Genomic DNA, 144,179 nt, shown 5'->3' with positions numbered 1-144,179 from the left:
AGAAACATTCAGACAGGGCTTAACTTCTACTGGTATGGCCAGGGACATCCCAACACCAGTCTGCACGTGCCCGAGGCCCTGCACACTGGTTTGGAAGCCAGCAGGACACGTCTGTAGTGTGTAAGATGAGGTGTGCGTGGTGGATCCAATCTGCGGGCAGCTCGGCTGTTCAGCTACAGGATGGCGATACTGTAGCGGGGTGTGGTGCATCTGGTGGAGATAGTGGGGCTGCTGGAAGTGAACTGGCCGAGAGGGCTGGGAGGCTGACTGCAGCACGCTCAGCTGCGCTGGCTGGGACCCTGCCTGGCCTCTCTGTTTGTTCGCCTCTTTCACATCATTATCATGGGCGCTGCAGGGAGAGAGAGAAAATGGTTAATAACGGCTGACTCGGCAGACGGCCCCACTGCCTGTAGCAGTCCCTGGAACCATAATTCCGACAATGGAGAGATCTCACTCTTATCCTTCTGAAAAGCTCCTTCCTTTGGCACAAACCTTGGGAACTCACTGATAGTAACTTGGAGGCCTATTTCCTGCTTAAGAAATATATCCACAATAAACACTTTGGCGACACCCTGGTGGCCCAACAATGCAGAGATGTGGAAAGGACCAAGGCGAGACTTGCCTGGAGTGATCTGGGTTATGGGCTCACTCACGTAAGCGCATACACCGTGTACCCAGATTCATGACAGCACTGACAGCCTCTCCCTGGAAAACAGCCAAGGTACAGCTTTCCACCAAACACTGCACATAAAGTGGCTTGCCCGCGGCAGCAACGGTCAGAGCCAGGGTCCTAAAAGCTACGTGTATGTGAGAAGTTGTTTTTAGGGCCCCTCATCCATGAAGAAAAATACTGAGAAATCACAAACACGAGATTAAGGAGGCTTACATCAAGAGCCGTTCAATGCACTGCACTAAAAAATCCCAGGAGTAAGCAGTAAGACGATGCAGTCTTGTAGGCCACGTTGGAGAAAGACGAAGTATAATCCTTGAAGAAGCCACACATGCAGCAGCTACTAAAGAAGGTGCATAATTTAGAAAGGCATAATCTGTGGAGACATCAAAAATGAACTTAAGCAACAGAATACACAAGTCACAAGCTCACATGTCACCTACTGGCATCCACGATGACTCACCTTGCAAAGATACTTCCAGGAAATAATCTGCATACTTGGCCATGTAGAGTTTTGTTTTTTCCAAGCAAATCATCGGCCAGCCATCATGAAGATCTGTTTCGTGTACTGCTTCGGAGAGATAATACTCAATGAAATGGGCAGCTGTTGGAAGGCAGAGGTTCCACTGAAAGGTTTCTAATAATAACAGTTCCATGTGTAGCAAATTTTGTTTTGTTAATACTAGATTCATATTAGTCATACAACCCAGGCTGTTGAGCTGTTCCAGCTTAGGCACACTATCTTCTTTTTCTTCAAATTTACCTTAGAAGGAAAGGGGACGAGAGAGAGAGAGAGAGAGAAAATGTTACACAAGTGATCATTAAAGGTCTAGTTGCTTAAATGGGATTTGCTGTCTCACTGCAAAAATTTAGATGCAAAGACTTTCCTTCTCCTACCTTGGGCATATGTAATTGTGCTAGGACTCCGGCTCTCATATCCTGCATGTTTTCTCGCCTCCTGCCTCCATCCCCTGCCTGTCCCCCTCCTCTAAAAAAATGGAACATGTAAACATGTTGGTCTCTGTCACACTACATAATGAAAAGAGTCCTACGTGCCAATGAAAAAAGAACTCTCTCAAATCTCACCAGCCAAATATTTCCACGAAATTTCTATTGGGAGGGCAGGCAGTGGTCGGTGGAAGAAAATTAGTTTATTTTAGAATAGAAGGAAGGGTAAAGAATTTAATTTCTGAAGTTATCTGAAAAGGATAACTTCATTATCTGAAGTTATCTGAGAATACTGAGTTATCTGAAATCAAAAGTAGCTAAGCTTCAAGTGTTTCATCTTGGTATATTTTTCCGCACAATCTCAATTCTAGAGAGAATTGTGGGAGAAAGTGGAGAAAAAAACTGGGTGAATATCTAATAAGCCTTCTCATTCCATCCAGAAAACTTCTCTTGGTATTTCAAAACAGAAACCTAGCTAAGTCTGTTACCAAAAAAGGGAAGGGAAGATACTTTTTATTTACTTTCATATCCCCTTCCTGAAAGCAGAATAGAAGTAGACAGTCAGATTGCTGAACTTCATTATTCTAAGGCATTAACTTCTTTTCAGGAAATACTCATCCATATTTATAGCTGAGGAACAGAATTTCCTCTTCAGCCCCAGAATATTGTTTCTATAGGTTTTGTACCATCTTACACTTTAGTTTTCCTATACATAAATCATTCATTTTAGGTACCTCTAGAACTTAGGACTGGAGAAAATTCAAACTATCAAGTACCAGTATGGTTTTCCAGATGCAGCAACAGAACCAAGGAACTGTCTTCAAGTCTCTTTGGGTTCATTCCATAGTGGTCCACAGAAGAAGGGAAATTAACTAAAACCTTCTACCTTCTAGTATTATGTTCTATTTTACGTTAAAGTTTAAAACAGTCATTATATTGTGATTGTTTCTAATTGTATGCAATACAAATAGATTTCTCACAATAGCTTTTATACTTGCTCAAAATTACAGTTGTTAGACTATGTTACATATTACTGTGTAAAATTTTTTTGTTTTACTATTTTGATAACTCTTTCAACATATTTATAGTTTCCTTGGAAATCTTATGATTTTATTTTATCCATTAAAAACATATTTTGGAGAAAAGCCAGAAAGACTGTCCAAAGCAGTAGAAACCAGGCAAGGCAAGCTTCCCTGTGAAATTTCTCTTCTAGAAGGGCTGGGTTTATATCACACATTGGAGGTACTACAACAAATGGTAGTGGCCCTTGGGCCAGATGTTCAATGTATTGGAGCCACTGGGGCTGTTCAAATCAGCCTGCCTCAGGGCTGGGGAAAAAGCACTGCTGACTACATGGGTCTTTGCCCGGAGGGTGGGAGAACTGGAGTAGAAGGCTGTGTCTCCTATGCCAGGAAGAGTCAAAGCTCATGACTTGAAGAGCTGGGGCCCAAAGAGAATTTTTCTCCCGCCTCAGAAATTCTGACCTTCTTTAGATCTAAATTACTCTGAACACTAAATATTGCTGTGGGTAGGAGTTGATTTAAAAAAAAAAAAAAAATACACAATTCAGATTTTAAAGAATCTAGTTAGCCCTTCCCACTTCAAATCATATAGAGAAGAATTTCCCAAGTTTTTCCAATATGATATACTTAGTATAGCCAAAAGCCCTGACATGGTCTTTAAGACATAGTCATCCAGCATCATCACTGCATAAAGATATAGGGAAGGAACCACTGTTCTCGATGTCAGAGTGGAGGACGTCCTAGGAATTTAGTACAATCCCTCTGGATGAATCATTAAGGTTCTTAAAGTAAGTGCCCCGCCATTTGTGCAACAGCAGTAACACTAGCAATATACTTACTTCAAAGGAATATCGTAAAAACTAATGTGTTTATTTATATCATCCTTGAAGTTCCTTTAAAGAAATTAATACACCATAATTCACTGTTTAATTCAAGGATCAAGAATGTTCCACATTATCTCCCTGAAACTTTCAACATTGAAAACCAAATTGTATATGACCAATTTCAAAGTTCAAAAAACCCAGATAGTGAGATTGGTCAATTCATGTAAGGTCAAATAAGGTGAACCAAATAAAAAATGGAAGCCAAAAAGGTAGACTTATGTTTGAATTCCCAAATCTGTACTTCTAGATCAAAGTATTGCACGGGGTTATATGGGAACAAAAACTATCAAAATAGGTAAGACGTCCATATTATTAAACATCTATGGGGTTTCTGTATTTATAAAGTGCTTGGGTATCACAAGTGTGAAAGCCTTTGCAACTTAACATGCAGAGTTAAAAATAACCTTGAATTACATAAATAACCATACTTGGGATTTTATTCAGGCTTAGGTTTTTTTGGAACTTTTTCATTACATATAGTGATATAAATACTCAGAATCACGGAAATTGAAGGATTTCAAAATGTGCGACAGTGTCAGTGAGTACCTGCTTTCATATCCATAGTTTCGTTGTGCTGAAAGCTATGTGCATGGGTATTTTAAATCAACTTATCTGCAATACCACATACAGATCACAAAGATCAGTTTCTTCCATTGAAAGGAAATACCAGAAGCCATGTGATTATATTGATAAAGGCCTCAAACAGGAACTATGGGCACAGGAAATTCACATCTGCTTCCCAGAAAATAAAGAATTAGACGCCACAGAAACAAAACATCAGACTTTCTTTCCTTTATAGGAAATGATCAGATCAGCCGTGGAAACCAGCACATTTTCAAAGCCAGCAGTGAATGGCAGGTATGTGGCAGAAGGGCAAGGATCAAATGTCACACTGTACACTCAGCTAATCCACATTTGATTCTGTTAGTACTGAGTAGGAAAAAAGTCACCCTTAATATAGCTAAGAATGTTCACAAATTGGTAAGACTACCCATCCAATAGAAAAACAGCTAAGGAACAGGAGGACAATTCGTGGCAGGGGAGAGTGGGGAAGGTTCTAGTCTCATTAAAAACCGAGACGTAAATCAAATCAACTAAGAGATAAAATTTTCACCTTTAGTTAATAAAATAAAAAGCTCTGTCAACCCATTATTGGTAAGCAAGGAGAAACAGTCACTTATCACAGATTTTTACTACTAACAGTCTATAATCTTACTTTTGGCTTCATCTTGATTCTGAGATCATTTCTTAGTTACACAAGACCTTGGGCAAATTATCAAAAGTCTTATCTCTAAGACTGCTTCCACGTTCTCCACAAATTCAGTGCTGATCACAGAAGCCAAGGGACGCCAGGGTATACATGACAAAGAGTTGGAATTTCAGAATTTCCCAGGATAATCCAAGACTTTTTCTGGAAAGAGCCAGAATCTTTAGGGCTAGGGAGCCATAGTAAAGATTACAGAACAGTTTATGGAAGAATTAATCATTATGATGCTGACTCTTATGTTTCAATTTCCTATGTGGTTTTAAACATCTTACCCACTCGATCTGCGCAATAATTTTGTCAGTTAAATGTCTTTGTTTTCATTTTATGGACAGGTAACGTCAGACTTAAGGGTTATTGAAATTCATATTGCTGACAAGAGATACAAACCTAGGAAATTCATCACTGTAATCCTTACTCTAAAGCACTGCGTACTCCTCTCCAATCAGGGGCAGTCTGTAGGCCCTTTCTCCCTATTTCCAACAGTGCAGACACAGGCAGCTGGGTACGCGTACGACCTGGAACTCACAGGCTGTGCTTCATCTTTGGCCAAACAACTGACAGCCTTCCATCCTACTTAACAAGTGGAGTCCAGCTGTCACCTAGTCCTATCGGCTGTAAGCTGTTCTTCACTTTTACACGACAGGCTGCCCATCCTAAAGCAGGAAGCAGCTGGACAAGGACATACCAAGTTCAATCATTCTGGGAGGAGAGAAACATTATACTTAAATAAAGTTTATGAAACCTAACTGGAGAGCTGCCAAAGGTTAAGAAGAGTATAAAAATATAAAAAGCACTAGAATGTACTCCACAAATTAAAAACAGATATCAGATACTGAAAACAGGCTACCAGTTTAGAAGCATGTTAAGTGTTTTTGTTGTAGTAAAACAGAGCAGAGGCAGGAGAAATTGTAGCCAACTACTAAGCATCAGCTGCTTTGATTACCTAACCCAAGCACAGAGCTGATAGCTTTAACTTTTTTTTTCTTAATAAAGATTTCATTTTTAAGTAATCTCTACACCCAACGTGGGCCTAGAACTTACAACTCTGACAGCCTGAACTCTTGCTTACTGCCTACCTGCAGGGGCTGAGACCCTGGCTCACACCTACTTCATACTCTTCCATTCTCCAGTGAAAAAGGAACAATGGAAAAACAATTCTCTCTCAGGAAAAGAGAGGTTAAGGGGTTTCAGCAGTACAAAGGGAGGAGGTATTGGACTCTTTCAGTAATAACTGATCAACAAGTCATATCTGAACCGCAACAAATACAAATCGTAAAGCCTAGTCTCTGGAAAATGTGCAAAATCATCTTCAATAAAATAAAATAATCATCTTTATTCAATAAAATAAACTGATCATAATCTTTAACAATAATAATTTAAAAAAAAAACAAGAACAGGTGAAAAGTTCGTTCCAATCAACCTAAGATGGTGTGCAAGGTAAAGTATCCTTCCCCCAAATTGTACAAACTGCAGAAACTTGGCACCAATACCAAGCACAGTGTGGTGGCCAGAATCTTATTAGATTATCTGACTAGAGTCCCCACTGAACTTTGGCAATAACATGTAGTTTATGAGTATCTAGTTTAGCATCCCCTAATTCATCTGATAAGTTACCAGTAAGTAAACTTCAGTCACAAATATAAGTTGGTCCATGAACTGACTACCGCATTCATAATTTCACAGTCCACCAGCAAGAATCTCCCACTTGGTCTGCATACTTTTAAGAATCTTAGGCATAGAGCAGATGGGGCTTGGTAGTGGAAAAAAGCACAATATGGCCACAACAGGCAAAAATAATTTTTCACTAATGATCTGAAGTTTTTAAAATAACCTAACTTGTGTATTTATTTCCAGTGTCTCTCTACTCTAAACTGATCCTATTATAAACTAACATTCTGTAGGATAACAAGAAACCATTCCATTTGTGGATTCTCACACATCCAATACGTCAAGTATGGGTTTTTCTAGTCCTGTGCAAACTGTGAAACCACAAAGAGCTTCACAGCCAGTGATGAAACGCATACAGAATTGTACATGAGATTGCTTATGGGAATGACACTCTAATTAAAGGCTAAAAGTTCATTATAAATACAAGTATTACCTCTCCAGCTGTCTGGGTAGAGGTGAGAAGAACAGGTGATGTGTCTGAATCCTAGAGGACAACAGATTAAAGGAGAAGTATAGATTTTCGGGAAATAGATGGTATTCTGGTGAGACTTTGGCTCAAGGTGCATGGGAAAGGGTGGGAAGGTAAGGCTAGAAAGGTAGCTGGATCCAGATGAAAGGTTCTAAATGGTACACGAAGGAGTTTCTACCTTAATTCACAGAGAGTGGGAGTCATTTATATGTTTGTTTATATTCAGCCAGGTCCACAAAGGATTTGAAGTAACTTAAAAAAGACCTCCAAGGAGACAAAATCAGTAGTCAAGGTCATCAGCTCAAAGGAATAATAAGGGAAGAAAAAGAAAATCTGAAAAAGAAATCAGTACTAGAAATGATTACACAGGCCTGCATTTGGTTTTAGGTTTACTTGCAGTCAGAGAACAAAGTTGTTCTAGAACTCTGGTGGCAGGGTATAGGTGGAATGTTCCTTAGACAGCAGCCACAAAAGATCCCAAACCCTCAAGTGGGGGTTAGAGATGAAGGCACTAAGAATTTCTACATCTTACCTTAAAGTGGAGTTTACATTCCTATTATAATGTCATAAGTAATACAAAAAGTAATGAATTCCAACTTCAATATCAAATACAATCTTTCTCACATTACTAGGAAAAACCCAATTTCAATTCCTTTACTCACCCTCCTTCTCTTTGGTCAAGGTTCTAAAAATGAAATGATTTACAGGAAGAAGCTAAAAGAAAGAGGCACCAAAAGACCTACCAGTACATTCTCCATCAGGTAACAAATACGGTTTGATATCAGATTCTACCTGCAACCGACCATGGCACTGTGCCTACTGCAGAAGCAAAATCCTTCCCATTTATAGCAGTTGTTGTGAACCTTTAGTTAATTAAGCCAAGTCATTATGCAGTCAGTAGAAGGTATTCTAACAAAACAAGAGTATAATACCCTTTAAACAGAGTTTCTCAACCTAGTTCCATGGACATTTGTGGCCAGTCATTCTTTACTGGGGGCTGTCCTGTACACCGCAGACATTTAGTAGCATCCCAGCCCTCTACCCACTAGATCCCAGCAGCATCCTCCCAGGTTGTCATGACAACCAAAACGGTCTTCCACCAAAGCCAACTATTTCTTGTGGGGCACAATTTATCCCGGTTGAGAACTTTAAGACAATGGTTCTCAGTTGGATAAGAACATCAGAATCACCTTTGGAATTCAAGCCCCAATGATACAGATTCTGAGTCAGTAGATCTGGAGTGGGCTAGACGTTTGTAGCAGAATCTTCAGGATGTAGGGCTTAAGAACATGTTTTCAAAAGACTTCAGAGCCACTTTTTAGTGTCTGGTTTAAAAATTATTATGCCAAGAAGCACTTTCAACATAAACTTTCTGATACTAGTAAACTGGAATGAATGGAATTTGGTGATATTTCACTGAGCTCCACATAAATTTTCTTTACTATAAACAATGGAAATTTCTAGTCATATAGATGAGATTCATACTTACTTGCTAAAAGTAGACAGGAAAGTGCAACTAAATGCAGCTGCTGGATGGAGATGTCATATCGATCCATAAATAAGTCCAGCAAATAGACAGCAAGATGTCGGGCAGAAGGGCAGAGGGTGAAGCGATTGCTCACAATGGCAATCAGGTCAGCAAAATACCTTCTGAGACTTAGTTGAGGGGACTGGCCTTTGTAGGAAGGCAACTTCAGCTCCTATATCAAGAGGAACAACATTTAATCTAACATAGCCTATAGGAATAGTACCCGCACAATGCAAAGACAACTCCCCCCCACACCCAATTTATTAGTGTTAACAAGAGCCTAAAACACTTCTCTTGAAAGAAACACAAATATGAAAAAGTTGATTGGAAGGATAATGAATAGTACTAATTAACAGCACTGAGTTTAAAATTTAAAACCAAATTTTTCCCTTCATTTTTAACCATCTTTGATGTGACAAATTGTGTTTCTTACATTAGGGAATGGATATATTCCAGCAAGATTTTTGTATCCTGTTTTCCCAACCAGGTGTTTTCCAAAAAACATCCTCACCAAAATCCCAACCACACAACACATACACACCCCCTCCAGAAAGCTCAAAGCTTTGGGTCAGAAGGTAACAAGAAGTGAATATGCTCCTGGTATGTCACTATATTGCACTTGCAGAGGTGTGGAAGGTACAGACTAGTATTCATCCACTAGTACCTTCTAAGCATGTTTTCCTTTCAGCAGTTTTATGATGCTCTCCTTTGCTATTACTTTTTCATATACCTAAAAATTATCCCCATTGCTGTTCAACCTCGAATTATACGAACGCTTTTTTTTTTTTAAAGTAGAAATTTTCTACACTACTAAATAAAATATTTCCACCGCATAGAGAATGACAGGTTCTAAATTATTTCATGATATCAGCATAATACTAAAACTAAACACAACAGGGTATCACAACAGCAGGAAGTTACACAGATATGACCCCAAAAGCACAGGCAAAAAAAGATAAATGAGACTTCATCAAAATTAAAACCTCTTGTGTATCAAAGTTCATTCTTTTCAACAGAGGGAGAAGGCAATTCACAGGATGGGAAAAATATTTGCAGATCAGATTCAGGCAAGAGGTTAATATCCAGATTATATAAAGAATTCTTTTATACATGCAATCTAACAACAAAAACAACTTGTTTAAAAATGGGCAAAAGACCCGAATAAACATTCCTCCAAAGAAGATATATAAACGGCCAATAAGCACATATAAAGATGTTCAACATGACTAATCATTAGAGAAATGTAAATCAAAACCATTATGAGATAATATATCATACCCACTGGGATTGCTATTTTTTTTTTTAAGATTTTATTTATTTGACAGATCACAAGTAGGCAGAGAGGCAGGCAGAGATAGAGAGGGGGAAGCAGGCTGATGCAGGGTTCAATCCCAGGACCCTGGGATCATGACCTGAGCCAAAGGCAGAGGCTTTAACCCTCTGAGCCACCCAGGCACCCCTGGGATTGCTATTATCAAAAAAACACAGGGGTGGTGGTGGTTCAGTTGGTTAAGCATCCGACTCTTGATTTTGGCTCAGGTCATGATCTGGGAGTTGTGAGATGGAGCATTACAGAATAGATATATTCCAGCAAGAGCACTGGTCTCCACGCTGGGTGTGAAGCCTGCTTGAGATTCTCTCTTTCCCTCTCTAGTCCTCTCTTTCTCTCAACAAAATAAAAACCACAAAAACAGAAAACAAAATTAACAAGTGTTGACAAGAATCTGAAAAACTGGAAGCCTTGTGTAATGGTGGGACTATAACATTGTACAGCCACTGAAAAATGGTACTGTAATTCCTCAGAAAAATTAAACACAGAATAACTATATGATCCAGTAATTCCACTTTTAGGTACATACCAAGAAGAACTGAAGGCAGGGACTCAGATATTTGTACATATATTGACAGCAGCATTATTCACAAAAGCCAAAAGATGGAAACAAACAATCCATCAATATATGAACAGATAAACAAAATGTATTTTAGTTTAAGAAGTTGAAAAAGTTCTGAAGATGGAGAGTGGTTAAAGGAGCAGAACGTAAATGCACCTAAAGTCACTGAACTGTACACTTAAAAATGTTTAAAGTTTTATGTTGTGGACATTTTATAATAAACGAACAAAAATAGAAGTTTTATATCTAACTTAATAAGGTATAAAATGTTAACCAATGTAATTTAATAGTATATCCAAAGAATACATCAATTGTAGTTCATCCCAGGAATGCAAAGATGGTTTGATATCAGGAAATCTATTACTATAAATCATAATTTTAAAAATCACACATGAATATTCACAACCATCTTGATAGATGCCAAGATAGCATCTGGACAAAGGTGACCCTGGGAGAAATAACAGCAGATGAAGGAAGAAATGTTAAAAAATGTTAAAAAAAAAAATCTCAAATTTAAGAGCCAGCTTCTCACTTGGAGATAAAGCAATAGAAGGATGAGCATTCTAGTGCCTGCTATTACAATATTACTTCACATTATCCTGTGAACACTAATCCAAATAGAAAAAAGAAAGAAAAGGTATAATGAATGAAAAAAAAGAGAATAAAAAATCACTTATAGGAATAAAATTATTTTTTAGATGATAGAATTCATATCCAAGAAAACCAACAGAGAAAGTAAACAGTTAGTATTCAGTAAGATGGTTGTTTACAAAATTAATATTTAAAAAAATCAATAGCCTGGGAGTGCCTTCGTCTCAGGTCATGATCCCAGCATCAGGCTCCCTGCTCAGCGGAGAGTCTGCTTCTCCCTCTCCTTCTGCCTGCCACTCTCCCTGCTTGTGCTTTCTCTGTCCAATAAATCAAATCTTAAAATCAAAAACAAAACAAAACCAATGGCCAGTTTGTATATTAACTGGCTAGAAATAGAAGATTCCATATAAAGTAACTACAAAAATTAAAACACCTAGAAAAAGTATTTGTATTTTAGCACTCTATGAAGATAACATTAAAATTCTGAAGGAGTACGAAGACTTGTATACATGCAAAGACACTCCTTTTTCTTGGATAAAGAATTTGATTTGGTAACAATGCCATTTCAAATCAGGAGAATAGATGAATTTAATAAATGTTTCTGACACATAGGACAGAGTTAATTTCTCCATTATTTAGAAAAATCTTACACATCTATAAGGAAAAGGGAACATCTATGAACAGTTTACAGGAAAATTAAATACGGCCGAAAACATATAAAGAGATGGCTTCTTCTCTCTTTCAAAAGTAAAGAATTACATAGTTTTTCACTTCCCAGATTATATGTTATTAACTCCTGCTTATGCTATCAAGAGTGGAAATAGAAACTACCATGTATCCAATAGGTCAGGTTGACAACTGACATAACCTTTTGGAGAGCAATTAGGTGATATAAATTTTTTAAAATGAAGATTGCAAATACCTTTCAACCTAGCAATTAACCCTACATATAAGGAGGTCCTTTGCAACATTGTTTTTAATAGCAGAATAGGGGGGAAAGCTTGATGTCCAACAATCTCCAGGGATTTATTGCTGAGTGTAGAGAGCCAATCCCGTCACATATTCTAACATATAACATTCTTAAAAGGACAAAATTATGGACTTTAAGGACAAATTAGTCGTTGGCAGAGGTTAAGGCGGAGAATAAGGTGGGAGAGAAAAGGTCGTGGCTATAAATCATAACATAAAAGAGATTCTTGTGGTGATAAAAAAATATTCTGTATCTTGACTATATCAATGTTAATATCCTGTTTGTGATAATTATACTAAAGTTTTGTAATATGTACCACTGAGGGAAACTGGGTTAAGGTTTTAGAGGATCTCTCTGTATCATTTCTTACAACTGTATGTAAATCTACAATTATCTCAAAAAAAAAAAAGTGCAATAAAAAAAAGCCTGGCATTCATCATCAGAGAACTGATAAACCATAGGACATCAATTCAATGTGGACATTAAAATAAAGGGCAGTTGATCAAAATGTGTTGATATGGAGAAAAACATAAAGAGAATGAGTTGAATGATGTTGGGATGGAAGGATGGTAAAGAACAGGGAATATATATTCTGACCTCTTGTATCAACAATAAAAAATATTGCATATATACTACTTTACTAGATAGCTTTTCAGGAAAAAAACAACAATGGTGATAACCTTTGGGGATCAGAGAACAGTGAGGGTTGGGGAAAGCTCATTTTAAACTTTATACTATTTGAATTTTTTTTTAACCATATGCATTTATCACTTAAAATTTCTAAATAATATTAAAGAGTCAATTGGGAGATAAACTAATAGACCATTTTATTTTTTTTATTTTATTTTTTTAAAGATTTTATTTATTTATTTGACAGAGATCACAATTAGGCAGAGAGGCAGGCAGACAGAGAGAGAGAGAGAGAGCGAGAGAGGAGGAAGCAGGCTCCCTGCCGAGCAGAGAGCCCGACATGGGGCTTGATCCCAGGACCCTGGGATCCATGACCTGAGCTGAAGGCAGAGGCTTTAACCCACTGAGCCACCCAGGCGCCCCACTAATAGTCCATTTTAAATCTTTGTACATGTGTACAAATTTTCCTAAATAGCATAAGTAAATGCTATTTAGGAAAAACAAACAAAAAAAAAAACTCACTGGCTTAGGCTTGCTTGATTCTTTGAAGAGAAAAAGTATTAATTTCCCCAAATAAAAAGGAACATGCTGATTTCTCATGCAGCTCCAAGGATCTTCTCTTTCCCATCTCTGCAGATCTTTAGAATGGTGTAAATGAGTTACAATTTTAAACTTCACCTTTCTTTGCTGTCATCACATGACATTTATTGAGTACCTTTTATGTAGCAGATACTGTGTTAATTTAACCCCAGGGATAAAAGCTGGAAAACACTCTTGAGCAGGTAAACCAAAATACAGAGATGATTAGGATATATAGTAATCACAGGGTATTACAGGAACACGGAGACAGAAGATCTAACCCAGCTCAGGGGACCAAGTGCTGGGGAAAAAACAAAGCCACAGTAGGCTTTCTTTAAAAGAGGCCTGAACAAGGTCTTAAAGCTCACTGGGTAGCACAGCTGGAAAACACTGTATTTGGTGGACTTTTTCACTATATTAACTTTAATAAATATGGACAAAACAAAGGCAAGAACACCAAAGACCAACAGGAGATTTTTAACTAATGCCTTCTCTTTATGTCATTTTAAATGGTAAAGTACAAGTGCTTACCAGCTGGCTGTCAGATTTAGTTCTCCTTGTCCAGTCACTGCCTGCAAGCATGAGAAAATGACCTGTGCTTCTCTCAGCTTACAAGGTTTTTCTAAAATCTATTCCTGATCCTCCAGAATTTTACACTCTTTTCCCTCTCTGCTTCTCGGAATCCCATAGGCCCGAAGCACCAAGACCTGAACTCATCATCTGCCTCTCCAGTCTCAAGTACTAGTCAGTTCCCCACCCCAAATGCCATCCCTTCCCCAGAACAGATTACTGTTCAGCCACGATAGAAAAAAAGGCATAGAAGGAATATTCACAAATGTAAATACAACTCTGTGGGATATTTTCTGAATGTTTCTCACAAGCTAACATTGTTCCCATCTGTCATAAAGGCTCTTGAAAATACTTCCCAAGCATCCTAAAGCACTAATATATACAGAAGAACAAGAAGACAGAGGAGAAGACAAGGGGGTGTAAGAAGACATCTGCTTTGAAGGTTTTTGAGGGGGGAGTGTAATTATATTTTACAAAAACAATATAGCTGGCTTTTGGGGGTTGAAGAAAATTTCCATTTGTCATCATTTTTACCCTTCTCTAATAGATATAATGCTGGTCAAAGCAATTATTCCTCCATACACCTTGGATCTACACACAGAATACCATCCATAGTGTCTGAGTGACATCTGCCCAAAGGAAGATCTAAATTGAGATGCTCGGAGTTATAGATTAGACTCTACAAAGCAGATTATGTCTGTCTCATTCACTATACCATCTTAACACCTTGCATAGCACTTGTATACAGCAGGTACTCGAAAGTGTTGAATAAAAAATAAATAAGCAATCACCTAATTTAACAGCCTGGAATTAACATGTATTGTTTTTCATGAGAAAAGTTCAGTTTAACTTTCCCTGACTTCAGTGTACTATAGTTAGGGTTCTTTCCAGTTCCACGATGTTCAAGTTTTACTGATTAACATAATTTATTCAAAGAGTGTGTCCATTGTGTCAAATGTGGCTTACACAGTGCTTAAAGATAAAATAAAGACAACCCAGGGTAGCATGCCACAGGTGGCTATAGGTGGCCCAAGGTAATTATCAGTAGCATTCCCTCAGACTCTGTGCTATCTCATCCTCTGATAGTTCATAAGCAGCTTTAACAGGGTTGTGTCCTATTTCTTCAATTCTCCCCAGAGCCTTACACACAAGAAGTATTCAACAAAACTGTGGGGAGGGAATCCACTTCCAACCTCAACTGACAAAATTAATTCAGGAAATCATTCAGGATTTAAAATTACACATAAGATAATCAAAAACCATGGAAATCCATTAAGAAAAATCTTTTGAGGGGCACCTGTGTGGCTCAGTCAGTTAAGCGTCTGCCTTCAGCTCAGGTCATTATCTGGGGGTTCTGAGATTGAACCCCACATTGGGCTCCCTGCTCAGCAGGAACGCAGCTTCTCCCTTTTCCTCTGTCCCTCCTGCTTGCTCCTTCTCTTTCTCACTCACTTTCTCTCTCTCAAATAAATAAATACAATCTTTAAAAAAAAATCTTTTGAGTTTTATGTCACTAAATAAAAGTATCATTAACATCAAATAATTAATTTCACCACATACCAGAGGACTAAAAAGAGCTGACACTTAGAAAAGGAGAACATTTAAAACTAAAAAACATCTTAAAAAAGAAAATAAATAAAAATAAAAAGTATATGGACAATTTTCAAAATGGAAAACCGGAAACTCTCTTCCTAACATTCCAGAGAACCATTCCACAGTTGAGACCTTTTTGTGGTAGGAAAAATCTCTTAGGGGGCTGAGGTGTATTTAGTCCACCTAAGAAGCTGAATGTCAGAATTAATAAGTAGCATTTAGAAATCTCAAACCTTAGAAAAGGGTACAATTGTAACAAAGTCAGAATTAGGTTTTCTAAGCTAGTTAACCTGGTTAAAAAAAAATCAAGATACAAGTTCATTATCATCCCAGGATCTCTCAACTCCAATAGTCAGCATCCCTTTTATTAGTCAGTTGTTTTGCTTCTCTCTCATTTTCTATACATAACAAAAGGCTCTCTCCATCCTTGGTGAAAATGAGTCAACTTAGGGATAGTTTTGGATCTGGTCTCTCTTCTGGTTATCAAAGAGGCAGAGATAACCCCTTAAACTGAGATGTGACGGAGTAAAATTGTTACTTAAGAGCAACAACACCCAGACTTTGCATTGTGCCAGAAAATTGTATTCTTCCCCCCAACATCTATTAAATATAGTAAGTCTACTTTCTGCTTTACATTAGCTGGAGGGAGCAGTTAACTCCTACCCTAAGGCATTTTGAACAGCCCCTAAATCTGAGGGTCTAAGGGAAAATAACAGTTAGGGCTCAGTGCTTCTATATATCAAGCACTGTTCTAAAGCACATGTACAGAATCAGTTCATTTAATCTCGCAATCCCCGCCCCCACAAGGCACGTTTCATTATTATTATTCATTCTACAGATGAGGAAATTGGGAAACACGAAAATTAAGTAACTTGTCCAAAGTCTTACTTAAAGTAAGTTAGTGGACAGGCTGGGGACTTGATGTACAGATGTGACTTAACAGCCTAAAGCAACAGCAACTACAGAACAAGGACGGCTACTCTGCCCAATAAAAAGGGAGCACACATTATCTGTTTAAACACAGTATCAAAGTCCTGTTCCACCTTCCCTCTCACAAAGATCGCGCCCCACCCCCTTCCTCATTTAAGTTGCAGGTTCTTCTGATACATCCAAGGGAAGAAACTAAGAAGTTAATTAACCTCGAGCAAACAAGCAAACGCACCCTTTCTGGTCTGGAAACTAGTGACCGCACTTCCCAGGGAGCCGCGATTTATACTAACTGGCACAAAACACTACAAGGAAAAGTCGCGGATCGGGGTTACCTTGTATCGAAGCGCTTGATGAATGTCTGCGGCCAGCTGTCCCCGCCACCACTGTCCCTCCAGCTCCATGGGACCGGGCGGCGCGCCTGGCCAGACGCGGCAACTTCAGTCTGTAAGACACACCCCAGACGCGGTCACCGCCGGCACCCTCCACATAACCCTCCGCGCCCCCTCCCCGAGGGGTGTGACTTCAGGTCACCTCGGGTGGCTGTGCCTCTTCACCTGACTCCACCTAAAGCGAGCACCGATCCAAACCAATTCCCCGACGAGGCGCATAAGGCCCGACCTACCCCGTCAGGAGGAGTGGGCTCACACTGAGAAGAGCCGGCCTGGGTGCCGGGCAAAGAGGACCAACTCGGGCCCGAGTTGCCAAAGCGCGGCCCTGGGTGCGCGCAAGGAAAGCTGGAGGCGGAGGCTCGGCTGACGGCTCCCCGCGTCCCAGGTTCGAATCCTCCCGTCAGCCCCCGAGGGCCGAGACGCTGACACCAGTCGCAGACCCCCTGAGAAAACCTCCCGCGGACAGACAGACGGACGAATGCCCGCCTGGCTCCGGGGCCCGGCTGCGGGCGCCCGGGCGCTCGTTCCTCCCGGGGGTGGGGGGCTCCCCGAGGTCCCGCCGGGGCTGGCGCGCACCCAGGCCGCTTCCTCCTCTCCCGGAGCAGCGCGCAGGATCGCGCGGCCCCAGAGAGGCGAACAAAAGGCCGGGCCGGGCGGGTCCGGTGTCCCGCGCCCAGCACAGGCCTGCCGGTCCCCACGGCGACCTCCCTTACCCGGAACCGCGGCCCTCACAGCCCCAGCCCCAGCCCCGCCGGCGTGCATGGGACGCCGGCCCCGCTCATGATGCGGACAGTCGGCCGCGAAGCGCCGGCCTCAGCTCGGGCCCAGCGCCGGGGCGCTCGCGCCGCCCATTGTTAAAGGACCGGCAGGCGGCTCCGCGTACAAAGCCAGCGCGGGGGCACATGCGGCCCCGCCGCTGCCAATCTCGTCTCGCGATACAGCCGGGTCACCCCGAGCCGTCCAATCGGCGGCCAGGCCGGGCCCAGGTGCAGCACCCGGCGGCGGCTCGGCGGCCCCGGCCGGGACCCGGTAGCATCTAGCGGCGCCACTTCGGCGCGACGCGGTCGGTGCTGGCGTTGCCCGACAGCTCCGCCACCATCTACCGGGAAGCAGGCCCGAGCGGCGGGCAGAGGGCGGAGGAGGGCGCCAGAGAAATTACAACGCTGATCATCATTGCGGGGGCCAATCTGGTCATGCCACTCACCTGCTGAGAACCTTCGATGGCTCCCCATGCTCGCGGAGGAAAGTTCTGAAGCCTCAGCTTGGTGTTTAAAACCCTTTCTGGAGCGCCTGGGTGGCTCAGTGGGTTAAAGCCTCTGCCTTCGGCTCAGGTCATGATCCCAGAGTCTTGGGATCGAGCCCCGCATCGGGCTCTCTGCTCGGCGGGGAGCCTGCTTCCTCCTCTCTCTCTGCCTGCCTCTCTGCCTACTTGTGACCTCTGTCTGTCAAATAAATAAATAAAATCTTTTTAAAAAAAAATAAATAAAACCCTTTCTAATGTGGCTTGAGTCTGCTTTATCTCACCCACATCACAACAACGCAGTTTGCATCCTGGGGACTGCCCAGGGGGTTATCAATCCCTCCACAAATGCTCTAGCCGTTTCCGAAGCTCCTAAACGGCCGTTCTCTGTGAAATTCTGCCGTCTCTAAGTTCCAACCTCAAAGACTATACTGCTTCTAGAAACGTTAATTTATCATTCCCCCTCCTTATTTCCTTTGCTTTAGAGATCCCCAAGAGCTTTGAATAGAGTTGAGATTACCTTTAGTAACCTAGTTTTGTCAAATCCAAAGTGGATGTAATTAGCCATCTGAGGTCTTAAATCAGGAAACTACGAAACTGTGGAAACACTCCAACATCAAGTAAGGTGATGTGGGACCTGGAATATGATTCGCGGAATTCTAATCAATTGTATTTTAACCTTTTTTATGGAGTATCACAACAGATGTGCAGGGTCAACCCTGGACAGTGATGCTCACTTTTTCTGAGAAAGTAGATCAGCCTCTTTTAATATTAAAAAATGAATCATGAAAACTTCCCCCTTTTACTTAGGAGTCTTTGTCCCCAAGAGGCATGATAAAGAGCTACCATAAAGTGATGAGTGTATGTTACAAAAATTAGTTTTATCACAATGGCCTCTTGAACAGCTGCAGATATGTATGTGAGCCATGTGAGACAATGCTTATGCCCAGGAGAGAAAGGCTACAGGAACTAATGGCAAGACAAGGAAAACTCGGAGAGATTGCCAGAACCCAGCCTAGCCCAGCATTGTCCAGGGAGAGGCTGTCCAGGCCTATCTCAGTTACAGAGTTTACCTAGAGAGGAGATGAACACATCAGGCTAAAAAGCTCCATGCCCTTTATAATGGTGTTTAAATAGTACCTACCTACCTTAGGTTCTAGTTCATGTGCACTAAACAACTTTATGACAATAATTTTGGCATCTCAATAACTTAAATGTGCAGGGTCTAGTTAAGAAGCCTTTCAGAAAAATAGGTCACAGACTGTAATCAGTATAATAAGTAGGTTGTCTCTCATGGTTTACTTTGAAGATGTTATTCACTGGGAGATACTTGTTCACAAAGAATTCTCAGATTTTCTAGATTTGGCTCCTATGATGAAAGGACCTTAATGTTCATTCGTTTTAAAATTTGTGTGTGTGTATATATATACACACACACACAAATTTGCCCTAGTGTGTCTTAGATTATAAATCCCTGAAGTGTAAAACTCAGGCTTATTATGATTTCCTCATTAATCCCTTTGGGGCAAGCTGGACACAATTAGGTATTTACTAATTCCTAAATGAGATCTGGTTTCATAGAGTTTATATTATAATGGGGAGAGAATAATACAGTAAGTGAGCAACCACAAAAAGTCACATGGTAACAAGTGCTGTGAAGAAAAATGAACAGAAATAGAGAATAGAAAGTGACAGTGAGCAGACATTGTTTTAGAATAAGGTGAGGAGGGCACCTGGGTGGCTCAGTGGGTTAAAGCCTCTGCCTTCGGCTCAGGTCATGATCCCAGCGTCCTGGAATCGAGCCCCGCATCGGGCTCTCTGCTCTGCAGGGAGCCTGCTTCCTCTTCTCTCTCTCTCTGCCTGCCTCTCTGCCTACTTGTGATCTCTGTCAAATAAATAAATAAAATCTTTAAAAAAAAAAAAAAGAATAAGGTGAGGAGTGTAAAGGCCTGAAGGAAGTGAGGGAGCATGCAGATATCTGGTGACTGAGTGTTCCAGGCAGAGGGAAGAGCAAATTCAAAGGCCCTAAAGAGAAGGCATGTTTGGAATGAACATGGAGGTCAGTGTCTACCTGGAGTGAAGAGACAGGAAACACTTGGAAGTCTTGGAAGCAGCAGCCGGCAAAGGTATGAAAGGATGGAAGTACAAAACAGGCAGAACTTCTACATGATGAACAGAATAGGGAACTTGCAAAGGGTCCGCTGTGCCTGCTGCATAAGGCACAAATTGGATTAGGCAAAAGATGAGGGCAGGACCAGATTCTTTGGAAAGCTTTTAAAACTCATGAACTTTAGGCAACGAAAAGCAACTGATGTTAAATTGCTTAATTTTTTTTAATGAATGCATGCAAAAGGTAATACATTCAAACGGAAAACTGTATACAGTGACTAGCAAATCTCCCTCTTTCCTCTAATCTTAGTTCTTCCTACAGGCAATTAATAACATTTCTTTTGTATCCTCTTCCAGGGATATCCAGGTACTTAAAACCATGCATATACATAATGCATGCCCCATTTTGTACACAAATAATAGCACTTCACACTCTCTATTGTGTACCTAGTTTTGTCATATATTCTGGTGAACATTGAATAATAGAACATCCAGGATTCCTTTCAATGGCTACATTGTATTCCATTGGATACAAAGGACTAGAAACCAGAAGCCCTGAGCTCTGGTTCTCAGTTCCTGATTTATTGCTTCTAATTAGAGTGCTGGTATTTTATCTCCTCTGAGACTCAGGTTCCTATACATAAAGTGAACTAGATGACAGCTGAGATTGCTCCGGACTTTAACATTTTTGGTTCTTTGGTCTTGCCACACACATGACAAAGTCTTCTATAGGAAAGAGACCCAACACTGGCCATAAAGCTCTGATCATTATCAAGTTTTTTTTTTTTAATTTTTGATTTCTTTATTTAACAGAGAGAGAGAGAGATCACAAGTAGGCAGAGAGGCAGGTAAGAGGGGATGAGGGGGAGCAGACTCCCCGCGGAGCAGAGAGTCCAATGTGGGGCTCGATCCCAGGACCCTGAGATCATGACCTGACCCAAAGGCAGAGGTTTAACCCCCTGAGCCACCTAGGTGGCCCTCATTATCAAGTTTTAAAGGTTTTAAATTTAAAGTGTATCCTGGCAATTCATGTCTGTACACCCATTAAGAAGTCAAATATTTCTAAAAGGCATATGATGGAAAGCAGCCATTCCTTATTCCACACCCTCCTCACTCCCAATTCTCATTCCAAAAGGTAACCACTTTGATCTCTTTTAGCTATTTCTCATGGTGTTTGTTATCATCTTTCAAAGTGCCATGTTTATGATTTTAATTTGTCATTTTTAGATATAGTTATATATTGTCCTGGAAAACAAAGATTTCATGCCACACTTTACCTTTCACACACACATTTCCCTCTGCCTCCATCTCCCCAATATATAATTTTAAGATATTTTTGGTTACATCCACTTTCAGTTGCTTTCATCGTTATGACTATACAAACATGTTCCCTTTTGAGACACGTGGTGTCCTATAATTATACTTTCTTTTTCATTTTTCTGTAGCTTTCTTCAAGCCTGTATGTTAAGTTTTCTACATCCTCCAGTAGCTCTGTAGAATGTCTCCATTCAGCTTTCAAAATAGTCAAAACTTCAGATAATTTATTTGTTTTATCTTTCTGTTCTTGATTTATCCTCTTGGATCCATCAACCCTGATACTCCAGCTCCAATATTGATGGCTTCTCTCTAGCACTCTCTCTAGCTGCCTATCCTGGGATAGATTTCTGTTCCCAGGATCCCATGTCATTCTCTTCCTTGGTTTACACAGCCCAGTAGCTTTCTGAGAAAGGGTACCTGGGAAGCAAACCTTTGAGACTCAGTATACTGAAAATATCCTTAATCTCCTCCCATTTCATTTGCCTAGATATGAAATTCTAACCTGGAAATCACTTACCCTCATAATTTTGAATTCATGCTCTAATTAATGCCTTCTAGCCCTCTCATTTTCTGCCAAGGGAGATGGTATAAGACTGGCTGATAATCTTTTGGAGGCTACATGGAAAAGAAGCCTAGAAGACTGTCCTCACTATAAACAGACTTTCACATGATTTCTCTGTTCTCAGTAGAACTCCTTTTTCCTCCTACAGTTCAGCCTCTTTAGAATATAAGCTTTCAGACTTCTAGTGTTGGTAAGTAGAGTTGCCTGGCTACAAAGGGTGAGGAGGGAGATCTCACAGTTTAGGCATTCCTTTTAAAGACTTTTAACCAATCATCCTATTTTTAATTCACCTCGTATCTCTACCCCTGCCTCGACCTTAAAGTATCACAGGTCTTGGAGTGTCTGGGTGGCTAAGTTGGTTAAATGTCTGACTTTGGCTTTGGTTATGATCTCAAGGTCCATGGATGGTCATGATCTCAGGGTTCATGGATCAAGCCCCACGTTGTGGGGGGGGGTCCCCGCTCAGTGGGGAGTCTGCTTCTCTCTCTACTCCTCCCCCTGCTTGGGATCTCTCTCTCAAATAAATAAAATCTTTAAAAGAAAGACGTCACAGGTCCTGAGTTTTCTGAGGTTCTTCTTGACTTTGAAAAGTTCTAACATCCCTGAATCTATAGGCACTTTACTTGCAGCTTTCTCTGGTCTGGTAAATTGGTTATCATGGGTCTATGTACTTTCTAATTTCTAAGTTTTTATTCACTCTTGTGGTCCACTTGAGAGGGAACAGAATAAATTCTATGTTCAATCTGCTATATTTAATTTGAAGTTGAATTATTTCCCATAAAAGCCTTATGTTTCAGTCTTGACTTTTTTTTTTAAATATTTCAGATGTTTTGTAACTACAGCTCTGTTGGTTCTACCTCCAAAATATATCTTGAATTGGTCTACTACTGTATTAGATTTCCCAAGGCTGCCATAACAAACTACCAGAAATTGAGAGGCTCAAAACAACAGAGATTCATTCTCTCACTGTTCTGGAAGCTAGAAGTCTGAAATAGGTTGTCAGCAGGCTCCTTGAGAAGCTCTAGGGAAGGATGTTTCCTGGCCTCTTCCTAGCTTGTGGTAGTGCCTGGCAATCCTTGGTGCTCCCTGGCTTGTAACCACATCATTCCAATCTCTGCCTTCCTCTTCACAGGACCTTCTTCTCTGTGTCTGTGTCTTCTCTTCTTGAAAGGCTAGTAATCATTGGATTTAGCCCCCACCCCGCCGATCCAGGATGACCTCATCTTAATTATATCTTTCTATATACATATAAGGGAGGAAGGGTAAAGAAATCTATATGGTGGTGAAAGTTCTACAATCTACTTAAAGTGGTGGACTTTAAGTAAACTGTGAAAAGCTAAGTATGTATAGTACAACCCTTAGAGAACCCTTTAAAATATAAAAAAAGATACAGCAAAAAAATACATTAAAATGAAATACTAAGAAATGATCAAATAACCTAATAAAGTAGCAAAGAAAAAGTAGTGGAACAAAAACAGAGAGGAAAAATGAAAATACAAACAATAAAATGGTAGACTGATGTCCAAACATAAATAATGACATTCAGTGTAAATGGTCTAAATATGCCAATTAAAAAAGAGATTGTCAGAAGGTTTAAAAAAATAATCCAACTATATGCTATTTATTAAAAACTTACTTCAAATAAAATTAATAGGTGCACTGAAAATAAAAAGATGAAATATATATATATATATATATATATATATATATATACACTAAGTAAACATGAATCCAAAGAGAGCTGAGTAGCTATATAAACATCAGTCAAAACAGACTTCAGAGCAAAGAAAATTAGTAAGGATAAAGAGGGACATTGCACGATGATGAAAGGGTTAAATAACCAAGAAGACATAAGTCCTAAATGTGTGTGCATTTAACAGAGCTTAAAAATACATGAACCTAAACCTGACAGAACTCAAAGAAGCAATAGACACACCCGTAATTACAGCTGGCAACTTCCAAATACATCTGTCTCAGTAACTGACAGAACTAGTAGACAGAAAAACAGCGAGGGTATAGAAAATTAAACAACACTTTGACCAACTAGATCAAAAGATATTCCTATTAATAAGAGAATGTTGAATGAACCCTACTATGTTCACAACTAAGGCCACCACATACTACACAACTCCCGGGGTTCTGGCACATAAATTCTGAGTTGTGTGGTGTATAAACTGCTGAAATGTATGTGGTGGTTCTGCCCCCCACTTCAGAACACTAAGGATTCTTTAAGAAATAGTAATTAGTTCACTTGGAGATATTTCTACTGTTTTTGAAGGAGAAAAGCAACATAGAGAAAAGCATACATAATATGGTCCTATTTTTATAAAACAGACAGGAACACACACACACACACACACACACACACGTCTGTACATATGTATATCTGAGAATGATGGTAAGTGGAAGGATGCATCCCTGGTTGGTTAGCAGGTGAATGAGGTGAATAATGTGGATGGAGGAGGGGAGAGAACAGTGATGTAAAGAAGAGGGAAAAGAAAGAAAAAATAAGCTGCACTTAAAAAATATGATCACATTTATGCACTTACATAAAATAATGAGTATCTGTAGAAGTAATTTTTAAAGTAGTCTTAAACACGAAAAAGAAAAATACTTTACTCGGTTACTAAACACCTTTCGATGATTTGTTATTGTACTTGAAATAAAATCTGAATTCCTTACCATGACTGATGTGATCTGATCTTTGTCTAGCTCTCCAACTTTGTGTGTCTTTACTGTCTCCTCCTTGTGTAAATCTCTTTCTGAACTCAAGGCCTTTGCAATTGCAGTTTGCTCTGCCTGATATGCTTTTGCTAGAGGTTTGCACTACTGACTTCCTCTCATCTGTGGAAGCCACAGATGCCTACCCAATAAGCCACCCTCACCTTCTTCCTTAACAATAGAACACAGATATTACTGGGACAGCAAGATCTCCCACATTGCCCTGTAGCTAGGAGTGATACAATTCTGGTTGATGGGAGGTAAGTGGAAGTTACTAGGCATGGCCTCCTGGGAAGCTTTTTAAAAGAGATACACCAGCTGCATCCTTGACCTCCCCCTTCTATTTCTGCATTTTCTTGCCATGGAAACGGTTGTGAGGCTAAAGCAAAGATTCTCAAGGTGTGGTCTGCATATCAGCAGTCCCAGCATCACCTGGGAGCTTGTTACAAATGCAACTCACTGGGCCCCACCCCAAAAACCCCTGAATCAGAAACTCTGAGGGGAGACCCCAGCAATCCATGTCAACTGCTGTTCAGGTGAGTCTTGAGCATGATGAAGTTTGAGAGCCACTGAGCTAGTGGACAGACACCTCCCTAGAGATGCCTCCCTAGAGGATGGATGAAGACTAGTCCACCTATGATATCACAGATCCATTGATCAGACTTGGACTGCCTCCTCTGGACTTGGCAGTTCTGTGGAAAAGTAATCCCTGTTTGCTTAAGCTACTGTGATTAGGTTTCTGTTCGATGCAACTGAATGCAATTCTAGTTGATAAATCATCTTCTAAATCTTGGTTCTAACATTGTCTCTTTAGAGAGGACTTCCTTAACTACTCTGCTTATACCCTCCGTCCTCACCAAAGTCCTTCTCTATCATGCCATCCTGTTGATATTTTCTTTGTAGCACTCAGTATACACTGACATTATTTCACTTACTTATTGTTTATTTGCTTATGGTCCATTTCTGCTGAAGAATGTAAGCCTCACAGGGGCAGAACCTTTGTCTTTTCACTGTACTCAAGCACATACTGAAGTGTCTGGTACATAAGGGATGTCCCATTATTATTTGTGGAATGATTTAAAGAACTCTTTAAAATTAGATGTTACATTTAAAATCATGTATTTTTAAGTTAAAAATAGAACTACCTTTCAATTCGGCAATCACTAAACTACTAAATCACTAAACTACTAAACTACTGGGTTCTTACCCAAAGAATACAAAAATACTAATTCAAAGGGATACATGCACCCCTATATGTATAGCAGCATTATTTACAATAGCCAAGATACGGAAGTAGCTTGATGAATGGATAAGGAAGGTGTGGAAGATATGTATACAATGGAATATTTACTATACAGTCATAAAAAAAGAATGAAATCGTGTTATTTGCAACAACATGGATGCCAAGTGAAATAACTCAGAGAAAGAAAAATACCATATGATTTCATTCGTATGTAGGATTTAAGGAAAAAAAACAAATTAACAAAGGGATGGGAGAGAGAGAGAGAAAGAGAGAGAGAAGCCAAGAAACAGATTCTTAACTACAGAGAACAACCTGATGGTTAGTCAAGGGCAGGTGAGTGAGGGGATGGGTTAAATAGGTGACAGGGGTGAAGGACGGCACTTGTAATGACGAGCACAGGGTGAGGGACGGAATTGCTGAATCCCTGTATTGTACACCTGAAACTAATAATACAATACTGAATGTTAACTAAGCGGAATTAAAAACTTAAAAGTAAAATCATGTATTTTTAAATTGTCGAATGAAAAAAATGGGTCATTACAGTTTCAAAATTTTAAGGAAAAAATTTTAGTTAAATTCATATACTTGTAAAAAAGAAATGCATATGATACAGAAGGATCCTCTATGTTTGCCTATGAACACTTTCTCTTACTCAAACGTGGCCTATGAATTAAAAAACCATAAACAACTAGCAAAATAGTTATATAAATATTGAAAGTGCCATAGAAATGAACTCCTGCATGAGTTCAGTGTTTTTTTGGTAACCTTGTCTTTCCATTGATAGCATTTTGTGCTATCCCAGTCAATGTGGGATATGTGTTAATAACAAAACAATGTGTTAATAACAAAACTTCCTATAGTGTTTAAACACAAACATTCAAATAAGAACAAAAATCCTAATTTTCACATGCATGCCAGAGAACACACACAATCAGGTCCTAACCTTGGAGAGGAAGCATTTTCTTCACCCACATCCCTACTATTTTACTCTTCTAGTAATCTCAAATTTGGTGCAAGACTAACATCACTGCAAATAAATGAGATCTTCTCTGGCCTCAGCCATGCAGGTGCACTGCAGGAGAGAATTCAGATTGAGGGTTCCTCAGTGATGAACTTGGGGTCTCTGCTTGTGAGATTGACCCAAGAAGCTGCTGCTCTTCTGCACTGGGAGGGGTCAATTTCCTTTCTGCTGTTTTTACCTCCTATAAAACTGTTCTCATCAAGCTTTGGAAATCTGTCTCCTTTGGTTTTTCTAAAATAAGTTGTTCTTATTCAATGAACATAAAATAAGTTGATCTAAAATAAGTTGTTCTGTAACATTTAAGGAAATATATATATATATATTATATGTGAAATATATTTTATATATATATATATATATATATATATATATATATATATATATTAATGAAGCACAGAACAACTAAAGAGAAAAAAAGTGCAATGCTTCTGACTCAGATCCCCGTTTACTCTCTCTCGAGGCTCCTAGGATCTAGATGGGCCTCCCTGGAGCCACCGGGGAAAGGAAAGCGGCAGAAGAATGTCAGGGGCAGAATGGCAGGCTGTTCACTAAGGGCAAAAGGGGCCTTGAGATTTGGTAAGACCATTACTCCCTTTCTCCCAGAATCAGGAAGGCATACCAGACAAAGCTTCTTGAGTGGCCCTTCAAAATATTTGGAGCTAGAAAAACTTCAGGTCAGTAGCATCCCAAGCAAAAACTTTAAGGAAGCCCACAGAAGCTGGCCTTAGTCCTCAGCCCAATGTGGCAGATTTTCCTTTTACTTCACTAGTGCAGTATCTAGTAATGATCTAGTAATGATAGTAACAATGATCTCATGGTTGTACTTGGATACCTTCCACCTTGAACGGCATCATAACCAGCATCAGATGTGTCAAGCTCACTTTGGTAATAACATTCTGTAAACCAGGGTTCTCACTCTTAACAGGTCATCAGAATGATCTGGGGGTCTTTTTTACAATAATGTGGGTTCCGGATATCCACGCCTAGAGGTTCAGATTCAGTAGGTGGGATGCAGGAGTCTGCATTTTCAACAAGGCCGCCCAGTGATTTGATGGAGGTGGTATGAGGCCTACAACTTGCATAATATTGGCTTCAAAGGGAGGGGCCAGAATCACTTCTTTCCCATAATAAGATCTATTGTAGACAGTGACCAAGGCCACCAGACTGCCCTAAGTATTCTCCTTGTAGAGGTCTCCCGTGGGGAGGTCATTTACACTCATTCTCAAAGGTTCAGGGAGTGAGTCTCCATGGTACCCAACTCTATAAAAGAACCAAAATTTGGGTTCATACTTGGGTGGACTTGAAGATAGGTAGCAAAGTCCTAAAGTACCAGAAAAGTCTTGATTGTTCTCGGTGAAGGGCCCATAACACATTTTTTTTTTTTTCCTTTTCCAGTCTTCCTTTTCACTGATGTCGAGCTAAGGAAACCAAATAGACCCACACGGATAATACGTTGTTTGGGTAGGGGTGAATGTATACAGCTAGAGCAAATTCTGTCTGGGGGAATTCAGAAGAATGAATTCCAGTCTGATACACAGCATCAGTAACTGACTGGACATCAGTGTATGGCATCCGGATAGGAAATCCTGTGACCTAGACAAAAGACAGAGTGACGTGTAAACCCATGTTATAAGTATGTAGGTAATTGGGAGTCACTGCATGCAAAAATATTACAAAAGCCTCAAAAAATGGTAGTCATAAAATAATAAGTTATTTTATAGGTGCTTATGTTGTCCTAGGAACAATACTAAGGGCTTCACATACATATTTCATCCTCAAACAAACTTATGAAGTAGGTTCTACAATAATCCCCACTTTCCAGAGAGAGGGGAGCAGAGCCAGAGCTGATACCAGAGCCTGCACACTCAACACTCCAGACACTTGCACACTTTCTAGAAGAGCAGACGGCCAGTGAAAAAATTAACTTGGTCCTACAAATGAAGTATTTAAGTGAGCATTATGGGAGAATTTATTTAATATTGATTCAGTTCATATTTCTTTGTCTTTTTTTAAGATTATTTATTTATTTATTTGACAGAGAGCACAAGTAGGCAGAGAGGCAGGCAGAGAGAGAGGAAGGGAAGCAGGCTCCCTGCTGAGCAGAGAGCCCGATGCAGGGCTCGATCCCAGGACCCTGGGATCATGACCGGAGCCAAAGGCAAAGGCTTTAACCCACTGAGCCACCCAGGTGCCCCTCAGTTCATATTTCTTAAGTGACAACCATGTGACAGGATTAAAGGATTATGGTACATGGTCCTCCATAACATTATCTATTTAATAATACACAGACAATAATCATAAACCTCTTTCCTCCTCCTGCAACTTCAGGAGGCTTTTCTTGATCCTTAAATCTGTTCATGTGTCCTTCCCCTGTGGTTGCAGTAAGATGCTATCCTTTCCTAACTTAATAATTAAAATATATTGCAATTATATGTTTTCTGCTCTGATCATTAGCTTATAGTCTCTGTGAATGCACAAGATTGTATCTGCCTTGCTTATGATCATAAGCCCAGGGCCTAATACAATGCCTGGCACATAGAATGCAAATAATGTTTAACATTTGCTAACACTTGCTGAGTGCTGAGTGCTGTGGTTAATCCTCACCATAACCACAGACCAGATAACTATTTTTATCCCCGTTTATCTTGCCCATTGGGGTGGAAAGTATAGAGAAGTTAGGTAACTTGGTCAAAGCCAGTGAGTGGTTGAACCAGAGTCTGAATCCCAGCCACAGGATTCAGCTCAGGATTATGACTGTGTGTTATCATATAGGTAATTTTACAAAGAAATTCTAAGTTTTAAACCTTGGCTTATATTGCTTTGGTTATCTGTTTATCCCTCATTCTATTTTTTAATGCAAAATAAAACAACCTCCTCCCTATTCATGAATAAATAGCACCTGCAGATCCCCTCTGACAGCCTAAGTCCTGAACTCCCTACAGGTTCCTCCTTTTCTTCTCTCAAAGGGTTTCCCCAGGAGATATCTCCTAGTCTATGGGATAGTAGGGGGAAAGAAGCAGGGTTCTCAAAAACCCACCGGACCAGTTCCATAGGGAAGAGTCAGTGAGAGGATGCCCAGAGCTGGAGGTAGATAGGGGCAAAGAAGGAGGCTCTAGCAATATACCAAATGCCCACCATGTTTGATTATGAACTTGTTGAGTTTAAGATGCCTTTTAACTATCCAGGATGACATCAAATGTGTTGGTAACATTTGATGTTAGGTCAGGAAAGAAGTCCAGGCTGGTTACATACATTTGGAGTATTTTGGTTATAAAAGATATTAAATCTTTCCTGGATCCTCTTGCTCAAAACCAAGGACAGGGAATCTATTCTATTACTATTACCAAGGGATCATTTTTCAATTTCTCAGTTGCTAGTGATTTCCTTTTGGTCATCTCTTTCCAGAGGTTGTGGTTTATTTAACATAACAACGTATGACTGAGTCCAAGAAAATGTCATGCACTGTGGTCGTGGTAATAGTTGTTCAGTATATTTGAAATTTCTTAGTCTATAAATAAATGTATTTTAATGTTATATCATCTATCATCTAGGATCAAGAAAAAAAGCATTTCAGGGATATTTAAGGTTACTCTTACCTAGTAATGCATTACACAGATAAAACAAATATTATTAATGTACTAAATCACATACACACCAAATAAAATTGTAGTAGTCTTTCAAATTCACTCTCTTCTTCAGATGAAACAAAGCTTCCAGTGCCAAGTTCTAGCTTAGGAAGGATTTTTCGCAAAATATAAGTACATTGTCGATTCCAACGTGTTGGCTGTTTAGGTCGCCATTCCATCATTTTACATTTCAGAGTCCTTTCAATCCTAATGTAAGGATGCAAAGATTAGTTTATGACCTGTTACAATTTGTTTAATAAATGGGATAAGAGTTTTGGCACTTTACTCAAGTATGAGAATGATATTTTTGACTTAGGATGAACTAGTCCTCTCTGGCTAAGTATATCTGCCATCATTCACATCACTTAAGTTGGGGAGAAGCAGGCTCCTGCTTGGCTTGGAAAAGCAAGAAGCTTCATAGGGTAACCAACAATGAGATCTCAAGGGCACAGCTCTTTTCTAGTTACCTGTGTGTAGGCACCTGCCTACTGGGTGTGATGGGACAACCGTCTACTATCTGGTCACTGGACTGACAGCCTCATTCTCCAGGACCCTCCCCTGCCATAAAACATTGCATTTCCAAGAAGCTGCATTTACAAAAGTTCCGATATCTGGTCTGATTGATGTTAGCAGGGATGGATTTATTAGATCAGTTAATTCAGCAAGCCAAGTTGGAAAGAAATAGGCATGGACAGATAAGTATGATGATTAGGTTTGTCTACTAAAAGGTGCATGCTGTGTGGGCAGGGATGTGTGCCTGTATATTCAGTCCCTAGAACAGTGCCTGATGGTAGACTGTTCCAAAGACAGTGCAAGTTGGTTGATGGAGCCCACTTGGGAAGCCTCACTCCTGCAGAGAATCAGTGTGTGCTTTAAAAACAAAAACAAAGGGGCACCTGGGTGGCTCAGTGGGTAAAGGCCTCTGTCTTAGGCTCGGGTCATGATCCCAGGGTCCTGCTCTCTGCCCAGCATGTCCATCCGGCTCTCTGCTCCACAGGGAGCCTGCTTCCACCTCTCTCTCTGCCTGCCTCTCTGCCTACTTGTGATCTCTGTCTGTCAAATAAATAAATAAAATCTTAAAACAAAAACAAAAACAAAAACCACCAGGAGTCACCTCTGGGCTGAGTCTGTGGTATAACCGATCAGTTTGGAATTTGTAATCTCAGTAATGGCTAAGCATCAGAATCACCAATCGACATATTTTACCTCCAGATATCGATTAAACAGGTCTGGTCTGGGACCCTCGCATCTGTATTTTTAAATAGTTCTAGAAGTGATTCGGATAATAATTTAAAAAAAAACAAACAGAAGCTCTACCTACTTCTTCCTCTTTTTGTTAAGAATTGGGGGGAAAGGAAGGGAATAAAAGGTGGGAGTTGTGTGCTAGAAGAGACAAGAGTAGCAAAATTGTTTTTGTCATGCTTTGTTTTGATCAGTTGGTAGCAGCTTCTGTGGCAGCCTACTATGTCAGCATGAGTCATTAGAGGCAGTAAGATCTAGAAGCTTCTGACACATCTGGAGTAGGAGTAAGGACTGCTGCAAAGTCTGTGACTTTGACAAACTTGTTCAGCTTGACTGAATAACTCCTTTGGACAATTACGTGTGTGTGTGCGCACGCGCGCGCGCGCGTGTGTGTGTGTGTGTGTGTAAGGGAATGGGGAGAGTGCAGGGGTTGGGGGTGGGAAAGTATTGATGTTACCACCCAACTTGGATGTTTTTTCCATACTCCAACTGCTGGGCCATTTACCTTCATGACTTTCAAGAAGTATGAGCTACCACATTATTATTACTGTAACGTCAACAGGTGTCTGTGTCAAGAACTTCCCAACAGCAGCCCCACAATGTTTCCAGAGGCAACCATTTCTTGACTTAGTCTTTTTAAGGAGTGTTCTGGAATGGTAGAGGGGCTGCTTTTCAATGCACAGATCAAAAGACAGCTGGCTCAGAAGAAACTATTGTAAACTCCATTTCCTGCTTCTATGGCTGAATTAAATAGGTATTTTAAAAGACTGGGTTAGAGACTGAAAGGTGGGTGGAGGACTGAAAGATTTGGGAGAAATCATAGTAATAAGATATAAACAAAGGTTATACCTGTTCTTTAGATCTTCTATCATGCTTTTATTAGTCTCACAGTAAATTATTTCTTCAGGCTGAAATATATAGACAGTTGAAAGTTAGCAAAGATTCTAAGGAGACCATCTTCATTTACATCGCAGTCACCCCTGGAGTGCAAATTATAATGGAGGGACCCAAACTACTTTCAGGTGGCAAAATCACTCCACTACAGAGGCACAAAGGTAAAACACAGATCACAGGACTTCTTTCGGTTTTAACATTTTTCCTGGGTAAGACAGATCTGCTGCCCACATTCATTTATTCAAACAAGCGTTTGACATGTTTATTGATGATACCAGATAATCTTTGGCAGCTGCTTTAGTTTCTTCCACTTATTGACTGGGGTCTTGGTGAACTTATTTAACCTGAGTCTCAGTTACCACATCTTTAAAAGAGGGACAATAATGGTACTTACTTCCCTAGGGTCTTGTGAAGATTTTGAAATAAAGTAATAAACACGCAAAGCCTGGCACATATTGTTCAATAAATCAGGTATTACTGTAACTGCTGCTCTTTTAAGATGGTTTTCTTCTTCCTTCTTTGAGTATCCTTTTCATTCAGCTCGCAGGAGCCAGGTCATTTTGTTTTGCGTGCGTGCATGCGTGTGTGTGTGTGTGTGTATGTGTTCCATTTCAATCTTTCCTGTCTTCAAGCTGTTGCCTCAGACACTATAAAAACAGCAGAGAGCAAAGCTCTACCACACTCCCCCCATATTCCCTTCCCTGTCCGACAGGATTTGCTGCAGGAGTCTTTAAGAGAGGACTCCTATGTCTATCACCCAAACCAGCCCTCCCTGCGTGATTTCCCAGGGCGCACTTGAACAAGAAGGAGGGGTTGGGTTCAGACATTTTTATTTTGGGCATTCCTGAACTGAGAAATAGAAACAGCTGTAAAGACAGGGACACAAATGGACGGAGGATTGTGCAAAAAGAGGGCAACAGTTCATAAACCTCTAGGTGCTAGAATATTTCAGGAGTGATTGAGAAGATTCAATCTGTCACGTGGTGATCTAAGCCCGTGGTTCTTGAAGTGTGCCCCCTCGCCCCACCAGCAACCTCATTCCTGGGAACCTGTTGGAGATACAACTTCTCAGTCCCCACAGGGCATCAACTGAATCAGAAACTCCGAGGGTCCACTGAATCAGAAAGGCCAAGCACTCTGTGTTTCAGCAAGCCCTCCAGGGTTCTGGTGCCTGTGGTGGATAGATATGAGAACAGTCCCAGGCACAGGGCGCTTCCCCACAACAGATCCCAGCAAGAGCTGGGAGGCACTGGAGAAAGGGAGCTACAAACTCCAGCATCATGGTGCAGGGTCACCAGCTCTCCCAGACAGGACAGGTAAACCGAATGCTGTCACCAACCACTGTCCAACCCTCCAGTACCTCCACTCCCCTCCCCTGCCCCCCTCTCCAACAGGTAACTCTTGTGGATCAGTGAGGCCACCTTCAGTCGTGAAAAAGAGGCCTGGGTTATGTTAACTTGGTAACTTTATGAGGTATTAGTCCACTTTCCTTTTTTTTGGCAAAGGCCCCTTTCTTTCAATGAATGCATATCTTTTAAAATTTCAAGAGGTTTTCCCTGTTAACCTCATCTCTGAGTACCCACATGCTCATTTTACACGCTCAAATTTATGTCTGCAGTTGCGATAAAAAACAGTGTTCATTGTAGATAGCAGTTTATTTTGGCATGTGTGTGGCAAGACACAAGATTGAGGGCCATTAACCCACAGGAAAAAAATCAGTAGAGATACAAGTCAAATGCAGTTCTGAGTTTTATATCTATAGATTCAACTTGGCAAAAGGTTTCATATCCACACTCAGGCTTTTGTTTTTGTTTTTTTAATTTTTAAAAGATTTTATTTATTTATTTGACAGAGAGAGAGAGACTGGGAGAGAGAGAGAGGACACAAGCAGGGGAGGTGTGAGAGGGAGAAGCAGGCTTCCCACTGTGCAGGGAGATGGATACGGGGTTTTGATCCCAGGGATCATGACCCGAGGTAAAGGCAGATGCTTAATGACTGAGCCACCAAAGTGGCTTTTAAAAACTACAGCTGTGATCATGGCAGCCTTGCCTTAGTGCTGTTGGCTTCTGACTGCCCTGAAACACAGGGCCACATCCTTAGTAGAACTCTGCTCACCCCTGAGCTTGTCTTGCTCGCTCCCTGGCACGGGCCAAGCTGGCCTTTCAGCTGCTCCACCCACCCCTCCATGCCCCGCAGGTCTTCGTTCCTGCTGTGTCCTCTCTCTGCTGCACTGGTCCCCACCCTGATTTTCCTCTTGGCCAGCTCCTGCTCACCTTCCTCACTTTGCCTGTCATCCCTTTTTCCCAGGAAGCCCCAGCAACTGTCCTTCCGCTCAGGTCCTCCTGCTGCATGCTCCCAAAGCACACTCATTTCTTCCTTAATCATATTCACAGCTCTGTCCTGCAAGGGCTGGCGTCCTTCTCTTTGCTCCTTGAGAACCTAAGTCCCAGGACTATGAGACATGTCTTTTCCTTGTGGTACCGATGCCTGACATAGCATTGGCTCAGAGCAGGCACACAAGAAACATTCACTAAATGCCTAATAGAATGATGAATAGTAAACAAAACCCCTCATCTCTAAATGTACCGTTCTCCTCCCCAGGAGGCAGCAAGGCAGCAGTCACAGCTTTGGGAGGGGAAGAGCAAGGCATGGTTGGTGGATGCTGAAGTGTGGTGCTGAAGAGAGATAAGCACATTTCCCCTTCTTTAAAATGACTTTACAAACAGGAAACATAAAAAATATATATGTGCCTGCAACACGTGGAGAATGTTTAGAAGGATGCACAAGTTACTAGTAAGAGTAGTTATTTCTTAGAGAGTGGGGAAAAAGATGGTGGGGGGGCATTCTTTATACAGTTTGGTACTGATTTGATCCCTTCCCTGCAACCACCATGCATTCTTTTTGTATTGTCAAATGCCTCAAAGACACAGACAAGCGTTGAGAACAATGTAACGAACATCCACTCAACATACCTACCACTTAACTCTAATATTTGCATTTTTCCATATTTGTTTTAATTTTTTGAAAAAGAAGTAAAACATTTCAGATAGACTTGAAATACTTTGTATGTTGCTCCCTGATCTCATTCTGTTTTTTGTCTCCAAAGGTAACCTTTAACCTAAATTTGGCATTTATCATTCCTATGAATGCTTTTACATTATCACTATGTATCTATACATACGTAAACAGCACATAGTTTTCAAACTTTATATAAGCGATTTTGTACTCTGTGTATCACTTCACATACTCTTTATTTTGCTTTACATTACTTTTTAAATATCCATTCATGTTGATGTGCATGGCTCTAGATCAGTGGTTCTCAATCTTGGTGGCACACTGGCACCCCACAGGGAGTTTTAAATAATAACACAGGTATGCGAGTTCCATTCTCAGAGATTCTGATACAGTGGATACACAGTTCAAGTTGGGAACTAGTGTAAATTGTTTTTTGTTTTGTTTTGTTTTGTTTTTTTACTACTATATAGAAGATTTCATAGTATGAGTACTTCGTAACTCATGTACTCTTTTTTCTGATGGATGAGTCAATCCATCTATCCATCCATCCATCCTTCCTTCCTTCCATCTTTTTTTGCTATTTCGAGCAATTCTACAGTGAACGTCATTGTACTTGTCTCCCTGTGTTTGCTCCTTTATGGTATATAATTAGAAGTTGAACTGGTGGATCCAAGGTCGAGCGTCTTCAACTTTACCAGATATCATCACATTGCTTTCCAAAGTATTTCTAGTGATTTACTGACCCACCATTTCTCTGCTTCTTTGCCAACACTTGGTATGATCCTACTTAAAATCTCTTTGGTCCATCTTATACCTGTGAAGTAGTGTTTTGTTGTTTTAAATTGTACTTCCCTGACTATAAGTGAGACTGAACATTCAAGGTTCTGCTTCTGTGAATTGTTTTCTATCTATTTTTCTACTATTTTTTTCCTCTCATTTTCTCTGGGCTCACAGCTCTTAGTTTATTGATTTTGCAATTGACCCTCAATCCAGAAACAGCCACTGAGGTGACATCTGGGGTGCCTTCACAGAGTGACACTGAAGACATCACAGATCCACTGGCTGAGCCATCAGGTCGTTAGTCTGTTCTTGACCTCAGGTCTGTGCTTCTACCTCCTGCCTCTTATAACCCAGGCAGTGAATCTGCAGCTTTTCTTCCCCATCTCCTTTCAAGAGTAGTGAAGTAGGGAGCCCCATCACAGCCCCTGGCTCCAAAAAGTGAGACTGGCTCTGGTTTCCGGATTTCATGAACCATTTTCAGACCTTGCTGCTGTCTCTTGTTCAGCCCTACTCACTGTTAGTATTTCTGTCCTGTTTCTAGTCCATGAGACAATCGTCATGGTTTGGAGTCCAGATAAGCCTTTTATTCTTCAATTTTTATATTTTACCATTGCCATGGATGTGGAGCAGATGGGTTAGGTCAAAGTAAACTTACTACACCATCTTAACATTATATTTTCAGTTTTAGAATAAATATTTAAAATTTTTTACTTTAAAATCTAGATTTACATTTGAGATGATACTTTCTTCTCAACTCTTCTTTTCTCCAAGTAGAGGAGTATGATCAGAATAGCCCAAACTCAGGCTGGATGGCAATCTAGTTTTATTAAAATCTAGTTTTATTAACATTGCCAGGTAAGTCAACATGCAACCAGCTATATAAACATAATAAGAGCTGGCATGACTGGTAAAGTTTAGAACCAACAGTAACTTTCATATAGATATACCTGAAAGAATATAATTTACCTGTATGGTATGTGCTTTTGTCCCTTGGAAATTTTTTGGAAGCAACTGTTTCCAGAAACTTTCCTTTGAATAGTCAAAATGTACAGCCATTGGTGTATTATTTTGTTGAATATTAAACCAGACCTATTAAAACATTAACTTAAATCAGTATAGGCATATGGGAGCACAAAACCCCTATCGGTTAGGATGCAGCAAAAGTTTACAATCCTACTACCAAATGAAGTGGTAGAAGCCAAAGGCAGTTCTGAGGTAGGAGGTAAAGAGATTCGAGGGGTATGTGAACATTAGATTACTGGTTCCCAGTCTTGGAGGTGCTACAGAATCACCTGAAGAACTTTATGGATAAAGGATTTCCCTGGCCCCATATCCCAGGGATTCTAACTGAACATCCGGAGTTTCCTCAGAGTTTCCCACACGATTCTAATGTAGAGCCAGGGCAGGGGACCACTGTTTGACTCTTGAGGAGATAACACAAAATAAGATTTTTCTCCCATATACTTACATTTCCATCATCAAACAAACAATCTACACTTTGTAAGGGACAAAATGGGTCGAACTGCTTGTGACATTGCCCAGTTAATGGATTCCAAAGCAAAAATTCATCAGTTTCTTGAGTTAATACATAAGCCACTTGCCCCTATAAGAGGAAAAAGAATTGAGTCATTTTTGGTGGGTGTTTGACTTAAGTCATTTTTGTATGTGAAAATTATGATTAAGTATGTGATATCTATGATTTCTAAAAGTCTTTTTTAGGGTCTTCAAAGTCTTTTTGAAAAGCAAAACAAACCAAAAAACCAAACCAAAACAAAACAAAACCCCAAAGCTCCAGAAATCCTCAGGCCCAGGCTAGCATGAAGATTCAAATAAGAGAACTTTAGAGCTGGTGCTGCCATGTACATCCCTGTAGAGTGTACCCTCACAGCAATAAAACATTGTTCTTGAAACACCCACATACTCTGAAAATTTCCCAACAGCTAGTCCTGAAGTGTTTTGAGGTAGGGATACTTTGGCCTAATTTACACAAAGGCACTATATGGAGTAGCCCTGCTTTGAGGGGAATATACTTGGGGACTGCAGGGGAATCCCACGCAGAGTTAGGAAATGGACATTTGCCTGAGGCTCTGAAAAAGCCAAGAGAAGTTAAAAAGCCATTAAGTTAATTTTGAGAATAAGATCTGAAGTTAGAGGCTAGAGAGAAAGTATATAGGAAGCCATCTGAGGAATAAAAGTGGTCATTATTATTCTGTTCTAAACACACCTTTTTAAGTGCAAAGTTTTCTTAGAAAAGAATAACAATTTCAGGTAGTAATAATAAAGACTATTGATCATTTAATGGGAATTTATGTACGCCAAGTACCGTGCTCTGCATTCATATGAAAATTTTCACTTGCATTCACTCCAAATTCTTTGAGATGGGGTGATCATTAAGCCCATGTTTCAGACAGAGTCAGAGGTTGAGGGGCTTGTCTAGAGTAACCCTAAATGACATTAGCCCTGTTCAGGGAGAGCATAACTGAAGCTCAGAGAAGTAAATAAGCTAAGATCACACACAGTTAGTAAAGGGCATTGCTGGGTTTTAACCCCTCTTTGACTGACTCCCAAACACAAATTCTTTCTTTCTCTCTCTCTCTCTCTCTCTCTATTTACTATACTCTGCCGTATAGCCTGGTGTCTCCAAAGCTCTTGTTCTTTATGACTGTACTCATCTTTACGGTAAAGAGGAGGCTTCACTTTAGCCACAGAGCCGAGGTGAAACACACAGCCCAGGTGCCCCCCACCGTTGTGGACTCACAGGCACAAATGCAAATGTTTGTTGAAATATTGTCGACTATTCACTGCCATCTAGTGGCACATAAAACTACACGGGGGGTTGGGGCGTATGGGTGGCTCAGTGGGTTAGGCCTCTGTCTTCGTCTTGGGTTGTGATCTCGGGGTCCTGGGATCAAGCATCCGGCTCTCTGCTCAGCGGGGAGCCTGCTTCAACCTCTTTCTCTGCCTGCTTCTCTGCCTACTTGTGATCTCTCTCTCTCTGTTAAATAAATAAATAAAATCTTAAAAAAAAAAAAAACTACATGGGGGATCGCGAGGGGGGAATTAACCACAGCCTTTTAGCTTGCAAATGTGGCAGAAATAATAAGCCATGCCAAGGAAATATAGCGAAATAAGTGATCATAACACAAAGACTAAAACCAGACTGAAAATCTTGACCCTTATCAAGACACTCATGGCGGAAAGAGAAACAGTCTGAAAGACTATAGCTTTCTGGAGGTATGAATGCAAGAGCATATAATTAAGTTGTAAAAATTTCAGGTAGGTAAACACAAATTTCAGACCCACATCTTGTATGACTAAAAACTGAGGGAGGAAGAATAGGGAGAAGTATTTCTTAAGGATCTTTAAATCTATTATTAGAAAGGTAGAAAGATGATGCTGGTGATAGTTATCCACCCCTACAACTCCTGCTATAACTCTTATTACATCACCACAACCACCACCACGATAATCACCATTTACTGAGTATTTGCTCTGATGCCATTCTCAATGTCACATACTCACTATGTAATTTACTATCTTAGTAACCCCATGAAGTAGCACTGTTATTAGTACAGCTTTACAAAAAAAAGTGAAGGAAAGCCTTTCTTTACATTGTGGTCATTTTGATGAGCCAACATTATCCTCTTAACTAAACAACTGGTTGTGCATGAAATTCCCCAATTAGCTTGTGAAAAGACAGAAAACTGGGGTTGGTGTTTTTTAAATTTGCAGATGATGGCTGATTAGTTTTGTTTACACTATTTAAATATTAACTCCAGCACTTACTTCCAACATTGAGGTCCCCAGGAGGACAAAGGCTTTCTTTCCGAAATACAGAAAGAAATTACAGAGTAGTATGGCATGCTCTTCCTTATTTCCAACAGCCAAACTGATGCAGCGCTAAGGCAAAGCAAAAGCAACAAGGCCAAAAGAAAACAGGAGAGAAAGATGAGTAATATAAGCATACAACGTATTCCCAGAGCCCCCCTGCTCTCTCTGGGTTCAAACACACATATATCTTTTTAAAGATTTTATTTATTTATTTGACAGACAGAGATCACAAGTAGGCAGAGAGGCAGGTGAGGGGGGGCGGGAAGCAGGCTCCCTGCTGAGCAGAGAGCCCGATGCGGGACTCGATCCCAGGACCCTGAGATCATGACCTGAGCCGAAGGCAGTGGCCCAACCCACTAAGCCATCCAGGCACCCCTAAACACACATATTTTTGCCATGTGGCTAGGATGACTGACTGCAAGGCTGAAAGCTCTGATACCTTGTGCCTGAGAAAACACTGGGGAGCACACTAATTTGGAATAAAGGGGTCACCTTTACGATGGGACAATTAATGTGGATACTGTGTAAGTGACCAAATAAAATAGTTCATCATCCAAAATAGGATATTCCTGTTTAGGGCAAATATTAAACTGCCCTTGGAAAACAGGGACATATGGACTGCTATTTTAAGAAAGCTGATCTGATAGGAAATCAAATAGAGTTTTTAGAGGAAAGGATCCTCTGGTCAATGGAGCTTTACTCTGTCAAATACCAATATAGCGCTCTCAACTCCAAGAGAGGAAGAGGATGGAGTTGAAGCCCAATCAGAAAGATTATTGAAACTTCTTCAACTGAAAGAGTCTGTAGTCAAATATAGGGTGTCTAGGAAAGCAGCTGTAGTAAGAGAGAAAAAGCATAGTAGAGGTGGGTGATCTATGACCTAGTTCTAGTCTGTAGCTGGTTTTTTGCTTGGCCCTGGAATGTTTTTTTTTAAATCAGGAGCTCTCATATAAAACTCTGCATTTCTGGCTTCTCTTGAAAAATCAAAAGATCTAACAACATATATGGGCCCAAATGTTCATATGGCAAAAGTCTGTTCTTACTGAGCAGCAGCTGCAACATTTAAGCAGGATGTGTGCCTTCTGGTTCAGTACAGTCCCAGAGGAAGGGCTGTGGTGGCCAAGGAGGTTGGGAGTGGGGGACCTCAGGAGCTCCTGGCAGTGACTATTTGCCAGTCAGTATGAAAGTATTTCAATGTTTTAAAAAACTGATATGGCCGTAACCGTACACACTGGCTGAATGTGATGGTGAGGGATGAAAGTTAGGGAGGATGGTGACATGGGTCCTCTGAAAGAGAAGTGTGAACAGAAGAATCAAAGGCAGAATATGAGTAGTCTTCAGTGTCAGGCCAAGGAGGTTCCCCTGGCTGGATTTCATAAGAGGAGAAGGGAACAGGTGAGAACAGGTAACTACCACACTGAGTTCCAGATACCTTGCGTATATGTTATCCTTTCAAAAATCCCTGTATGACACAGATGAGGAAATTGAGGTCCAAGGAGGCTACATAACTTATCTTAGGTGATACAGCTCTTAAGTGGTTGAAGTAGGATTTAACCAAGGTTTATTTTTCTCCAAAGACTGTTAGGTAGGAGAAAATAACACTTGTCCTGTGGCAGTCTAATTAGTCATATGTCATGAGCACTCCATGGCCAAAGAGTTCATGTCAGTGGGAAGACATTGGCCAAGAGGAAGCTCACACTTGTAGTAACTAACATCTTGTTTATGAGTATTGTTTGGATTGGGGGTGTGGAGGGTGGGGGAGACTTGCGAGTACTAGTATTTACCTGAATGGTTATTTTTATGGGGTTTTTAAAAGATATTTTAGAGGCTCTTTCAATGTTCTGTAGGATCATAATAATCATGAGCATATTCTGATTAGGTCAAAGAGTCTCAGAAGAGTCTAAAGTTAATGACACCTCTTTGACTTCTACTACATTTGAATCACTGAATCATTAGAACCCCATGCTTGTGTCTCCCTTGTTCTCACTTAGCAGAAGACTGGGTAGCTAACCAGTTAAGCTAGCCCTGTGTCCCCTAAATCCATTTCAGCTCAACTCTAGCCTCTAAAACATTTTAGATTAATTGCCAGGACCATTGGTTCCAAATGGAAAGTTTCCTTCTCGTAGGTTCCTGTCTTACTAGTAATTTTCAATTAAAAGTATTTATTGAATGTTTGCTAAATTTATATGAAAATATAAAAATAAATAATCAAGTTTATCTCTTCATTCAGAGGTTAAACTTGGGATGTGTATGTACAGAGTGTGGATGTAGGGTCAATAATATAAGCAACTAAATATAATTTAGGGTGGAATGAAAAAACTGCTCTAATGAGGATTGCCAGGTTTTGGGAAAAAGTAGATGAGCTATTAAATCTACATTTCAGATAAACAAATTTTTAGTACAAATATGTCTCAAATATTGCATGGGGCTTGTATTCTATTTGGCAACCAGTCTAAAGAGAATTTTAATCCAAGTGCTAAGGAAGAGAGCATTGTTGTGCAAGCTCCCCATTCAGATGTGGGGAGACTGGAGAAATCTTCTGAGAAGTGGTGCTATTTGCCCTAGACTCAGCATCTGTCCAGCTCCATAGTGACAAGCCATATTTCTTTCTGGGAGATGTCATAATACTGCACTCCCGGAATTCCCATTGAATTAAGATATTCATGAACTACCACTTATAATGTTGAATGAGGTTGTTCTTCCTTAAGAATTATTTCTATGGATTGTTACAGAGCTGAAAACAATGTATTAAATTATCAAATGCTTTAAATTTCATAAGACAAAGTATTTCATAAGTGCATAAATGTTTGTTTAGGAGAAAGGTGAGAAATACTAAATATTTTAATTATAAAACATAATGGGGTGCCTGGGTGGCTCAATTGGTTAAGGTCTGACTCTTGGTTTTCACTCAGGTCTTGATCTCATGGGTTGTCATATCAAGGCCCATGTAGGGCTCTGTGCTCAGTGGGGAGTCTGCTTGAAATTTCACCTTCTGTCCCTCCCCCCACTCATACACACACACACACACACACACACACACACACTCAAGTAAATAATCTTACAGATTAATAAATAAAACATTAAGTTATTACTTCTGATGTCATCCATATGTCAAAACCATCATTTTCATCCAGAATATCAGGCACAATAGGAATCAAAGATACAAAGCGAGCAATGAGGTCCTAGAATAATATTAATTAACATTTATTAAGTGCATACTATATTCCCATCACCAAGCACAGTGTTTTAAGTGCAATATCATCACATTTAGTGTATCCCACAAGCCCTTCAAGTACATACTATTATTACTTTTGTCCTACATAAGAGGAACAAAAATAGATAGAGTGCTAAGATAACTTTCCCAGGGTCACAGAACTAACACAATGTATGAAGTCTCTGGGAATAAGCCCAAGTTAGCCTGACTCCAGAGAATGCCTGTTAACCATTACAATTCACTGTAATAAATTATTAAAATGTTAACATGATAGATATTACATATATACCTTAAATTAAAACTGTTAAAAAAATTTTTAGAGAGATATTGAAGAACAGCAAAAGTTTGATTTGCTTTTAGGTTCCAGATCTATCAGAATTATTTTTTATTAATATAAGTTTGTTGCAAGCTGTTGAAGCAGGAAAATGTTGGTGCCCTATTCTCCCTATAGGGCTGGAGAGAAAGGCTCAGACTAAAGTAGGAAAGGAGAAAGGGATACAAATAATGAGCCAACACAGAAAGTTTACCAATATTTTCACTGATTTATAATAGCCATCACTTATGCACTAATGACCTCCTACATTGGTCATGTTTCTGACTTCATGCAATTGAACATGGCTCATAGTCCTTCATAAGCAAGGTTCCTAAGAGTTATATTCTTTTTAAAAAAGAAAAGATTATCTTTGAAATAAATCTAGAGTATATTATTATCTCCTTGGACTTTGGGCAATAAGAAACAGACAGGAAGAAACTTGTGATGGAAAGGCAGAGTGAAGCAAAAGGCAACCTAAATTAAGACTTTTGATGAGTCCAGCTGAGGGAGATTTATAGTGGACAAATAAAATATTCTGAAGTGAACCAACTAACTCAATCAAACCTGAATAAACAAAAGATATAGGCAATTATTCATGAATGCCCTTTAAGCAAAGCTAATTTTTTTTCTCAAAGAGGAGACTTATATTTTTTATTTCATATTTTCCTTTCTCAAAGTAGAAGGAGGTTTTGAGCACCTAGTGAATAAATCTTCATTTTATATGAAATTCAGTTTTGAGTATATGTCTCTCTTGTCAGCTGGTAAATAGATATGCATGAAGAAAATGTCACATAGGGATGGAGTGGGAAGTGTTATGTTGGCAGTTTACAGAGAAAAATAGAACATAGTTTCTTCATTCTCACATATAGTGAGAAGCTATCCTGTGAGAAGCAATCCTTAGAAGGACACATTTCCTTAGAAATGTAATTTGGAATTTTTCTGTGTCATCTTTCAAAGTTTGGTAGAAATGTTACAAAGCTAGTGTGGACACATGAACTGGTGTAGCAACAGTGACTCTAGTCTGAGGGGGCAGAAATGAAGGGAATCTAGAAGAAATATTCTCCCTCATCTAGGGCTCAGGAGGACACACTGCAGTATAGACAGTTTCTCTCTCAGGAAAACTGTCTTTGAAAGCAAAATGATTTTAGTAAGAAGATTATGCTCAAAGTTAATACAAAAAAGTAAACAAAATAAATGTAAATTAAGATTGACAAAAATGTTCTAAAACTTACTATGGTGACGGTTGCACAACTCTGTGAATATACTAAAAACCAATGAATTGTACACCTTAGATGCATGAATTCTATGTAATAATGGAGTATGTATCAATAAAGCTACTAAAATACATATCTTACAAGTGTTGCATTAGAATCATGAAGAAACATATCCAGGAGTTGCTGAGGTGGATTTAATGCCTTGATATATCTTGTTACTAAGATCTGTATTCCTTCACTGTTAAAGACAGTAGTTGTGATTCTTCGGTTGGGAAACATTGCCTTACAAGTTTTTTTAAAAATCTGTGCTCTCTCCAAAACATCAGTTTGATCTGAAAACTGGAATAAAGTTCAAAATATTTTGACATTGTACCATGTTGTTTCCATAGGAAAATATAAAAAACCAATGTTCATTTTCACCAGCTCTGAAATTATTACTAGTTTTTAAGAACAGTTTCTACTTCTTTAGTAGTATACATAAAAAAAATTCAATGCAAAACCTACCTTGTCTAGTTCTGGATTACAGGTGACATGTGATATCTGAGGTTCAATGGTAGCAAAAATATTTAAGAAGGTACATTCTTTTAAATTCTGCCCATTAAAATCTTCTTTAGGAGACACGTAAGTTTTACTCCAAGTATACCCAAGCAAAACTGGTGGAATATTTACTTGAAATGTTCCACTAATCTGAAAGAATATATCGATAAAATAGATTCTACATGAAGAAAACATACATCTGCGGGTACAGTACAGCCCATTCCAGTCTTCTTCAGAGGAGGAAACAGGCTTGCATGGGTACATACGTGCTTGTTCTATGCACCTGTGCAATGATGATCAGGTTCTCCATGGTGGTCTATATTCACAGGCACCTTGACACCCTGGGTCCCCAACTAATATGCACTATGTGGAGAGGGCAAAATTTAGAAAGGGATGACATGAGGGTGCAGGTTACCCTAACCGAATGATAGAAGTTCTTAGAAGATCCAATTCAGGCTCAGAGAAGACACTAAAAGACCATGCTACATTTTACATTAGGTCTAGAAAGAGAAGAAAAAATGTAACAGCAGGAAGGACAACCCACAGGTCCACATGGAGGAGGGCTCTCCTGAATGTGTGTGTATGTTTGTGTGTGGAGGTAGGAGCTGATTTACAGTAATAATAACTAATAGTAATAGCTAGTAGGTAATTGAGGACTTACTCTGTGCAAGGCACTGTGCCTAACACTTGATACAGATCATATCATTCAATGAAGTAGATATGGCTCTTATCTACATTTTCCAGATAAGGAAACTGAGGCTCACAGAATTTAAGTAATTTGTGCCAACTCAGATAGCTAATGAGGTCTGTCCATGCTGAAGTTCACATTGTCAATTACCTCTCTATCCTAGAGTCTGGCCTGAGACTGGGAGATATCCAGAAATTTACAGATGTAGGAAGCCCTGTGTCTCTAACAACTTAAATCTCTATTGCTGGGATGTTTGGGTGGCTCAGTCGGTTAAGCGTCTGCCTTCGGCTCAGGTCATGATCCCAGGGTCCCGGGCTGGAGCCCCACATCAATCTCCTTGCTCAGTGGGGAGTCTGCTTCTCTCTCCGCCCTTCACCCCGCTTGTGCTCTCTCACCACAACCCTCCCCCCTCGTGTTCTCTGACTTGCCCTCTCAAATAAATAAATAAAATATTTAAAAAATAATAATAAATCTCTATTGCTCTTTGTTTGCAGTCCTGTACTTGCAAGATGCTCCCGTGTGACATTCCTCTTGGGGACCCATTACGTAATCATTTCTCCTCTCCTCCCTTAATATCCATTCTGTCCTTCTTTCTCACCAATGGTTTTAGGCAGCAAGACAGGCACATATGGCTAAGTCACATAACTATAAGAAGTCTGCCAGGATTTTCTGAGAAAGTGTCTGCTTTCCTGATACAGGCACTGCCCCTTCTTGCTTCATCCTACTCTTGTCTTCAACATGAATATGAAGCTGGAGGTGCATTGAAGACTTTGCAATTATGAGGGTGAAAGGTACATGATATTTATGTGATACGATGATACGCTTGAGCTGCTGCACTGTCATCCAGACTTCTTTTTAGGTGAGACAAATAGACCCCTTGCATCACTGTTGGGTTTTCTGTGGTAAATGGCTGAATGCAATACTAATACACACATAACTCCTTCTGAGTCAAATACATTCCTCTGTTTGACAAACCATTTTTAAGGACTTGATTCAGAAGTTATCCCTTCTGTAAATACTTTCCTTTCATTCTCCTCGTCATACCCCTCTTACTCACCCCTGACTCCTATGAATACCCCGCACTCCTCCTCCAAGCCAGGAAGAGCAAGGTGCTCCCTACTGTATGTTCTCATAGCACCAATCTCGTGCCCCTATCAAAGCACTACAGCATTATTAGGTTGTGCTAAAGCGTTAGTTTTCTTCTATAGACAGTGAGCTCCTTGAGGTAGAAAATTAATTTCTGAAACTTCTGTGTCTGGCATAGCTCTGTAAGAAAGTAACAAAGCCTAAAATGGAGTCTAGGCTGGGGTTTTTATATTTTGCTGGACTTGAAGCATACTTGTGCTACATAACAGGAGAGCCCTTTGGAGATATCACAGAGTCAGGTGCTAATCATCAGTCTCACCATCATCAAGAAACAGTCCCGAGAAGCTGAAGCTCCTGGAACCCATGGTCACAAAGCAACATCATTAATCATTTATCATTTATCAAAGAACATTTGTGAATCTGGTCCTAAAAAACTATTATTTGCAAATGTGTTGCTTTAAGACCTGAGGCTAGCTTTGTTGTTCTTTATCAGCGAACACTCTAAAGATAGAATAAATAAATTTATGGCTGTCTCCTGTTCTGGAGACAGCTAAAACATTTAAATACTGCAACATCCTAATGGCACTCAAACACAAGATCACTTTAACTGACCTACCAGTCTGCCAATCACAGAATCTGATTCAAAGACAACAAACAGCAAGTTTTTATTAACCAGAGGTAAAAACTCAGAATAATTAGCAAATAATCATTTTCTATTACCTCAGATTGTTGCAGAAGAGCCGAGAAAGGGAAGACAATGGATCCGAGCCAATTCTTTCTTACATGTGAATGACTACTGCAGCTCTTGAAATAGGGATCCTTTTAATATGAATAATTTTTCTATTACATACTTTATACCATGTGATGAATAACTTCACAAACTTGCAAGTAAGTGTAAAAAAATCACCTTTTCTTTTCAAAAGAATATTTTTCTCTCTTTAAAAGATAATTGACTATTTAAAGCAAAATAATGACCTGTTGTGGAGCTGATGGCTGATGTACGGCTATTGACATTATTGTAATAGATACACTCTGTGCAGCAAACTTTGAAAATACACTAAAGAATACAAGGAATAAAACTTACCTTAACCCCGAAGACGTCACCACCATTAACAATGTTTTAAGATATTAAATGGTAGTGAAATATGTCTCAATGATGAGGACAAACTCAAAGAGCAGAACAGCATCATGGATGCTGGATCAGTGATAAAAGTAGACTTAGAGTGGAAGTCTGATGGTTGATATAACATGGTCAATAAGAAGCAGGTTTGCTGACATGGCTAAGTAATTTAAGTGCATAACATGTCTATTGGAAACAGGTGACCCCCAAGCCTACCTCATTAAGCCCTTAAGACCATGCAATTCAGTTTTCTCTTATTTACCACGCAGTCTTCTGAGCCCAGTTCAGTTTTTAAGAAAGTTTTCTCTATCAAGGAGTGATTGCACTGATAGACCAATTCTGGCTGCTTGGTATGTTATGTTTCTTATGCTAGTTGACAGATTGTTTATTTCCCCCAAGATCCTGATAGGCTTTATCATAGGAATTTCAGATTTGCAAGATTGGTTTGATTTCCTTTCTTTCCTAGCCCCACTTTAGCCTTGGATAGAGCTTGCCTGACACTTCCAGGACCTTGTCATTAAAGAAGTAAACAACAGGCCATCCCATTAAAGTAAACCATCCATCTGTGTACTAAGAGAAATTAATCATTTTGGCCTGTTTAGAATATTATGATTGATTCTAGGCATGCTTAAGCCCCATCATGGTACAAATTGGGAAAAGGAAATTGTGATAGTTAATTTTACTTGTCAACTTGACTGAGCTAAGGGATGCCCAGATATGGTAAAACATTTTCTCTGGGTATGTCTGTGGGAATGTTACTGAAAAGAACAGCACTTGAATCAATAGACTGAGTAAAAATTAGCCCTCATCAATGTGGACAGAAATCATCTTATCCTTCTGAGGGCCTGAAGAGAACAAAAAAGTAAAGGAAGGGCAAATTCTCTTTCTTCTTGAGTTGGAACATCCATCTTCTGCTCTCAGACATCAGAGTTCCTGGTTCTCAAGTGCTTTTGGACCTAGACCAGCAGTCTCCCTGTCCTCAGGCCTTTGGACTAAAATTGAACTATAGCTCTTGCTTTTCTGGTTCTCCAGCTTGCAATAGCATATTGTGGCATATCTCAGCTTCCATAATCCCATGAGCCAATTCCCATAATAAATCTCCGTATATATATGGAGATATATATAAATATAAATATATAAATATTTATATAGATAAATATATATATAAATCATAAAATATATAAAATATCATAAATATAAAATATCATAAAAATAAGTGATTCTGTTTCCCTGGAGAATACTAATACAAAGATAATTAAAGGGGGGAGAGGGAACATATGCCATGTATATGGGATTGGAAACATCAATATTATAAAGATGTCAATTGTAATCTAATGCATCTATGTATTCAATCCATCCTAATAAAAATCCTAGCAGCTTTTGTCTTGTTTTTGGCAGTCATAAAGCTGACTCTATTATTTATATGGAAATATAAAGAGCTAAGAAATAGCCAAAGCAATCTTGAGAAAGGAAAAAAAGCTTGAAAACTTAGGTTTCTAGATATCAAGATTTATAGCAAAGTTTTAGTAACTAAGACAGTGTGGAATTTATGTAAGGAGAGATAACAGATCAATAGGACATAACAAAGAATCCAGAAATTAACCCACATTTATACAGTCACCGGATATACAACAAAGGGTGATTCCGTAGTGCAGTGGGGGAGGGGATGATTCTTTCCATAAGTGATGCTGGGTCAGCTGAATAGTCTTACAGGGAAAAAAGTACTCTTGAACCTCTACCTCACAGACACATAAAAACCAATTCTGGTTGGATATTAGATATAAATGTGAAAGATAAAATGATTCAACTTTTAGGAGTAACCACAGGATAATATCTTCATGACCTTAAGTCGGCAATATTTCTTAAAGAGGACCCAAAAAAGCACCACCACTGCATTGTACTATATTAAATCAAGACTTTTTGTTCATGAAAAGACACATTAAAAAATTTTAAAAGACAAGTCGGCATGGGAAAAGTACTTAGGAAGTGTATATCGGGCAGAGCGCTTATATCCAGAGTATACACAGAACTGCTAAAAATCAATGAAAAAAAAAAACCCGGGCAAAATACTTGACAACATCTTTCACAAAAGAGGGTATCAAAATGGTCAATAAACACTGAACACATCTTTCACAAAAGAGGGTATCAAAATGGTCAATAAACATAGAAAACGGTGCTCAATTTCATGAGTAGTCATTAAAATGCAACTTAAAACCATAAGGTGATACTATTAATTTCATTAGTATGTTTGAAAAGAAGAAATCAGACGATGCTAGGTGACAACAAGGACGTGGATCAGTTAGAACTCTCATAACCTGGTGGTGGAAATATGAATCACCACGAACATTTTGGAAAGTACTTGGCATTAAACTACTAAAGCTGAGCATATGTGCAATCTAAGAGCTAGCAATTTTACTCTTACATACACTTCTAACAGAAATGCATAATTTCCCCCACAAAACATCCAATTGTATTTACATCAGTGTTAAATGTATGAGCTGACAATTAGAAAGAAGCAAATTATCCATCAGTCATAGAATGTGTAAAAAAGTTGTATACTCCTGCAATCATATACCATACATCTGTGGGAATCAATGAGTAATATTACAGATGACTCCACAAACAATGTAGAGAGAAATAAGCCACTCACAGATGGATGCATACTGTACGAGATTTCAACCATACAAAATTAAAAAATAAGTAATACCTAATCTATGTTGTTAGAAGCGAGGATAGTGTCCATCGACAGATGAATGGATAAAGAAGATGTGATATACACACAGACACGTACACACACATGCACGCGCAATGGAGTTTTACATAGCCATCAAAAAAGAAATCTTGCCATTTGCAACAACATGGATAGAACTAGAGGGTATTATGCTAAGTGAAATAAGTCAATCAGAGAAAGACAATTATCATATGATCTCACTGATATGTGGAATTTAAGAAACAAGCCATAGGGTCATAGGGGAAGAGAGGAAAAATGAAATAAGATGAAACCAGAGAGGGAGACAAACCATAAGAGACTCAGTCTTAGGAAACAAACTGAGGGTGGCTGGAGGGGAGGGAGGTAACTGGGTGATGGACATTAGGGAGGATATGTGTTGTGGTGAGCGGTGTGTGTTGTGTAAGGCTGATTAATGAATCACAGACCTGTACCTCTGAAACAAATAACACATTATATGTTAATTAATTGAATTTAAATTTTTTAAAAAGCTAGGATAGTTACTCATGGGAAGGAAGCAACTTGGAGAGAGCACAAAAGAGGCTTTGGGGGCTATACTAGTAATATTTGGTTTCATGTTCTGAAGCAATGACAGTTTTTTTCCTTTTTAGGCTTTTGTCTCTACTATTTATTTTCTCTTGGATAGAAAGCAAGATGTTTGCCAGAATAAATTTGTCAATACAAATATAATTAAGAAACCTGGAGTTGAGTCTCTAGCATCTGAATAATCTAAACTTATCTGAAGTGGTCTGCAAACTTTAGAAAAGCATATAATTAAAATTAAACTAGAAAAAATATTTTAAAGAGTTATGTTTTTCAAAAATCATAGTACCAATTATTAAAAATCACAAAAGCACTTTGGTTACAATGCAATAAAACTAGAATTTATTTTTCTAAGATTTTATTTATTTATTTGAGAGAAAGAGTGAGAGCACAAGCAGGGGTGTGGCAGAGGGAGAGGAAGAAGCAGGCTCCCCACTGAGCAGGAAGCCCCTGAACCAGGGCTCAATTCCATGACCCTGGGATCATGACCTGAGCCAAAGGCAGACACTTAACCCACCGGGACCCCTAAAAACTAGAATTTAAAATCAAAACTTTACATTAGAGTCACTCAAACATTTGGAAATATAAGAACATAGTATTAAATAACTAGTAGGTCAAGAAAGATAAATGTAATAAAAATACATAGAAAATAACACAAAATAAAAATAACCTAACATAGAAGATCTAGTCTAAGCTATTTAAGAGATAAATTCATGGCCTCAAAATATTGTCACTACTATGAAAGAGAGATTGATTCCAAATTCATTTCGGTCCACTCTTTCATTCCCAGTGCTAAAAATAGGCCTCTTGTCTGTGAGACTTCCAAGTTCTCTGCTTCCTGCTAACAAGTTAAATAATGAAGGGAAAACCCACAGGAAGTAAGAAATAGCTGATAACAGGAAGAAAAAATACACAGGGAAAAGAGGAAAATCAAGGCATGGAAAGAAACTATTTTCTAAAGAATAGTGATGGATGATAAACTAAAACCTTCTTTCAACTGGGTGGTCAACTTGGGACTCAGTCTTGGTCTGGTCTTCTTTGAGAAAATGGAATGTTTGGCCTATCATTCGTTACCTTGTAAGCCAGTGCATGAGAGGAATTAAGAATATAGGCTAGGCCCTTTCCTTTCCTAAAGAGCATGCCAATGTTGTCATATATGTCTGATACCTGACGCATATGGATTCCATTCACTAACAACACAAAGCACTTAAAAGAATTGAACCATTAGTCAACTACAATTGTGGTCAAACGATCATTGAGATAATTCACTTCTGAGAGAGAAAGTCTGTTAGGCATTCTTTTGGGTTTCCCAAGTTCTACCCATCATCAGTTTAGATATTCAGAAACTACTCAGCTTAACTCCTTGGAGAACAGCCATCACCAGGGCACCTGGGTGGCTCAGTCTGTTAAGCGTCTGCCTTCAGCTCTGGTCATGATCACAGGGTCCTGGAATCGAGCCCAGCATTGGGCTTCCTGCTCACCAGAGAGCCTGCTTCTCCCTCTTTCTCGGCTTCTCCCTCTCCCTCTGCTTCTCTCCAGGCTTGTGCACTTTCGTTCTCTGTCAAATAAATAAATGAAATCTTAAAAAAAAAAAAAAAGAATAGCCATCACCAAATTACACCTCAATATTTTTACCTTCAGCCTTTATGAAGAATTGATAGAAAATGTTTTAATAAGAATGTGTGTCTGCATCTCCTGGAAAATTAAACTGGAAGACCTTGACATTATGTCTCTTAGTAGTTCTTAGAGAAGTCTCATTCCTGAACCATACCTGAAGGTCTCATTCAACTTCTCTCCCTCTGATCCCCAATCCCTCCAGAAAGAATTAGTTGCTCCTTCAAGTAATTGCCATAGGATTTGATGGGCATTTATATTAGAGCATGTAATCAGAGTCCCCAAAGAGGGACTCGATAATACCTCTATAATGGATCTGCATCTTTCTACTTCTGCTGCCAAGCTTAGTAGGAGGGAAGCTAACATTTATTTGAGAGCTTGCACTAAGCATTGTTATGAGCTTTCGCGTATCTACGAGGAAGACGTTCAGTAATTTTAAAAAATTTGATTGAAAAGGGGCGTCTGGGTGGCTCAGTTGGTTAAGCGGCTGTTTTCAGCTTATGTCAGGATCCTGAGGTCCTGGGATGGAGCCCCACATCAGGCTCCCTGCTCAGTGGGGATGTGTTTATCCCTCCCCTTCTTCTCCCCCATCACCCTCATGTTTTCTGCTTGGGATCCCCTCTCTCTACTTCCCCCTGTTCATGTGCATGCACACATATGTGCTCTCTCTCTCTCAAATAGACAAATAAAATCATTTAAAAAATAAATAAAATCTGATTGACTAGAACTGGGTTTTAATCCTATGAGTAATTTGGTATCTTCAGCAGAAGTGGTGTATTTTCTTTGATCAGACAGTGAGAAATATATAACCCATTTTCATTTTGTTTCATTTATCTTGGCTACCAGGAAGCTCACACTCGAATGTTATGTTTTAAATGCAGAAACCAGCTTCTCCCAAATTCCTGGTATATTTACCCCTTCTCCTCCTATATGTGGTTTATGATCTCTGTTATTTTTTAACTGACTTGCCATATGTCTGATTTTATTTCATGTTACCCCAAATCCTTTTTAGAAAATGCTGGAAATAGACATTGCCTCTAAAAGCAAATTTACAAATATGTTACTAGATTTCATTCAGTTTGACTGCAGAATCAGTTCAACAGTATTATAATTATTCTAATTTACCTCGTGTTTTTCAATAATCATTTCATCAAAGATGTTGATATATATATTATCTTTTATTTTAGATAAGCTTGAGAAGCTATAATCATGTCCAGGTGAGCTGTAAATAAGAAAAACATATGTAAATGCTTAATTCATTTTATGAGAGCATTATACATAAAGAACCACAAAATTACTTGTTCTTTACTTTTATAAAGTATAAGCTAAGAAAAAGCTATGTGTTTTGCAGATGACTGTCATCTTTCATTAAAGACAGTATGCGCTTTGTAATTTATCTTGTCTCTCTCTTAAGGTAATTTGCATGAAAAATAAGAATACTTAAATTTCAAGCAGAAAGACTTTCACTATAGCCATTCATGGCAAACAAATTATCCAAAGTATGGTGTATTAAGACTTTCCAAAAACCTTAAACTCTGCTACTTTCTGCTAGCTCCCATATATAGTTAAACTGCTCTTTTGCTCTCAGCTAAGAGATACAACTGTTTAACTACAGCACTTATTCTCTTTCCCATATTTATTTTCTTCAACTAGAAATTGGGATAGTGAAATGCATTGTGCAAGCTGTCTGTTGATGGCTTATTTGATTGGACACATTTTTGGAGGTAGCTTCCTTCACTCTTAGCTCCAGCTTGTGCATGGAAACTCGAACCTTGATCAAACTTCTAACAGCTAAGAGAAGTTAAATAACTTGCTTAAGGTAATGCCACCAGCAAATGACAAAGCTTGTATGTGAACTCAGTTCTGACTGACTCGAAAGGCCAGGCTCTTTTCACTCTACAGTCTGCCATTGATATTACTTATTGAAGCTTGTTGCTAAGGAAGCAACTATTTCAAGGGATCTCCAAAAGTTTGCATAACCTTCGGTTACAATGAAAAATATTAGCTGATATTAGAGAACAATTTTAAGTTGAATTTTCCTTATATTTTCAAGTGATAAACTGACTTCCCTACCCTGCTCTTCAAGAGTTCCCTTTCATGTTGCAAAGCCTTAAGATAGGACAGAAGAGGCAATGAACATTTACAACACTATGCTGGCAGGAGGAATGATAACTGTCATCCTCCAGACATTTTTGAGTGTGTCAACTCAGTATGTCCCTTAAATCACTCAAGTCCTGCATTGTCTTGCACTTTATATTCTACTAAAACCTTATTCAAATTTCACCACAATTTCTCCTCCAAAGTAGAGCTCGCAAGGCTAATTACTATATACTGTTTACTATTATTCTCTATCCCATTTGCACGTGGTTTTTATTCACTAAAACATCACGTGGAGAAGGGAATAGAGCTCTTGTATCTCAGAAAACCAAAAGTGTAACTGAATGGTGTGTCTTAGCTGAACCCTCTGATCTACTTGATTATACTCTAAATGTGTTCTTGGTGTATCTTGCTGCTATAACTGCAAGAATGCAAATACTCTATAGCCTCCTTCTCTTTAGTTCACTTTTTTTAAAAATTTCTTTTCAGTGTAACAGTATTCATTGGTTTTGCACCACACCCAGTGCTCCATGCAATCCGTGCCTTCTCTAATACCCATCACCTGGTTCCCCCAATCTCCCACCCCACGCCCCTTCAAAACCCTCAGATTGTTTTTCAGAGTCCATAGTCTCTCTCTTTAGTTCACTTATAAGTTTATTTATCTTATTGACTACTGTGTGTTCTCCTAAATCCATTTATTTAATACAGAGACACCATCAAAGAATAATGCAAATAGGAACCTCATGATCTGCAGAACTTGAGAGAGCTGAACAAGGTTGACAAGAGAAGGGGGATAGAGCACCAGGACAAGAGAAAGGACTTTGATAATGGATGTAGTTGACAGTTCTTTATATTCTTTTACTCCAGTGAGAGCTAAATATACTTAGAAAATGGCTAATTGAGTTTGGAGAACAATATTAAGTTTTAGGTTTCAAATTTGTCTCGATCAACATACTTTTATTTCCAATAACAAAAGCCTACTTATATAGCTTTTGTATCAAATATAAATCTTGAGAAAGAAGAACAAAGCTGGAGGCATCCAACTTCCTGATTTCAAAGTATATTACACAGCTACAATAATCGAAATAGGATGATACTGGCATAAAGATAAGACTTGTAGACCAATGATATAGAAAAGAGAGTCCAGATATAAATCCCTGCATCTACATAAGGACAACTGGTCTTTGACAAGGATGTCAAGCATACACAACGTTGAAGGAATAGTCTCTTCAACAAATGGTGTCAGTAGAACTACCAACATGGAAAAATAATCAAATTGACCCTTATTTTAGACCATACACAAAAATCAATTCAAAATATATTAAAGACTTAAAATGTAAGTAAGATCCGAAACTATAAAGCTCCTAGAAGAAAACACAAGGAAAAAGCTTCATGGGATAGGTTGTGGCAAAGATTTCATTCCGCAGATATGACACCAAAGCATGGGCAACAAAAGTAAAATAAACAAGTAGAACTTATCAAACTCTAAATCTTCTGCACAGCAAACAATCAATAGAGTGAAAAGGCAGCCTATAGATGAGAGAAAATTTTTGGAAATCATATATATTATAAAGGGCTAATCTCCCAAATACACGAGGAACTCATACAACTCAATAGTAAAAATGTTAACAACCCAGTTTTTAAAATATGCTGAACCTTGAATAGACATTTCCCAAAGAAGATCTACAATGACTGACATGTATTTGAAAAAATGCTTGGGGGCACCTGGCTGGCTCAGTCAGTAGAGCACACAACTCTTAATCTCAGGGCTTGTAAGTTTGAGCCCTACGTTGGGTGCAGAGATTACTTAATAAAATCTTTTTTAAAAATGCTCAATAATTGCTAACTAATAATAAAATGTTTGCTAATAATCAGGGAAAGGCAGCTCAAAACAACAGTGAGGTATCACCTCACACCCGTCAGAATGACTATTACCAAAAAAAAAAAAAAAAAAAGATGAAAAGTATTAGTAAAGATTTGGAAACTGGAACTGTACACTGTTGGCAGGAATGCAAAATAGTGCAGCTGCTATGGAAAACAGTATGGAGGTTCCTCAAAAAATTAAAAACAGATTTACCATCTGATCTGGCAATCTCATTTCTGGAAATCTATCCAAAGAATTCAATCAGGATCTGAAAGAGATGCTAGCATTCCTATGTTCATTTGTAACACTATTCACAATAGTCAAGATGGAAGAATGAAACTCGAGCATTCTCTTACACCATACACAAAGATAAACTAGAAATGGATAAAAGACCTCAATGTGAGTCAGGAATCCATCAGAACCCTAGAGGAGACCATAGGCAGTAACCTCTTCAACATCGGCCACAGCAACTTCTTTCAAGATATGCCTCCAAAGGCAAAGGAAATAAAAGTGAAAATGAACTTTTGGGACTTCATCAAGATCAAAATCTTCTGCACAGCAAAGGAAATAGTCAACAAAACAAAGAGGCAACCATGGAATGGGAGAAGATATTTGCAAATGCCAATACAGACAAAGGACTGATACCCAAGATCTATAAAGAACTCCTCAAACTCAACTCACACAAAACAGATAATTGCATCAAAAAATGGGCAGAAAGGTGCCTGGGTAGCTCAGTGGGTTAAAGCCTCTGCCTTCGGCTCAGGTCATGATCCCAGGGTCCTGGGATCGAACCCCGTGTCGGGGTCTCTGCTCAGCGTGGAGCCTGCTTCCTCCTCTCTCTCTCTCTCTCTGCCTCTACTTGTGATCTTTGTCTGTCAAGTAAATAAATAAAATCTTAAAAAAAATGGGCAGAAGACATGAACAGACACTTCTCCAAAGAAGACATACAATGGTTAACAGACACATGAAAAATGTTCATCATCACTAGTCATCAGGGAGATTGAAATCAAAATCACATTGAGATACCACCTTACACCAGTTAGAATGGCCAAAATTAACAAGACAATAAACAACATGTGTTGAAGAGGATGTGGAGAAAGGGGAACCCTCTTACACTGTTGGTGGCAATGCAAGTTGGTGCAGCCACTTTGGAAAACAGTGTGGAGATTCCTTAAGAAATTAAAAATGGAGCAACTGCAGGGCCATATAGTCACCAAACTGTGGAAAGAACCAAGATGCCCTTCAACAGATGAATGGATAAAGAAGATATGGTCCATATATACAATGGAGTGTTATGCCTCCATCAGAAAGGATGAATACCCAACTTTTGTATCAACATGGATGGGACTGTTAGAGATTATGCTGAGTGAAATAAGTCAAGCAGAGAGAGTCAATTATCATATGGTTTCACTTATTTGTGGGGCATAAGGAATAACACGGAGGACATGGGGAGATGGAGAGGAAAAGTGAGTTGTGGGAAATTGGAGGGGGAGATGAACCATGAGAGACTGTGGACTCTGAGAAACAAACTGAGAGTTTTGGAGGGGAGGTGACTGGGTGGTTGGGTGAGCCTGGTGGCGGGTATTATGGAGGGAATGTATTGCATGGAGCACTGGCTGTGGTGCATAAACAATGAATTCTGGAACACTGAAAAGAAATTTAAAAATTTTTAAAAAGGTAAAAAAAATAGTCAAGATGGAAACATCCTAAATGTCTGTTGACAGATGAATGGATAAAGATACAATGAAATAAATACTATTTACCCTTAGAAAATAAGAAAATTCTACAGTACTTGATAATACAGATGAACCTTGAGGACATTATGCTAAGTGAAATTAACCAATAAACCAGTCACAGAAAGACAAATACTGCATAATTCCACTTTCATGAGACATCTAAATTAGTTAAATTCATAAAATCAAAGAGTGGAATATTGGTTGCCAGGGGCTGGGAAAAGGGAAATGGGGAGTTTCTCACCAATAGGCATAAAGTTTCAGTTAAGAAAGATGAATAAGCTCTAGGGGTCAGCTGTACAACATTGTACCTATAGTTAACTATAATATACTGCATACTTTAAAATCTGTTCATAGGGGAGATACCATGTTAAGTGTTCTTTCCAAGTTAACAAAAAATGAATAGTGTTCAGTAAAGCAAATTACCCTCTGTAGTACTGGCTCACTTGATTGTGAGGTAGCCAAGTCCAAAATCTGCAGGGTATACCAGCAGGCTGGAAGCCCAGGGAAGAGTTGCTATTTAAGTTTTCCCAGGAGGGAGGTTAATTAAGTCTTTTTTCCATTAAGCCTTCAACTGATTAGATGAGGCCTACCCATATTATAAAGGATAAGAGAGAGAAAGATAAAGACACAAAGACACAAAGATACAAGTGCGTGTGCTTGTGCACACACACACACACACACACACATCCTATTGATTCTGTTTCTCTGGAGAACCATGATTAATGTGATGATATTCTGGAAAAGGGAAAATCATGGAGACAGTAAAAACATCAGTGGTTGCCAGGTCCCAAGGGAAGGATGAAGGGATAAAAGATGAAGCAGAGAATATTTTTAGGTAGTAAAACTATGCTATATGGTATTAGTGGTGGGTATATGTCATTATATATTTGTCAAAACCCATAAAATGTATGACATGAGAGGGAACTCTGAAGTAACGGTTGATAATGATGCATCAACATTGGTTCGTGGATTGTAACAAACATAACACACTGATGCTGAGGGAGGCTATGTGTGTATTGTGAGAAAGGTATATGTAAGAACTCTCTGTACTTTCTACTCAATTTACTGTGAGCCCAAAACTGTTCTAAAAAATAAAGTCTGTTAAATTTTTTAAGTGGGAAAAAACTCAATCTCATTAGAAATCAGGGAAAGTAAATTAAACCACAATGAGAATATCCTTTTAGATCTATAATATTAGAAAAAATAATTAAAAAATACAAAATATTATTTAAGATATGGCATAATATATATTGTGTTGGGAGTGTACATTGGTACAATAATTAGAAAACAGTTTGGTATTACCTAGTAAAGTTCAAGCTGAATTCAATTATAACCAAGCAATTCTACTCCTGGACACACATCCTAGAGCGGAGGTTCTCAAAATATCCCCAACTAAGTAGCATCAGTAACACCTGGGAACTTGTGAGAAAAGGGATTATTAAGACCTACCCAGACCTACTGAATTAGAAACTATGAAGGTGGGCCCAGCGATGTTTTCAGAAGGCATATAAGTGATTCTAATGCACAAAAAAAGTTTGAGACCTACTGTCTTAAAAACAACAGAAGACAAGTACAAGAATGTTCAGAGCAACATTATTTGCAATAATAAAAGATTAAAATAAGCCAAACAGATATCAACAGGAAGAAGTATAAAAATTTATGGCATTTTAGTCCAGCAGAATACTATAAGGGAGTGAAAATAAAAGAAGAAGAGAAAGAAGGGAGAAAAGTAGGAAAGTAGGAAAGAAATGAGAAGGGAGGAAGGATGGGAGGGAGGAAGGTTACAGATGAATCTCTCAAAATAATTAAGAGTAAACAAACAAGATTGCAAAAGATGATTCAATTTATATAAAGGTGAAACATCCACAAGTGAATAATAAATGGATAGGGATAATACTTATGATATAAAATCATAAAGAGAGGGAAAGTTAAACACAAATTAGTGGTTGCTACCTCTAGGGGCAAAGTAAGGGAATACAGTTAGGTACTGGCTTTGTAACAACTAGGTACTGGCCTTCAAAGGTAATGGTAATATTATATTTTTTTAAGCTGGATGGTAGATACACAGGTATTCATTTATTACTTTTCCACAGAACTTACATTTGCCTATATATTATATATGCATATATATATATATATATATATATATATATATATCAATACCTATGTAAGAAGAATTTCATAATTTAAAACTTAAAAAATAAAGCTTATCTCAATTGTTATTTTTCAAGCAATGGCTCAAGAAAACAATTTTGTTATTGCTCTTTTTTAGAAGCCAAGGAAAAATAGATTCCAACCTACATAAAATCTACTTTAATTTCTTCATTCCAGCATGGGTGAGATCCACTTGCAGTACTGGTTTGGTATACAGTGTGTTGAAAAGAAACTTCCACAAAAGGTTGTACAGTATCCTGAAACACACAATAAATACTGACTGGATTTTTGTGCTATTTTTATGTAGTTGATGAAAGGTAGAAGGCCAGGAAATTACTTGTTTACTCGCTGACAACTGGATGGCTTACTTTTTCTAACAGCTATTATTCGTTCACTCATTCAATAAACATTTATTGGTCCTATTCAATACCAGATGCTATTCTAGGATTGAAGGATAAATGGAACTTTCCTTAAGGACTTTATAGTCTATCAGGGGAAAATAAACAGGTAAACAAATAATTGCAAATGTGAAAAATAAAAGAAATATATTCAAGGTATAATAGTTACACAGGAGAGCCAATAATTAATTTCTGGAGTAAGGACAAGAAGAATTTCACAGAGAAAACATTCATTGACCTTGAGCTTTGAAACATTAAGTAGTAAGTTTCATGTGGCCAATAATATGGAGCTGCGTGGAGGCCATTCCAGGCAAAGGAAAGCGAAAGAGACCTTCTAGAAGTAGTGGTATGATATGGTACTGTCTTGGGGAGGAATGAGATGTGGCTGATTGGTAGGTAAGGGCCAGATCATCATAGATTTTTGTAGGCATTCTAAAAGAGTTTGTACCTAATTCTATAGGCCCTGAGAACAGGGGAGCAGGGAATGAATTGATTAGGATTACATCTTATGAAGAGTGCCTTCATTGTATAATAGAAAATCAGGTGGAAGCTTAAGACAATGGAGATGGAGACACCAATTAGGAGCCAGTTGCAATTCAGGGCAAACATAATCAAATTTGCACTTCATACAAGTGTTAAATACTTACCTCATTTAAGATCTCATCTGAAGCTACTGATTTGATTGTTTCTTTATGTCTGAGGCGAGATATTGATGATTTCAAATAGGTAGGCAGATCCAAGGCTCTTCAGGAACAACAACATAGAGTTATACACTTCAAATGATTTTAACAGAGAGGAAGAATTAAGATGGCAGAAGAAGAGTAGGGGCACCCTAAGTTTGTTTCATCCCTTGAATACAACTAGATAGCTATCGAATCATTCTGAGCAGCTGAGAAATCAACTGGACTGCAAGTCTACAAGTAGAAAAGTGACCCCCTTTTGGAAGGTAGGCAGTGCGGAGGCTTGACTCTGGTGTGATAGAGCTGACAGGATATGGTGGGGAAGGGGCGTGCTTGAGGAGGCTACTGCGAAGTAGTATAAGCAGCAGAGTGCAAAATCGGAAGTTTTAGAACTCTCCTATAGTGGAGGCTGTTCCTGGCTTAAAGGTGCTCGGGTGGTGAAGTGGGGCAGAATCCCAGGTGTGACACCATGTGCTGAGGATCCCCTGGGACACAAGAAAATGGGTGGCAGCTCAGTGATGCACTGTTCCCAGGCATAGGAGCATGGAAGCTGGCTGAGAACACCAAGTGTAGATGCCAGCTTTCTGCTCTGTCTTGCCATAAACTGAGAACTGCTGCATGGTCCTGGGACCACTTTCCTGGGGGGTGGTCCAACAAAAGGCAGAAGTGTGGTGAGACACTCCCTGGGAGGAACAGCTTGGGTGTGCCCCACAGGACTCCCTAAAATTTGGTTTTGAAACTCAGTCACATGCCTGAATTTAAAAAACCTTGGACACAGGCAAGGTGAACACAGAGTTCTGACAGAAACCAGGGAAACTGGGGCACCTGGGTGGCTCAGTGGGTTAAAGCCTCTGCCTTCCGCTCGGGTCAGGGGATCGAGCCCCACATCCAGCTCTGTGCTCAGTAGGGAGCTTGCTTCCTCCTCTCTCTGCCTGCTTCTCTGCCTACTTGTGATCTGTCAAATAAATAAATAAAATGTTAAAAAAAAAAAAAAAAGAAGAAACCAGGGAAATAAGTGTGACTGACTTCTTTATTGTGAGGGCTCACTGAAGAGACAGGGACATGAATTTTCAGCTCCAGGGCTAGAGATAGAGGAGCCACTATATTCATTCCACCCATCAGTGCTCAAAGCCCTCAGGGAGCAAAACAGCGCCACCTAGTGGAGTTGAGTCCAGAGGCACTTACACCAAGCCCTGCCTCCCTGCCCCCTAGGGTACATTTCCATTGAGGCAAGTCCACCTGAGAATCAGGCTGCAGGCCCTTCCCCCAGAAGACCAGAAGAAACAACTCACTCGAACCAAGTTCACTGATCATAGACAGCTGCAAAGCTTCAGCTCTAGGAGAAAATAGTATCTAGCACCTTTTGTACTTTTATTCTTTAATTTTTTATTTTATTTATCCAGTTATCTTATTTTTTTGAATTCTTTTTTGAATTCTTTTTAATTTTTATTTTTATATATACTTCATATTTCTTATTTTTTGTTTCCTTTCATTGCACTTTATTTTACTCTTTCTTATTTTGGGATTTAGTTTCTTTTAATAAGCAGACCAAAACACACCCAGGATCTAGGTTTTGTTGTTCATATCTTTCAATAATTACTCTGAATGTAAGTGGGCTAAATGCTCCAATCAGAAGACACAGAGTATCAGAATGGATTAAAAAACAAGATCCATCAATATCCTGCTTACAAGACACTCAGTTTAGATCCAACACCTCCAGATTGAAAGTGATGGGGATAGAGAACCATTTATCATGCTAAAGGACATGTGAAGAAAGCTGAACATCCTTATATAAGACAAACTAGAATTTAAAGCAAAGACTGTAATAAGAGATGAGGAAGGACACTATATCATAATAAAAGGGTCTATCCAACAAGAAGAGCTAATAAATGTAAATATTTATGCCCCTAACTTGGGAGCAGCCAAATACATAAACAAATTAATAACAAACTTAAGGAAATGCATTGATAATAATACAATAATAGTAGGGGACTTTAACACCACACTCACAGCAATGGACAGATCATCTAAGTGGAAGATCAACGGCAAACAAGGGCTTTGAATGACACGCTAGACCAGATGGACTTACCATGTATATTCAGAGCATTTCATCCTAAAGCAGCAGATTACACATGCTTTTTGAATACACATAGGATATTCTCCAGAATAGGTCACAATAGGTCACAAATGAGGATTCAGCTAGAACAAAAAGATTGAGATCACACTATGCATATTTTTAGACCAAATGCTATGAAACTTGAAGTGAGCCACAAGAAAACATTTGGAAGGACCACAAATACATGGAGGTTAAAGAACATTCTACTAAAGAATGAGTGGGTCAACCAGGAAATTAAAGAAGAATTTTAAAAATATATGGAAGCAAATGTAAATGAAAACACAATAGTTCAAAATCTTTGGGATGTAGCAAAGATGGTTAAAAGGGAGGTATATAGCAATGCAGGCCTTTCTCAAGAAGCAAGAAATGTCTCAAATACATAGCCTAACCTTACACCTAAAGGAGCTAGAAAAAGAACAGCAAATAAAGCATAAATTCAGCAGGATAAGAGAAATAATAAAGATTAAAACAGAAATTAATGATAGAGAAATTAAAAAAAAAACAGTGGAACAGATCAATGAAACTAGGAGCTGGTTCTTTGAAAGAATTAACAAGATTGATAAACCCCTAGCCAGACTTACCAAAAAGAAAAGAAAAAACACCCAAATAAATGAAATCGTGAATGAAAGAGGAAACATCACAACTAACGCCAAAGAAACATAAACAATTATAAGAGAATATTATAAGCAATTACATGCCAACAAATTAGGCAATCTGGAAGAAATGGATAAATTCCTAGAAACACATCAATGACCAAAACTGAAACAGGAAAAAATAGAAAACCTGAACAGACCCATAACTAGCAAAGACATTGAATCAGCAATCAAAAATCTCCCAATAAGAGTCCAGGGCCCAGGGATGCCTGGGTAGCTCAGTCATTAAGCGTCTGCCTTCAGCTCAGGTCATGATCTCAGGGTCCTGGGATCGAGTCCTGTGTCAGGCTCCTGCTCAGTAGGGAGCCTGCCTCTCCCTCTGTCCTCCCCCCTGCTTGTATGCATTCTCTCTCTCTCTCTCTCAAATAAATAAATAAAATCTTAAAAAAAAAAAAAAAAAAAAAGAGTCCAGGGCCCAATGGCTTCCCAGGGCAATTCTATCAAACATTTAAAAAAGAATTAATACTTCTTCTTCTGAAAAGATAGAAATGGAAGGAAAACTTCCAAACTCACTCTATGAAGCCAGCCTTACCTTGATCCCAACACCAGACAAAGACCTTACTAAAAAGGAGAATTACAAAACAATATCCCTGATGAACGTGGATGCAAAAATTCTCAACAAGATACCAGTTAATTGGATCCAATAGTACATTAAAAGGATTATTCACCACAGCTAAGTGGGATTTATTCCTGGGCTGCAAGGTTGGTTCAACATCCACAAATCAATCAATGTCATACACCACATGAATAAAAGGATAAGAACCATACGATCCTCTTTTTTTTTTTTAAAGATTTAATTTATTTATTTGACAGAGAGAGAGAGATCACAAGTAGGCAGAGAGGCAGGCAGAGAGAAGGGTAAGCAGGCTCCCTGCTGAGCAGAGAGCCCGATGCAGGGCTCAATCCCAGGACACTGAGATCATGACCTGAGCTGAAGGCAGAGGCTTAACCCACTGAGCCACCCAGGCACCCCCAACATGATCCTCTTAATAGATGCAGGAAAAGTATTTGACAAAATATAACATCCTTTCTTTTTTTTTTATAAGATTTTATCAATTTATTAGACACAGAGAGAGAGATCACAAGTAGACAGAGAGGCAGGCGAGGTGGTGGGGGGGGAAGCAGGCCTCCTGCTGAGCAGAGAGCCTGATGCGGGACTCGATCCCAGGACCCCGAGACCATGACCTGAGCCAAAGGCAGAGGCCCAACCCACCTAGCCACCCAGGCGCCTCTATAACATCCTTTCTTGATAAAAATCCTCCACCATGAAGGGATAGAGGGAACGCACCTCAACATCATAAAAGCCATATACAAAAGACCCATAGCAAATACCATCCTCAATAGGGAAAAACTGAGAACTTTTGTCAGGAACACAAGAGGGATGTCCTGTTGTTCAACATAGTACTGGAAATCCTGGCCTCAGCAATCAGAAAACAAAAAGAAATAAAGGCATCCAAACTGTCAAAGAAGAAGTCAAACTTTCACTCTTCACAGATGACATGATACTTCATGTAGAGAACCCAAAGACTCCACCAAAAAATTGCTAGAACTGATAACAGGAATCCAGCAGAGTCACCGGATATAAAATCAACACACAGAAGTCTGTTGCATTTCTATACACTAATAATGAAGCAGTAGAATGAGAAATCAAGGAACTGATCCCATTTACAAGTGCACCAAAAACCATATGATACCTAGGAATAAACCTAACCAAAGATGTAAAGGATCTGTTCTCTCAAAACTATAAAACATTTATGAAAGAAATTGAGGAATACATAGATAAATGGAAAAATATCCCATGTTCATGAATTGGAAGAACAAATATTATTAAAATGTCTCTGCTACCCAAAGCAATCTACACATTTAAAGCAATCCCTACCAAAATACCATCAGCATTTTCCACAGAGCTGGAATAAAAGATCCTAAAATTTGTATGGGACAAGAAACGATCCTGACTAGCCAAAGTAAAGTTGAAAAAGAAAACCAAAGCTGGAGATTTCACAATTCTGGACATCAAGCTCTATTACAAAGCTGTAATCACTAATATAGTACAGTACTGGCACAAAAACAGACACATGGAACAGAACAGAGAACCCAGAATTGGACCCATAACTCTATGGTCAACTAATATTTGACAAAGCAGGAAAGAATATTCAATGGAAAAAAGACAGTCTCTTCAACAAATGGTGTTGGGAAAATTGGACAGCCACATGCAGAGGAATGAAACTGGACCACTTTCTTACACCATATACAAAAATAAATTAAAATGGATTAAAAGACCTAAATGTGAGACAGGAATCTATCAAAATCCTAGAGAAGAACATAGGCAGCAACCTCTTTAACCTCAGCCACAGGAACTCCTGACTAGACACATCTCCAGAGGCAAGGGAAACAAAAGCAGAAATGAGCTATTGGGACTTTATCAGGATAAAAAGCTTTTGCACAGTAAAGGAAACAATCAACAAAACTAAAATGCAACTGACAGAATAGGAGAAGGTATTTGCAAATGACATATCAGTTAAGGGCTAGTATCCAAAATCTATAAAGAACTAATCAAACTTGGGGTGCCTGGGTGGCTTTGTTGTTAAGCATCAGCCTTCAGCTCAGGTCATGATCCCAGGGTCCTGGGATCGAGCCCCACAGGCTCAGTGGGAAGCCTGCTTCTTCCTCTCCCACTCCCCCTGCTTGTGTTCCCTCTCGCGCTGTTTCTGTTAAATAAATAAACAAAATCTTAAAAAAAAAAAAAGAACTTACCAAACTCAACTCCCAAAAAACAAATAATCCAGTCAGGAAATAGGCAGAAGACATGAATAGAGATTTCTCCAAAAAAGACATACAAATGGCCAACAGATACATGAAAAAAATGCTCAACATCACTCATTATCAGGAAAATACAAATCAAAACAACAATGAGATACCACCTCACACCAGTCACAATGGCTAAAATTGACAAGTCAGGAAACAACAGATGTTGGCAGCAATGCGGAGAAAGGGGAACCTTCTTACACTGTTGGTAGGGATGCAAACTGGTGCAGTCATTCTGGAAAACAGTATGGAGGCTCCTCAAAAACTTAAAAATAGAGCTACCCTACAATCCAGCAATTGCACTACTAGGTATTTATCCAAAGGATACAAAAATAATGCTCTGAAGGGCACCTGCACCCCAATGTCTATAGCAGCAATGTCCACAGCAGTCAAAATATGGAAAGAGCCCTCAGGTCAGGTCTATCAACAGAAGAATGAATAAAGAAGTAGTGTGTGTATAATATGGAATATTATATATTTTATATATATGCATGTGCATTCCATATACATATATGGAATATTACTCAGCCATCAAAAAGAATGAAATCCTCCCATTTGCAATGATGGGGATGGCACTAGAGGGTTTTATGCTAAGGGAAATAAGTCAGTCAGAGAAAGACAAATATATGATTTCACTCATATGTGGAATTTAAGAAAGAAAATAGATGAACATAGGGGAATGGAAGGAAAAATAAAATACAATAAAAACAGAGAGGGAGGCAAACCATAAAAGACTCTTAATTATAGGGGACAAACTGAGGATTGCTGGGGGGGTTGGCGGGGTGGGGGGGTTGGCGGGGGGGGGGAACTGGGTGATAGGCATTAAGGACGGCACCTGATGTAATGAGCACTGGGTGTTATATGCAACTGATGAATCACTAAATTCTACCCCTGAAACTAATAATATATGTTAACTAAATGGAATTTAAATAAAACAATTTTTAAATAAATAATTTTAACATTAGTTTTGGTGGTAATGGGCAGGGTTTTACCTATGTTCATGGTGATAAATAATTCAGTTACCCTGAATTTTATAGAGTTTCTTTGGATCTTCTTATCATAGGTGGTTAGAGCTACACATTTGGTAATCACCAGTGGTTTCACTGGTCCTCAGCAAAGGAGAAAAATAAGGCAAGTGATATTTTGAGATTATATCCTTTCTATTTTTGATGTTATAATATTCTTTCTTTTACAAATTGATGATTATAGAAAATGGTAGTGATTTTATTATGTCTTTACTTTATAAAAGTTAGCCTTTGGAATGTGCATTTGTTTTGAGAACATAGATTCTATTAGATAAATAAGGTTGTTGTTTATAAAATATAGGAAAAACTTTTAAGAGGTTTTAACTATAGATTAGTATCTAGTAAGCAAAATATTTTTCATGGGATGTGGTAAACATAAGACAAGCAAGTAGAGCACATTATGTGCTAAACATAGAGGGGGGCTACTTAATATTCTTGAGATACCTGGGTTCTAAGTACCAATAATATAGGATTCATAAATGAGACTAAATACAGAAGACACTCAATATTCAGGACACATGAGCATTTAATACTCATGATGCTTTAATTTGGCCACTAAATAGTGATCTCCATTCTGGCCCCACATACCCTCTACTTAAGAAATATAAATAAAATCCATGGAGTACCTGCAGAAGAGCTGGGTAAGATCTGATTTTCGCAGATGTCAACTAAAATAACAAGTCCAAAGCAGCCTACTCTCTCCTGTGTTCTACCTGCAGTACTGAGAGGGGCCAGAGGCAGACGGCAGTTGCAGGTGGTGACAGCAGGGTCACAAGTGCTCACAATAGGGAACAAGGATAAAAGGCATTTATATGATATGACACCCCAAAATATACATGGTATAGTTTTTGTGGTCATCTCAAACTTCTGAAAACTCTTTTTTTTTTCTTAAAGATTTTTTATTTATTTACTTGAGAGAGAGAGAGCGCACAAGCAGGCAGAGCAGCAGGCAGAGGGAGAGGGAGAAGCAGACACCCCACTGAGCAGGGAGCCCAATGCAGGGGCTCAATCACAGGACCCTGGGATCATGACCTGAGTTGAAGACAGATGCTTAACTGACTGAGCCACCCAGGTGCCCCCCAAAACTCTTAATACATGGTAATGACAGTATGACTATCCAAGTGAAGATTGCAACTTTCATTCCATTTCTCTATACAGAACATTAATAAAGTGCAAAGTTTCACACATAGGACAGCATGGAAATTTACATTTAAGATAGGGCTTTTGCAAAAAGAAATTAAAATTTACGAAAAGAACTTTTGCAACTATTTAAAATTGGTGCACACTATCTTACTTAGTAACTGTTGTGTTCCTGGTAGGAATATTATAAGCCCGCAGTATTCTGACAAGAATCTTAATATCCCCGTCACAGATAGTCTGTGCTGCTACTTTCTTCCTTTCTTTTCTCTGAGGCTTTAACTGTCTTCGTCGTTCAACAATTTTACAAACTGCATGCGTCAACTGGCTAAAAAGTAAAAAAATGATCAGCTGCGTATGCACAAGATAATTTTGTTTTAAAAGACATCAATTTTTAAAGTGAATTATTGTAAATAAGGCCGTTATTCTGAACCATATTTTCTCCTTTGTTGAGGGAAGACAGAGTTGTCTTAAACCCAAGGAAAGGACCTTCCTGAGCCCAGAAGAGATGCTGTGCTCACTCTCATGTTGTGAGAAAATGTGATTGTGATTGCCTCGTGCCCTTTGGGTACACAGTCCAAGAATAGACAAGGGCATGGAGACAGAATTCCACAAAAACATGATGTTCTTTCAGAACATTATTCATTTTTCAGAAATCACTCTCCTAAAAGTGATTTGATGCTCAACTGTTCTACAGGCTCTGAAACAGGAGTTAGTTATACAAGCTGCCAACACAAATCCATGGAATTACGTACAGCTTTACGGCCACACTCATTTCCCCCCAAAAACTGAAAATAAAATACAATAGATTTCAGCATCCAAACCAATTAAAACGTATTGGTGACACTAGGAATCTGCAGGTGGCCCCAGGGAAGGTTCCCAGAAACATGGCATCCCTACTTCTGGTCCTACCCCTATGGTTCAGAGATAAACAGTGTGGGAATTGAGTTGAGCCAAAGGCTCCCTCACCTGCTGCCTGTGGGTTATAAAGGGGGAGATTATAGGCTTAGTATGTGGTGCTGCAGGCAACAGCTTTTCCAGGAATGGTTCCAAAACAGGAAAATCTTAGGGCAAAACTAATTTGGGACAAAGGTATTTCTTGTCTTTTTCTTTCCTGCCCTAAAAACTATTAATAAGGGGAGGATTGAAAAATAGTACTAAGCAACGAAAAATACATATCATATAGATGTATCCAAAATGCAATTTTAAAAGAACCAAATATATTTTAAATCACTATATTTCACTTTATGCCTCGTAAATGCATCCTCTGACATGTAACTTAATATTAAAACAGAGAACTTAAGAGAACTTTGAAGGCATTAACTTAAAGCTTTGTATTTCATATTTTAAAAATAGTAATTTTTACGATGTACCTTGCAGATACAATTTCTTCATAATCAGCCACAACATCTGATAAGTTAAATTTGCTAACTTTGACAATTCTTTTCATTATCAACCTTCTCATCTACAAAAAAATAAGTTTAATTTAAAGAAATAATAGTTTATATTTGAAGATTAAGTATTTACAATGCTATTGGTACAATTTTTAAATTTAAATTTATTTTTTAATTAACAAATAATGTATTATTTGCCCCAGGGGTACAGGTCTGTGAATCGTCAGGCTTACACACTTTACAGCACTCACCATAGCACATACCCTCCCCAATGTATTGGTGCAATTTTTTAGTCCTAATTTTTGCAAGCAATGAATGTAAAGGGAGATTAGGATTTCACAAAAATAAATGCAAACATACCGATAATACTATTCTGTTGTTACCTTTTTCAGAAAATTGGCAGAATTAATTCTTTGTGCAGTAATGGAATTGACATCTGAAATGGAGATATCCTTCTCTATCTGACTTTCATATTCCTAAACAGAGAATTAAGTTAATTTTACCTCTTCAGTGTAACAGAGTTCAGGGTCTGATACACTGCAATAAGATGTAAAATATTAAATATTTGGTTTATGTGTAGAAGACACAGACAACACTCTGGCATGAGAGGGAAAAAAAAACATATTTCTTTCAGATTCTTCCACTGAGCATTAGCTAAGAACAGCTTTTGACCATATTTCTTTGCTTCTAGGATGAGGTCCATTCATCTTTAAAAATAGCATAATGTTGGTGCACTTGGGTGGTTCAGTCAGTGAAGCATCTGCCTTTGGCTCGGGTCATGATCCCAGGGTCCTGGTATCGAGCCCCACATCGAGCTCCCTACTCAGTGGGGAGTCTGCTTCTCCCTCCCCCTGCACCCTTCCCTGTGGCTTGTGCTCCCTCTCACACACACACTCTCTCTCTCAAATAAACAAAATATTTTTTAAAATGTAAAAAAATTAAAATAACATAATGTTAAGAAAAAAAATTATGATTGACAAAAAATTATGAAAAAATGTGAAAATGACTGCAAAGTATTCTTTATGTGTATATTTATTTACCTGGAAACCACTGAAAACAAAACATATGGGAAGCAGTATAGTATCAATAGCTTTAATGTTTAACTTCTAACTTTATTTTTTTTTAAGATTTTTTTTTAAGTAATCTCCACACCCAATGTGGGACTTGAACTCACAACCCCAAGATCAACAGTTGAACTCTCCACCAACTGAACCAGCCAGGTGCCCCTTAACTTCTAACTTTAAAAAGTTAATCAATAACTTTAATTTTACATCCAGTAGTTGGTATAAGATTATTTGTCAGACTGCTTCATCTATATAATTCAGAATAAATCTGCACCCGTTATATCTGCATTTGTGGGATACATCCCTAATGCACATGGAGATTGTCTTACATTATGGATAATATTAAAAAATACACAAAAGTAATGAAGTAGATACTTTAGAACTTTCAGCCACGTTACAACAAGCATTCTTTTATCTGAAAGTAATTTATTTGTTCTTCCAATTATCTGCAAGAAATCTTGAATTTAATTCTGTTGACAAGTAACAACTTTTACTTAAAGATAAATTAATATTTCCTACCACTTTACTCTTTAAAGTATTAATTTATAGGAGCTACTTAAATATTATAATATCTAGATATTAACTTTTTGTTATACGTGTTGCAAATATATTGGCTTAATCTGTAGGGTTTTAACTTTAATAACAAATTAATCTTTTTAAAAAATTTATACTTTTTGAGTTTTAAGAAATACTTTCTTACCCCAAGATTAAGATATCTATTTAAAGTTTTGCTTTTCACATGTAATCCTTTTCTTATTAAGTTTTTTATTTTAAATCTAGCATAATTAATATAATTTACATGTAGTCTTCATTACACATGGTATTTATTGCTTTTATAAGGTCTGAATTTAATTTTATTTCTTTCTAAACAGATGACCAGAACCACTTAACAGATAGTCTATTCTTTTTTTTTAAGATTTTTTTTAAATTTAAGGATTGTATTTATTTATGTGTCAGAGAGAGATAGGGAGAGCGAGCACAAGCAGGGGGAGCAGCAGGCAGAGGGAGCAGTAGGCTCCCGGCTAAGCAGGGAGCCCCCTGCAAGACTTGATCCCAGGACTCTAGAATCATGACTGGAGCTAAAGGCAGACACTTAACAAAGTGAGCCACCCAGGAATTCCTTTTCAAAGATTTTTTTTATTTATTCATTTGAGAAAGAGTGATTGAGAGCATGAGCAGTGGGGAGGTGCAGAGGGACAGGGAGAAGCAGACTCCCTGCTGAGCAGAGAACCTGACTTCAGGGCTCGGTCCCAGGACCCCGAGATCATGACCTGAATCAAAGGCAGCTGCTTAACCCACTGAGCTACCCAGGTGCCCCGAAAATCCATTCTTTTCCAACTTATATGTAATGATACTTATCAAATATAAAGTTTCTACATATGCATAAGTCTGTTTTGAGGCCCTCTGTTCTATTTCACTGGTTTGGAATTGCATGACTACATTTACAAAATAATTTGGGAAGGACTGACATCCTACAAAGCTGGCTCCTTACAACTTCCTATCAGTGAATATTTACTCAAATTTCTTTTTTACATCATTCAAAATGTTTTATAATTTCCAACACTAAGTCCTTGCTAAGCTAGTTGTCCCACATTCCAAATTTGATTGCTTCCTTGTGGTGCCATTTAACTTCTCTATTCCTCATACTTCTTGTAAACAAATTAACCTGAAGTCTTAATTTGATTCAGATTACATATCCGTGGCAAGGAGATTTCATACATAATGTATATTTCATGCTGTATGATGTAAGGGGTAATAATGTCTGGATGTCTATTATAAGTGTATTAGTTTTCTCTTCCAGCTATAACAAATTATCACAAATTAAGTTGCTTTGAACAACACAAATTGAGTATCTCACAGTTCTGTAGGTGAGAAGTTCCGGGTTGTGTCAGCTGCTTTCTCTGTGCCGGGTTTTGCAAGGCTGATGTCAAATTGTAGGCCTGCTAGGTTCTTATCAGGAAGGTCCGGGAAGGATCTTTTTCCAAGCTCATTGACGTTGTGAGCAGAATCCAGTGCCCTGCCGCTGTGTGACTGAGGTCTCCTTCCCTTGCCACCATCAGGTAGAGCCTGCTCTTAGCTCCAGGCACCTCTCACCAGACTTTGCAGGGGGTCCTCTAAGTCTCAGAGTCAGCCACTACATGTTGAATCCTTCTCATGACAAATCTGATTTCTCTTGCTGCAGCTTTTGCTCCCAGTTGGAAAAATTTCTCTACTTTTAAAGACTCACTGTAATTAGATTAGGTCCCACCCAGATAATCCAGGACAATGTCCCTATTTTAAACAATGTAACAGAACTATTCACTGGTTCCATGGATTAGGGAGTGGACGTCTTTAGGGGAGCCATTATTCTGCCTAACACTATTAATAAGATTAAGCTGGATCACTGAGTCAGGATGGTGACAGCCAGGTATCTCCATTGTAGAGGTACAGGGTTCCTTTTGCAATAAAAAAGTTGTCATTTTAAATATGGATGTTATATTCAACAAATTTACTAGTTGTGACAGTTTGCTGTAGTTTCTCTTATGTTTTCCATGTAGACAAATATATTTTCTGCAAACAAGGGCAGTTTGTCTTTTCTAATTTTCTTCTTTCTCTCTTAAAGCATTGGGTCTTACTGGTAGAGATGATAGTGGGCATCCTTATGTTGTTCAGACTAATGGGAAAACTGATGTCTATCCACTAAGTATATGTTTGTATAGAAGTCTATGAGGAAACAGATTTCTGATCATGAGCCATACAGTTAATAGGGTACTGATTCACAGTCAGGGGCAGGGTGGGGGGCAGGGGGGGTGGTATAAGGAATAGGTGTTCCAGAATGCTAAAAAACTAGAGACAGACAATTTGTTCAGGGACACCTGGGTACTGGCTCTATTTCTTTCTTTTTCTTTTTTTTTTTTTTTAAGATTTTATTTATTTATTTGACAGAGAGAGATCACAAGTAGGCAGAGAGGCAGGCAGAGAGAGAGGAAGGGGAGCAGGCTCCCCACTGAGCAGAGAGCCCAATGAGGGCTCGATCCCAGGACCTCTATTTATAAGGTCTGAATTTAATTTTATTTCTTTCTAAATAGATGACCAGAACCACTTAACAGATAAGTCTATTCTTTTTTTTTTTTTTCCATGACCTGAGTCAATGGCAGAGGCTTTAACCCACTGAGCCACCCAGGTGCCCCTCTATTTCTTTTCTTGAAGGATAATATAGCCTTAGTGACCAAGAGCCCCAGGAGTACAATGTTTGTAAACATTCCCTTGGCAAGTGTTAATCCTCCTGGAGTAGTTAGGTAAACCTTGACTATTGTGTACAAGGGTTTTTTGTTTATTTGATTTTTGTTGTTGTTGTTGTTTCAATTTGTTTTGTTAACTCTGGCAAAACCCCACTTTGTGTGGACATGTCACAAGAAGCTTACTCCCCATTAGGGTAGCAAAGTTCAGGAAAAACCAGCAACAAAATTTGTTGCAGCTATCTCGTCCTGTGTTCTGCTCTGCTTTCTGTGTGTTTCTGCATTACTGGCTAATTACATCTGAGACTCAATGTAATCATTGTAAATCCACAATTTAGAAGAAGCACTTCTTTCAATGCAGTTCACATCATCAGAAAAAAACAAAAATGTTTTAACATTCTTAATCAGTTTAAAGAAGTTCTCTTCTAAGGAAACAATCAACAAAACTAAAAGGCAACCTAAGAAATGGGAGAAAATATTTGTAAATATTTGTAAATGACATATCCAGTAAAGGGTTAGTATCCAAAATATATAAAGAACTTACCAAACTCAACACCTCCCCCTGCAAAATCCAATTAAAAAATGGGCAGAAGACATGAACAGACATTTCTCCAAAGAAGACATACAGATGGCCAACAGACACATGAAAAGATGCTCATCATCACTTGCCATCAGGGAGATGCAAATCACAACTACAATGAGATAGCAACTCGCACCTGTCAGAATGGCTAACACCAACAACACAAGAAACAACAGGTGTTGGCAAGAATGTGGAGAGAGGGAACTCTCTTGCACTGTCGGTGGGAATGCAAACTGGTGCAGCCACTGTGGAAAACAGTATGGAGGTCCCTCGAAGAGTTAAAAATAGGAATACCCTATGATCCAGCAATTGCACTACTGGGTATTTACCCAAAGAATTAAAAAACACTAATTCAAAAGGATACATGCACCCCTATGCATTATTTACAATAGCCAAGATACGGAAGCAGCCCAAGTACCCATCAATCAAAGAATGGGTAAATATGGGGTATATGTACACAATGAAATATTATTCAGCCATAAAAAGAATGAAATCTTTCCATTTGCAACAAGATGGATGGAGCTAGAGAGTATTATGCTCAATGAAATAAGTCAGTCAGAGAAAGACAAATAGCACATGATTTCACTCATATGTGGAATTTAAGAAACAAAACAAGCAAAAGGAAAAAAGAGAGAGAGAGAGAGAAAAACCAAGAAACAGACTCTTAACTCTAGAGAACAACTTGATGGTTGCCAGAGAAGGGGGTGGGGGAGGGTGGGTGAAATAGGTGATAGAGATGAACAGTGCACTTGTCATGAGCACTGGGTATTGCATGGAACTGCTCAATCACTATATTGTACATCTGAAACTAATATAACATTGCACGTTAGCAAACTGGAATTAAAATAAAAACTAAAAAATGAAAAAATTCCCTTTTAATTCTAATATACTAAGAGCTTTCATCATGAATGAGCACTGATTTTATTAAATGCCTTCTGGGCATTTATTAAGAGAAGCATATTTTTCCTTCCTTAATCCTATTAACATGGTACAGTATATTAATAGATTCCCAAATTAAATTAGCTTTGTTATGTGAAAACAAACCCTCTTGGATTATAAATAATTATATATTTATATACAATACATTGTTTATCAATTTGCTGAAATTTTATTAGTAATTTTACAACTATGCTCAAAAGTAAAATGATCCAAAATGATTATTTCCTGTCCTCCTTGCTCAATTTTGGTATGAGAGTTATATCAGACTCAGAAAATGAGTAGGATTACTTTCCCTGCTTTTCTGTTCTCTGAATAGTTCAAATAAGATAAGGAAAGCTCCAGGGCACCTGGGTGGCTCAGTGGGTTAAGCCTCTGCCTTCGGCTTGGGTCGTGGTCTCGGGGTCCCGGGATTGAGCCCAGCAACAGGCTCTCTGCTCGGCAGGGGAGCCTGTTTCCCCACCCCTCGCCTGCCTCTCTGCCTACTTGTGATCTTTCTCTCTCTGTCAAATAAATAAATAAAATCTTAAAAAAAAAAAAAAAGATAAGGAAAGCTCCTAGTTTCAAGAGCAGAAACAGTTCCTCTTTTATGAGGTTATATTCCGGATTATCCTGAGCCTTGTGCTCTACCTGTCACAGTTTATGGAACTGTAGAAGTAAACCCAATCACTGAGAGAAGCAGCAGGAGGAAACGGAGTAACTTTCTAGCTATTCTAAGCTATTCTAAGGCCTTCCCGCTATAGTTTGCTAACTGAAGTTCCTAAGGTCTCAGAACAGATTGACCATAATTAAACCTGAAGCCAAATACGAATTGGTTAGTTTGTGATTACATATATTTCTACTCACTCTTGTTTGTGAAAGTCATGAATTATCTGCAAATCCTATCGTTATATGATGATAATAGTCAAATGTACTGACTGGTGGTGCTAAGATATTGTCATTGAAAAATCATTAATTTGCCTTTCCCCTTTTACCTCTGAGCCACACCAAAGAGAGTCTCCAGACAGTCCATTTGGTTCAGAATATGAATGTCCTTGAGTTTTAAATGTAATGAGTCCTGTATAGTTTTGTTTGTGTATCCTCTAAGTTAAGGTATACAAACTAAAGGATGGCTATGTGGCAACAACAAAAACAAACACACACTATTTTTTAAAACGACTTTTATTTAATATTAAGTGGCTTATTGCAATTTACTTTCAGTCCAGAATAAAATGAAGACAAATATCGAAGAGTTTATCCATGTTTTTCTTATAGATAATAACAAAATTTAAATAAGTCTATTATAACCTATTTTTAAAATAGGTTTTTAATACAAACTTATTTGTTTAAAAAAAGGAAAAATTAAGATAGATTTAAAGCAGCAAAAATTATTAATTTATCATACAATAAACAATATTCAAATAGAAATCACATACCTGAAGGACTAAATCTGGAATATCCTTGTCGTAAAGGGGTATTTGCTGCAGAAGGAAAATGTCTAACTGACCGGCATTTCTAAGTTGCAATAGCTGGAAACGTTTACTCTTTTTCATTTCTTCTTCAGAAACAAAGTTAAATTCATCTCGCAACTGTTCCAGACGAAAATATTTTGGAAGTTCCTGTCCTTTATGTTTCATGTACTATAAAACATAAATAATAGAGTTTTTACTTAAAATATTAATTTTTTAAAATTTGAGAATCATTTCAAAACACTTTTTTCCCTTCAACTGCTAGATGTTAGAGTTGCCATATAGGAAGGAAATGGAGCAATGACTCTATACAGAGATAGAATCTGGAAAAAAAAAAAGAAAAGAAAAAATAGAATCCAGCCTCCATGGCTTGCCAATCTTTTCCTGGTCATGACAGATACGAAAAATGAGAATATTTATATTGCATACTGGGTTAAAAGATGAGACCTATTCATATCTCTTTGCCATAAATGCTGAGAAAGGATCAATATTTCTGTATACCTGTAATCAACAGAGCACCTTAGCTGGGAAGCTCTGATTTAGGGAAGCTTAACTGCAATAATCTATGCATTGTTTTACTCAATAAATGCAAATGTGCAGACATGGTCCATGCAAGGAAAAGTGCTAGCTATCAAAGATTTATTCGCTGTAGTTCTACAAGGAAAGATAAAACACAGAATGAAAAACTACAGTAAAAGGCAGAATGATATCAGAGTCATAGAAGTTATAAAGAGAAAGAAAAAGTTAACAGGAGGGAATGGAAAGAAGGGCCCACATCTAACTGAGGTTATCAGTGGAATCTTCATCAGACTTGCATGGTAGGTAAAATAGCCACCTAGGGTGCCCTTCTAGGCAGAGGGAATGACATGAATAAATGCATGAAGAAAGCATGTTTGAGGCATGCAGAGCAGTTCAGGTGGTTGTAAGAAAGGACAGAAGCAGTGAACAGAGTCTTTGAGGGTAGGAGTGTGTCTATAGATCATCTCTATAGCCCTGGCATCTAGAATACTATGGGTACTCAGTAGTTGTACAAGAGATGCTTGCCTGAAGGTTAGCCTATAGGATGTACTGCAGGCTGCAAAGCAATGGCAGAGTACCAACCATCAGGCCTAAGTAGCAATTATTTCAGTTGTTGAATTTCTAATTGTCTTTACAATACTGTAAAACTGGTTGAAAATCGTATCTGTCCTCAGAGTTATCTTTATATGCCTCCTGGTGCCTAGAAAAATATACAGCAAACTATGAACTATAAGGGGGTAGAGCTTAGGAAATAGAATATACAGTATTGATACTTGCCATAACTTACCATAATAAATTCCATTAGATCAGAATATTCTGGATTATTTGGATCAATTTTTACTTCCTTTGCCCACTCAAAAAGCTTCTGTGCATTAATGAGCCACGGAATTCCAGGAACCCCTCTTGCATTTACATTCCTTAACACACTAACATAGAGAAAAATATCTTGTGAATATAAGCAAAATTACAAATAGGTGAAGTATGAGTATTCTTTTTTTAATTCCTACTTCTGTCCTTATATTTGAACTGTTTTGATATCTTTGTCAGAAGAGATCTCTAGGGCCTGAGATCTGATTTCTTATACCATCATGTAAGAAATATTCCTTTTCATAGGAAGAGTGCTAGCCTAGGTCACAAAGGCTGAGGCAAAGCTTACATGTTAATTAATAGATTAGGGAGAGAAACTTATCCAGTTACAGCCTTAAAATTAAAAAGTTGTGATTGGATTTCAATGTACTCCCATGATTTCTTCCTCAGGGAGAGTAATAAAGACCTCAGCACATCTCCTGCCTTTGCTACAATAATTCCTCCAGCCGTCCATATAGGTGTTCAGCTGTGGGCTATGCCAAAATCCCTTTGTCCCCTGTACTCCCTTCTCCACAACCAAATGCCAAGCAAGTAACACAATGCAGTAGCATTAAGTATACTCACAGTGTTGTACAACCACCATCTCTACCTATTTCCAGAATTTTTATCATTCCAAAAAGAAACTGTTAAACAACAACTCCCCATTCCTCTCTACTCCCAACTACTGGCTTTCTGTCTCTATGAATTAAGAAAAAAAAAAAAGGTAAGGTTATTAGGGAGGAAAGACAGACTGTCTACAAAACACCAACATGGTGACTTTTAAATAAGAATGATAAATCCCAGAAGATTATGCAATCATAGCTTCAAAGTGTCAAGGGGAAAATAAGTATCAACCTCAGATTTTATACCCAAACTATTATTCAAGAATGAGGACAAAATAAAGATATTTTCAGATACACAAAAACTAAACAAATTTGCTAGCCACAGAAACTGACTGAAAGAATTAGTAAAGGTGCAGATTTTCATCAAGAAAAGTACATGTAGAATGAAGGTGTAGAAGATATAGAGGTGCAAACACAAAAAGTCAATTAACCATGTCAGAAAATTTCATTAACTAGGTTTCATTAAGAAACACTTCTATATTTTAAAAATGTGTTAAGTGAAAACTCTGGACTATAATCATTGAGATTTGAGAAGTGTGCTCAATGTGATATTAAAGTATTCCAAGATCTTTTGGTTTATTGCTTCATTTCCAGCTCATTGATGAATGAATAAGTGAATGAGTAAATCAGAAAGTACATGAATACTTTCATTCAGAGCTCCCTGCTCCAAAGGAGAACTCCATGCTCTGACACCCACAAGTCAGCCTTGCCTTTTGGAGCACCCATCCCAGGTTCCTGGAACCTCTGCTCAGCACCAGCCTTTGAGTGCCCACAACTGTAGAGCAGAGTTCTGGAACCAACCACTTTGATCACAGATGTCCCAATTGTAAAGTTTTACTTCAAGTTAACTTCTTCTTCTACTTCTTTTTAAGATTTTATTTATTTATTTGACAGAGAGGGAAAGAGCACAAGCAGGGGGAGCAGCAGACAGAGGGAGAGGGAGAAGCAGGCCCCCTGCTGAGCAGAGAGACTGATGCAAGACTCCATCCCAGTGATGAGGGACCAGAAGGCTGGCTGAGGACAAAGCAAAGGCTGGGTGGGACATAGGTGACATTCTTTAGGAATCTCCCAACTATCTTAATGTTAATACCTTGCTAAGAAGGGAAAAATGACACTGCCAATGGCAAGGCCTCTGGTATCAGGTATCTTGTAGGTCCACTTTAGCATATGAAAGTTCTTTTGAAACCTCCCTTTTTCCTTTTCTCCCCCAACCCCATCGTAAAGAACCTGCCACCCCTCACAATCCTAGGGCAGCAGCTCTTTCTGCCCATAGGTCCTGTCCCGTGCTTTAATAAATCACCATTTTGCACCAAAGATGTCTCAAGAATTCTTTCTTGGTCATGGGCTCTGGACTTCATCCCTAAACCTCACCTACATCACCAGGACCCTGGGATTATGACCCCAGCCGAAGGCAGACGCTCAACCCACTGAGCTAACCAGGCATCCCCAAGGTAACTTCTTTAGAGAGTGCTCTGGGGGCGCCTGGGTGGCTCAGTGGGTTAAAGCCTCTGCTTTCAGCTCAGGTCATGATCCCAGGGTCCTGGGATGGAGCCCCGCATCGGGCTCTGCCCAGTGGGGAGCCTGCTTCCTCCTTTCTTTCTGCCTGCCTCTCTGCCTACTTGTGATCTGTCAGATAAATAAATAAAATCTTAAAAAAAAAAAAAAGAGAGTGCTCTGGACTTTGAAACCTCTTGCAATTCACTGCCTCTTGAAATCTGTCATCTGTTCCAATCTTTAACAGAACTGCTTTTCATCTTTTGTAAACCTGAGAACTGCTAACTGCAGCATCATAGAAGCCATGAGAGAAAAGACTTCAAGAAGCAAAATGATGAGGACAGGCCAGTGACGATGGCCAGAAGGTCACTGGTAGTGTTCAGGAATAAATGGGTTGAGTTAGGGAAGGAATGTGTGAATGAAAAATGGAGGCCTTGTACACAGATCAGTAGACTACACAAGTGAGGACTTGGACAGAAAAAACAGCCAAGACAGGTTTTCAGGGTTTAATCAAATGCTTGGGTTTTTCTTTGTTTTTAAAACAAAGAAGGCTTCTTGAATATAAAAGACTAACGTCTTAGGGAAATGGAAGAGTTAAAAGATAATGTAAGAAAAGGATATAAATAAGTCCTCAGGATCCTAAATAAGACAAAGGAAAGTTCCAAATTACCTATATACAAGTTAGCTTAAGAGTAAGAAGAATAAATATTTGACTCCAAAAAGTAAAAAAAAAAAAAAAAAAAAAGAATAGTATAAGGAGGCAAAGATTGGGAATAGCCCCAGTGGGGATGATGCTAGGGAAAAACGAAGAAATACAAGCATATAATGGTTCAGAGTATTAAAATCTTATTCACTAACTCCAAAATGGATTACCTTTATTAACTGTCCACTTTTCTCTAAAATGCTATTATTCAGGTCTCTAAGAAGATGACCTTGTTTCCTTAGCAAAATAAGGACATCATCAAAATTATGTTCCTGTCTACACAGCAATTTCCGTTTCCTTCTCTGATTTGAAGAGATTTCCTCTTCTCTAGAGCCAAGCTATCACTTATATTCTGGTTCAATATCTTCTTGACTCTGAAGGATCACATACTCTTTCTAATACATTCTGGCTCTTTTTCTATGGATTTCATCATTTATTCTAAGAAGATAAAAATTATCCCAATTTTCAAGAAACTTATACTTTGATTCTATTGTCTGTCTTATTTTAAAGCCTCTTTTCAAAACTTAATTCAGTTTTAAAAATAAAAAAGGAGTAGGGAGAGGGTGGTGGGGTTATGGACATTGGAGGAGGGGTATGTGCTATGGTGAGTCCTGTTGTTGGATCCATGGTCAAAGGAACAAGACTGATACAAAGCGAAGGTCAAGCAAAGCTTTATTTCATGCCAAGCATTGAGAATCAAACCGTCTGGTCAGGGTTGCCTCTTACAGAGAGGGCGACACCCCCCTGCCTTGCCGACTAACTTTTATAGAGCAAAGGCCATGTGGTTGAGCCTGGCCACACACAGGTGGCCAATGAGATTGTTAACACGCAGAGAAAGCGGCACAATCATGCTAGGTCACACACAGGTGGCCAGTTGAATTACAATTCACCCCATAGTAGCTATTTGAACTAGCCTATCACCTTGGTCAGGATTGGCGCCCAAAAGGCGGGGCCCACACTCCTTGGTAGCTAGGGAGACAGTATGCTCACTTTACTGATTGGATGTCTCCACCTGGCCCGACTCATCCCTGCATTCGGGCTCTTTACCTCCACCTGACCTGACCTGCCCTTGTATTTGGGCTCTGTTATCAGGGACTGGTCGGCCATATTCTACTGGTTTCTGGGACTTGCGTTTAAGTAAGTTCCCCTGGGCCAGGGTGGGGGGGGGGGTGTCAGTTTAAGTTTTACTGCATAAACAACAAAATCACTGTTTAACCAGATGGAATCACTCTGGCTAAATAGGCCCTTACACTGTGAAGTGTGTAAACCTGGCAATTCACAGACCTGTACCCCTGGGGCTAATAATACATTATATGTTTATTAAAAAATTAAAAAATTATAAAAAAAATAAAAATAAAATAAAAAAGGAAAATAATCCACATCCACGACCTCAGCCTTCTCAACATCAGTTGCTGAGTGCTACTGACACTGTTTGTTTTTCTCTAAAACTATTCCCAAGAAAATCATTTATGAACTCTTACTATGACTCTGGACATATGCCACTGACTTTATACATAGTGTTCTCACTCTTATTTATAAAACAGTCTCTAATTTCAGTTGTGATTTCCTGTTTAATCCAAGTTATTTATAGCAATGTTTTAAATTTAAAAAAATTAGGGCACCTGGGTGGCTCAGTGGGTTAAAGCCTCTGCCTTTGGCTCAGGTCATGATCTCGGGGTCCTGGGATTGAGCCCCACATTGGGCTCTCTGCTAAGCAAGGAGCCTGCTTCCCCCATCTCTCTCTGCCTGCCTCTCTGCCTACTTGTGATCTTTGTCTGTCAAATAAATAAATAAAATCTTTAAAAAAAATAAAATAAAAATTAAAAAAAATTATTCTAAAAATACTTTTTTTTAGAGCAGTTTCAGATTCAGAGCAAGACTGATCAGAAAGTGCACAGTTTCCTTATGTCCCCTCCCCCCCAAAACATGCAATCTCCACTACTCTCAATATCTTGTACCAGAATTATAATTTATTACATTTATTGCAATAAAAGAGTTGCATTTGTTACAATCAATGACTGACACATCATTTTATCACTCAAGGTCCATAGTTTACATTAGGCTTTACTCTTGGTGATGTGTACTCTATGCGTTTTGACAAAATGTAATGACATTTATCTACAATTATAGTATCATACAAACAGGAGTTTCACTGCTCTAAAAATCGTGTGTGCCCTGCCTATCCATCCTTGTTTCTTCCTAATGTCTGGCAACTACTGATGTTCTACTGTTCCCATAGTTCTGACTTTTCCATAATGTCATATAGTTGGGTACAACAATGTTAGAAAAAAATATACATGTGTTTAGATCGGGAGGAGGAAACATCTTTCTGTTACCATCATTTTGAAATGAGGGAATCTACTTGGCTTTTTATATTTACTGTTTTATTCAAACACAGCTCAAAAGCAATATTACCTTTTTATAGATTTTTTATTGTAGTTAATTCTAGTAATCCTACTTGTGGTATGATCTAGATATTAATCCCAATTTCTCTAAGAAGTCCTAGGGCATAGAATAAGATTTCTAGGATTTTTCTTCTAGCAAATTGATAATGCATAAATGGTTCTTTCATAATCCAGAAAGGCTGGGATATACCAAGGATCCAGAGATAAAATCCTTGGGGGTCTTGGCCTCTGCCTGCAAGACCTATGGAACGGCCTCTCCCATCATCCATATAACTATAAGCCTAAGCGTTAGAGATACATTCACTTACATATGAATCCAAATAAAAATAAGTAGTCCAAATAAACTAGACTACTCTTGCCACTGCTAGAGTTTTCTCTTTTACAGACACAGGTTTCTGTGTGATGCTTTGTTGAGGAATGGCATTATTTGTCAAGCATAAAAGTTTATTACCTGCAGTAAGCAGATCTTAATGACTGTGACATGGGTGTCAGAGGAATACCATTTTCGTCTAAAGCCCACGATAGAGAGTAGCTCAGTTTTCCTGATGTCAAAAGACAAATTTCTTCAGTTTCATTTCCCTCAAGAAGAAAAGGCACATCTGTTTATAAAAAGTATTAAAACATGAATTTTTATTAAAGCGTAGAGTGTGACACATTGTAGAAGCCCCCCCTCCCCCGATTTACTTGTGGAACCCCAGGCTGTTCTGTGGTGACATCAGGCTCTAATCTTAGAACCCTCCCTCATTTTCCATCAAAGGTACCTCAAGGCAGACTACTTCAAACAGACTACAAAACAGAGAGGAAAATACTGATCTGAAGACCTAGGGATGAGCCCCTCTATTATCCTCTTCTTACTACTAGAAGCATCATTAACCATTCTTTCTGGAAGTGGCTTCCAGCAGGAAAGGACAGAACTACTACTCTGTCCCCTTTCCCTACAGTCCTGAGTCTTCCCCCCTCTACCCATTTTCTTTCTCATTCTCCAGAGAGCCTAACAATACTCCTTGAAACTTCTTCTGAGTTCCTGGTTGCTCCCTAAATTTTTTGCCCTAAGTCTTTTCTCCTGGGTTCCCACAACCCTATTTTCTCACTTCAGCTGGACTCTAAGCAAACTACATTCCTTTCTTATTCCTGTCCTTCCCAGGCTTTTTTGCCTACTTATTTCCTCCTCTCTCCTCATTGCTCACAGGAGCTCCTGTTCCAGAGAGTGTACTGCTCTTGTCTCAGGTGATTTAGGAAAAGCACAGGTGCCAATTCTAAATTCCAGATTTTTCAAAGATCTGATTCAAGTCAGTTTTTAAAATTTTAGTTTAACATCTGAAAGGAGAATTTAATACACTTTAAAGCTAATACTGTAAACAGAGCACTCTTGACTCACATAAATGACCCAGAGTTAGGTAGGATATAGAACTCATGAAGAGAATGAAGGTGGGAGGGGGACATGTTAAATAAACTTACTGCTTCCTACTTCTCCACACGCAGGTATGACCAGCTCATCAGAGCTAAATTCTACATATTCCAAAACAGTTTTACTTTTCACCTCTGTGTTGTTAGGTAAAGGTAAATATAGTTTTGCCAGTAAACTTGTTCTTTTACTTATCTCATAAACCTAAATATAAAAGAAACAACTGATGGCTCATTGAAAGTATAAAATGGGGGGTGGGGAGCTAAAATGAGAACCCTCAACACATTTTTATTCTTTTTAAAAAAATACTAGCATATAAAATAGGTATTTCTCTAGAGCATTTCATCCATATGATTATGAGAAAGGAGATAATCATAAGCCCTTAAAAATAATGCCTTTTACTTGTTTCAGAGAAAATGAGTTGAATTAAAGGATTACAAAGAGAGTTCTGAGCATAGAGGTACATATAACATAATACTCAAAAACCTTACTTTTGCATAGCACTTTTAAAGTTCTTTATCTCATTTAAGCCTGATACAAATGATTAGGAAATAGGCATTATTTTCCAATTTTATAAATGCAGCAATTGAGTCTCTATATGAAACTACATTAGTTTTTATTATAAATGGTAGAAATGCAGGTTGAATTGCTTAGGAAAAGGGAGATTCATTGGTTCATAGAATCAGAGGACAAGTTAAACAAACTGTGGGAGGTAGGGGAGGGAGAAAGAGTCGCAGAAGAAGGAGAAAGGGAGGGGTTGAGTGGACAGCTCCATAGATGTCCACTGGGTACTAAACCCAGGTCTTCTGACTCTGTATGCTGTCCTTTCTACTACCATTCCATCACTGCCGTAACTACAAATCTAATTTTTAAAACGATTTTATTTTTTTATTTGAGAGAGAGCACAAGAGGGGAGACGATCAGAGGGAGAAGCAGACTCCCCGGGGAGCTGGGAGCCTGATGCAGGACTCAATCCCAGGACTCCGGGATCATGACCTGAGCCACAGGCAGTGGCTTAACCAACTGAGCCACCCAGATGCCCAAACATAATTTTTTTTTAAACAAAAATCTTATTTTGACCTATACTGTATTGTCAGTATTTGGGAAAATAGTGACGTGCTCAAAGAAGAAGAAAATCAAGGAGGAAAAAAAAATGCTTCCTGAAAGGTAAGAATGTGTCAATCAAAAGGATGGTTAATTAACCAAAAAAGCAGAGCAAAAGGAAAGTCAAAGAAGCAAATATTTTTTTTGCTCATCTAAATATTGTCCCTGCAAGAGTGACTAGAAGTCAGCACACTAGTTCCTTGACAAAGGCATCCTTAACACAGAAAGGTATGTAGGGGTTATAGCTAATGGGCTTACAGCATGTTCAGGCCTATGAAAGAAATTTCCTACTGCAAATCAGTAAACTAGGTAAGTGAAAAGAGGCATAACTATACTGATAACTATATCCAAATGTTACACTGGCATTTTTTATTTTACAGATCAGCCTTGTGATTTGTTTAGGGGATACAGACATATTCTTATGGACTGTCAAATCCAGTTTCTGGGACTGCGGAGCTGGAGGCCAGACCCTGGATAGTAAAGGTGAAGGTAGAGAATTCCACCTTCATGAGTGAAGTCTCCTGGGAGACCCTTGTCCCCTGAGAGCAGCTCTCAAAATCACTGTGTGGCTGGGATGGAGTGTCAAGAATGAAGATGGACCTTGTAAGTGGGAGAACTAGAATGTTCAAAAGCTCAGAAGTAGGAAATTGCAAGGATGTATGGGGGGGGGAAACCCAAGCAGTTCAGTTTGGCTCAAGTGAAAAATGAATAAAGGGAATGATAAGAAGTAAATTCAAAATGTAGGTCAGAATCTGTTAGGTTAGCCATTTAGATTTATTTTACAACATTTTCAGTTGCTCATGGTGCACTTTAATCCCAGCTAGATTCCTTTCTTTCCCTGACTCTTAGTTTGCTAAGATCATGTTCTAAGTTGTAGGATGATGAAGAATTTGAAATACACATTTATCTACTTGGGGGTGGAGGCAAGTTTTATACTTCAACTGGCTGGATTATTCACAATTTATTTTAGGTACAGTAGGAAACTATATTCAGTGTATTTTTTAAATAGAAGTTTCAACAGAGGTACATTTTAAGATGATAGAAACTTGAAGTATAGATGAACAAAATGAATGTACCCTCTCATCAGGGATAGAAAAAAAATTATTTTAGGTATTGTAAAAATACCTTTGATTTAGATTTATAATCATAATTCTCTCCTCACTCCCCAAAGCTCACTCGATGTTCACATACAAAAATCTTTATTCCCTCCTGACTTTCCTTTCAGGTCTAGTTGCAAGTTTAACCCCTATGTTAGCCATCAAGACTTCTTATCTAGACTACTTTAATGTTTCTAATTTTTTCCCATTGTCCTATTTTCTTCTCCATTTAGTGCAGGGGTTCTTAGGCTGGGTCTTTGGAAAGGGATCAGGAGTCTTGTGTGTGTATGTTCTTTCATCAGATTCTTAAAGGGATCCAAAACATAAATAGATGAATGAATGAATGAATGAATGAAACCACATACACACATACAAATTCAGCAACACACTGAAATCACTAAGTCAGGGCTGAGACAATTGGGAGAAATCATTCAATACCAACAATAGCTATGTTACACATTATAGTTTAAATAACCCTCTTCCATCTCATGAACAAATGAATAGTAGTGCTGCACATCCAGGGTTGAGAGGAATTTTAGCAGGAAAGAATGGAAGTATTTAGAAAGCCACAAATCAAATAATTTTGTACTTGTAGCATACAAGACTATTGCTGAGTTATAAATACATTATTTATAAATAGTTTGCCTACCCATAAAGATCCATCATCTTTAAATAGAAATTACTTGCCACATGTAACAGTAACTAACAAGAAGCTAAAAATTATGTATGGCATAAAATAAGATACAAAAGTAAATGATGATGGCATACCTCCAAGCAAATTGTTTCAGGCCAGTATATCAACTGAATATTGAAAATTTGCTGAAATATGACTTTAAAATCAAACTGAAGAGGAGATACTGAAGTACAAGAAACCTGTTTATTGTTGTATAGTATTTTAATGAAATATTTAAGCTTCTGAATTTTGGCTCTCCTTTTTTGTTCATGCCTAAAAATTAAATAAATCTTTAAAGGATCTCTGAAAAGCAAAATGGATGCAACATAATGTTCTTTTCAAAATGCATCTAGGCATGTTAAAGTATGACCATTTTAGAGGACAAATGTTATCTTTAATCTCAATAACGCTTGCCTATGTGTGGATAAAAGCCTCTCCTATTCAAACGTTTTTTTTTTTTAAGATATTTACTCAAAAATAAAGGACTAAAATCAAGGTACTATATAAATCACTGTTATTTATTTCACTAAATTGAAACTTGAAGAGATTATGGTACTTACTCATCACAAGATGTCTTTTTTTTTAAGATTTTATTTATTTATTTGACAGACAGAGATCACAAGTAGGCAGAGAGGTAGGCAGAGAGAGAGAGGAGGGAGCAGGCTCCCCGCTGAGCAGAGAGCCCCCGATGTGGGGCTCGATCCCAGGACCCTGGGATCATGACCTGAGCTGAAGGCAGAGGCTTTAACCCACTGAGCCATCCAGGCGCCCCCATAAGATGTCTTATAAGAGGAGGGAACAGAGGGACTTAGGAATGGGGGTGGGGGAACTTGATTTAAAAATTCAAAAATATTTTCTAACTTCTAGAAGAAAGACACACTCCTAAAAGAAATATGCCATATCTTCAATAACCTCGTTGAGGTGGCTCTCAGTCAACAGGCTTGTTGTGTCCTCTTTAAGGTCTTTATAAATAAATCCCTTTAGGCCTTAGATAGTACACTGTTTTCCTCCAGGACATTCTTTCTCTAACCGCAAGGATCGGAGAGGCAAGCCAGATTCCCTGGGCTCCTATGAAACACTCGCTGGGAAATAAACTGATCCCTTAAGTGATATGAAATCCTAAAGAGAGTCTGCCAGCCATTCATTCATTTGTTCATTCACCCAGCATTTATTGAATATCCTCTCAGCTGTAACGCAACTGACCAAATGATGTTTGGACTTCTCTTTTTCAGAAGGAAGAAGACTGGTTGGAAGATAAGCTCTAGGTTGAAACATAACATGCCCTTCTGTTCTTCACCCTAATTGTCCTATGGGTCCAGGATCTCCTGGTGCCCATATCTACCCATATAACCTTTTCAGAGGGTTAGGAGACAAAAGATTACTTATTTTTCCTATCTCCCTGTTGGCCTCTTCTAAGCATCTTCTCAATTAACTTTAGAGAAATATCTTAGGTACACTTCCCCTTTATGTTGCCCTCTGAAAGTAGTTTTAATAATGACCTCATGAACCGATTATGAAAACTCATTAATTCAGGATTATATTTATCCTCAGGAAATCTTGCCTTTTTTGTCACCTGTAAACTCTTTATAATTCATCCTTAGTCCCTGTGTTCCCTTCATCTCTATCCTTGACATCAGTATATTCTTCTCCAGAGAAAATATCCTTATTCAACTGGACCTTTCAAATGGATAATGACAGCAAGACCCCATAATAGCAATAGCTTTGAAAAGACAGAACACATCCCACTTTGCCTTGACTTCCACTAAGTTTATTCCTCTTTCTCTTTCCCCTCTTTACTTCTTTTTTTTAAGTATTTTTAAAAAGATTTTATTTATTTATTTGACACAGAGAGATCACAAGTAGGCAGAGAGGCAGGCAGAGAGAGAGAGAGAGGAGGAAGCAGGTTCCCTGCTAAGCAGAGAGACCGATGGTGGGGCTCGATCCCAGGACCCTGAGATCATGACCTGAGCCGAAGACAGAGGCTTAACCCATTGAGCCACCCAGGCACCCTCCCCTCTTTACTTCTAACTTCCATTTTATGGCTCATGTTTTCTTAACCTCATTTAGATGGTCCTTTTGTATGCATGTCTTACATAATAATCATCTCGGGTCCTCTTTGGAAGTAGGTGTAGAACAAATCAAGCGTTCTTCCACTGCTGCACTTTGCTGGTTAGAAAGAGGGTAGTGGTAATTGTGCCTTTGTATCTGCTACTCTTTAGGTTCATTTTAAATGTAATCATCCATTCAATCATTTCATAAATAGGGATATTTGTTGGACATTTATTACCCTCCTAAATGATACACATTCACAATATTCAAAGATGAATTGTTACAAAGGGTCCCATGGGACAGAGATGTTGAAAAGTTGAACTTAGTTCAGGGTTCTAAAGCTGCCATATCCTCTTTAAAGGAGATGAGATCCATGGGCCCAGAGATGGGAGAAATGGGGATCTATATTAGATCTGTTTTTGCGTGAATGTTCTAGGAATAGGGAGAAAACAGCTCAAGGAAAAAGTCACAATTGGGAATGGAAGATGTTCGTTACAAAGTAGAAAATTGCCCAGAGGATCCTTCAGATACAGAATAGTTTTTATGAAAGCAACAGTTCCCCTTAATAATCAAGGGCAACCACATAATCTTTTTTTTTTTTTTTTACAGTGGCTTTATCTCCTATCTACACCTGAACAAAAATTACTGTCATAGCGAAACAAAAAGCAATCATCAAACCAAATGGGTTTATGTTCTACCTCAGTCATGAATTAGAAGTGTGACCCTGGGCAACTTACCCTTCCATAAGTCTAATTACCCCATCTCTAAGATAAGGATAATACCACAGAGCTATACTTGCAATTAAATGTGTAAATATGTTTAAAAACTTAGTAAAGTGCCAAGCATATGGTACTCACTTTATTAAAACAATGTAATAGACAACCTATAATAGAGAAATCATCCTTTAAAATGCTTACAGTGAACACCTGGATAAGTTTGTTAATTCTGCAGTGAAAGAAAGATGTGGCATCAAGGTAATTGGCTTTATTCTTTCAATATCTCTTTCTCCAAGTTCTGAAGCTAAATATGAGAAGCTCTAGAAACCAAAATATAAATACATAATTTACAATCTAAGTTCACTGCTTAAGACAACTATTCTTAAAATTAAACTTTTATTTTTTATGTGTGTCGTTTTGTTGGGTAACTGTTAAAAATACCAAGATTTCCTACTTTACCAAACAATTAAACATTATAACCAGTTAAGAGGAGTTGAATGTTATTTTGTAATATAAATACCTCCTGTTTTTCCCCATTCTTAAGTGCTTTTCCTTCAGTTTCCTTCTCAGCCTCAGACATTTCTAACAGTTCTTCTTGGTTTTGTTCATCGCATTTATTCATTTTTATCCTAATTAATAATAAATATAATTATTCAAAGAAGAAATAGTAGACGTATTTGAGATTTGGTTTTGGTGTTGCTAACACACACACATACACACACGACCAATAGCTACAACAAATAATTTTACTACTCAAGGACAATAGTAGTGAGAATAAGAGTGGGTGTTGAGCAGGCAGTACTGGTCCAGAGCTACTGTTCTGGACAAGCTTATGGCATCTGTGGCTCTCCTTTTCTGCTCAGGGGTTCAGAGTGCATGTGCGTATCAGATTGGTTTAAAGATGTGGAGGGAAGGAAGCAAGTTTACATGAATTCAGGACTCTACAATAAAGTTTCACATTGGGTAGGTTTAGAAATTGTCAGAAGCACTTTCGCTAAAACCACTGCAGCAGAGGGGTGCCTGGGTGGCTCAGTAGGTTAAAGCCTCTGCCTTCAGCTCAGGTCATGATCCCAGGGTCCTGGGATCGAGCCCCACATCGGGCTCTCTGCTCTGTGGGGAGCCTTCTTCCTCCTCTTTCTCTCTGCCTACTTGTGATCTCTGTCTGTCAAATAAATAAATAAAATTAAAAAAAAAAAACAAACAAACCACTGCAGCAGAAAGAAAAATCAACAAACTAAATGTCTTTCTTAATAGGCTGAAGTTACACTAACCTCTTAACCTCTTTTTTTTTTTTTTAAGATTTTATTGATTCATTTGACAGAAATAGAGAGCACAAGTAGGCAGAGCAGCAGGCAGAGGGGGAAGGGGAAACAGGCTCCCTGCTGAGCAGAGAGCTCGATGCAGGGCTCGATGCAGGGCTTCATGCAGGGCTTCATGTAGGGCTTCATGCAGGGCTTCATGCAGGGCTTCATGCAGGGCTCGATCCCAGGATTCTGGGATCATGACCTGAGCCAAAGGCAGAGGCTTAACCCACTGAGCCACCCAGGCACCCCTCTTATAGTATTGAAAAAAGATATGAACCATGGAGAGGGAACCAGTTATTCCCACAACAGTTCACAAATAGCTTAAGTGATTAAAAAGTACAGTTTTTAATTGTAACCATCTCCTCCACTAACCATGTTTCTATGACTGTCTCAGCTAGGAGTTTGACTGCGGGGTCTGTGCAGCTTTGTAAGGAAGTGCCATACTGCTTTCAAAGGGTTGCAGCATTTGCATTCCCATCAGCGATTCGTGAGAGCTCCTGCTGCTCAGCACCCTTGTCAGTATTTGTTATTGTCTTTTAAATTCCATTTTGTTATGGATTTTTGCCATTCTAAATGGTGTATAGTATATTCACACTGTGTTTTTATTTTTTATTTTTTAAAGATTTATTTATTTATTTATTTGACAGACAGATCACAAGTAGGCAGAGAGGCAGGCAGAGAGAGAGGAGGAAGCAGGCTCCCTGCTGAGCAGAGAGCCCGATGTGGGGCTCGATCTCAGGACCCTGAGACCATGACCTGAGCCGAAGGCAGAGGCTTTAACCCACTGAGCCACCCAGGCGCCCCAACACATTGTGTTTTTAATTGACCTCTCTCTATTGACAGGATATGATGCTGAACATCTTTTCATGTGTGCATTTGCCATCCATGGGCCTTCTTTAGAGAAGTATCTGTTCAAATCTTTTGCCCATTTTAAAAATCCAGTTGTGGGGCACCTGGGTGGCTCAATGGGTTAAAGCCTCTGCCTTCGGCTCAGGTCATGATCCCAGGGTCCTGGGATCGAGCCCCGCGTCGGGCTCTCTGCTGGGCAGGGAGCTTGCTTCCTCCTCTCTGCCTGCCTCTCTGCATACTTGTAACCTCTCTCTCTCTTTCTCTCTGTCAAATAAATTAAAAATATCTTTAAAAAAAAATCCAGTTGTCTTACTAAGTTATAAGAATTTTTCATATATTCAAGATACAAGTCCTTTGTTGACTAAATCAAATAGCAGTCTAGCTTCTGGATTTTCTCCCAGTTACTCTGAATTCCCAGTTATTCGTGGGCAGTTCTTCAGGAGCCCTACAAGAACGAATAGAGCAGCCACTCACCTTTGGAACTGTAACTTTACTGAGGTGCTTGTAAACCCTTGCCGTTGTCGAAGGGATTTTATTTGTTTCCAAGTCCGTAATATACTGTGGAATAGGGAGAGGTCTTTTTCCCTTTCTAAGTCATAGAGCTGTTTTGTATTACTACAACAATAAAAGTAGATCAAAAATACATTGGTGGATTAGAAAGACAAATCATTTAAAATGGCCTGGAAGAATGTATTGCACTAACCCTTCTGGATACCCGCACCTTGTGATTTTTTTTTTTTTCCATTTTACCCACATCTTGATATAGCTACTAAAATTCCATTAAGAGATTAATTCCTTTATGACTTGAAGATTTTTCACTATTCAAAAGTGTTCTGCTAAAATCCAGACTTTTCCAGATGGTCGGGTCATTCTGGAGTGTATTTATTATACTTTTTCCAGATTAACAATTGAAATTGTTGCTTCAAATTTAGAGGTACTTTGCTGGATGGGTTAGTGATCATATTATTTGGAAACAGGTAATACACTGTTTTAAAAGATACTTATTCTGTTTCATGACTTCGCAAACACACTATTAGTATGACAAATTACACTAATTGACTTTCTAATGTTAAATCATCCTTGCACTCCTGGAGTGATCCCAATTCACTGTATTATTTGATAGAATTCTGCTTAGCATATTTGTAATTGTTCATGAATGAAATTGGGTTGCAATAGTTTTTGTATTATCAAGTTTTAATTTCAAAGATAAAATAATGTCATATATGAAGTTTAAAATGTGGCCTCTTTTTCTATTCTTTGAAAGAGTTTGTGAAAATAGAAGCTATTTTTAAGTCAGACACCTCCAACATTTCCTATATCAGAATCACCAGAGGGCCTGCTGAACACAGATTGCCAAGCCCCACTCCAAGTTTGGGATTCAGTAAGGCTGTGGTGGACCTGATAATTTGCATTTTTAACAGGTTTCCAGATGAAGCTGATGCTGCTGGTCTGGGAACCACATTTTGAGAATCACTGTTTCAAATGTTCTACAGAATCCTTATTTTGTCATCTGAGCCTGGAGTTTTCTTTGCAGAAAAATTTCAAATTACTGATTGGATTTCTTTAACAATGATTGAACTACTTAGAGTTTTTTTTTTTTTTCTTCTCCTTTCACTTCTTGGATATATTCTCTTTTGTATTTTTTTTTTTTTAGGATTTTATTTATTTATTTTAGAGAGAGGGAAAGAAACAGCACAAGTGGGAGGGGCAGGGGGAGAGGGAAAAAGAATCTCAAGCAGACACCCTGCTGAGCATGGAGCCCAATGTGGGGCTCAATCTCATAACCCTGAGATCACGATCTGAGCCAAGATCAAGAGTCAATGCTCAACCAACTGAGCCACCCAAACCCAATTCTGTTTGTATTTTTGTACAGATTTTTCCTTTCCATGTAAATGTTTACATTCTTAGGCATGAAGTTTTTCAAAGTATACAGCATCTTAAGTAATGTCCCCCTTTCTGTCCTGACATTGTGTATTGTATATTTGCGTTATTTTTCTTTTCAAGATTTTATTTATTTATTTGACACAGAAAGAGGGAGAGAGCACAAGCAGGGGCAGCAGAAGAGGGAGAAGCAGGTTCCCTGCTGAGCAGATAGCCTGATGTGGGGCTTGATTCCAGAACCCTTGGATCATGACCTCAGCTGAAGGCAGACACTTAACCAACTGAGTCACTCAAGCGCCCCATGCTGTTTCTTTTCTTGATCAGCTTTGCCAGAGTTTATCAATTTCTTTTTTAATTTTTTTAAAAAATATTTTATTTATTTGACAGACAGAGATCACAAGTAGGCAGAGAGGTAGGGAGAGAGAGAAGGGGAAGCAGGCTCCCACAGAGCAGAGAGCCTGATGTGGGGTTCTATCCTAGGACTCTGGGATCATGACCTGAGCCGAAGGCAGAGTCTTTAGCCCACTGAGCCACCCAGGTGCCCCAGAGTTTATCAATTTTTACCAAACATTTGAGTTTACTTATTCTATCATAGCTATCTTATTAATTTCTGCTCTTTCATTCCTTCTATCCTTTTTCCTATCTTAAGTATGCTTAGCTCATTAATTTTCAACCTTTCCTTTTCTCTAATGTGTATTTAAATAAACAAATATCCCTCTAAGTACTATTTTAACTGTACCACAAATTTTGATATATATTTGTTCTTAATCAGTAAATTCAAAAATCTTTCCTAATTATCAATGATATCTTCTCTGAAAAATAGATTATTCTAGACATGTATTTCTTAATTTCCAAACATATAGAGATTTCTAGTTATATTTTTGTATTAGATTTCTTTCTGCATTGAATGATTTAAATCAGTTGACTATACTGAGACTTTGAGATTTATTGAAATAACAGAAGATCAACTTTTGTAAATGTTCCCTGTGTTCTTGAAAAGAGTGGCATTTTGCAGTTGTTGGGTACAACGTTCTATAACTATATATTAAGTCAAATTCGTTCATCATGTTGTTCAAATCTTTTATACCCATACTGAAATTTTTTGGTTTACTTGTCCCATCAATTACTGAGAGGAGTGTGTTAATATTGCCCAATATGTTTGTGAATTTGCTATTTCTCCTTGCACTCCTATCAATTTTGCTTTATTTATTTTGAAGACATATTATTATATGCACATATGTATTTATGTGTATAAACATATATATGAATATATGTTAACTAAACTGCATCATTTTGATGTGGCCCTCTTTATATCTACTAAAGCTTTTTGCCTTTAAAGATCTATTTTGGGGCACCTGGGTGGCTCAGTCATTAAGCGTCTGCCTTTGGCTCAGGGTGATCCCAGGGTCCTGGGATCGAGCCCCATATTGGGGGGGGGGGGGTCCCTGCACAGCAGGAAGCCTGCTTCTCCCTCTCCCACTCTCCCTGCTTGTGTTCCTGCTCTGCTGTCTCTCTCAGTCAAATAAATAAATAAAATCTTAAAAAAATAAAAAATAAAGATCTATTTTACTTTATATTAACATAGCTATGCACCTTTATTTTGTTAGTGTTTGTGTGATTTTTTTCCCCAATATTTCTGTTCTCTAACTTTTTATATTCTTATGATGTAGGTAAGTCTCTTATAAATAAGATATAATTGGATCCTGGTTTTGGAATTTTTTTCCTACTTTTTAAAAATTTTTTATTGAAGCATAGTTGACACACAATGTTATATTAGTTTCAGGTATACATACAATGTAATGATTCTACAGTTCTAGAAGTTATACTATGCTCACCACAAGTACAGCTACCCTCCGTCGCCATATGACTCCAGTGCAATACCATGGACTATATTCCCCATGACTTTTTATCCCCATGACTTACTCATTCTACAACTGGAAGCCTGTAGTTCCCACTCCCCTTTACCCATTTTCCTCAACTCCCTACCCTTCTCCCCTCTGGCAATCACCAGTTTGTGTCTAGATTTACGGTCTCTTTCTGTTGTTGTTGTTCATTTTGTTTGTTTTGTTTTTAGATTCCACATATAAGTGAAGTCATGGTATTTGTGCTTCTCTGTCTGACTTACTTCACTTTGCATAATGCCTCTAGGTCCATCCGTGTTGTCACAAATGGCAAGAGCTCATTCTTTTTTATGGCTGAGTAATATTCCATGATGTATATATACCACATCTTATTTATTCATTCATCTATTGATGGACACCTAGGTTGCTCCATATGGATTTTTAAAATTTTAATCCAGTCTACTAATCTAGACAAAAATGGAGCACTCAGCCCATTTAGATATATTTAGGTTTAACTCCATTTTCTTTTGTTTTCTACTTGTCTCATCTGCTTCTATGTTCCTTTTTCTCTCTTTTCTTGCTTTCCTTTGGATTGTTTCAGTATTTTCATATTGTCTCACTTTCCTCTTATATTGATTTGAGAGATATATCTTTTTTCTTTTCTTTTAAATGTTATAAGTTAAAATATAAGCCCTTAATTTATCAAAGTTTAATATTAAGCTTTACCTTTACTCGCCTCCTCAAAATATTTAATTACACTTACACTCCTCCATTTTTTACTCCATTCTAAAAGATATATATTTGAACTCTCTCTATATATTTGTACCTCATGAGACAGCATTACAGCATTTGTTCACTGAGACCTACCTATATATTTTCCACTTTCTTGCTCTTCAATCTTTCTTTTTTTTTTACTGTAAGCCTATATTCCTTAGAATTTCACATCTGTGGAAAATCTCTGAGCTAGGGTTAAATTTTTGCACTTCCAGAAAGAGTATTTATTGACTTTGCCAATTATCTGCTGTCACTACTGATTTGGGGCTATTTTAAGTTAAATTCTAAATCTGATATTTTATGGATGCCTGGGTATCTCAGCTGGTTAAGCATCTGCCTTTGGCTCAGGTCATGATCCCAGGATCCTGGGACTGAATCTCATATCGGGCTCCTTGTTTGGCAGGGAGCCTGCTTCTACTTCAGCCTGCTGCTCCCCCTGCTTGTATTCATTCTCTCTCTCTGACAAATAAATAAATAAAATCTTAAAAAAAAATTAAAGCTGATATCTTAGACCACGTAAGTACTATAAATTCAGATTATAAATCTGCATGAATGCTGGCTTGTGGTTATGAATTTTCAAAGGAACATTTTCCTCCTCCTGTCTAGTGACAAAGTCAAAGACAAGTTTCTTTGTTATCTCCTTTATATTACCCCTTCATGAGGTTTAACACCCATTAGAGAGTGATCTCCTGTTAGACTTTCCAATTAAGTTGAACTTGGCTTTATCTTTTGGCATTCCGTGAAGCTGTCTGAATGACAGCTCAAGGTAACTATCCTTAGGTAAAAGCTGGCTCTACACCTCACTAATTTTTATGATTTCTCCTTTCACTTTGTTTTTGGCTTTGGCAGATTCCTTACTTTTCTGCCATTTTGGCAATATGTTTATAAAGTTAATATTTGTATTTTATCAGACATTTTTGGTTGTTTTCATTAAAGGGGCTGTTCATGAAATCCAGTCTACTAGAAATAGAAGTCTACTGCCATTTATTCCTTCAGCAAATATTCACTGGATGCCTACTGCTTTCCAGGCACTGTGCTGGGCAAGGGGGATACAGAGATAAATAAACATGCTCTCTGGGTTCAAGACACTTACAGACATGTAAATTAACTAATGCAATAAAATGTTTAGGTATTATAAGAGAAGTCCACACAGCTAGAGTATGGGTTTAAGTAAGAGAATAAAAGGTGATAATAGGGAAAAATCTCAGAGTATGTGACACTCAATTCAAATCAGTGAACACATAATAAATATCTTATGTGATAGGAAATATTTTGGGTGATGGTAACTAATATCCCAGGAGAGAAAAATACAGAACAAATAATTATAAATGTGATGAATATTATGAAAGAGGAAATATATAAATGCTATGTGACTATACAAAAAATAAAGAGAGAGAGGGAGAATTTAATCTAATCTAATGGGCAAGTAAGAGCCCCCTGAGAAAGTAACATGCAATTGAATACAACGTATATGTTGACTTAGTATTAAACAGAAAACATGAAAGAACCTTCTAGAAACAAGAGACATTAAAACAAGATATATAGGGGGCACCTGGGTGGCTCAGTGGGTTAAGCCTCTGCCTTCGGCTCAGGTCATGATCTCAGGGTCCTGGGATTGAGCCCCACATCGGGCTCTCTGCTCAGCAGAGCCTGCTTTCCTCTCTCTCTCTACCTGCCTCTCTGCCTACTTGTGATCTCTGTCAAATGAATAAATAAAATCTTAAAAAAAAAAAGCCACATGATATATAGATATTAGAGAGTCCATTTAGGGCACTGACTATGAAGTTCCAAAGCAGAGAGCCCCTACTATGAGGCTGGAGAGGTAAGTATGAGTCAGATTGCACAGGGCCTTACAGATAATGATAAAGTTATTAAATTTTATTGTAGAGGTAATAGAAAGCCATTATTACTAATAGCCATCTATTACTAATAGAATTAGTAATACATATTATACATGTGATATGGTTTTAATATACATAGAAAATCATTTTGGTTTCAATATGGAGCATGGCTTTAAAAGAGGTATTTTAGGGGCGCCTGGGTGGCTCAGTGGTTTAAGCCTCTGCCTTCGGCTCAGGTCATGATCTCAGGATCCTGGGATCGAGCCCCACATCAGGCTCTCTGCTCAGCGGGGAGCCTGCTTCCCCCCTCTTTCTCTCCCTGCCTCTCTGCCTACTTGTGATCTCTGTCTGTCAAATAAATAAATAAAATCTTTAAAAAAAAATGAAAGAGGTATTTTAGGAGACTGTATAGTCGGGCTATGACATAAGCACCTGAAATAAAGCAGAATCAATGGGAATGGTTACTGGTTGGATGTGAGGGATGAAAAGACAGACAAGAAGGGGGTCGTGAATGATTTACAGCTTTCTATACTGGGTACCAGTTGATTGTGGGTGCCAGGCAGGCACTTAGTAGACAGATAGTCATTAAATGTTAAGTATATATTTTTTCTAATAGAAACACTGTTTTTTCAAATGTCCACAAACTACTCTTTGCAGCATTTCAACACCACTCCAAAAATTTTCCTGAATGAAAATCTATTACATTGCTTTCTTTTGCTTTGATAAAGCGATGACCTCTTCAATAACCCTCCTACACACATACACACAAGCACACACACATAGAGGTAGACCCTTATTTACCACCATCAGACCCCATCTAAAGCTTACTTTTCTCTTTCTTGCATTAAAGCTTACCTGTTCTAAGGGAAACAAAAGCAAAAATGAACTACTGGGACTTCATCAAGATCAAAAGCTTCTGCACAGCAAAGGAAACAGTCAACAAAACTAAAAGGCAACCTACAGAATGGGAGAAGATATTTGCAAATAACATTTCAGATAAAGGGCTAGTATCCAAGGTCTATTAAGAACTTATCAAACTCAACACCCAAAAAACAAATAATCCAGTCAAGAAATGGGTGGACGACATGAACAGACATTTTTCCAAAGAAGACATACAAATGGCCAACACACACATTAAAAAAATGTTTCACATCACTCATCATCAGGGAAATACAAATCAAAACCACAGTGAGATACCACCTCACACCAGTCAGAATGGCTAAAATTAACAAGTCAGGAAACAACAGATGTTGGAGAGGGTGCAGAGGAAGGGGAACCCTCTTTCACTGTTGGTAGGAATGAAAACTGGTGAAGCCACTCTGGAAAACTGTATGGAGGTTCCTCAAGAACATCAAAATAGAACTACCTTATAACCCAGCAATTGCAGTACCAGGTATTTACCCCAAAGATACAACGAATGTAATGATCCGAAGGGGCACCAGCACCCCAATGTTTATAGCAGCAATGTCCACAACAGCCAAACTGTGGAAAGAGCCCAGATGTCCACAGACAAATGAATGGATAAAGAAGATGTGGTATATATACAATGGAATATTAGTCAGCCATCAGAAAGGATGAATATTAACCATTTATATCTATGTGGATGAAATTGGAGGGTATTATGCTAAGCAAAATAAGTCAACCAGAGAAAGACAATTTTTTTTTTTAAAACGTTGCCCAGGACATCCTTTTTTTTTTTTTTTTTTAAGATTTTATTTATTTATTTGACAGAGAGAGATCACAAGTAGGAAGAGAGGCAGGCAGAGAGAGAGAGTGGGAAGAAGGCTCCCTGCTGAGCAGAGAGCCTGATGAGGGACTCTATCCCAGGACCCCGAGATCATGACCTGAGCCTAAGGCAGAGGCTTAACCCACCTAGCATCCAGGTGCCCCGAGAAAGACAATTTTCATATGGTTTCATTCATATGTGGAATATAAGAAACAGCACAGAGGATAAGAGGGGAAGGGAGTGAAAACTGAATGGGATGTCATCAGAGAGGCAGAAAAGCCATAAGATACTCTTAACTATAGGAAACAAACTGAGGGTTGTTGGAGGGGAGGTCCAAGGGGGAAGGTGTAATTGCATGAGGGGCATTAAGGAGGGCACATGATATGATGAGAACTGGTTATTATACACAACTGATGAATTACTGAACTCTACATCTGAAACTAATGATGTACTCTATGTTGGCTAATTGAATTTAAATAAAAAAAAATAAAGCTTACTTGTTCTGTGTTCATTATGCCAATGTATATTCTTTGCCTTTAATTTTAGTTAATCTTATTTTAAAAAACACCAATTTATTGTTTTGTAAATACTGATGGCTTCTATTCATTCATTCACTCATTCATTCATTCAAGTAATATATAGAGGGCTCATTACGTGCCAGGCCTTGTGCAAGGTATATGTCAACCTTCTCAAGTAATATTGTTTGCATTTAACTAGATTATTCTAGGAAACCAATTATTAGAGACTATTGTCTCTAGAGGTTGTAAAACCTCTAAAACCTGTAAAACAGGCAGGGAAATTCTTTAACTACCAAACCACTCTCTTATATAGACAATTACTGTATCTTTATGCATAGGTGAACTTTCTATCCAGTAAGTACCTCCCTGTGAGTTTTCCTGCTTTTGGAGATCTTGACAATTATGTTTTGTCTTAGAATTATTTTTCCAGCTATTTCATACTTTCTTCTCTTCCCAGCTATTCTATAAGCTAATGGTTCCCAACTTTAAGACCATGTTTTTTTTTTACAGGGGTTCTTAAATCTATGTGCTCTTTGAGTATTACCTTTAAACTGAATTAGTAATACATATTGTACATGTGTATATATAGACTAGTTCTCAAATATATACAAATGCTTGAGACTAATATGATCCTAAAAATATTAGTGAACTCAGGGTGGTTTATAATTAACACGTGCTTTTTTTTAAATCAATGGATATTAAAATTACAACTACTTTCATGTGACACTTTATGAAATATTTTTACACAAAACTGGGTCTTAAGGAAAGGCTGGAGCCACTTCTGTAATTGCCTAAAGACTAGGGACCTTGTCTTTTCCTTATTTTATATCTTCCATAGCAACTGCAATACTCAGCTTAAAGAAGTTATTTTTAGGGCGCCTGGGTGGCTCAGTGGGTTAAAGCCACTGCCTTCGGCTCAGGTCATGATCCCAGGGTCCTGGGATCGAGCCCCACATCGGGCTCTCTGCTCTGCAGGAGCCTGCTTCCTCCTCTCTCTCTCTGCCTGCCTCTCTGCCTACTTGTGATCTCAGTCTGTCAAATAAATAAATAAAATCTTTAAAAAAAAAAAAAAGAAGTTATTTTTAAATGGTTAGTAGATATATTAATGGTCCCAAACCTACCTTATCTGCCAATAATAATCTTGTAAAGATTTTTTGGTCAGCTGGCTTCTTTCCAAGTTTTCATTTGCTAATTTGGTAGCATCTGTCAGTGCTTTCAGCTACAACAAAGAAAAGAGCTTTTTTGTGTATCTCATCCACTGTTACCAGCACTCCAATTTCTCCAAAGGTCTAGGTGTGTGCAACAGAAGCACAACTGCATAACTTTTTGTGTATTTCTGTCTTATCTTCCAAAATATATTTCATATAAGCACCTTGGGGTAGAACTGAGAAGAGCATCAATATTTATGGAATAAATATTATACCTAGAGCTTTCCAGGTAATCAGTTCATCAATTAATGTAAAAAAAATACCAATTAATCAAGATGGTAGATTGAACACAGGAATCTACCTTATTTTCCACCTAAAATCCCATGGTTAGAGAAAAGATATCTGTTTATCTGTCTTAACCATATCCACTGCTAACATCACATCCATATCTATACATGTATATTTATAACTGTTTATATCTTTATCTTCCTATAAAAAATAAATGCATAACATAGGAAAACAAGAAAAAATAAGATCAAGAGAAGAAGATACTGAGGAAAGCAAAAAGATAGAAATATACAGAAAATATTCATAGAGAAATAAAACTGGAGGAACCTGTACCCTAAAACATTTGTAGGAGATATCTGTCACAGTTAGGGACAGTTTGTAGGAACTCCAAGACTAGAGTCAATTAATATGAACTTCTACTGGAAGAAATCAGAGACCTCAACAAACGTGAAGACATACTATAGTTCTGGATAAGGAAATATAACTTTTATAAAGATAAACATTTCTTTCAAAATTAATACAATATAATCATAGTAAATATGATAATAGAATTTTAAAAACAGAAGTTGACAGGCTAATTCTTAAGTTCATATGGACAATCAAATCTTTGAGAACATACAAAAACATTCTAGGAAAAAATGAGGAGCCACTTGTTTTACTACACTATAATTTAATAATAGAGTAATTAAAATAGGGCATGACGAGGGGTGTCTGGGTGGCTCAGTTGGTTAAGCGTCCACCTTTGGCTCAGGTCATGATCCCAGGGTCCTGCCCTGTGTCAGACTCTCTGCTCAGTAGGGAGCCTGCTTTTCCCTCTGCTGCTCCCCCTGCTTGTGCGCTCGCTCTCTCTCTTTCAAGTAAATAATTCTTTTAAATCTAAAAAAAAAAAAAAAAAGTAGGGCAGGGCTAGACTATTACATCAATGGAATAAATAGTTCTTAAATCTATATGTTAAACTAGTTTACAATAAAGGCAGAATTTTAAATTAGTAGGAAATTATGGTGTTTGGCTAACCTTTGGGGGGAAAGAAACTGAACTGAATCTCACAAGCCGCCAATACAAACACTAGACAGAATACAAGTCTAGAAATCACACATGCACACACACATATTACTAGAATATATAAAAAGATAACTATAATTTTGGTCTCTCAGACACCACTGGTTGCACTTGAAAGGTCATTTTTCTTGGATGGCAGAACCCTAATTTTGTTCAATTGCTTGATTATCTTCCATGTGTTTCAGAGGTAAACCCTGATTAGCTATTTGTAGCAATTTCATTCTTCTTGCTAGTGCTGGTTGAGACATGATCATGTGAGATAACTCTAACCAATGAGACCGGAGGGGAAATCTGCCCAGACGTGTGGGGGAAAGGCTGAAGAGGGCTCTCAAGTGAGGTACTATGCATACTGCGTGTCTGGTCAGCTGCCTTGAACTGGAGCAGCCAGGTAGTTTACCTGACAGGAGCCAACGAGGTCAATTTGCTGAAGATGAACATTAGAAAGGGAGGAAAAGGGGGCACCTGGGTGGCTCAGTGCTTAAGCCTCTGCCCTCAGCTCAGGTCATGATCTTAGGGTCCTGGGATCGAGTCCCGCATTGGGCTCTCTGCTCTGCGGGGAGCCTGCTTCCTCCTCTCCCTCTGCCTCTGCCTGCCTCTCTGCCCACTTGTGATCTCTCTCTGTCAAATAAATAAAATCTTAAAAAAAAAAAAAAAAAAAAAAGAAAGAAACGGAGGAAAAAGGCTAGGGTTGTTGACAGTATTGTTGAAGCACCAAATCAGCCAACCCTAGAGTTGCCCTAACTTGGGACTTGTGATATAGGAGGTAATAACTTTTCCTTATTGTTTAAAGCCACTGAAACAATTGCTTTCCTTACTGTTTAAAGCAACTGAAATGCTGACTGATACACTTGGGGTAGAGAAGGTCTTAGGAAGCAAACAACAAAACCTAAAATATACAAGGGAAAAGATGGAAAGATTTGGCCTCACTAAAAATTTTAATGTTTGCCAAGATACATAAAAAATGAAATTAAAAAGCAAGTAAATGAGCGGTACAAATTCATAAAAAATAATCAGAGGGTACTCATTTGATTTTTTTCCCCCACACTTTCATGTAACCTTTATGCTGTCATTGGATGATTGGGTTAATCATTCTTAGACTAAGACTTTTCACATTTTATATGTGATTCAAGATCTAATATTTTCATCAAAAATACTTTACTAGATGGGGCGCCTGGGTGGCTCAGTGGGTTAAGCCTCTGCCATCGGTTCAGGTCATGATCCCAGGGTCCTGGGATCGAGCCCCGCATCGGGCTCTCTGCCCCGCAGGGAGCCTGCCTCCACCTCTCTCTCCCTCTCTGCCTGCCTCTCTGCCTACTTGTGATCTCTGTCAAATAAATAAATAAAATCTTTAAAAAAAATACTTTACTAGACTTAAAACAACCATATGGCTCTTTTAAATAGTAATCTTTTCAAATACTCTTCTTGAGTCATAGGACCAAGAATACCAATGATTAGCAAACCATCTGTAAGTGCTAAATATCCTGCAGGATATGTTTGAGGCTACCTCCCTGGTCAGTCAACTCCCAGAGTTTCTTTTCAGAGAAACTGAAAGAAACTATTGTTCCAATTGGTTAAATATTTAAAATGCTAAGGGAATATGTTCTAGGATAGCTTGCTCTGTACTATTTGTTTTCCCTTTCAATATTAAATCTTCAGCCCTATAAATATAATGGAAGCCATTCTCACCTTCTCATAAAGCAGCTGAGGTAAATTCTGTTGCTGCCTGTCCTGAAAACACTCATAAAGTTGAAGCAGCCTAGCACATAATGCTTGTTCTTGATTGAAGAGAGGATGATGGCTGAATTGTAAACCCACAATATTGAGATCTAATTGGTACATTTCCCTTTGACCTTCCATTTTGTTCCTAATAGAGCTTTCCAGATCAGGTTTCACTGCCTTTTAAAGAAAAATACCTACACAATGTTAATTTGATTCTTTGTATTTCTTTTGAAATTACAAGAGACTTTTCTTTATAAAAGTAACATGTTAATTGTAAGAAAATTAAGGGATGTAGAAAAGCAATAAATAATAATTTGGTCCTTCTTCCTTGAAATTATGACCCCTGATTTCATTAAATATATTTACATTACATCCACTTTAATCATCTTGCTATAATTTATGTCATATACCTTATGTCATGCGCTGGTAGAGTTTAGACTTTCAGGTTATAAGCCCTGCCAATGATTTCCTAAAGCAACACTATGACAAATGGTGTTTAGATCCTTTGGGAGTTGTGATCTAATAGTTATCTATGGGTGACAGTTAAGTGGTAAACCCTTACTAAAACATTGTTCCTATGTGAATATATTGTTAACCCCCTGGAAAATTCTCTGGAGGGGCTTGGAACCTCCAAGCAAGAGCTAAGGAGACCATTTTTCTTTATACATGAGACTGTCTCCACTTGTATACCAGATTGCCCTTAAATTAGCTGAAGTCTTTAGGCCTTAATATATACAAAATGATTCAAATATGTCTTAGTACCCTATTCTGAATTTAAGCACATTTGCTTGAATATGTATGTGACTGGTTTTTAGTGATGTAATTTGAGAGGGTTAACGGGTTACCTGGCATGCATAGTCTAGTTTGTAAGTCTAGCTACTTCCAATAAGATCCATGACTGCATCCCCCTGAAAAAGAAAGCACGAGCCTTTTCTCTGGACCAGTCTGGTATAATAGAACATGCTTGTGCCATTGCTATTACAACTGCTGTTACACTGAAAAACTGCTATCCCACCTGTGGCCTGGTGTGGCAGCAGAAATGCCTGTATTTCTCCCTCCCTACTCTCTCCCCAGCTAGGAATCTTCCCCTGTTTCCTCACTGGTTTGAGAGAAGGCAAGAGAAGAGCCATAAAGTTTGTTTTTGTTTCATCCTTACCTTTTAAGTCTCTATTCTCTATGGAAGGACCAACTCAGAGGAGAAAACCTGCTCTTGATTCCACTTAAAAGATTTAGTCAGTTAGTAGTAAAATGGTAATTTACCAGGCAAAACCACCAACAAAATAAACAGTTTAGGTATTAAGTAACCAAATTATAAATAAACTTTTGAGAATTAAAGTTCCTAAGCTAGAGAGGACTGTCTTATTGAGCAGATTCTGCACTGGTCAATTAAGTGAGGGGATTAAGTGAATTTCTAGAACTAAGTTAGTCCAAAAGCACAAAGATCTAGGAATAATAAGTCAAAGGCCAGATAAATGCACAAAAATATCCAAGCTGATGATGAGTGTAAAATCTATGTAAAGACATGAGACTGTCTGAAGAGGGAGAAAAGGGCATAGTCAAACGATCAGGCAAAACTCACACAGGCAATGAGACCTGGGGCAGAGGAATGTGGCAGAGCAACAGCACAGAGAGAACTTTGGTACTCGGGCAGCTCTTATCTGTGCTTCAGTCACCCTTATATTTCTTTTATTCTGGTGAGAAACCCCAAATGAGCCTTGCCTCTAAGGCTGGCCAGGCAGAGTAACCAATGTGGGTAAGATAAAATGGAAAAGCAGGCAGAAACATTTGTCTGGCACAAATTCCAGAACATCGTCTGCTATGGATGCTACAGAATGAATTTTAATACTCAGTTTAGATGCCTGGTGAAGTGACATTTCCATTTATTTCCAAGTCTAAAAGGTCCATGAGATACTGAAATTATGCTTGGATGAAGCTAGAATAAATAAATGCACTTAAGGAAAAAGGTATTTGGTCAGCCCAGTGGTTTCCAATTTGGGATTCTGGTGGTTACAAAGGTTAATGTAGATGGCGGTTAGTATTTCTCAAAAAATTGTATATTTTGCATTTATTTGTTATCATCCAATTGTTCATGCATGCAATCATTCATTCATTAATTCAACAAACTCCATTGTTTCAAGGATCTCTCTCCCTAAGAATAATGGTCTCAGATAATTATGTTAAGATATCTGTGCTTTATCTTCAGCAAAATTTAGATGAAACATATTGTCACCATAAGGTGCAAAAGTTATGCCACTTAATAACAAAGAATAAGATAAGATCAATACTAGGGATTATCTCTCCTCCCTCTTTCATTCTTTTATTTTTATTTTTAATGGAGATGGATGTTTTTAGTGGCCAAACTGGAGAAAACAGAAAGATAGTGCAATGTTGGGTGTGTATGTGTGTTGGGGGGGGTCATTTACAAAATATAAGTAAATATGTTATATTATAAATGAGGATGGGGTAGAGACATTGCTAGTCTCATGGTGTGGCAGGCAGCATGCAAAAAATAATCTTTCTAAGATTATGCCAGTCAACTGATGTCTTTCTCTTCTAATGTATACTAGAGCCATAAAAGTTTACATCTACTGAGATTGCTTTACAAATAATAAAAGCACTCATTGAGTGTCTACTATATGCTAAGCATTTGGATATGTGTTAGGAATTGATTCAAGAAAGGAAGGAAGGAAGGAAGGAAGGAAGGGAAAGGAAGGAAGAAAGAAAAGAAAAGAGAAAAAAAAGAAAAGAAAAAAGAGAAGAAAAGAAAAGAAAGCCCGGGGCACCTAGATGGCTCAGTGGGTTAAGGCTTCTGCCTTCGGCTCAGGTCATGATCTCAGGGTCCTGGGATGGAGCCCCACGTCAGGCTCTCTGCTCGGCGGGGAACCTGCTTCCTCCTCTTTCTCTGCCTGCCTCTCTGCCTACTTGTGATCTCTGTCTGTGTCAAATAAATAAATAAAATCTTTAAAAAAGAAAAGAAAAGAAAAGAAAACCCTACTCTGCAGTCAAGCAGGAAACAGATTAGGTAAATAGAAGACAGAGATACAGACTGAACCTTGACATAACTGCAACCTAGCTGAAATCAGGGAAGTCCCTAATTGGATTAAAATGATTATCCCCACTCAATACCCCTAACAAAGCAAAGGACAGCACCCTTCTGAAAGAAGATATCATCTAGAGATTTTATAACTTTTCATATGTAATATTTGTAATACAATAGTCATCGACCATAATAAAGACCAGTCTAAATGAGCAAAATGAAGAGAAAAAACAAAAATAAAAACAGACTCACAGGAACCCAGATATTATATTTACCAGATATGGACTTTAAAGTAGCTATTATTAATGTGTTTTTAAAAACAGAGTAAAAGAGAAAATACATGAAAACATGGCATATTCTAAGAGGAAACTGGAATATATACATAAGAATCCAATGTCAGATGAACATTTTAAACTGAAAATATACTGAAAATATCTGAAATTAAGAATTCATTAGACAGGGACGCCTGGGTGGCTCAGTTGGTTAAGCGGCTGTCTTCGGCTCAGGTCATGATCCCAGCCTCCTGGGGTCGAGTCCCACATCGGGCTCCTTGCTCAGCAGAGAGCCTGCTTCTCCCTCTGCCTCTGCCTGCCACTCTGTCTGCCTGTGCTCACTCTCTCTGACAAATAAATAAAATCTTAAAAAAAAAAAAAAAGAATTCATTAGACAGGTGATTCTGGGAATATGGTGGCATTATAGCTTTAGATAGCCCCAAATCTCTACCATTAAAACATATCTACATAGCAAAGCCAAAGATCCATGGACAAGATCCGTAACAGAACTACATCCCCAAGAATCCCTCGTGAAACCCAAAATACAAGTGGGTGAAGACAAACCACCAACAGTAGAAAGCATGCATAATGTCGGTGATTGTCTGGAAGAAATCTAAGAAGCAATGAAGCATCTGAAGGTCCTGAGAGCAGGAAAACCCCAAGGAGCCAAAAGTTAGTTGTTCATCGGAAAGTGCAGCATGCCAACTCAAAAACAGCAGTTAAAACTGGAAGAGGTTTTGTCTATTCCACCTGTTGGGGGGGGTGCCCGGCTTTTGGAGAGGACTAAAGGGGCTGAGAGGAACCTACTTCCTCAGAATTTTTAGGACAAGTCTTCACACTAAAGAGAAACTTCTAGGAGTGGTATAAAACTTGAGAAGGCCAGGAACCACAGAGATTAAGGAAAGAGAAGGTGAAAAAAATATCTTGGAAGGGAAATCCAGCCAAAAAATTTTGGAAATCCAGCCACTATATATTTCTAACACTAGACAAAAACAACAGAGTTCTGTGACATTATTAGAAAAGTTATCAGGGGCGCCTGGGTGGCTCAGTTAGTTAAGTGCCTGACTCTTGATTTCAGCTCAGGTCATGATCTCAGAGTTATGGGATGGAGCCCTGCATGGGCTCCCAGCTCAGCATGGAGTCTGCTTGACATTCTCTCTCCATCTCCCTCTGCTCCTCCCCTTGTGCTCTCTCTCTCTCTTTCTCTCTAAAATAAATGGATAAATCTTTTTTTTTTTTTAATAACGGTTTTACTTATTTGACAGAGAGAGACCCAGTGAGAGAGGGAACACAAGTAGGGGGAGTGGGAGAGGGAGAAGCTGGCTTCCTGCTGAGCAGGAAGCCCTATGCCGGGCTCAATTCCAGGACCCTGGGATCATGACCTGAGCCAAAGGCAGATGCTTAACCGATTGAGTCACCCAGGTGTCCCATAAATGGATAAATCTTTAAAAAAAAAAGAAAGAATAAAAATGAATAGATGGTAAAATAATATCCCCACAAAGTAGAAAGAAATCCCAAAACAGATAAAAATAGAAATTGTACTTCTGAATGAGCTAAAAGACATTGAGAAAATTTTTATGACATTTAAGAACATAAATCAGAGTTTTAAAAAACTGAGAAATGCAGTGACAGAAAGAATTAAAAATTTTATTTATTTATTTATTGAAGATTTATTTATTTATTTGACAGAGATCACAGGTAGGCAGAGAGGCAGGCAGAGAGATAGGAAGGGAAGCAGGCAGAGAGCCTGATGCGGGGCTTGATCCCAGGACCCTGGGATCACAACCTGAGCGGAAGGCAGAGGTTTTAACCCACTGAGCCACCCAGGTGCCCCAGAATTAAAAATTTTTAAAAATTAGAAATTAAGCCTAAACTAGAAGGAGCATAAGGGCAAAGAAACACCACAAAAATAAACTTTTTCTTAAGGTATAGAGGGAGAAATCTTTCTAAATAAAAAAGAAATGAATAAAGAGAAAGAATTCGTTGGATGGATTTAACAGGAGATAAAGCAGAGCAGAAAATCAGGTAAGTGAAGTAGAAGACAGAGCATATAAAAAATACTCAGACTAAAGATCAGAGAGAAGACAAGGAATAAAAAATAAGAGCAAAGTAAGACATAAGGGACATGTGTACTTAAAGTACACAGAACAAAAAGAGGAGACTGAGGTATCAGTCCTATTTGCTAAGAAAATGGCTGACAACTTTTTTTAACTGATGGATGACATGGAATCATACATTCAGGAAGTTCTAATACCCCAAAGCAGAATAAACAGTGAAAACTCAGAACTCAACATATTATAGTGAAAATTATTGAAAACCAAAGAGAAAAACTGAAAAACAAAGTAAGAATTTAAGTTGGCTTTTCAGGGGGTACCTGGATGGCTCAGAGTCTGACTCTTGATTTTACCTCAGGGTCATGATCTCAGGATTGTGAGCTCTAACTCCATGTCAGGATCCACTCAGGGAATAGATTCTGCTTAAGATTGTCTCCTCTCGGGGCGCCTGGGTGTCTCAGTGGGTTAAAGCCTCTGCCTTCGGCTCAGGTCATGATCTCAGGGTCCTGGGATTGAGCCCCACATCAGGCTCTCGGCTCAGCCAGGATCCTGCTTCCCGCCCCCCGTCCCCCCACCACCCCCCCCCCCCCCTGCCCACCTTTTGTCTCTTTTCAAAAAAAAAAAAAAAAAAAAAAAAAAAAAAAAAAAAAAAAGATTGTCTCCTCTCAGGGCACCTGGGTGGCTCAGTGGATTAAGCCTCTGCCTTCAGCTTAGGTCATGATCTCAGGTTGTGGGATTGAGCCCCCCATCAGGCTTTCTGCTCAGCAAGGAGCCTGCTTCCCCCTCTCTCCTTCTCTCTCTGCCTGCCTCTCTGCCTTCTTGTGATTTCTGTCAAGTAAATAAATAAAATCTTTAAAAAAAAAAAAGGTTCTCTCCTCCCTCTCCCTCTTTTCCTCCCCTCTCCCATAAATAAATAAATAAATAAATACTTTTTAAAAAGATGTCTTTTCAATAGAAACAATGAGATTCAAAAGAGAGTAGAAAGCTCTCTTCAAAGTGCTAAAAGCAAAATAATGTCCAACTAGAACTCTAGACCTAACAAAAAATACCCCAGCTCAGATTTTTATTTTATGTATTTATTTTTTACTTCAAGGGTATGCTAGAATTCTTCACAGGACTTGTGGACTTCCACAAAAAGGCACTCTTGGCCACGGGTGATTGTCAGAATCATTGTACTTTGGAGAGGAAAGCAACAGAAAACTATTTTTCTGCCATTAGGATGATAACATTCTCTCCAGCTTTCTTCTACTTTATCACGATTATTTAGTCTATTCAGGGTCCTTTGTGGTTCCATATGAAATTTTAAGATTGTTTTTCTGTTTCTTTGAAAAATACCATTGGGATTTTCATAGTGATTGCTTCCAGTTTGCAGACTGCTTTGGGTAGTATGGATATTTTAACAATATTAAGTCTTCCAATCCATGAACATGTGATTTTTTCCACAAGACAGTCTTTTATTTTTAAAGAAACTGTATCTATAATTAAAATTGTTCCCACAAATAAATTTTCAGGCCAAAATGGATTCATCAGTGAATTCTTCCAAACACTTAAGAAATAAATAACACTAATACTGTACAATTCTCCCCAGAGAAAAAGAAAAAATATTTTTCATACAATGGAGTTCTGTATAGCAAGAAGATTAAGCAAATTATTGTTGCATGCAGCAACATAGAATGCCTACTCTATTATTATATTTATATATATTATATTTATGTAAAATATAGGCAAAATATAGAGGTAAGAGTATATAAAAATATAGAGCTAAGAGTAATCTACAGTGGTAGAAATTATAATAGTAGTTACCGTGAGGGGAAATAGTTAATGGCAAAGGACATGAGGGGGACTTCTGGAATGTTGGTAATATTCTATCCTTAAGGGGCGCCTGGGTGGCTCAGTGGGTTAAAGCCTCTGCCTTCCACTCGGGTCCTGATCCCAGGGTCCTGGAATCAAGCCCCGCATCAGGCTCTCTGCTTGGCAGGGAGCCTGCTTCCTCCTCTCTCTCTCTGCCTGCCTCTCTACCTACTTGTAATCTCTGCCTGTCAAATAAATAAATAAAATCTTTCAAAAAAAAATTCTATCCTTAAGCTCAATGCTGGTTACACAGGTTTGTTGACTTTATGTAAATTTATCAAGCTAATATACTTGATATATTTATATTTCTGTACATAAAGATAACTAAGTGAATACATTGCTAAAATCCCCCTCAGAGCCTTGGAAAGGGACCTCTGCAAAGTTAGGGACCCTAATTTTAAAATTCATTAGCATCACAGCAAAACTGCCTCTGACTGAGGCAATGGCAATTCTCTTTTAGGTGTTCTGATCTTAAGACACCAGACTGAGGGGCCACCTGGGTGGCTCAGTTGGTTGAGCATCCAGCTCTTGGTTTTGGCTCAGGTCAAGATCTCAGGGTCGTGAGAACTGAGTCCCACATGGGCTCTGCACACAGTGGGGAGTCTGCTTAAGATTCTCTCTCTCTCTCTCTCTCTCGCTGCCCTTCCCCCCCTCTAAAATAAATATATCCTTAAAAAAAAAAGACACCAGATTGAGCTTTCTAAAAGTATTCTATATATGCAATTGAGGATTAGGACAGAGATCTGGGAAAGATACATGTTTGGGAGTCACCAGCAATCACATGGTAGCAGCAGTCATGGAAGCTGGGATTATTAGGCAAAGAGTATGATGAAAAATACTGTATGAAAAAAAAGAACATAAAATTGCTGTATGAAGAAAAAGAACATAAAAAGACCAAGGACCTAATTATACGTCTTCAACATTGAGTTTCTTTTCTTCCGCTTGGGTAGAACCCTGTTCATCGAATGATCAGAAGTTCTGCTAGACAATTGTATATGTCTGTATAAAAGAGGGAAAATTAATTAAAGCTTAAATGCATTTTACATAGTAAAATGAAAAAGGCTTTCTTAGCACAAAGTGTTGGTATATTTTTAGAAAGTCCCAAGAACAATTTATAAGCAGTATAAAGATATGAAAAACACACCACAATTTAAGAAAAAAAAATTTTTGATTTCCTAAATTCCCTGGGAAAGAAACAGAAACGTGGGAAGAAAAGAGCATTTATCATATATAAAGAAGATCCTTATATGTTATAGAAAGACAAGGAGACTCCCAAAACTGACAATCTTTTCAGTTGAGGGAGAGCCCTCATTTCCTCAGGCTAAGAAACATCAACCTAAGTGCCCTTGCTATTAGTATGTCCCTGCTATCAGAATATGCAAGAACTAACTATAAGAATAGTAAAGAAGAAGCATTAATTACAGAAGGAAGATATATAATTACTGGGAGAGAAGTAACTCAACAGGTTCAAAGCAACAGAGGGAATAAAGAATAACATCCTCTATTTCTAGTAGATAGTTTTCCACTTTATATCTACTCACAGCCATATTTCTTATATGTAGAATGGTTAAGGCAAATGAATGTGCAACTGAGTTTTCATAAATAGTTCTGATTTAAAATTTTCAAGCCAATTTTTAAATGTAACTATTTCTGTCCAAATATTTCTTCTCATCAGGTTAATGGACTGCTAATTTTCATAATGTCTTAGAATACATGTAAAATTTATTTCTTTATGAGTATAATATACATTCATTTTTGAAATTTAGAAAATAGAGAAAGAAATAAAGAAGAAAAATTAAAATAATCCTATGTTCTACCAGTCAAAGATAATTACTTGATATATTTTCCCACTCTTTTACTCTATCTACACATATATGTATATATTTATTCATTCATTGAGTAATTCATTATCTGTTTGTATAAAATTAGGATCATATATGACTTGGCATTCTGCTTTATCACTTAGCATTTTGAGTACTTCTTCATATCACTGAATTTTCTTCAAAAACATAATTTTAATGGCTATTTTACATTTCATCATAGTTTTGCCATTACATTACTAGATTTACTAATATCTTTAGAGGGTGAATTAACACTAGAAACATATAAGTTATAAATGATATTATACGAATTCTTCTAATCATAATCACAAATAAACTTTTGTTGGTTACCTTTCTGTATATGGTCTTTAGCGCTGGATTTAAAGATCCCTTGCTTGTGTTTAGCCTGAAATTCCATGACTGTCTAATGGGTGAAGGTAGTGACATAATTTCTCCACTTTCTTCAAACCAACACTTTCCCTACCAAAAATATTTAAGAAATAACACAGTAAAATACTTCACTAAAAACAAAAGTCACATACTAGCAGTGAATGGTGTAACTTGTTAGCTGGTGCACTTGCCTTTTCTAGGGTAAGCAGGCGGTTTTCCATTTTGTTACAGGTCTTTTTGTATATTCGTGGCTTTCTCTGAATATAGAATCCTTCATCTTCTAAAATGCGTGGAATCATACCTTTTGGCAATTTACGCTGGTTGACCACTTAATGACAAAACCTAGATATTACTTTAAAGTCCAAATTATTAAACTGGTATTGACCAAACAAGAAAAAAAAAGGCAACTACCATATACCCTACTACTAAAGTTTAGCAGAAAGTCTAAAACAAACAAACAAACAAAAAATATTATATATATATGATTTCTTTTAATCAGTTTCCTTAAAGTCAGGGAGATGTGAAGAACAAATGTAGAAAACTTTCTGTAATTTTAGATCAGTTCTTTTTATCTATCCAACATACAAAGAAGCACTACTCTAGGAGTCATTAATGACTTAAATATTATAAAGAATTTTACCTGGAGAACTACTTGGCACAAAAATGTTTGCCTGTTGTTTTTTGATTTGTTCTTGATCATCTACATATTCAGCAGCTTTTACTTCAAGTAAATCTGGGAAAATGATTTCCTCCATAAAATCTTCATCTTGGCCTTCGGCAAAATTTTGTAAATTATCACCAAGTGAAAAATGTTTGGGGTAACTATCATTTACGGATCGCTGTTGAATACCAAAGAGAAAAAAAATAAGCAAATACGCTGTCCCCATGATTACATATAGATAAGTGAGATGTATTGGGACCTTGCAGTGAATTGTCTTTCTGAGTCATGCCACCTAGTTCAAGGTCAAGCTGAAACTGTTACAACAAAATCTCACTGAACATAGGAAGAATTCATTTAAGGCTTAATGGTATGAAGGACTACTGAAACAGAACTACAATTAAAGTCCCTCCTCGTCCATGGAAAATGACCTAAGATATTGGAATATGGTATTTCAGCCACTGAGAATTCACAGTGTAAGGCAAAGTCCAGAGACATCAGGCCATGCAGTCTTAAACTGTGTGTTTTTTTCACCATTCAGAAAGCAGTATTACCTAAAATGATATGGAGCATTCATGCTGGTTTCTGGATGGTATTTAAAAGAAAAAAAAAAAAAAGATTCAACATAGAAATCTATGGCAGAATGATTATAGGGAGATTCTGAAATATGATAGCTACTACAAAAATTATAAATAATCTGAATATAAGTATCCTAACAGATGTATTACTAAATATCAAAATGCATACTTTTATATAAGGATCAGAAATTTTATATGAGTCTCTTCACACACACAAAAATCATGAATTTATTCTGGATGACTTTACTTATCTAATTTGAAATATATATATATTGAAAAACAGAAGGAGACAGAGAGTGTGTGAGTCATGCAAATAAAATCCCTCAATTTTCCAAAACATACATTTGGGGATAAATCATTAAATTAAAAATAATTTGACCATATCTGATAAAATTATGAAATCAACTTGGTTAATCAACACTTAGGTTCATATCAAGTCATCATAATCTTGATCCCTCTCTCCTACCCCCATCAGAAATCAAGAAGTATTTTATATCCAATAAAATTTTTATTTTATTTTGCAAAAATTTGAGGGATCTCTAACACAGGGGATCTCTGAAGATTCCAATCCCGACAAGAAGGGGCTTGAACTCCTGTTATCAGGCATCTCTCATAATACCCCTGGTGTGGACCAGGGCTTTCAACCTGCCTTCAGAGTTAAGGTGTGTCCTGACAGCTGAGTAGGTCAGCGCTCATCTTGGATCCCAGCCTTTTATTTGTGACCAAACAAGTCTCTTTTAAAAACCTTACCCTGTTCAATTGGCCTATATTTTTAGCCTTAGACAAACTATGATTTTAACCAATATAAGCCCCATCTGACCAACTATTCCTTATTTAATCTAAGGCTAGCTGCTCTTCCAGATCTCCTTCCTGGTCTTTACCATGCAGCTCACAGCAGAGCAGTGTCTGTGCTGTTAGGTGTCATGTGACAGGGAGTATGAGGTCAGAAGGCATCCACCCAACTTTCCATTCATAACTCTAGATGGACACCTGAGCATGGTGTGGTTAGTGTGGTTAAAAAGAGATATTACCCTCCCCGCCCAGCCCCGCCCTGGCCATGTCACAGGAACAGGTCTTGCTAATTGCGGTATGATAAGTAGAACTGTCAGAAAATAACCCTGGACCTCACTCTGGGCTGCCCAGACAACATATTTGGGATCAGGACTCCTCTTTCTCCCTGCAGAAAGAAACTCAGTCTCCCAAATGGTGGCTCTCTCCTCCATGATGAGGACAGTAGTTTCCTATGGACCTCAAAGTCACCAGGTACAGGGCAATGGCTTTTCAAGACAGTGCCTCTAAACAACCCACATCTAAACCTGACTTACTAAAGCCCAAAGAGCCTATTTGCCTCACTGACCTAATTTCTCTCATGCCTGCCCTCTGGGAAGGAAAAGCAGCCATAATCACAATACCTGACCCTGGTATTTGTTGGATGGACCGTCTCGTCTCTTGTTTTCCCAGAAAAGCTCATTCCTTAACCCATACTGTGAGACTCCGGGAGGTCACGTGACTTGGCAGAGCATGCACATGTTTGAAACTCACTTATTCAATATTCATTGGAATATTCATTGAGTGCCTAATATGTTTCAGGAAGAAAATAAACAAATAGATATAGAAATATATGCTCAGGAGCGCCCGGGTGGCTCAGTGGGTTAAGCCTCTGCCTTCAGCTCATGTCATGATCTCAGGGTCCTAGGATCGAGCCCCACATTGGGCTATCTACTCAGCAGGGAGCCTGCTTCCCCCACCTTCTACCTACCTCTCTGCCTACTTCTGATCTCTGTCTGTCAAATAAATAAATAAATAAATAAATAAATAAATAAATGCTCAGTGGTGATAAGTGTGTTTAAGAAAAAAAAAAAAAAACCTCAACGAGATAGGAGGATAGAGAATACCAGGCTAGGTGGGTAGGGGCTACTATTGTAGATAGGGTTGTCAGATACAGTATCTTAAATTATCTAAAATGATGAATCATTTGAACAGAGACCCAAATGTAATGAGAGAAAGATAGCATGAGGATAAAGGAAGAGCTTTCTAGACAAATAAAAGGTACAAAGTCCTTTGCATGTTGTGAGGAATAGGAAGGAGGCCAATCTGGCTGGAGTTGGGTAGGAAAAGGGCAAAGAGGTAAAAAATGAGGTCAGATAGGTACCAAGTGGGGCAGGATATACAGGCTTTGGAGGACTTTAGCTTTTGTTTGTTTTTTGTTGTTTTTTGTTTTTTTGTGAGATAGGAAACCGTTAAGAAGGTGTAAGCAAAAGAATGGTATGTCTTAGATTTTAACAGGAGCACTCTGACCACTGTATGACATGGAAAAGAGATTGTTGGGGCACTAGTGAGATACTAGGGAGACACTGGCAATGATCCAGATGAAAGGTTATGGTGGCTTAGACTAGGGTTATACCAGTGGAAGTGGTGAAAAGTGGGTCAGATTCTGGCATACTTTGAAGGTAGAACCAACAGGATTTGTGATGAATTGAATATGAGGTCTGTTAGTAAAAGAGGATCCAAAGATGACACCAGGGTTTGGATGAGCAACTGGAAAAATGGAATTGCTATTTACAAATATGATTCTATTCATATGAATGTCTGTGTATGTGGAAGTCTGGGCATAAGTACTGAGAAAGGTGTGAAAAGTGAGAGTGGTTTATCTCAGCGCAGTGGGATTTGATGTGATTTTTAGTTTCTTCATATGGTTTTCTGCATTTTAAGAAATAATGTACATACTTTCTTCAAACTTTTAAAAGATAAAGTTGTTTTTATTGTAGAAAAACCAGCAAGAACAAAGAAGGAATGAAAGGACTGAACAGGTTGCAAAGAAAAGGGGATGGAAGGGACTGGGAAGCAAACTGGAATGGAAATGGGTGTCTAAGAGGGACTCAGGAGGCCTGAGGGGTTAGGCAATGCTGAGCTGCATCAAAAGATACTGGGTAGAATTCTGGGGGATAGTAGTACTGGGGAAGGGACCAAGGAAACTGCAGAGACTAAAGGCAGAGGTGGAACTGGAGAAAGTGTAGAGGAATAGCAGCAGACAGGGAGAGCAGAGGGATGAACAGTCAGGAGATGGGAAAGACCCATGAGACCGACTAGTACAGGTGGAGAGGGCCACCAGGGAATAATAGGGGGTGAGGAGCTTGGGAGGCATGGGAAGAATTGCTAGAAATTAGAAGGGTCTGGGATCAGACTAGGAGGGATGAAGAATGAGGCATCTATGGAGAGTAATGGAGACGACAGAGAACAAAGGGGGGCACTTGGAGAGGACAGGAGCAACAAAAGAAAAAGAAAACACAGGTTTCGGAGCTGACGTTTCACCCTCATCCCTGAGCTTCCTCACCTTTAAAGTAGACATTATAATAACGCCTGCCTCACACGATTACTATGAGGACTGGATGATGTTATCCATATTAAAATTTAGTGTAACACTGTGCATCCAGTTAAGTACTCAATAACTGTTTGGAATTATTTTTTTTTAACAGATTGTTAATTCAAAGAAGAGTTGGCTCAAATAATAAAAATTTCATCTCCTAACCAAGTATTTCATTCTATGCCTTTAATAAAGGGCTAATTTGCCTGAGACAGGAGAAGAAGGGGAACAAATCCAACCTGCTCTGAACAGCGGCCCACAGCTGAGCCTTCTTCACCGCTCGGCATGAAAAACCAAAGCCCTTCATCCAGCGAGACTTCTATCTGTGGATTAAACAACGGTCAACCAGTATTCAGGGTGGAAAAGAGTATTTTTTCTGCTAATACACGCAAGAAATATTTTTCTGTGATATGGTAAACAGTAACGGTCATCTTATTCATGAGCAAGGAGCAGCAAGAGTCTGTTTGGTTCATTACATTTTTGGGGGTTTTGTTTTGAAGTTTCTGGTAACTACAATAAGAAACAGAATGCAGTAGAGCCCAAATGTTCTGCCTCCCAAACTGTCTTGTCACTCTAGCCAGAGTACGAAGAGTATTACTTTACAGTTTGATCAAAATGGGGGCTCAGGGCAAATTCTTCTTTTCTCTCCCTGCTTTTGGATGCTTTCATATATGTGTGCACTCACATACAAGTACCACCCAGCCCACCTACAGTCTTCTGTGGTTATAGACAGTTAAAAGTATTAAAAGGTACATATTCCTACTTATAAATTTGCTGATAAATAAGTTTTTGCTTTTCAGTACTGTCAAGTCTGAATCTTTTAAATGTAAATCACTTACCCCTTCTTTCTCACATACATATTAAAATGAACTGTTTTTAGGGAGATTTGGGAAGTAATTAATTCCATAATAAAAAAGTAAAACTCCGGTTACTAGAAGTCAAAGAATTTTAAAATATATAAAATACAAAGCTTATCTTATATCCTGTCTGTATCTACAATTCAGCTGTCACATTAACTTTAATAGTTATTCACCCTGCAACAATGCTGCATATCAAAATTATCAATATACCTTACTTCCCTTCATCTCTGCTCATCGAAAAACCACTTGCTAAATTCCTCAACTTCCTGAGCAGATATCTAGCAGCTGGTATGGAGAGTCTTAGAAGCCAATTTCTCTTCTTTTTCACCTCTTTTCTTGACACTCAATGGACCGACTCTGACAAGCTTCCAATTTTTTATTATTCAGTTACATAAATCCAATTTAGGCAAACTTTCATTTGCTGAATGAATAGCATGTATACACATCTTTTTTTTTTTTTAGTCCGCTTTTACTTTTAAATTTAATTAAAATAATTCTTACTAAGCACCCAAGAAGGACACTGTGGGAGAAACAAAGAGGACTTAAAAAAAATTCCTTGCAGGGCACCTGGGTGGCTCAGTCGTTAACCATTTGCTTTTAGGGCAGGTCATGATCCCAGGGTCCTGGGATGGAGTCCTGCATCAGTTAGTTTTCCTGCTGGTAGGAAGCCTGCTTCTCCCTCTCCCACTCCTCCTGCTTATGTTCCCTCTCTCACTGTGTTTCTTTTCTGTCAAATAAATAAAATCTTTTTAAAAAATTCCTTGCATTTTAAAATTTGTAGAGTTAGTCTCGCTGCTTATGGCAGAAACGACTAGTTGTCTATTATGGTCTTTCCCCCCGCCCCCGTCTCTAATAACAGAATCTACTTTTTGGGGGGCTACCTAAATATTTTCCCTGCATTCCTTTAGGGGAAGTAATGTGTGCAGCTTGCAGGTCTTACCCTATATGAGATCAATCTGCAACCCTCTGGCTCTTTCCTTCTTTCCCTGTGGCCAGCAAATAAAGGCCACTGAAGCTTTGCCACTGGACTCTGAGATAGAAATCATCTGCTAAAGATGGCAGAGCTCTCCTAGCAGTTTACCTACCTGTTAACAACTAGAGAGAAATAAAACTTCGATCCTAATTAAGACATTTTACTTGGAATCTTTGGGCTAAAGGTGCTTAACAACTTTTACCCTAAAAGCTAGTTCCCCTAAAACAGAGGAATTGTTTTGTCATTTCAAGTTTCAAATATGTGATTACACATTGAATTATAAAACAAAAACTGTAAGTTTTCACCTACAGTATTTTATTATAATATTTTTAGGACAAAAATAATGTCAGGTAGGAATAAAGAATGCTGTAAATTGGTATGAGGAATCTTTGTGGAGGGACAATAATGGCTTATAGTGTCGACTGCATCACTCTGTAAGTTTACTAAAAATCGTTAAATCATACACTTAAAATGAGTGATATTTTGCTATACAAAGTATAACTCAATAACGCTGTTCTAAAAAGTATAAAAAAATTATTTACCTTAGGCCATTGATGCATCTTCTCATCAACGAGTAGCTGAGGTGAGGATTTTTCACCTTGATTAATCTGAAACATAACATAAGTAAATGGTATGGAAAATTTAATCTTCACAAATGTAGACATAATTGTGCTCATAAGTCTTTTATCCAAAATGGATAAAAAAATCAAGATTTTTCAATGCTTTTCTTTTAACAAGTACATACATGTTTTCCCTTGAGATGTCACATACAGTTACCATGACTAATTGAACTTTTCTTAGCTTTAGGTTTGAGGAAAAAAAGCATGGAAAAGACAAAGCATTTGGGATTTAAGGAGCTATGTTAAGGCTGAATTTTCACTCTTTTCTGACAAAGAAAAGTTTATTATGATATATATTGCAGTAAACAGTAAATATGAAAACAGGAAAGAAAAAGAAGCATTACCTTAGCATTTTTTAGCTTCTCTCTTACTTTGCCTCTCAATGTTTCTATTATGTTTTGATTTTCTTCTGCATCTAAATCTATCAAGAAGTCAACATAATAAAGAGTTCATGACACTTTCTTATAATAAAACAGCAACAGTAGAAAAAAGCATCCAAAAGCTTATTAAATAGGTAAACTGCATGTATTTCTAAAGATCATGACAATTACAAAGACCGGGTCATTGTCCTATGTGAGCTTAGAACCTAAGACCAAAGGCTGTTATCCCTTCCCTCTTTTCCATTTTGGACTAAATAGTCAGGACTGAAACTTGCTTCTTAAGATCTCCTACTATTAATGTATTCATATCAATATGACTCTTTATCTTGATTAACAGTTTTCTTATGTAATTGGCTGCTCCCATATTGGGGGCATAGATATTTACAATTGTTAGATCATCTTGGTGGATAGTCCCTTTAAGAATGATGTAGTGTCCTTCTGTATCTCTGACTACAGTCTTTAGTTTAAAATCTAATTTATCTGATATGAGAATCGCTACCCCGGCCTTCTTTTGAGGCCCATTGACATGAAAGATGCTTCTCCAACCCTTCACTTCCAGTCTGGGTGTATCTTTAGGTTCAAAATGGGTCTCTTGTAGACAACATATGGATGGGTCCTGTCGTTTTATCCAATCTGCAACCCTGTGCCGTTTTATGGGCGCATTTAGGTCATTCACATTGAGATTGATTATTGATAGATACGTTTTTATTGATATCATGTTACCTTTGAAGTCTTTCTTTCTGTAGATTGTCTCTATATTTCTGTTCAATGCTATTCTTAGGATTTTTCCTCTTTTATAGAACCCCCCTTAATATTTCCTGCAGTGTTGGCTTGGTGGTTGCATAGTCTTTTAAGCCTTGCCGGTCTTGGAAATTCTTTATCTCTCCATCCATTTTGAATGTCAGTCTTGCTGGATAAAGTATTCTTGGCTGCATGTTCTTCTCATTTAGTGCCCTGCATATATCTTGCCAGCCCTTTCTGGCTTGCCAGGTCTCTGTGGACAGGTCTGACGTTATTCTGATGGGCTTTCCTCTGTAAGTAAGGAGCCTCTTTGTCCTAGCGGCTTTCAAGAGATTATATCTACAATTATGATTCCTCAGTTTGACTATCAGGTGCCTTGATGTTTTTTTGGAATCTATAATCTTGGGTGGAGACCGTTCGGCCTCTAGTACACGAACGCTGGGTCCATTCGCGAGATTGGGAAAATTTTCATGAAGAACTTGTTCCACTATATCTTCTAGACTTCTTTCTTTCTCCTCCCCTTCAAGGATTCCAATAATTCTGACGTTGGAATGTTTCATGGCATCATTTATTTCCCTGATTCTGTTTTCGTGGCTTCTAAGCTGTTTGTTCCAGGCTTCCTCCTGATCCTTTCTCTGTATCTGTTTGTCCTGCAGATCACTAATTCTATCTTCTGTCTCAGTTACCCTAGCTTTGAGAGAATTTAGATTAGATTGGAACTCATTGAGAGCATTGTGAATCTCAGCCCTGGTAGCTTTTAGCTCTGCCCTAACATTGTGAACATCATCTCTGGTCACTTTCAGTTCGGCCCTAATCAATTCCGTTTGGTCATCCATGGCTTTCTCCAACCTAGCTATTGCCTGGATAATTGTTTTTTTTATATAGATAATTTTTAACCTACTTACCATCACAGTGAGCTGTCCAGTACATCAAATTCCATAATAACCTTCTAACCTGAACTTTTTGATGCATACACCTGTGTTTTTCTTTCGCATTTCTATTTTTTAAATTTCTTTTTTTTTAAAGATTTTATTTATTTATTTGACAGAGAGAGATCACAAGCAGACAGAGAGGCAGGCAGAGAGAGAGAGAGAGAGGGAAGCAGGCTCCCTGCCGAGCAGAGAGCCCAATGCGGGACTCGATCCCAGGACCCTGAGATCATGACCCGAGCCGAAGGCAGCGGCTTAACCCACTGAGCCACCCAGGCGCCCTAAATTTCTTTTTTTTAATTTTAGTTTAGTTTAGTCTAGTTTATTCCTTTTTTATTTTTATTTTCTAATATTCATATAGAGTTAAACTTCAAAGTAATCCCCTTTCCCCAATCAATACTACCCCTATAGGTAAACCAATTTTTAATCCCCCTTTATCTTAGGAAAGTTGAGTCCTTTAACAAAGATATCAAGATACATCCAGGAAGAATCAAAACAACCTTCCTCACCCACACTGAGAATTTATAACCACTCTCCCATCTTTTTCTTCTACCAGTGTTTCTGCGTTTTTGTGTTTGTCCTGATAGTATATAAATCTTACACTTGGGGTTCTTTTTGACGAGGTTCTTCCTTTATTTGCTTATATATATATATTTTTTTCTCTTGTCATATACTTTTATTAGTCTTTTTGTTTGTCTGTTTTTGTTTGTATACTTCATAAATCTTACCCTGGGGCCCATTTGGGCTGAAACTTCTCTTTTATCTTCCCTTTCTTTCCGCCTCTCTCTCTCTCTTTTTTTCTTTTTCTTTTCTTTTTTCTCTCATTTGGGTGGGGAATCCTGATTGCTCAGAAGCATTCCAGGGTGCACCTTGACTGCACCACGGTCGATACATCCAGCTACATCCGTTCAGTCATCTCTCACCAAAATGACTAGGAGGAGGAATGCCCAACAGAAGAAAAATACAGAGGATGGACCTTCTGCAACAGAGCTAACGGCTATCAACATAGACAATATGTCGGAAAGAGAATTCAGGCTAACAATTATCCAGGCAATAGCTAGGTTGAAGAAAGCCATGGATGACCAAATGAAACTTGCTTCTTTTTGCGACTTTCTCCCCTACCTTCTATATTCTTAGCTATTGGAGAGTCCTTCTTTGTAGTCATTCAAAAAAGAAAAAAAAGAAAGAAAAAAACAAGCTCTGATAGGCATGAGAACAGTCACATTCTATGTAGACTGTTCTGTAGAGTATACAAATAACAAAGCTGGTTTACTTCAATATGATTAAACTGAAGAGAAAGGGATCTGAAAGGAAGAATGAGAAGTGTCCACGTACCCATTTTAACTACTTATGTCAGTTCTGAAAAGTCAGTACAATACTGCCAACCCCTACTTCTGCCAGCTCTTAAAGGATATGAAACATGAGTATAAAGAAGGTTCCAGGTAGTGTGTGCACTCTAAACCATGTGTTATTTTCTGCTCATTCACCAGACAATCCACCAGATGGACTGAGAAAGATAAGGGTTGTACAGTCCTATGTACAGTAGAAAACGGAGAGCCTATTGGTTATTCTGCCTTGCATTTTTTTTTTTCTTCTCCTTTGAGTACTCAAAAGGTTGCATAAAGGCTAATGGAAATAAAGGATAAGTATAAAGCTAAATCACTATAGGTAATGAGAATCCTCTTTCTTAACTGCAGTATTCCTTGGTAAGTTTAAAAATTACTAGTTGGTTTGTTTATACTCTATTCCCAGAATTTAGAATAGGCAGATGTCACAAAGTAGGGTCTCAGTACATATTTGGTGGATGAATGAACCAGGCTTTGACCATATTTATATATGTTTTTCCATATATATAAGATCTGGAGCTTCCTGAAGCAGGTTTTGTATCTATGCATGTTTGTGGACTAACACAGTCTCAAGCACTAGTGACTTCTCCATGTTCGCAGAAAGGAAGAGAAAACAAAATTTGGTTTTATTACAAGTGTTGACTTTACTATGTATTTTCTTATGCCCATCTTGTATTATCTAGGAAGTTTAGTTTCTGTTTGAACTCATTTCTTAAGAAACTTGTGTTCCCACTTGAAACCCTATGATAGGATTAGTCATTTACATCTTTAAAAAACAGAAATCAGCAGTTATCAGAGTTGTGGTATACTTATTGAGAACCTTTTCGGAGATGCTTGTCTACATTTTCTTCTGCACTGTTATCTTCTGACATCTGTAAAAAAGTTGGAGGGGGGGCAGGTTACCTTACATCTTTTTGTTTTGGCATCGAACATCTTTTCGTATGTTCATCAGCCCTTTGAAAGTCATCACTTCTTAAAATGCCAATTCATGTCCTCTGCCTATTTTCTTAAATTTCACCTTTTTATCAATTGGTATGAGCTCTTTAAATACATTGGATTTTTTTTAAAGATTATTTATTTATTTATTTATTTGACAGACAGAGATCACAACTAGGCGAGAAGCAGGCAGAGAGAGAGAGAGAGAGAGAGAGGAGGAAGCAGGCTCCCCGCCCAGCAGAGAGCCTAATGCAGAGCTCAATCCCAGGACCCTGGGATCATGACCTGAGCCGAAGGCAGAGGCTTTAACCCACGGAGCCACCCAGGTGCCCCAATACAGTGGATTTTTAATTTTTAAATGAAGAAATTTCTCTCTGTAATATCAAAAAGGACCTTTGATTGATAAAATCCAATGGTTAGTTGTTAGTGTTCATATATTACTAACTTTACATATCTTTTAGGAGGGCCAAATAAGACCAGATGTATGAAAATACTTTGAAATTCAACACTCTATCCATGTTAGCTATTTACTTGATTACTCTGTAGCATCTGGTAATGTTGGGCACCTTTATTTTCTGAAAACTTTCTATATCATTGCTCTCTACTCTCTGGCCACTTAATCAATGGTCACACTTCTCTTCATAGTTTACATGCAGCCACATTCCAAGGCTTTGGAGAGTGGATGTATTCCCAGGGCTTCCCAAATCTGTCTCCAACCTTGACTGCTATCCTGAATACCATACTTCTAGCTGTCTGCTGGTATTTCTGACTGAATATCCTACCATTATTTAAAAAACTCCATATGTTCAAACTTCCTTTTAAGTTTTTCAAGCCTCACTATTCTGAAATTGAACCATACTAGCAATGTAAAGTCTGTTTTTAGAACAATATAGACTATGAGTTTATCATTTTAAGTTTAAATACAATAGCAGAAGACTCCTTAAATAACAACTAAAATAAAAGACATTTCATAATAAGAGCCTAGTCTACAGACTTCCTGAAAGAACTTCAAAATCCACTAGTGTTTCCTGTATCACACTTAAGCACTATTGAATAAGATCAACATAAACAAGACATTCAATATCTTCCTCAAGACAATTAAAAATACGTAATTCCATTCTGGACTCAGGGACAATAAGTGATTGATAGAGATCTCCCTTTAATTTCTAATAATTTCACCCAGCATTCCCAGGATTCTGCACATTTCTTCATAACTTCCCACCCCCATCTAGAAGACAGGGATAAAATATGAATCTTAACAGGAGTTACTCTAAAGGAAATGTAGATATTAGCCCTATATATGTTTTATTCACTCACTAAAAAAAGAAAAACTTTTTTTTTTGAGCAAAGCAGAAAATGGACTGTTGGCTGAGAGAAGAGTTGAATGAACTAATATTTACATAAGGGAATAAATAAATAAATAACCAACCTCTAATACTATGGCATAACTAACACATCAAAGAGTAGAATTCATTCTTAAGTTTATTATTTTTTTAATATGTGAACTATATGATTTGAATATAGAACCAAACATAGCACATTGTTCAGGATTATCTTACATTTATAATTCAAGATCCTTATAATCTCCATTAATACCTTACCTTTTTTTTCATATCTTCCTTTCTCTTTGAGATCTTTTCCATGATGATTCTTTCATTTCCACTTTCTAAATAAATAAGAAATAGCCTTAAGGATGATATATTACTGAAAGTATGATGTGATACTTAACATATGCTACTTAAATTTAAGTATGCTACTTAAATTTTTTAATTTAACTAGAAACTAAACAAAGAAATACACTATCACATTTAGTATATAGTAAAAATTCAGGTTAATGTAATAAGACACATAAAAGAAGAAGTATAATTATTAGGAAAGGGAAGACAAAGTTATCATTGTTTGTAGAACATAGTTTTTTTTGTTTTGTTTTGCTTTTTTAAAAGATTTTATTTATTTATTTTGACAGACAGAGATCACAAGTAGGCAGACAGGTAGGCAGAGAGAGAGTGAGAGAGAGGAGGAAGCAGGCTCCCTGCTGAGCAGAGAGCCCGTTGCGGAGCCCAGGACCCTGGGATCATGACCTGAGCTGAAGGCAGAGGCTTTAACCCACTGAGCCACCCAGGTGCCCCAAGGATAGTTTTTTATAAGTAGAAAACCCAAGACACTCAATCAAAAAGTTCAGACACAACTAGAAAGTTTTATATATGTATATATATATATGGAATATATGTGAAAGTTAATAGCTTCCCTATATATTAATATAATAAAGATCACTTCCATAATAGCAATAAAACAAAAACATTTTCAAAATACCTGGAAATAACTTCAATTAAAATATGTGGGAACCCTCTGAGAACAATAAAACTTCAGTGAGAAAAAATATCTGATTAAACATGGAGATATATACCAGAGGCAGGAAGATCAGTTAGGAGGTCATTATAATAGTCCCAACGAGAGATGCTAGAGATCTGAGTCAAAAACGGAAGTGGGAATGGAGTGTGGAGAAATCTTCACTTAAAAGGTAAAAGTCACAAGATTTCATGAGCAATTAGATGGAGAAGACAAAGTGAGGGAAGAACCAATCCAGGTGTTTGGTTTGAGTCACTGAAAGGAAGCATCATTTTAAGTATTGTCAAAGTAGGAATGTAGTTTGGGTAGGGATCAATAAATTTTTGGATATTCCTAATGGATGTTTATGGGACATTCAGGTGAGAAATCCAGAACATGATTAAAAATACTGTGCTAGAAGATAACAGAAGAAGAGAAGAGAATCAGGTCTAAATTCTTTGTTTAATCAGTAAAGAGACATTAGGAAATTGAATTAAGACTTTAAAATATCTTTAAGATTCTTTCTACTAACATACCAAAATTAGGCACAATAGGAATATATCTCCAGGAAAAGAGAATTTTTAATTCACTTTGCATTCTGCAAGAATGTCTAAAACGACCTTCAAATCAATTCCTGGCTTACTGATACATACATCTGTAATTTTTATCTGCTAAACCCAGGGAAACATTAGTGACAGCACCTCCTGTACATATCTCTATTATAATTAATTTAAAACATTATACAAGAAATTTTTAACAAAGGTATTGTTTTGCATATCTGGAGATGTTTCTAACCTGGTTCATTTATCATTTCATAAATGATATAAGATAAATAAATGATTATGGATTAAATAATAAAACTCATAAATAAAATTGAAGATCTGGAAAAAAATTGCATTTGCTTTTTTGAAAATTTTGCGTAAGGAAAAATTGTGACTCAGACTTTTACCTTCTTACAGCAATTCAGCTCTCTTTATTGAAAAACTGGCTCCAACAGTTAAAGCCAACCTTCTCTTCAAGGTTATTGCTAATTTGCAATTCTTGCAGTTAAAGCTCTTTCTAAAGAGTAAGGAAATTGAGGATTAGCTATTTTTGTGTCAGATGACCTAGAGGTCTATAGTCAAAACCTGAGAATTAAAGTCTAGTTGTTCATTTAGCCTTTTCTGATCCAAATGTTTGCCTCTTGCTTAGCATTTAGAAATCTGAGTTCTGCAAATTTACCCAATTGTGCCTTTATCACTATGGTGATTCCTGAAATGAAATTTTATGTTGTGTATAAATTTAACACTAAATTACCTTGATTACTTCTGTCACATGCCATTTGGTTTCAGGAGTGTTAGCAGAATAAAATTACAGAAAGATCTCTAGCATATGGAATGGTCACAACATGCATATTCTGATATTTAGTAATATTTCTTAATTATGAAGTAACTAGGAATTTATTTCTCTTTTAGTTTTCTCCCAACTCTTGGAAATCTTTCCAAATGTATTAATCCACCTACCTTCCTTAGCAGAACTAAATTCAGTCCCAAATCTGACTTTATCTTTATTTTAGTTCATCTATTGTCACATAGTAAGATCAGTCCTTTCTGAACGCCCTTATAGCAGTGTTTCTCCAGTCATGCTTTCCCATACTTCTTTGATTTGCATTGTGATGCTATACACAAAACTTAAAGTCTTCCTCCAAGTTATAGTAAAATTAAGGCAATGGATAGCATTTTGCCAAAATCAAAATTTATTAAATATATGGCAAATATATTGGTACTAAGGTATAGAAAAGGTGGAATTTAACAAAAAGATATTCTACAATTAGGTAAATATAACAGCATTATTTCACAATGTTTTACAGAAAGCATCATGACTTCCAGGTGTTTCATTAACTGACGAATTAAAAAATGAATAGTTTTTAGTTAACTATCATCTTATTTTCTAAAATAAAAAAACTAGGAACATGTAGATTGACAAAGGATTTTCTGTGAACTTCTATATGTCTTTAAAAGGCATCAAAACTAAATCATCGGGGCACCTGGGTGGCTCAGTGGGTTAAGCCTCTGCCTTCTGCTCAAGTCATGATCTCAGGGTCCTGGGATCAGCCCGGCATGGGGCTGTCTGCTCAGCGGGGAGCCTGCTTCCCTCTCTCTCTCTCTGCCTGCTGCTCCGCTTGCTTGTGATCTCTCTCTCCCTCTGTCAAATAAATAAAATCTTAAAAAACAACAACTAAATCATCCACTGCACACAGGACTAAGCCCCCAAATCACCATAACCTGCTCTTATAGGTCAAGAAAGATTTGGCTTTACTTCCCTTGAGACTTCAGGTACGTAGAGATTGATTAATGCCAAAACAAGTCACAAAAACTGCGGCATACTTTAAAAGTTTATATCTAACACACACACACAAACACACACACACACACACACACACACACACACACACACAGACCATGTAATGTAATTTTGCCATTCTCAAGTTAATCACAGGATTTATAAAAATGTATTAATTCATGGAGCAACACGGGCCATGATGTCCAGAAACGGCACAGGTAAGTCCTGTGATGATGCGTTTTACTTAAACCTGACATATATCCCAGTGCCTTTACTTATGAGTCTCAACTGGAGAGAAAGTCAAAACGAGGCCGTTCCTGAAAATCAGGCCAAAGGATCGCCATGTCTACTCTCCCACCTAAGCCCTGCTCACCACTCTCCAACATAAACCTTTGATTATAGTCTGATCAACCTTCTTTATATTCCCTGCCACATTCATCCGTGGATTTTTGCAACTTCCTTCTAACCTAGAGCATTCCACGTCTCTTTGCTGATTCAAACCCCACACCTTCTGGGAAGTTTTTTCTGACTCTGGCTCTTCTGTGACCTCCAAAATCATTGCATTATGATTGTAATTTTTGTTCATTACATCCTACTCTGCAAGTTCATCTTTCTCCCTACCCTAAAGCGAGGACGAGAGCTGGGATCCACACTCATCTCTCCTCCACCAATCCTAGCAAGATGTTCAGCACAAAATAGGCACTCAATAAATAACATGGTCTTGGATTTGATGTAAATCAAGCACTACTATCTAATGCTGCAAAATGGAGTGCTTCTCAACCCTCTTAACTCCCTAAGGGAATCACTGACGGGTAGGATAGGACTACAAGTCCCAGCGGCCTCTGCGGGACCGTGCCTGGGTCTAGGGGGCCGCCGCCAGTTTAGTCCACAGAACTGGGCTCCAACCAGACAAGGTATCGGGGTGTCTCACAGGGAAAGTCAGGGGGCTTTAACAGGAACTATGACATTCACCTGGATGGACAGTGCGCTCTTGCTATTTATGAGCAGCTAAGGCAGGACGCACCATTAACCGCGGACTCTCCGAGGTCACCAACCGCCCCGCAAGGTTCCTCACCACAGCGCCCGCAGCCCGCCGCTCGCTTAGCGCTCCCTGCTCTGGGACTGACGTCAAGGCCGTCCAGGAGCATGCGCGGTGCGGCCCCCTCAGCTGGCTGGGTCCCTGGCTAACGCAGAGCGTGCGCCTTCGGGAATCTTCGGTGCGCTACGTCTGTTCACCCGGTACCTGCGCTTCTGAGTGGAATTGAGGCGTCGGAGCCTGTCACTCCTGCTCTGGCCTGGGTCTCTAGCGCCTGCGGGAGAGCCAGCTGTGATCACCTGCGGCCCGGGTGTGTGCGCTAGGGGCCGCAGCTCCCGGAGGTTTGTTCTGGAAGACAGCTGAGAGCGCGGTGTCCTGGCGCGTGGGAGCCCCGCACCTCTCGAGTCATGGTGAAGAAGAACAGTATCCCCAACGGGTGAGTACCCGGCCGCGAGCTCCCCGGCCGGCGCGGGCCCGCGGCGACAACCGGAGTGGCTGGCGTCCCGGGGGACACGCTCGCGAGCCCGCTGTCCGCGGTCCCGGTGCACCCTGTGGTCTCGAGCCGGCGTGCAGGGCGGGCGGCGGGGACGGTGGCGCTCGGGCGCCCGCGCGACCCGCCGCCTGGACCGCTCCGGGAAAAGAGGGTTTCTTTGATTTTAGGTGCTTTGAGGGTGGCATCCCAAGGGGTGCCCTAAAGATGCCAAGAGTTATTTTTCTTTCCGGCGATTAGTGTGAGTGTAACCAATTCAGTACTTTTAAAAGCCTCAAATTAGGGGCGTTTGGGTGGCTCAGTCGGTTAAGCGTCTGCCATCAGCTCGGGTCATGATCCCAGCGTCAGCGGGGAGCCTGCTTCCCCTGCCGCTCCCTCTGCTTGTGCTCGCTCACCGTCTCTCTGACAAATAAATTAATAAAATCGTTTTAAAGCCTTAAATTAGGGCACGCAGGACATGCTCACTCGGGTCCTGTCGTCTTTGCTTCATAAACGAAACAGCTTACGTATATTTTCTTTTCCCAGTGACTCACCCGGAGTTAATATAACGAGTTCAGTGAAAATGTTCTGTGTTTTGAAACTTGGCCCGGGAAACTGGTGGGGCTGAAGTTAGGAGACTCGCTAGTAAGGAAAGCAGCGTGCGATGTGATGGAAAGGCTTTCTTCATTCATTCAGACCTTCGGCACGATTTCTAGCCGCTCTCAGAGCCAGGCGTTGTGCTTGGCGAAGGAACTTAGAAGGTGGTTAAAACTTCTAACAGCCTTGTATATTTGGGGAAGGGGAGGTGTGGAAGTGAAGAAAACTGCAGCGAAATAATGTTCCAGGCTATGTTGGTACGTTGTGGCATATGTAGAAATAGAACTTGGAAGTTCTGCTCACTTTCTCATTGGAGATACTTGCATACCGCTAAATGTGTCCGAGCCTCGAAAATTGTCATTCTGAGTAAAATCCTTGCTGGGTCTCCCATCTTGAATTTCTACTGTTCTTCTGCTATGGGAGTTTAGGAACAATGATGGTGAAAGAAGGAAAGGTCGAGTAATACTTCATTCAATAGAAAGATTATAGGCTAAGTAGAATATGAGTGCATGTGCAAATAATATGTAATCTGTGCTGTTCTTAAAGTCACGTAATTTCTGGAATTATTATACAGGGATACTGGTTTTGTTTTTTAAGATTTATTATTTTAGGGAGGGGTTGAGGGGAGAGGCAGAAGGAGAGGGAGGAGAACATCTCAAGCTAACCCTTCCTCCTCTAAGCTCTGAAGCCTGATGGAGGAGGGCTCCATCTCAGGACCCTGAGATCATGACTTTTGTGAAATCAAGAGTGGGAAGCTTAATAGACTTAACCACCTAGGCGCCCCTACAGGGGTACCATTTTTAAAAATACATATAGCATGGATTTACTGATATACTATTATAACTACATTTCCATATGTGTTGTGAAGTATGTAGGCCCAAATAATGAACAGGTTAAAGTGAGGTGGTGTAGGATTTGAGATCGAATACTCCACAGTTTGTAGTTTAGAGGGGTAAAACAAAAAAATCAAACCTAAATTTTTTTTTTTTAAGATTTTCTTTATTTGGCAGAGAGAGAGAGAGAGAGAGATCACAAGTAGATAGAGAGGCAGGCAGAGAGAGAGGGGGAAGCAGGCTCCCTGCCAAGCAGAGAGCCCAATGTGGGGCTCAATCCCAGGACGCTGAGATCATGACCTGAGCCAAAGGCCAAGGCTTAACCACTGAGCCACCCAGGTGCCCCTAAATATTTTCAGGTTTAAAGGAAAATAGTATCACTCCTGCAGATATCTGGATACCACTCAGACTGGTCTCCAAATCTCACTTGCCAAAGTATTTTGCTTCAGTTTTTGTTTGTTTGTTTGTTTTGTTTTTTTAAGTTGCTGTCATTTAAAGGTCTGGAGCTTTCACATGAAAATTTAGATTTCTTCAAAAATCAGATTTAAGAAACCAGATTTGTACATGGCAATAGTAAGTGATTTGCAGCTGCCTTCTCTACAAAAAGTAAGCCTCTCCAGTTTCCCATCCCCTTTTAGCCTCTGCAGCACTGAGACTTACTGTTGATTGACTTTATCATTTTATCATTTCTTTATTTGGGACATATTTTACTGAGGTATGTTAACCGCATTTGAATTTGTAAGTCCAGCTGTAGACGGTAAATGGGAGGAAGGAACTTAGTTTATTATATTACTTGTTTCCAGATAAAATGTCATTTTGAGTGCTGCAAGGCAGTGCTGTGAACTGTTTTGTCAAAAAGCATGGTTACCTTCCATATTGTGAGCCTCAGAAGATGACAGCACTTCCAATATCCCTAAAGTCCCTTAAGTTGGTGAGCTGCAGTTTTGGCATCCGAATAGCCTGGGTAATCATAATATTCCTGGTCCTGCCTCCCACCTGGGATTATGAAAATGTGACAGGGAAATAGGAAAGTACTTTTGAACCGAAGAGCCTCTAAACAAACTAGTTGCAGTAGCTCTAAAATAGCAATTTTCTTATCTGGACGTATAGATTTTCTTTTATCTTCCAATGATCTCTCTTCCCAAAGTTGTTTTGGTTTTTTGTTGTTTTGTGTTTTTTTGTTTGTTTTTTGTTTTTAAGAAAGAGAAGAGATACGGCTACAGACAAGAGATACTGTAATTGGGATTGATTTGGAAAAGAGTTTCAAAGTGGGGCAGCTGGATGGGTCAGTTGATTAAGCATCCAAATCTTGATTTCATCTCGGGTCGTGATCTCCAGGTAGTGATATCTAGCCCAGAGTCGGGCTCTGCACGCTCAGCAGGGTGTCTGCTTGAGATTTTCTGCTCCCCCTCCCTACCTAAGACGAATAAATAAATCTTAAAAACAAAAAAAAGAATTTAAAAATGTGCAATTGCCACTTTAAATTACACAGGATTTTAACATGAGTTTAGTTTTTCAGAAATGTTCTCTTTATTTGATCTGATTGGAATACTCTTTTATTAAGTTCTCTGCCTTATTATTTTTTTCTTTGAGAAATTTCCCTTTGTTAGAAGGTCTGTTCCTGGTGATTATACTTCAGATTCAGTCTTTTTTTCCATGTAAAATTCTGTTCATTGCTATATGAATCCTAATAGGTATTGTATATGTTGTGACAAAGTAATCACACTGAGGATTTTTATCTCTCATTCCACTGTATTTATCTTCAAAATAATTTGGATCCTCAGTCCTATACTACTATGTCTTCCTCCGTTTGCCCATTTTTCAGAGCTTTTCTGTCACAAAACCAGAGGGTCTGCCGTGAGAAGGACACCAGGTGGGGAGACAAAGTCCCTGAATGCTGAAATTGGGAACAGAGTACTATCATATTGATTCTTGCCAAACACTGAGTGAATTTAAGCTGGGAACTCGCTGTGTAATGTAAATATTCAGAATGGATTTGTATTTTCAAGCAATATTCTATAAACATACTATCTAGAGATCAAAATACTGCCTTACCTTCCAAACTATCTCTTTCATGCTTCAAGGGATACCCTTTAATTCTTTTGAAATTTGAGTTTCTCATGAGATTTTAAGCTGTAATTTTATTTTCTGAATGTCCATATTAATGACAGATGATTGTAAATATCATTAATCTTTTTTTTCTGAGTTTCATTGATTGCCTGAGTTTCTTGAAGTTCTTTTTTCTTTTAATAACATAGTCACCAAAGCTAACACTGTTGTTTAACCTTAGCAACCAAATAAAATTCTAGAGTTTTGGGCAGCTTGATATTGAAACAGTACTATGAGAGTTTCATTTAAGATCAGAGATCAGTAAATCCCATTCTACTTCGAGTTTCTTTCTTTCTTTCTTTTTTAAATTTTATTTATTTATTTGACAGAGATGCAGTGAGAGAGGGAACACAAGCAGGCTTCTGAGCAGGGAGCCCGATGTCGGGCTCAATCCCAGGATCCTGGAATCATGACCTGAGCTGAAGGCAGATGCTTAACAACTGTCTCACCCAGGCACCCCTACTTCTAGTTTCTATCATACTTGGTAACCACACTGATAATTTTTCATAGACTTATCCTCACAGTTTCTCTCTCCCTTGATCATCAGCCTTCTTCCAGAGACATTAACTCTTTCTCTGGACTCCCCATATGTGATGTAAATAAACTCCTCTTTATCCCTTCTTCTTAGAGAACATTTTGCCTCCTGATATTTGGAGCCTAACTCTCCCATAAGGCCACTGCTTTCCCAGCAGCTCACCACATTGGAAGTCATGCCCCACATACCACAGGGGGCATTGATATGCTCCATCTCCTCATTGCCATTGTTAGGCCACTCCATCCTACCCTTGTAAAACATAATGGAATCCCTGGTGTAATTACCATCTACCTTTCTCTTCACCATTGTTTATCAGCTCCCTCCTTACTCCCTCATTTTTATAAAATGAATTTAGCACCCAACTAGGTCTTCATTACTCAAGTCCTACAAGACCATGATGAGACTAAAGCAGTCACGTGCATCACATTTCCAGCACCTGAGATGACTGTCTATGGGACCTCAATATCTAAGACTATTCCATATTAAAAATCCTAAATTCTAGCATTCTCCTCTCGTTTGTCTATTCCTCTCTCCCTCTTCCTTATTTTTCTATATTTAATCTGTGACCTCATAAAGACCCTGTCCTTTGACTAGAATTTTATCATCATCAGCCTCTATGTAGAATAACTTTATTCCTTGTCTAGCCACACTGCTTGGTTCATTATTTACTCACACCAGTATCTAAAATTTCCTTGCCTTTTGTCTTTCTCTGCTTTTGCTTTCTGCTCTAGTTCAGTTTAGTCATTTGCTTTTTCAACTCATATATCTAAAGATAATCAAGTTCTAGTACTGAAAATCACAAAACCAGTTTATCGTCATGACAGTGTATCATGTTTCATAATAGAACTCAGCCATTCTTTTCCTTTTCTACCCACAGGTACTATTCTAATTTTTATCACTTTTAAACCTTCTTTTCCCTCTTTGACCTTGTACTTTCAGCAGCTGGTTTTGTGTTTTCAGAGGAAATAGACTCTCAAGTGAATTTGTAACAGTGACCACCAGGCAAACTTAACTTCATCAGCAGATATCCTTTTCTTTTGTCTCAGCTAAAGAGGTGTGCTTTTTACTATCCACAACTGATCCTATATGTATGCTAGATCCCATCCATTCTGTCTCCCTGGGGCCGTGCATCATCATTTAACCTTAACTTTTATCTTTAGTATGCCTTTTCTCACCTCCCTGCATCAGCTTCATTTCCCTTATTCAACAACAAAAGAACAGGAAGAAAATGTCTCCACTTGGATTATCCTCTGATTTCTGCTCTTTCCTCTCCCGTACTGTCAAATTTGTGGAAATAGTTACCTCCCACTCCCCACATCTATTATCTCTTCCACCTGCAGTGTTCTGGCTTCCATCACTTATCTGCCACTAAGGACTTTCTTTGATAAACCCAGTGTATCTTCTTAGACCTCTTAAATGCACTTGGTTCTTTAGACCATTGCCCAGTCTTGAACTTCCCTTCTTTGGTTTCTCTAACATCAGATTCTACTTTTCTTTTCAGATCTCCTAGCGCATTTTGAATTTTCTATACTTGTTCCTCTGGAATCTCACTCTAATCCCTTTTTTCTAAGATTTTTTAGTCATTTTCTTCTCTTTGGCATATGAACATGTTCAAGTTCATCTTAAGAAAAGCAAAAAATAAAAAAAACGAAACATTAACTGTTGCTTTCTAGGGTTTTGTCCTTTATCTTGTTCTCTTTTTATTTTGTTCTCTTTAGTAGTCTTATAGCCTCAACTACCATCTGCAGGATAATGAATTCCAAATCTATTCTTAGCCCACACTTCTTACCTGAGCTCCAGACTGACTATGGATACCTTTACCCCAGTTTCCAAAACTCTGAATATGCAGAGCTTAAAACCAGTTTTGCCTCACAAAACTTATTCTCTTTATTTCCTGTTTTTTGAATGAAGCCAGTATTCAGTCACCCAAGTTAAAACTAGAACAATTCTGAAATTCCATTTTTTTTTTTTTAAACATCCCACACACAGTCCACAGGTTATCTGATTCTGTCTCCTAAACAGCTGCTCTTTGGAGCCTACTTTTCTCCTCATTGTTCTGCTTTAGCAGCCATCATCTCTTGACAGTAGCCTCTTAATTGATGTCTTTGTCTCCAAGTTGTCCCCTTCTGATTCATTTTTAAAGTTAAATTTATTAAAAATTTTTAAATTGAAGAATAATACACACAATATTACATTAGTTTCAGTTGTACAACATAGTGATTCAACAAGTCTATACATTATGCCATTACCACAAGTATAGCTACCGTCTGTCGCCATACAACACTATTATAGTATCATTGACTTTTCCCTATGTTGTACCTTTTATCTCCATGACTTATTCATTCCATAACTGGAAACTTGTATCTCCCATTACTCTTAAGCCATTTTGCCCACCCACTCATCCCCCTCCCCTCTGGCAACCATCATTTTGTTCTCTGTATTTATGGGTCTGTTTCTGCTTTTTGTTTGTTCATTCATTTGTTCTATTTTTTAGATTACATGTATACCGTATATGGTATTTGGCTTTCTATGTCGGACTTGTTTCACTTAGCATAATATCCTCTACATTTATCCATGTTGTTGAAAATGACAAGATCTCATCCTTTTTTATGACTGAGTAATATCTACTGTATACATACCAAATACATATGTATATCACATGTTTTTATTATAGAAGTATAGTTGGCACGCAATGCTACATTAATTTTTAGTATACACTGTAGTAATTGGACAAGTCTGTACATTTTTTAAATTTTTTTTTAAAGATTTTATTTAATTATTTGACAAAGATAGAGATCATAAGTAGGCAGAGAGTCAGGCAGAGGGAGAGGGGGAAGCAGGCTCCCCGCTGAGCAGAGAGCCCGATGGGCTCGATCCCAGGACCCCGAGACCATGACCTGAGCCGAAGGCAGAGGCTTAACCCACTGAGCCACCCAGGCACCCTCAGTCTGTGCATTATTATACCACATCTTTTTTAACCATTTGTCTATTGATGGACACTTGGATTTCTTCCATATCTTGGCTATTGTATTAATGTTGCAATAAACATGGGAAACATGGAATGCATATATCTTTTTGAATTAGTGTTTTTGTTTTCTTTGGGTAAATAATCAGTAGTAGAATTACTGGATCATATCGTGTTTCTATTTTTAATATTTTGAGGAACCTCCATATTCTTTTCTACAATGGCTATTCCACTTTTCACTTCTACCAATAGTGCACAAGGGCTCCCTTTTCTCCATATTCTCATCAACACTTGCTCTTTCTTGTCTTATTGATTCTAGACAGGTGTAGGGTAGTATCTTGTTAATTCATTCTTTATACTGTCACCAAACTGTCATAGTAAAATGCAGGCCCAATTCCCTGTTTTCATTTCCTCCATCTGGTAAAATCTGAGCTCTTTACATGGCATATATGAACTGTTTTCTCTCTTTATAAGCTTTGTTTTTTTAAACCACTCTCCAGCATGCATGTTATGCTAAAACCATATTTAACTGCTCACTGTATCCTGGGTCTAGCATGTGGCATCATGCCTGCATGCCTTTTCATGTGCCATTCCTTCCTGGAATGCCATCCCTTTTTCCCCATAAAGTTTCTACTCAAGCTTTCTTTGTAATGCTGTCCCTAATTCTGTTCCGTGGCACTTTATGGTAATTGTCTCTTTCTCCACCAGACTAAACATTGTTTGAGGGCTAACACTGAATTTCTCCATTCATTAGTACTTTATAAGTTTGCTGAGTGAATAAATGAATAGCAATGAACACAGTGTCTTCAGGTAACAGTGGGTAGTTTGGGTGATAATCAGGTATTAACTTTGGGAAAGACCTCAGAGACAGTGTGGCCTGCATCTTCATTTATCAGATACAGAAACTGAGAACCAGCAAGGACCAAAGCACCTGTTCCTCAGGCATAGCATATTCATGGATGCCTTCATATATTGTTTTTGTTCTTCCCTCTGCTTAGAATGGAATGTTCTACCTGGCCATGTACTACTTGTCTGTGGATCTTGTTTTTTCAGGGTTGTCCTTGGACTACCAGCTTCAGAATTACCAGGAATGCTTATTTAAATGCTTATTTAAAATGCAGATTCCTGATCTCCATCACCTCTACTTCCCCCCATACTCTTCCTCTGTATAACAAGCACACAAAGAGAGAGAGAGAGAGAGAGAGAGAGAGAGAGAGAAAGAGAAGAAAAATATTCATTCTAAGATGAGAAAGGAACTGTGTTAGTATACTGCAAAATCACAAGCTTTCAATGAATCTTTTATTTTCATCTTTGTTACTTAAAAAATAAAAGCAAACTGGACCCAAAGTATATAGTAATCAGAACAAAAACTAATTGAAGTTCAGATTTGCTGTTGCTCATTCCCTAGCAAAACCTCTCTCCTAAAAAGTGCCCTTGAAGTTCAGTTTTTCAGTGAGATTGTTCCATGTGTTTGCGGAAAGATGAAGAGGGTGATGACTTTCAAAGGCATCCTTTGACATTTAGTGGTTGAAGATGAGAACACTTGAAGGCTTGAGAAGAAAACGAGGCCCAACTGATTGCCTACATATCTCCATAAGATTGGAAGTGCCCTAATGGGTAGTTGATCTCCCTGACTTAAAGACATAGTGGCTCTATACAGAAGGTGTCAACAGAGGCTGCTGATTACTACAGAAAAGTGAATGTTAGGTTAGCTAACTGGAAAAGGGAAATAAATAAATACTGTAACTGGTAACTGATAATTTTCCATGCCAAAACTACTTTTAACTACTTTTAATTCTAGTAGGTCCCACCTTTGGAAATTCTGATTAGCAGGCATAGATTTGGAACAAGACATCTAATATTTCTATAAAGAATTTTTGAAATTTTTTTATATATCTGTGGTAGAGATCCACTCTTTAAAGGGAAAGAACCCAATCAAGTACTTATTTAAGAATTTACATTTAAGTGAGTTTGTCCTCTATCTAGGCAAGAGTTCTAGCTCCTTTACTTGCTCACTAAGGTACCAATTTTATTGTCTGTCTGGATTTAAGAAAAAGTAATGATTACTTACCATGTGCTTAATGCTTGGGTTTGGTTCTTTTTATCTGTGGTGTACACGTAAAGCCTCTAGCTCATATAGATCTGTTATCAGCAAATGATATAAAACACCAGCATACCAGATTCTTATGAGACAGTAGAATCCAGAATTGTCCTTTCTTCACTTCTCAAAAGCTTGACTTAAAGAAGTTGACCAGCAGATCATTTCAAGACTTTGTAGTCCATCCATTTCTTCCAGGGGATCAAGTTGAACCACTTGGAATTTAGGTGCCCAGACTATACTGCCTTAATTCCTTAAACAATTATTGTCACTGACTCATGCCCAGTCATGTGAATGATTTATTTTAGGACTCAGTAATAGAAAATGTTTCCTTTTCACTGTTGTCTGATTCTTTTTGGTATTTTATAAATATGTAATGAATATATAAATGATTTCTCTTCATTTGCTTTTATTTTGAAAGCTGAGAGGTGAATGTGAAATTTAGTTAACATTGAATCTGGCTTTTATGATCTGTATGTTTTGATGTTTACATGTTCTTGATTTTCTACTTATCTTTTATTCATACTTTAAGTACAATTTTTAAAAAATTCTTTGTGAAATAAGTGCATCTACAGTAAGTTAAATATCTGGCACTTCAGTTCTTCGTAAGATACAAATTATTGCAGCATTAAACAAAAGTTTTGGTAATTAGATTGTAGGGTGGGATGGGAAGTAAAATGAAATCCTATGTTTGAAATGGCTTAGAATGAACTTTTTAAAATGGAATTAAGATCGCTTGTTACCTGAATTATTGCATTAGCTGATTTGTTAATTTTCAGCTTTCTCGAGAGCTTTAAAAGAATACTTCTCACATAGTTGTATTCTGAGAATATTTGGGCATGTTCTACCATTTGGAATTATTAGTAATGAACTATTTTCAGGCCTAATGTTTTCAGTTGTCAAGACATAATATACATGGAACCTAGTTTTGAT

The 144,179-nt window shown here is 38.4% G+C and overlaps 2 protein-coding genes across 4 annotated transcripts in view; both read right to left on the bottom strand.

The window, feature by feature from the left end:
• Positions 1-17,159, bottom strand: part of LOC111145268 (cyclin J) — a 19,380-nt gene extending 2,221 nt beyond the window's left edge. Inside the window, exons 1-5 of one of the 3 annotated variants that reach the window (XM_022500078.1) lie at positions 16,544-17,159; positions 8,418-8,628; positions 1,134-1,433; positions 887-1,046; positions 1-349 (exon numbers count right to left, since the gene is read on the bottom strand). The exon at positions 1-349 is cut by the window's left edge and continues 2,221 nt beyond it. In XM_022500078.1, the coding sequence (XP_022355786.1) occupies positions 1-349; positions 887-1,046; positions 1,134-1,433; positions 8,418-8,628; positions 16,544-16,612 (1,089 nt within the window). In that variant the 5' untranslated portion in view covers positions 16,613-17,159. The remainder of the gene's footprint in view (positions 350-886; positions 1,047-1,133; positions 1,434-8,417; positions 8,629-16,543) is intronic. The other 2 variants (XM_022500079.1, XM_022500080.1) reach the window with 2 other exon arrangements.
• An 11,058-nt stretch (positions 17,160-28,217) lies between these two features.
• LOC111145361 (coiled-coil and C2 domain containing 2B) lies at positions 28,218-127,890 on the bottom strand. The gene is made up of 33 exons (XM_022500224.1): positions 127,839-127,890; positions 123,967-124,043; positions 123,545-123,610; positions 121,409-121,492; positions 117,210-117,408; positions 116,761-116,897; positions 116,531-116,659; positions 107,113-107,322; positions 104,053-104,150; positions 94,825-94,965; positions 92,718-92,826; positions 92,399-92,517; positions 89,528-89,705; positions 86,612-86,762; positions 85,605-85,752; positions 79,870-80,008; positions 78,531-78,734; positions 71,701-71,793; positions 71,297-71,388; positions 70,081-70,251; positions 62,155-62,251; positions 61,257-61,366; positions 54,384-54,480; positions 47,974-48,072; positions 45,447-45,629; positions 45,084-45,281; positions 43,294-43,383; positions 40,157-40,270; positions 37,839-37,973; positions 37,337-37,459; positions 32,531-32,589; positions 30,469-30,646; positions 28,218-28,406 (listed from the first exon to the last, which is right to left on the bottom strand). The coding sequence occupies exons 1-33, from the start codon at positions 127,888-127,890 to the stop codon at positions 28,218-28,220; spliced, it is 4,269 nt and encodes a 1,422-aa protein (XP_022355932.1).
• Positions 127,891-144,179: the final 16,289 nt, after the last annotated feature.

The sequence above is a fragment of the Enhydra lutris genome, unplaced genomic scaffold (assembly GCF_002288905.1).
Source record: "Enhydra lutris kenyoni isolate GAN:26980312 unplaced genomic scaffold, ASM228890v2 scaffoldscaffold12, whole genome shotgun sequence".
In the NCBI taxonomy this organism is placed as follows: Eukaryota; Metazoa; Chordata; class Mammalia; order Carnivora; family Mustelidae; genus Enhydra; species Enhydra lutris.
This window is presented reverse-complemented; position numbering and strand designations above follow the sequence as displayed.

Excerpts from the sequence above, each read along its gene's own strand:
- LOC111145361 (XM_022500224.1), bottom strand. The coding sequence starts at position 127,890 with ATGTCAGAAGATAACAGTGCAGAAGAAAATGTAGACAAGCATCTCCGA. Across the intron at positions 71,794-78,530 it reads TTCCAGATTTAGTCCTTCAG|GAATATGAAAGTCAGATAGA; the intron begins GTATGTGATTTC and ends TTCTCTGTTTAG. Across the intron at positions 62,252-70,080 it reads AGGAACACAACAGTTACTAA|AGCCTTGGATCTGCCTACCT; the intron begins GTAAGATAGTGT and ends TTGTTCCTGAAG.